This window comes from Myiozetetes cayanensis, unplaced genomic scaffold, assembly GCF_022539395.1.
Source record: "Myiozetetes cayanensis isolate MyiCay16 unplaced genomic scaffold, myiCay2020 scf9, whole genome shotgun sequence".
Classification (NCBI taxonomy): domain Eukaryota; kingdom Metazoa; phylum Chordata; class Aves; order Passeriformes; family Tyrannidae; genus Myiozetetes; species Myiozetetes cayanensis.
The window spans coordinates 12,220,627-12,364,325 of record NW_026088185.1 but is presented as its reverse complement, the minus strand read 5'-3'; the positions used below and the strand labels follow the sequence as shown (position 1 = coordinate 12,364,325).

Here is a 143,699-nt window from a genome sequence, read left to right as displayed (position 1 = left end):
ACATCCAACACAGTTGCAATGGAGAAGCTAGAAGTGTTTGAAGTCCATGACACCCTCCCAGGAAACATGGGATTGCAGGACACAAGGGAGCTGTGAGAAAGCACTGAGTCAATGTGAGGGCATTTTTGGCTGTATCAGCAACCCAACCAGTGCCAGCTGCCTGGCAGGCACCACAGTAGGGCCCCACAAATCAGATTTGTAGGAGCACCCTCGGACTGGTTGATTACAAGAGGCTTTTTTCCACCCATGAATTGCACAGTATGAAAGTAAGCACTTTAAATTTTAAATTTAAACAGGCATGAACCTGGATCTAGTGCACAAGCTGAGCAGAAACATTCAAAGCCCGATGGAATTTATGTTGCAGGACTCTCCTCCACACTGGTGGCTATGTCAGCCATTGCAAACAAGATGAGAGGAGTGAGCAAGGGATGAGTCTCTTGGTCCTAAGGCCATCTATCAAGGGAGGTACTGGATGCAGACACAGAACTTCTGTACTGCTGTTCTCCTAAAGAAGCACAAGAATGCATCTGAATATCAACACTGCTTTCAGGGACATTTTTAACACAACACTTCAATATTTTTTCCTAGATTCAGTGGTACTAAGACACTCCACTGGCACCTTCTAGAAGTTGTAAATTAGCAATAAAACAAGGCAGCCATTCCTGGGCTGAACCTCACACCTGCAAACATGACAGTCACCTCTTAGTCCCTTAAAACAAGCATCCTGTATCTCTAGTTCAGACCTGACAGCTGCAAAGTACCAGCCCTGTGCTTGGGGCATAGGCTCCAGGGGGGTGTGGAAGATAGTCCCCATTATTTCCTGCAGATGGGACAATTGCCTGTGACTATATTGGGAAAGAGAGGTTGTCTTCAACTCTGTAGTAAGCCAGCTCCCAAATTTAATAAAGGTTTCTCCTTCCAACTGCTTCACTAAATACAGCAGCAACACTTGCTCTCGTAACAAAATGTCACCTGCTTTTCAAGTACAAACTAAATGAGCTTTCCTGAGAAAATAATTGCCAACTATTAAAAGGCTACTGTTGGAGCTCGAGAGGACTGTTAAAATACAAAGAAAAATGTTGCACATTCTTCCTGAATTGATACTTCAAACAAAACCTATTTTTGTTTTGAAATGTGGCACTAGAACAACGACCGGTTGTTTTCATAAAGTTTCATACTGAGAGCCATGCAATCATTTCCTAAGAGCAGTGTTTTTTTGTTGTTCATGGAAATACTGGAAAAAAACCCCCAGGTGAACCAGTTGGTCTCTGCCTTAGTCAGCAGAGGAGTTTCAGCCCATCTCTTGTCAAGTCCACACGGGGAAATGCCCAGCTCGGGACCAGACCAAACAGCTCTGCTTCTGTAAGAGTCATTCCCAGGGAAGAGCTCCCATTTTCTTAACTTCCGCCTTCTTAGTCCTCGTTACTACCTCAAATTTTCTCCATAAGAAACAATTCCTGCTCTTGCCATTTTGAGTGCTATTTGAGAGGGAGCAGTCTGAAGGATCAGCTTTGTAATATCCATATGCACAGCCAGAATTGCATCTGTAACAGCCCAGAACTGCCTCACACTATTACCCCTAGTGTCCAAATGCCTCAGGCCCATAACCTTGAAAATTTCCCAGAAAGGACAAGCTCAGAGTAGATTTTCTCTAGCCGTATTGTGCTGAGCTTAAACAAAAGGAGAGCACAGCAGTGTAAGTATCTGGTCTTTTCTGTCATCACTCTGTCTTGGTAAACGTCTGGATGCAACACTTTCAGTGTACTCCCATCTCCCAGGAACGCAAGGTATTAGAGCACAAACAGTTTCATCTTTGCCATGAAACCTTTGCAGCACGTGTTAGCATGGAAGACTGCATCATTCACTGACACCATTTACCCCTTGGCCTGAATTACAACCAGGCACTGTGCAATGCTGCCCTAATTACGCTGTCTAGAATAGCTGAGCCATGTTCATTAAAAGAGAAGTCAAATTACTGACTCTCTCTCTCATCAATCTCTGCTGGTTGTTATTCCGATGACCAGGTCAGCATTGAGACTGTTTACGAAAAACAGAACCTGAAGATGATTTTACCAAGGACACAGCTGCTCCCTTGCAAGTCAACAACCTCAAACACGTTGGAGATGGACACTAACAACGCAAACATGAGTGGAAGCACATCCCCTCATGTCAGAAAGCAGAGGCAAAGACTTCACAAAACAAATGGTGAGAGGGAGATCCCTCTACTTACTGCGAAGTGTCCAAGGCGTAGTTCTGTCTAAAGAGAGGACATCCTTCAAGCTACTGTGGAAAAGCCACTCTTGGAGACCAATCCAGGCACTGGAAGGTCAGTGCCAGCTGAGGCAGTCTTGCTTGCACCAGTCACAGCAAGGCAGCACAACTGGCAGCTTTTCCCCACCGTGCAGCTGTGTCCGAACAAGGCAGTGGTGATTCCCAGTGTCTGACCAATCCAGGTCACATGCATGCCCTGGCCTGGCAATCCTGCCCAAGAACTGACCAGAGCCCCACAGCACCTCAGCAACCATCATTTCTCATCCACATGCTAAACCTCAAAATAATGCCAAACTCCAACTTACCAGTTTCATTGATGAAGCAGATATATTTTTTTTTTAAATCTCAGAAAATGTAAGTAACAACATACATGACAAAATTCTGTTCTATACCCCTTGAATTATACTTCCTCAAACCAGAAAACAAAATGAAGAGGATCTGGTCTCCAGACCAGTGATCCAGAGCTAGAAAGCACTATAATTAGAATTAGGACAGAGACTGAAGACCCCAAGTTGATTGCAAAACTAATTAGCTAATGTTATTACAAAGTAACAGAGAATAAGCAAGAGCAGAATCAGACTCTACAGCAATCTAAGCAAAGGACAGTTTAATAACTGTACTTAGGATACGTTTTAAAGGAAAAAAGAAATCACTTTATGGATTATATTTCATCCTGGGCAATATCCATACATCTTGGACTTAGCAAAATGGCTTGGAGAAGAGGGTTTCATCATAGTAAACACAGCTACTTCACAGCAAGATTTATTAATACATCCAAAAGAAAGAAAGAAAATCATTTTGTCACACTATATACAGATAATACATACAGTGTTTTATACACATATTACATCAGTTTTTACACAAGAAAAATATACATAAAAATGTAAACTTTTGTATACAAAAACCCTTAAACAAATTAAACAAGGACCAGATAACAAAAGGAGACCAATCTATCATCATTTAATTGATTTTTTTTTTTAAATGGTAATACAGTACATTCATTGAGAAGTATGAGGAACATGTGAGCCAACCTTTCCTATTTAAAGGGAAAGTACAAACATGAGCTTTCCTACCCGCCCCTGGAATGCTGTCCGTGAGCACTAGAAGCAGTAGTGCGAGTTGCCATCGCTGCCAGGGACCCTGAAGGAAGGGACCCTTCTTCTCGGGCATCTCCATGCACCACACTCTCCAAAAGCGACACATCCGCAGCAGCCGCCTGGCCTGGGCTTTTTGTGCGTATTAGCTAGACCTCCAGCTAATACCATGAGACGGGCTGCGGCAATGCAAGTTTGTATGTTCCCTTTAAGCAGTCATTAAGTGGATTAGCTTTGCTGGAGTAAGTTGCTTATTTTTCCCAATGTACGGTATGCTGAACACGTGTCAGGGATGAGAGGGAAAAAGGAAGGGGTGTAAGAGACTGCTAATCCTTGCTACCATGCAGTTACTTCAAAATCAGGTACATTTGCAAGCTACAATTCACTGGTTCAAAATACACTGCCTCACCTTTGCTTTCCCACTGCAACTTGTTTACATTTTAAACTCTAGTGACTGAACAGCTGTATGAGGCTCTTTGTTACAAGGCTGTTTCTGATATCAAAGCATGATCAAGCTACCTTTAAAATGACACCAAACACAAACTTCTCGGAGACAGCCTTAAAAAGAGTGAGCGTTCCCTCTAAGCACTTCAGATTGTCCATTTGCCACCTTCTTTTATTAAATCCAGGATAAATATATTTACCCTTAACTGCAAAAAGGATATTGGTTGAACTTCTGACATCTGTTTTGCTCCACTTGCAGATAAACATTTTTGGGAATTGGAGGGGGAAAAAACCCCAAAAGACAAACCCACAACAATAAACCCAAATTCTAAAACCTCAGCCATCAAATAAGAAGGGAATTATTTAACATGTTGGTGAAAAAACTGTTGCAGAAACTTGTTGGAAACAAACAGGCGATAGATTCCAATGAAGGCTCCTCACATTAAATAAGTTAGACTGGTTACAGACATCTTCAATAAAAACATCCATCCTCCACAAAGTATGTTAAAATGTAACACAATAGTGATGCACTGGTATTTCTCCTAAAAAGGACAGAAGGACATGAAATCTCCTTAGTGATATCAGCACTAGTGAATGTAGGAGGTGAACAATGATTTACAAAAGTAATGAGGGAAAAAGCTGTGTAAAAGAAACCATGAATCATTAATTATAATTGGACAAAAGGGGGATGGGGCAGAATGCAACTACAGTATGCCTCAGAAACACCTGAATAAATACTTAAAAACTTGTGTTTCCATTTCTTTCTTAGGTCCATCTAAACAACAGTGGGAGTAAGAGCTTGTCTGCTTGCTTTTGGTTTTTTGTTTTCTCCCTCTTTTTTTTTTCTTTTTAAAACTAACAACGCTTCTAGTAAAAATTCAAAAGACAGTTACAAATGGCTTTAGATAATTAAAAGTCTCCTTTTTAAAATAAAACTTTGATAACACATTTCTCCATATCTTCTATATAATGCAGCTTCAGTGAAAATAAGTCATAAGGGACAGCAATTTGCAAAGAAGTGTGGAAAAAAATTGCCAACCAAGGTTCATTACATATACATATGTATATGCAGGACATCTACACTCTATATACATATTTAATATACGTATGCATGAGTATATATCAGGAGATAACCAACAGGTACATTCTCCACATACATAAACTGAAATAGCGTAATAGACGTGTGCGTATAAATATACATTATACACACCCAGTACACAGACATACCCATACACACGCCCCAACATATGTATTATAGAAATCATCATGTATGAGTGCATGAAAGCTCAGATGGAACAGTACGCCAGTTACCTTTTCCTAACAGAAATTCAAGGAAGACAAGATTCCATGGCTGAATTGTGGCCAAGAAAAATTGTGTCATAGCCATCCTGAAAACATGGAATCCAGTATGGCTCGATGACAGAACTGGAGCAGCATTCTCCATTGAAACTGAAGCCTAAGTTACACAGTGCTTAAATGTGACTGAGCAGGTTGCTAACAGCTGCTTTCTGCTAAAAGGATACAGAAGCTCCATTTAGCCAGAAAACAGAAAATAAAACACTTAAAACCACAATTTACTTGCATAAGCAAGATCACCCAATACACAATTAGATGCAAAGTGCTAGCACATTAATGGTCAACTCTGTACACTGTTTTAAAATTAAGTGTAATAAGCTGTGTTTCTTTTGATGTCTGATGACAACCCCACTGCTCAGAGCACAGGGCTGCCTTCTGCTTACTGCCTGTGTTATGAGAAACACAAACCCAACTCCCTTTTTCTTCCTGGGGCTGAAAATTGCAAAAGATAATTTTTGGTGGGTAGAGTTTTCTCATTTAGACCATTTAAATATGATGCTGGGTTAACCTTTTAATATGCTAGGAAGCTTTGCATCAGGTTCTATGAAAAGTTTATATTCATCTGCAAATCAATCGCAGTTGTACCGAAGCACAACTGAATAGCTGGGAAATTTTGCTTAAGTTCAAGCAGGTGCTCAGGGCCCAATTCAGCTGCCACTACAGTCACCGAGAAAATTTCCCTAATGCATAAGCAGAGCTGGATTGGGCCATTAAAGCTGATTGCTGCTAGCAAGAGAATCTGTAGAGATGCAGGGACAAGGAGCAGCTGGAATGGAGGCAATGGAGCAGAGAAGCAGAAGAGGTTGGCATTGCAAGAGGCCTCAACAAGTCTTGATATAAAACAGAGACATACCAAGGAAACTGCACTGTGAGGGCTGAGGTAACACAAAGCAGTGGTGACCAAGATCAGATCAGTCACTGAGTCATCCAGGTCCCTCAGAAGAATTAACAAAAACTCGTCTGGCACAAGGGCTTACCTGTTACACGTGTTACGTAGATAGTCCCTCTCTTTAGCTCACACACTGAACTCACGTTACAGCTAACGTAGATGTGTGTGACACAATGTATATTCCATCTATACATCTGTATGCGCTTATATATAGATTTAGACTGATTGCATTCATATGTATTTATTGTACATCATGAGGGCAAGTCCACATTTAGCAAAGTGCTACCATTGTCTCATATACAGATACATCTCTCTGTACAGGTATACACAAAAATGGGTCTATTCTTCCCCATAAAGGCATAAAGATTTATGCTCCTAATTTGCATTACACCAAAAAAGCAGAAGGAAAGGCCTCTGACAACTTCCACCTCCCTGCCCTTTTGCCTGTATGCATATGTGCCAGAAACAAATTGTGGAGAGAAGGAAAGAGGGAAGGATGCCTGGGGGTTATCAACATAATGATACGGAGGGGGTATATAAAAAAATTGAAAAAAATCTCTAAATTTCTGTGCAATATTGGAAGCTCTGTTTTTCTAAACAGGTTTTTTAAGTCACCAGGATCATCATAATTAGAAGTGATATTGTATGAATAAATAACAATTAAGTTCTTTTCTCCAGCCTAAATAGAACAGTATGAAGAGTAAGCCAATCTGTAGGAATGTTTCTGATTTCTCACAATTTCAAGTGAGAACTCCCATAAGGAAATCTTCCTTCTCCAATTATGAAAAAACAGGTAAGTGGCCACAATCAAATTCAGAATTTCACAGAACAAGTGAAACTTCCTGGATTTAATTAATATTTTGTTCTGCAATCCCACAACAGCAAAACAAAGATCCTCATGAAAGAAAAATAATTTTGAAGACAAGACCCTTTTATGGAATGGAGACCGCTCCACAAACAACTTACAACCTAATTGGAAAACACAAGTACACTGATTGACAATATTTTCCGAGTCAGACCATAGGAGATTCAGGTATTAATTTGCAAAGATACAGCAATTCTCACGCCTCCCCATCTCACCCAATGCAAACCTTCCCATTCAGTTTCTCCTGAAAAACTCATTTCTCCCATCACTTCTCCTCCCCCCTTTGTTTTATTTAAAGGCTGTCTTTGGGAGCTTGGTATTTTCATGGCATTTTAAACAGGGCTCAATGCAACTCATTTGAAAAACAGTAAAATTGACATGATATCAGAGTTAGCCTTATAACAGCAGATTATATAGTAGAGAGTTTCAGTTATTTATACAACAGTAAGGACATAACAACCCCCTACTAAATAATCACATTTCTACAATACATTCCATCACCTCTCAACTACTTTTCTCTTTACAAAACTATGACCTACATACAATATACACATTCGTATCGCACATACATCCCCCCCCAATGCATATTTTTTTGTGTGTATATATAATACATACATGCACACAAGCAGTCTAATTCTATTTATAAGTCACAGTGGGAATTCCTTTGTGAGGAAAGGAGGGGAAAAATTCCTGAATAAGACACTGTAGATTCCTAATGTTCCAACTTTTCAAATTCCAACTCACAGAGCTAACTGGAAATAAATACATTAAAAAAAAGAAAAGGTCTTACAAACTTGGTTCACAACTTCCAGCTACAGTAGTTGGATTTTTAAAATTTGATCTATTTACCCTGTAACTAAATTTCTAATCATAGGTACAAACCACGGATAAATTATTGCAGAATGTAACACTCAAATTTTAAAAAGAGTTATAGGAACAGTAATATAAGGGTTAAAAAGAGTTCTATACTTGTTGATACAGGATACCATTTTATTTTATTTATATATATATCTATATATAGATATAGATATCTGCAAGGTAGCAAAGAATAGCTGTACACCTTGACACGGCAAAGATCCAGTGTAAAAAGGTGCTTCACTAGTTTGTTTTTCCAAAAAAGCTTGTATATAATTTTATAGCTATTAAAAACACATATGCAACATAATTCATTACACTCAATACAGCTTTAGTATAAAACTTATAATTTATGAGGTGATGTTAATAGCATAAATTAATATACCATTTCTCTTAAAATCTACAATAAGTATTCTGAAAGCTCATTGGGGAAGGGTATCTTTAAATAAAAAGTTTAAAGCTGAGCGTGATGAAAAAGATTCTGTATGTTGAACTTGAGATGAGAGCCCCGAGAAAGAGTCCGTAAGCCAGACATCGTTGACTATAAAACTGAACAAAGATTTCTCCTTCTTGCGCTCTCACTTAGGTGACGCTCTACCTTAAATTATTATTTACTTTTTAAAACTATTTACTTTTTTCTTTCTTTTTTTTCTTTTTTTTTTTTTGTGTGTGTGTGTGGGTTGTTTTTTTTTTTTTTTTGTTAACTGCCCTTATTTCCACAAGGAATCCCTGAGACATACCCAAAACTGTACAGTGAAGGTCATCACTGTTCAGAGAAACTGGTTCAACCCCTTCTGGTAGGATGTAGCTATTTTGCATGAGAATCAAAATGTCCATCACTTCAGAATTAATCTATTTGCACCAGAACCAACTACACTGTTTAAGACGCAGGTTAGAGAGTCATTTCAGGGTAAATCAGTCCACTCCAAGGTAGAAGCCAACGCCATCGCAGTTAGCTACATCAGAGCAATCTGCACCAAAGTTAAAGTTTTCCAGAAGGTATCTGGGAACGTTACCTATCCAGAGTTCATCTCCGTGGGCACCAGCTGACAACGACAGAAAGCAGGTTAAACATTAGCAATACTGGACCAAGTTCAACATGCCTATGTGGTCGACACGCGAGCACTCTGGACGTCTCACCGTGTGTGTGTTTGGGGACTAGCAAGGGGAAGGGTAAGAAGAATGCATTTTTCTACAGCAAGTAAGTACAGTTTTATGGTCAAAAGCCCAAGTTTCATCCTATTCACTTCCGAACCAAATTCTGTGACCTAGAGTAGACTGAAAAGGTGCCAACACTTATTTCAAGGAGACATATAAAGAAAGCCTTCTCCAACTATTTCTGTCAACGTAAAGCCACACCTTCTTTCTCCTTCCATGCTTCCACTGCATTTAACTTATTCCACAGTAGCTGGAGAAGGATTATGTGAATGCAGAGTAAAACAGGGGAAAGCAAAGAACTCAACAATGAGAAGCACCAGAACAGCAAAGGGAAAAGTTCCCCAAATAGTCACTACTGTGTTGTTTTTTTAAAAAAAGAGGTTGAAGACATGAGAGAGAAAATAGTTTTAAGATGCATCTTTTCTAACTTCTTCTCCTCCACCAAACTTTTCTTCCCAACAAGTGTTTTTGTCTATTTTTAGAGACAAGACCAAAACTTTACCTGATAAGAGCTAAGGTCTCTCATGACCAGATCTCTCCTAAAGTCCAACTTTAAGTTTAATAAACACAAATATAGATTTTTTTCACCAACCCTCCTTACTTTTATTTGGGCTTGTGTGTATTATGAAAGAATAATTTCAATTTTTCTTTGTGACTTTCTACTGACACACTTCTCAAAAGAAGCGGAACTTCTGAGAAGGTAAACTCTTGCTAAAAATACCTGTATATTTACTGCTAGTGTGTGCACTCCCATGATCAATGTTGTATCCTCAGCATCTAGTTCATGACATATTAGCATGCTGTGAAACATCTCCTTACTCACTGATCTGAGAAATACTTTGATCTATTGCACTGTCATTCTAGCATCCAAAATGTATGTTATGAATTGCAGTGATCTCTCCTCCTTTTCGCTTTACAGTCAGATTAACTTAGAGTTATGGAAGACTTACCAGTTGGCATTACTTACACTGGAGAAGTGTCTGAGAATGGGAAAACAGAACCAAGAATGATGAAGAATGTAGAGTAAAAGGAAATAAAGGAGGTACAAGAAGTAGCCCACAAATTCCCATTATTAAATATTACCAAAAGATCAGAAAGAACTTGTGTTCAGAAGATGAGAAAGACCTAAAGATCTGATCAGCACATTAGCCCAAAACTATTCCTTCAGTTCCTGTTTCTACCACCACTGGATCTTGCACAGGAAACTCCTTCACACGTGAAAATACAAAAGCAAAAATACACCAGTTCCACCAGGGAAGCTGCTCAGACAGCCACACAAACATCTCACTGCAGAAAATCACTGCAGGTAAGTTTTTGGTAGTTTGTCTGCTGAAAGCACCTCCTGCCACTGTCTCTGTGTCCCTCAAGTCTTGAAAAGTGCAATTTACAGGTAGCTGGATCTTCTAAAAATGCTTCCCTCCTCTCTGCCCAAAGGCTCATAATGTTGAAGAACTCATGAGTGGATTTAGCTCAGTGCAGCACAAAGACAAGGAGAAATACCTTTGGAGGCTTGCCAATGGCTACAGGGAAATGCAGCAGCAAGGAGGCTGCAGGAGCTCAGGGAGCTGGTGTTCAGAAGCAGTGTAGGTAGCCATCAGGGCCAGCTTCTCAGGGAAGACACCTATTCAGTGTTTATTGTACTGTAGGGCTCTCCTGGCAAGCAGATTCAATCCCAGACAGTATTTAGATGTGGCTGCAGCAAAACAAAGCTTCAAACTGAATTTGGCTACTGGTTTGCAGGTTCAATCCTAGGCCTTTTGTCTTGACACCTAAAGCCAGTGGCATCACACCGTGCCTAACAGCATACAACAGAATTTCCCAGTTCTCAATAGTCATCTTCCTCTGAGGAAAGATAATTAAAAATTTAAAAGCCACTTCCCTTAGCTTCTCTTTGCTACTCTCCTTTGACAATTTTTTTTGATTTTTGCCTAGCAGGTGATAAGCTTCTCACGGCTTTCCAATGCTTTCCAAATGAGAACTGCAAATCCCCATTTTCCGTGGGAAATCTAGCTCTTGCCATCTTTTCCACAGTGCCTGAGGCAGACCTGCAACTGTGCTACCTCCCAGCTTTATCCATTTAAAGCCTCTGTGCTCAACCATAGGGAGAAGCATGCTACTGTAACGAGAATGGATCTAAGCAAGAACCTGGAGGAACTGGAAGGCAGGAGGAAACAAAATTATGCATCTTTTCCATCTTCTTGCATCACACATACATCTTTTTGTATCATAATAATTACAAGGGCAAAGAACAAATCAGCTTTGAGCTATCTAAGCACATATGGCTCCCCTCAAAGTTGGTGTAAAGTCTTCCCAGATCAAAGCCTATGGTAAAGAATGCCTCAGACACCAGGCCAGCATGAAGCTGTTCCTGATAAGCCTCCATACACTGTAAAAATTAATCTTAAGTACTTTTGTAAAAAGACTAATTGAGGTGCCATTATTGCCAAAAGTGATGTTACATATTCTATTCTATGTCTAATTTTTTTTCAGTTCTTTAAAACTGAAATCTTATGTAAAGAAATTAACCTTTAGGTTCAACTAGACTTGTTCCATTTGTTAATATGTAAAGGGCACAACAGGTATTAAGCGTTTCAAATTAATGAACTGCAATTGCTACACTGGCTCTTTGGTGAAAGGGTGATGAGAGTGCTAATTGCTGTAAGAGCTGATACTCAAAACCTTTGTGAGGGAGCATGGATTCTACTTGGGAACCACATAAGTAACAGCCTTGAAGACTACCTTAACCAGATGTGCAGTATTTCCCAGAGGAAGAGGTATGAAACATCTCTGACTGCACATACCCCTCAATTGGACCTCTTGCATCCAATAGTAAGACACTGATGCACTGAAGTCAACAGGCTGTGTGGGTGTAGAAGCCCACCTGGAATGATCCACCTTGTAAAGCTAAGATCAAGACCCGTAACTGCTTGTTAGGCTGTAACCATGACGTTGGTGGCAGTGAAAAAATGGGAGGTGAACCACGAAAAGGCAAGTGTGGTGGCCCATTTCAGAGCACTGTGTCAAACAGGACAGAGGGATTCCTATTTCAAACGTATACAAACTGAAGTTTATTTTTAAAAGTGCAGATTTATTGCAAACTTAGTTTGCTCATTGAAAAATATTATGCGGTCACTTTTCTGGGAAGAGTCATCAAGGGATATACAGAAATGGAAATCTAAGTGGGGGAAGAGAGTTGATATCCTAGGCTACTTTAGAGAAATGCAGGTACAAAAAGGCCATTGATTTCAAATGGGAATTACGGACCTGCATACCTCTGACAGCTTTTGAAATTCCCTTCTAGATCAACACAGAGATCAGGAGCTGGGTTCTGTTCTGAGTTAGATCAGTACAAACTCAAGGTGACCTTAGATGAAAAAGCTCCTTTGTAATTTATACCAATGAGACCAAGGAGAACTTTGCTCTCAGTTCCTCTCCTCCCCTTCCCCCCAGCATTTGCTAAGAAAGGGAAATGTGATGTGGGGCAAATATACTCTGCCCTAGTTTGATGGGCACAAGAACCATTTCAAGACCAAAGTCCTGAAACCAGTGTACAGAAATTAACACCCTCTAAAATTATGTGAATGCACAAGTAGATTAAAGAATAAACTATTTGGTATACTAGTTCTCCACTCCTTTTCAGTCATCTGAACACACTGAAGAAGGTATATGGACACAACAAAAACCATTTGCAAATCAAACAGTTGTCTCCTCAACAAAGTATGGGTAACATAATACAAAAATAAATAAAAGCCTTGTTAGATTTGCCTCATTCCCAATTCCTCAATCAGCAGGACAATCACAAGCAGGATTTCATAGGCTTCAATTAAACTTTTTATGTGATTTAAAAACATTTAAATGTTACAAACATATTTAAATCACCACTTAAAAATATTCGGCTTATATTATTAAGATCTATTTTACCAAGTATGAAATAATGACTTTGTAACAACAGAAGCATGAAAATAATTTTTGTTTCCTCCACCCACATACACTTGCAATTTCAGATAAGGACATATGCATCATCCATGCTCTTTCATATTTAAAGAGGACAGATCTTTCATGAAAAAAGGGATAGTATGATTGCTACAATAGTAAGACACAAGACCTATAGCATTTAAATTCTGTTCCTTAGGAAGGTGGAAGGAGAGGTTTGAGTCAGAGATTTTGGTGTGTGCCTGACTGCTAACAAAACAAATTTCTATAGCAACTAAACTTCCTTCAATGATCCTTTGCACCAAAAACTTATTAGGCGTCCCTATTACACGTGCTTGGTTATCTATTAATTTCCTGAAATAGACTACAATACATGTAGGTAGGACTTCTTCCTGTAAGGTAGAATGAAATCCATCTTCTATAGTAAAAGACTGAAATGAAGAATATTGTATTTTCTCTCATCTGCATCTCTCAGAAACAAATCAAGAAGAGTAGAGACTTGTTATATTAAATAAGAGCTACTTTTATAGTCAGAGTACAGTAGCAAATTTGAGTCCTATAGAGTTACAAGCAAAGTCTTTTGTTTCCTTCTTGATAAGAAGATGCAAGTAAACACCTCAGAATTTCTGCTGCTGCTATCTCTTGGTTTAAAAAAGGTAAAATTAAAAAATAAAAATAATTTAAAAAAATCTAAAACCTAGCTGACTCCTTTCTTTAGGAACTGAAATTACTACCAAAGAGTCTGAATACTATCTTTAGCAGGTGATCAGTACAAACAAAACCATCCTGCAGACAGAAGGAATTCTTACCTATTTTGCTTTAGTGATTTCTCTTTTGGTTAGCCATGACTGCTGATAGATACCTGCTGGTTCCTTACATACATTCAGCTTCCCAAACAGAGGATCAAACCCTACACATGGCAAAAAAACTATATGGCTCTCAGGGGATTAGAAACTATCCAAGAAAGTCTCACTAGCTTGACATATTTTGAGAAATGCACCCATTTGAAACTTGCAAAGGGTCTGACCTAGACTTGTGTGGACGGGCAGAATACCAACCAAATTCTTCCAGTTTGAGCTGGGAAATACCTGTTAGCCTGTCAGGCAAAGAGTTCTGGACAAAGACACACTTGAAAAGGCAAACCATCAATGCTACAAGGCCACAGTAATTCAGCAAGGAAGGGAACTTCTGCACAGGAATCTTCACGAATCCATCGTCTATATCAATCCTGTTTCTTTTTTTTTCTCTGGGCTAACTTCGTATCAGCCTTCAAACTGATGGGCAACCAGTCAACTGATCCCTTTGCTACTCAATGAATTACAAATCATGATAATAAAAAAAAAAAAAAATCAGCATGCAGTAAGAACAGTGACCAGTTCTGGAAGGGGACAACTCCCACTTCTTCACCAAAAAAAGAAAAGGAATTCTGCTCCCTACACCCCAAACATACACACGCACACAGAGGAGGTCAAGAGACTATTTTAAGAAACTGCCAAACTCATCCTTGAACCATGATCTTGATTTTAGGACTTCAGTGCACCATTCTCAAATCAATGTGTGCAGCCAAGTTTTCCATGCCAGATGCTACCTTTGGAAAAAAAGTAAATTAAAAATAAAATAAATAAATCAAGAGACTTCTGCCCACTGGAAAACTTTCTACCAGATGCTAATGGGATGGCAAGCACTGGTCCGAACCCTAGGGAACAGTAACATGCGTCAATGATCTGAGGTATCTTCCCATTTCTAGGTCTTACTGCTAAGATCAATTACATCCAGTAACTGTGCTGTATCCTTAAGGAATTATTGGGGAACGGTGAACCTGCCTGCAATAAATGAGCACCAGTGCATAACAAGCACATGTGAACGCTACAGCAAGGTTCACAGAGGGCTAACCCTGGTCAGTACTGAAGCAGGGGTTTTCTTCTCAACCCCCTCTTAAAAAAACAGGGAAGGAAGAGAGGACAGAAAAATTAAAGAAAAAGGAAAAAAGAAAAGATAGAAAATACAGGTCCCCCATCTACCTGCATGGAGCCAGGCAGACAAGCTCAGTTGGAGGTGGTGAAGGGCGCGGATGCGTTATTGGTACTGGTAGCGGTGGCACCGGTCACTGCGAAGCCCGTGGGAGGAGCTATGGAGCTGTGGCTGGGCTGCAGGTCCTTGGGAATGCCACTGTGGGAGCTCAGCTGGTGCCCAAAGGCTGCGCTGAACTGAGGGAGCTGTTGTTTAGGGGAGGTGGAGCCCATGAGTTCAGCGGAGGCAGGACCCATGCCACTAAAACTGGTCTGCGGTAACCCCGGAAGCACACTGGAGCTGTTGGGGGTCACAGTGGCGAAGGCAGGCTGTGTGGTCTCTGAGTGCGAGGTGGTAGGTGGTGTGGACAGGGAGGTGGACAGGAGGTGTCCATCTGCACCAAGAAGGTTGCTAAACGGAGAGGGGTCCCCAAGATTGACAGGAAGATTTCCCCAGTGAGTTCTGGGGTTGACCACCCCGCTAAGTGGCACATCCAGCTGAGTTGGGAGCAAGTGCTGTGCCATCATGGGCATCTCTGCTGAGAAGGTAGCTGCCAGGTTATCACCAGAGAAGGATGTGGTGTGAGGGGATGTGATATGGTCACTGTAGGGAGACGGCACATGCTCACTATCATAATGGCTTCCATGGGGTGAGGAGTGTGAATGGTCACTGCTGTATTGCTGTCGTGAGGTGATCAGGTCATCTGCCTTGCTCAGCAGCTGGGCAGGGTGGGGCCTCTGGGAGGCATGGCTGCCATCATGAAGTCCATGAAACTGTCCCGGGAAGGCTCTCTCCCCAAGGCCACTCTGGCTTATCAGAGTGGCAGAAGTAAGGCCAACGTTGGCTGGGGCTGAGAACTGCCCCTGGATCTGCCCTGCCAGGGGCGTAGGTGGGTTGGACAAGGTAGCAGAACGGAGCAAGTTCTCGTCCAGCTCCAGACCGGAGAAATTATCATGTACTATACGCCCATTCAACAGCTCCCCCAGATCCGTGTTAACCTCTCGACTCAAGGACTGCATTCCCGGAGCTCCAGCACCTGTAGAGAACACCCCTATCGCTCTATCTGACAGCTCCTGAACTGGCACACCATCTGTCTGTGTAAGTACTCCAATGGTACTCAGGCACTCAAGAGAAGTTACAGCCTGTAGGGCCCGTTCCAGTTCTTCAGCCTCTTCTGTAGTTGGAAGGAGATCTCCATTTTTACCTGCACAAACAGGGACACCATTAGTTAGCACTCACCTCTCAGGTGAGCCTGGCACTGGCACTCTAAGGATGCAGATGTATAGACAGTTCAGTACAGAGCTGCAGTGTATGATAACCTTCCAGCACTGCTTGCAGTACACAGAAAATATTATTCATCAGTCTTCACTAGGTAAGCAAGGTAAGAAAACCAAGAAATTATACCTTCCTCTTCAATGGAACTCCCCCTCTCCACCCTCCTTTTCCACATACTACAATGGGAGATGCCTCTTAAACTTACTTAAGCATTTTTACTTTAAGTCTAGTAAGATTTTCTTCAATGCTGCAATAACACAAATGGTCCACAAATCCCTCTCTACTCACCAGTATTACAGCCTGGACCTAAAATTTACACAGATAGTATAATTTAGGTTAATTTCGACTCAAACACAGTCTGATGTCATGTTATATAGAAAATGACTAAAGAAATCACGTACCCAACTCCAGGCTGTTCTAGTTTCTTTGTTTTATGTGATAGGTTCTGAGCTTTAGAATACAGAAATTCAGGCACAGTTCTGATCAAAAGCTAGTTTCAGTATTTGAAAATTTTATTCTCACTCTCTTCTCTTTTTATCAAAGGCCAATATTGACTGTGATTCCAGCCCCACTCGATGGCAGAAAGATGCCATTACTGTGAATACTCTTGATTAAACTGTAACACTGACAGGCAGTAAAACTGTAAAATGAATTATTAAAATACTAAACCAATTAGGATTTTCAAAGTAGCAATTATATGAGCAAGCAGAGAACTATACACAGCCTTCTTAAAGTCTGCTTTACTTCAGAGCTCACGAACAATAGACCAAATGCGCACTTCCTTCTCTAGAACTTATAATAAGAAAGGAAGCAACTCCCCAAAATGCAGTTTAGAAACACTCACTTCTTCAGTTCACTGAGTGTGTTCATGCTAGCATAAAATAAAATGGTACCTTCAAAGAAATCAAAATCTTGCAAGTCATCGGGCAGCCGCGGCAGGACATCAGAGAAGTCCTCCTGATTCAATTCCAAGTCATGTGGAATGTCTGTGATTTCGTTGGCGATATCATCAGGCAGCTCATCAGCACTCAGCTCTGGTGTGGAGGGGCTCCTGAACAGAAAGTAACATCAGTCCCTGGTGTTCAACTCTGGTTCCTCCAAAGGACAACTATGAATGCATATCCATCTAGAACAGATGTTTCCCCACATTTTTTTACCCCATCATCTTGGAAAAAATGCATTTAGGAAGTTTTTTTAGGAAGCTGAGCCTACTCACTAAATATGTAAGATGTGACATCAGGGTCAAAAGATTTTATCCATCAAACCCAATCATTGCTCAAATCCAAAATGACCTAAAGTTTTTTTTCAACAGTCACTGTAGATGCAATTTCTAGCCCTGCTCCAGATGCTGATCAGCACAGCAAAATCACACCTTTCTCCAGTGCTCATTAACAACACTCAAACCCACAGTGGGAAACTGGGGCAGGGCTACCACTGACCGTATGTGGGGTATCTCTACTGGCAGTGAGACACTGGGAGGCATGGTGAGGTTCCCTTGGGGCACTGCAGGAGGAATGGGTTTCTGGGGCCGGCGTGGGCCTCGCCTTCTCTTCTTCTTGTGTTTTTTGGTAAGTGCAGGTGGCTTCGTTTTTTTCCTGGGTTTCCTCTGCTGCTGGTGCTGAACTTTACGGGAGCTGTCTCCTCTCAAGAAATTATCCTTTGGGAGCAAAACAATAGCAATGAGAGCATATTGAGAACAATTATTACTTGCCTTGCTTTTTTCACCCTGGCCATTCTGCAGACATTCACATGTAATATAAGAGAGACTGCTAACTTACACCCAGGCATGGCTATAAAACTTGATCTGCTTCCTTCCCCATTGATCCCAATGGCAAAAATAACATAGACCAAACTATGAGGTATGCTAAACAGGAGATTTATCATACATGCAGTACCACTTTAAAAATTATCATAGCAAAACCTAACTAAACTAGTGCAAAACTGTAAGCCTTAGCAGCGCTCTTCTAAGTATTAAAGAAAAGACCAAACACTATCATGAGATGGTGTTAAATGCAAATAGTCTGCAGCAGCTGAAGCCAGGATCGTCAAGTGTCCGCTGCCATATCAGAGGGACAGCACTGAAAATACGGATTTAATACTGTTGGACTCGGGTAAGGATGTGGGTAAACAACTATGGCCTTGTTGCTTCTGAACAGAAATCACTGACCAGTTGAAAAATAAATCAAACCATCATCAGTCTTCAGTTGCCATCATACTGGGAATGGCAGAGGATTGAATTTGCTACAGAAGTAATCCCTGAGACACTGAAGACGGCTACAAGTCTGTGTAGCACAAACTCTCTCACATTTTAATAAAAAAACCTCCATAATTCACAACTATTGGAGAGGTTGGACAAAAGCAATAACAAAATCCCCAGAATAACCCAACAACATAAGGAAAAAAACCCCGACAAACAAACAAACAAAAAAAAGGCAGTTTTACACCTAATTGAAGTGAGACAAGACACCTTGAAGGAGGGGTAAGACAGAAGCAGGTTTGTGAATTATCCTTAAGGTTTTTCTCTGGAAGATAGGAGGCATAAAAGGAGAGCAGAGGACATCAACTTAATTTCTGTATTCTCTCAACTTGAGGTTAAGCCACTGCTTTCCCTCTGGGATCCATGGATCCCTGAAGGAGGTTAAAGATAAATTCTAATACTTACTGAAAGGTAAATAAAGTAGCAAAACCATTACTTGCGTGCTTGTAATTGCTATCTACATTTCCTCAAGAAAATATTTTGGGCCCCATATACTGAGACTGCTTAAGCTGCAGGCTTCTTAATACCACCTTCACACTATATTCAGATCCAAGGACCAGGAGTGAGCCTGAATAAAATGACCACAGGATCTCACAATGATCTTCCATTTCTCAGTTCAAGAGAGGAATTCAATTTTTTTCCAGTGAAGGATATTCTCATCTACACTTTATTATATCCTCAAAACTATGGAAAAGATTTTTACAATATACTTTATACTAACTGGGAATGTTTGGCATATTATACCCTCTTAAGAGAGATAATAGGATATGAGCTCTGAAGTTCATAAACTTGCTAGTTGTCAAGGAAGAGTGCATAGGAAGACTGGGGTTAAAACTCCTGATCATCCCAATATACAAATAAATACAGTTTTGCCTTTGTACTTACCATTTTTTTGGCATGTTCTTCGCACAGAGGTGTCTGATGTGTAATGTCAAAAACTGGCACAGAGCACTGTTGACCATCTGCAAACTTGGCTGTGCAACTTGAGAAGAGCTGCTGAGAACGGTTCAATAAGATATCTGTGCATTTCTGCATCAGGAATAACACAAGACAGTGATGGAGGAACGCCCTTTGATTTATCAATCTGGTAAAGATTAGAGCCTTCAACTCTATCTGTCCATAGATGCTATTTTTAATGAGTACCTTAACTTTGCTATTCAAGTTCAAAGCTAGGTAAGGCTCAAACCCAACTTTTAAAGTGAAAAAGCTGCATTCATGCAGAATCCCTAATGATTTTATTATATACTGAGATAGTTTTATAAAAGCAGCCATTTCACTAATGAGTTCTTAGCAAAAAGAAGCCTTTTCCTGGAGTCTTAATCAATAGATCAATAGTAGCAGTTGGAACAGTGTAGTCAACAGGACTATTTCCTTACAGACTAATGACAATCCATACTGAAACATTAAAGAAAGAGTATTTCTTAATTCAATCTTTTAAGGTACATTCTTGGCATTTATCTTTAGAGCACAGAAAAAGAAGTTTCAAGATCCTTCCTGCTCCTCTGAAAAAAAGATGTGCAATCAGACAGAAAGGTCAAATAAATCCAAACGTAAGCTTGCTGAGATTTTCTTCAGAAAAACCCCTTGCAGGAGTGAAAATGTTTCTAGACTTACAGCAAATCAAACAGATAGCTCATTGTGTTTTTTTCAAACAACATTAGAAGCACTCCTTCCATCTTGAACAATTCTCAGACTTCAACATCACTATATATGTTCTTAAAATGTTAAAACACAAACACAAAAAAAAAAAAGGACAAAGAAAAAAACTTGCAGAACAGTCCAGATAACAGACTTGGACAGATGGGTCAGAACCAAGAGCGTATTCACTGAGAAGAAAATGCAGAGAGAAAAAAATGGCATAAATTCAAAATCACTACCCTTGACTTCTCTGCTTTACACACATCAATAAGCAAGATGACTTAAACAAAAAAATCAAACCATTCGAATCATGAGGCAAATCCCAAAGACAACTGCACACCATGGTGCTCTCTCATACAGAGATTTTGAACTGCTCTGCTGACCACTTTTAAGGGGCCTGAAAAAAGTCAACCAAGATAAACAAGGCATCGGCAAACCAAAAAGACTGAAAAGGTACTGCAGTCTGATAGTAACTGGAACAGATCAGCACTAGTCACTTAAAATACCAAAACCAAAAGCTTCAACAAAAGAAGTCACTCCAAAAAAAGCACCAATAATTCTTCAGATAAAACAAAAAAGACAAAGTCTGAAGAATTTTTAAGTATTACAGGTCATAAGTCTGCCTGTTTATAGTCTTCAGAACCAAACCTCACTTATAATGTGCTTTCTTCTTTCTGTGATCTTTATCCATAGACTCTTAACATCCTTTTCAAGCTTTGCTTGAAATTCCAACCACTGGGAATCCTTCCTCATCTAGACTATGAGGTACTGTGACCCCTTGTGAGGTTCTGTGACCCCTTCTATTCTGCTGCTTTGAACAATGCAAAGTATCTTTCCATCTTTCCAGTCAGTGTAAGCCATCTTTTTATACTATGTATAAAACTCTGTTCCAATAACACTGTCATAGGAAGACACCCTATTGGAACCTACCAAGAACTGCATGAAAACCAAGAAGCTGAAAGCCACGTGGTTTGTACCAACCCATCGTGAAAGATGATCATTTTTGTACAAGTTTCTTGCATCTACCAAACACAGCTTACAGAGTAAAATGATGTTACTATAAGAGATACCAGTGGCAAACTACTTAACTTCACTGCCTACAGACCCAAATCACCCAGACCAAGTTAAAAGCAAAGTAATTAGTGACACCCTAACAAATAGGTATTTCTTTGTGAAAACTTATCTGTCAATGCAAAAGTCTAACAAACAAACAAACAAAAAGCGCCCTAAAACAGAACTTCCACGCCTGAATCCAGAAGATTTAAGAGGATACGCTGAAAACAGTGCCTGGTGAATGGAAGGGCCTTGTTAGTGCACTGCTCTCCCTTCGAAGTCCCACTACAGGTTGTTGGTTCTGCATCTCTCTGCCTCACTTGGCTTGTGCTGCAAAGAAAACATAAAAGAGTTTAGAGACAAAGCCCTGGTCTTGGGTGGTTACTTAACACAATTATTGAACTGAACGTGGCACAGTAGGATGAAAAATTATAACACACGTGTGTGTGTCATGATCCAGATGGGGTGCACGCTACTACCAGTCTCTACACAGGGACACGGAATAGATGTCAATGACAGGTGAAGGTGTGACTGCAGTAACAGGATTCTGGTTTATTTCTGATTTACTTCTGGCCTTAATTGTAATGAGAGGTGCTGTGTGCTGCTACCATGTAAATATTACAACACCCTGCAACAGAGCCAAGGGCAGCAGTAGTTGAGTGTCAACACAGGTGACTCTCATAATGAGGTCAATCTTTAGAGTACAATGCATTGGGTATGCCTACACAGGCAGTCAAGTGCGCTTGCAAGCCTGTTCATAAATCAAAACATGCCGAGCATCCCCAGAGCTTACATGCAAGCATGTGCTCAGACAAACTTAGACTGAGCTCTGGAGTGGCAGAGCCTGAGCGTGCTCAACATGGATAAAAGCTCTCCTTCATCAACGTGCTACAGCCCAATCCACCAGCAGGTGCCCAGAGCTGGGCACTCCCTCAGCACAGCCTCTATGATTTGAGCCTGAGCTGCAAGCAGGCGACCAGGCAGCAGAGTGGACGAGCACCGCAAGCATTACGCAGCTCGCTCGGTGTTAGCCTGCACTCGAGGCATGTGTCACCTTCAGTGGAAAGCTGGAGATTCCAGGGCTGGCTTTCACCTCTGTACACGTTGTTTTCTAGGTTGACAAAAAGCTGTCTGTAGCCTGACTGTTTTCCTTCGGCCAGTTCTGTCATCAACTGCACTTTGACTGAGCAAAGTTTTAGTTAGCAGTATTATTCCTGAGAAAAATTTCGTAACTGAAAAGACTCTGTGGTTACTTAAATTAACCAGAGCAGTGATGACAGGCACACCTGGTCTACCCAAAACAACAATCTTTTTTTTTTGCATAATAAAAGGCAAAAATAATGGGGGAAAAACCAACAAGAGCTTGTGAGCTCTGGCAAAGTCTTGCTGTAGTTTAAGTTTGGAAAAACTTCCACAACTTTGTAAACTAGTAATGGACTTCTACATTACACCTCTGAGCAGCTCTTCAGCACCACTCCACCTCCCCAGTAATAAACTCTCCAACTGTCATGAACCACAGCCCACTGTCCAGGAACAAAAGCATCCCATTAACCAAAATACACTCTCAGTAACTTGCTCCAGCCTGCATCTCATATTTTACCCACTACACCCCACAGTCACACATCCTGTAAAGCCGAACTGCAACAGCAAAAGGATGCTGCTGATACCCCAGACATAACACCAGGGTTCAGACTTAGTCTGTTCCTGCACAAATATGAATCAACCAACTCTCCATATGCTGAGAGGTGGAGGGATGTTGACATTATCTAGAAAGAATTCCCACAGAAGGTAACCTTCAGAGTTGTTAGAAGATATTTATTTTGTTGCCAACTTTCATTTAATGTTAGATTGAGTTAAATCTAACAAAAAGCATGAGCTTAAATTTGATTTGCTGGGAAGATAATTAAGAGGAGGTACAGACTTTTCAAAAAAAGCTGTCTGCAAAACAAAATCTGAATTGAAGCGGTGAACTACAGACCACACTGCACACCTTCTAAAGAACTGGGCACAGTAAAGTACCAGGTATTTGAAGGAAGCCAAAATACATAGATTAATTAGTAAGAATAAATTTTAGCAGGCCACTAATTTCTTTTGTGACATTTAAGAAATTAGGCCCAGATACTGCTGGACAAACAATCCATATGTAACACATAAAGCTGGAGAAGGCCTGTCTTCATGGAAAACTCTGTATGCCATGTTTATTTTACTCCACTGACAGGCACTCACGTGTCATGGTTTTTCTGCCTTGTGCATGACTATCTGTTTCAGAGTTCAGCATTTCAGCTGCTGGATACTCAGCCCACCTCCACCCTGTCCCAACCCCATGTTCCTGCAATCACAGGGGAAGGTCTAACCTGGTACAAGCACACGTAGCTCTTCGGAGCTCTTGTATGAGCTGCCCAGCACGCTCCGGCTCTCTGCTGGCCGCCTGCAGCAAGGCTTTCCGGAGCGTATGCCGGCATTTCTTCTGACGGGATTCTGCCCGCTCCAGGCGGCAGAGGTGCTTGTATTTCTGCTGGAAGTAAGTGCAAAGTCTGGTCACCCTGGAACTCCTGTCATCTGCATTGTCATCATCGGACCTGAAGGAAGGAAAATAAAAACAAATGGGCTTTAAGTTACTTCTTTTTTTCCACAGAAGCTCTTTTGTCACTTTAACAGAATTGTTAAGTTGGCACCCATCTTCTAGCCACACAAACATCCAAAGGCTGAAATCAGCCAGGAATGCTTGAGATATAGTAAGACCAGGATCCGTTTTAAATTCTAAAGGTACTTGCCCTTCTTAGTATGTCATTATTAGAGATTACATCAATTTATCATCAAGTCTGACACATTTAAATGTCTAGAGCCTGCTGTTCAAAAAAATCTATACTGTTAACCTTTATTTACTGTAAATGTCTTGGCAAATGAGACAAACGCTTAAATCAAAGTGCAATTAATGGAGAGGACAAGGGTGGGAAACTGTGTAGTGGAAATTTATTGAAGAAAGGTCATGCTGGAGAAGACGGTCAAATTCTAACAAGTACCAAAACTGCTGACTTTTTCCAATTCCTTTTACTCTGCCAGGTGGTGTATTCCTTTCTAAACCAAATTACACACTAACACAGCTAACAGCTGATACTGATTTCTCCTTGCTGCAGAGTTAAAGTTGAGTTACAGTAAGTAGTAGAGAAGAAATTCACATTTAACTCCAAAGGTGGCGAGGGAAAAATCAGACCAGGGCTAAGCAATGACCAGATGAAGGATTAATTCAATTCTTTGTTTGCTTTGAAAAGCCTTCTCCCATTTATCTTGGCTTTCTGAACATCCAGGCACATATCAACAAGACCATCAAACCATGTCAACACATCCAGTTAAATGAAGTAAAAGCCATGAAACAGAAAATCATCACTGGATGCTAAAACAACAAGGTCCATGAAGTTACTCAAAAGTCCTCCACGATAAGCTCTAGTTTGTGGAATGAGTTTTTAGTTCACGGAGCAACAAAGTGCATGTGCTGAATCTAAACAAAGTAGACTTTTGTTCAGTTTTTCCTTTAAGTTTTTCCTATAGAAAAGAGAGACTTTTTGCTAACTTTCCTATCTGTAACACAAAGGAAGGGTGGGGGAAAGTAGAGAAATCTGAGCAAATGAAGCAAATCAAAAGCTCACAAGGTTCAGACTGCAGAGCTTGGCAAGACTGAAGGAGCTGACACCCAAACCTGTGCATAGCAAAGCAGACCAGAACTAGCTGAAATGGGAGAGATGTGAAATACCAGCCACGATATTTACTAAATACAGTACGAGCCAGAAATGCAGACAGCAGACCTGTCCCTGAAAAGCCATATGACAAGGACCTACTTTCTTTTCTGGAAACTCTAACTCTATTTATAATGCAGGCCAAATTTAAGAGACTGCAACCATCTCCACTACGACTGTCTGCAAACACTCTGCAGCAGCAAACACTGCCTTGACACAAATGCACGCTTTTATGAAGTTTTATGTAAAGTAAACCATTCCATGTATTTTGTCTGTTAAAACAGATTAAAGCTTATTTTCTAGAAGCATAAATTACAAGTAATTAACCTATACAATTACATGCTTAGCAGCTAATACAACCTGTTAAAAATATTTAACGTATGTAATGTTTAAAATATTTTTACACTGAAAATTAAAAGAAAATACACTTTTAAGATCTCTTAGGAAAGACTGTTTACTGGGAAAAACTACCTTTTTAGAAAAAATTAATTGTGAGCTGTTTAATATAGATTTTCCTTCTTCCAATGTATTAATAAAAAACAGGAATACATGGATGGCATATATATTTATAGATAGGTTTAACATCTCTAGATATTTCATTACTGCTCTGGGCTAAGACTTTTAAACACAGTTGCAGATATACTGATTTAATTTTAAATATGGTTAAAAATTAGAAAATACTTTTACCTTTGGGGGAAAAAAAAGTGGAAAGAGTGGGTTTTAATGTAAATTTCTCTATATTTGAGACTTTTTACTTTCCTCACATTGAAAGAGTCAGGAAAAGTCACTGTACACTAAAATATTTTTGAACTGCAGTTTATGAGATCTTTATTAAAAAGTAGATGAAGAATATATATCAAAGACATAGAAAGAAATCATGCCTGCACTGGGCAAGGGCTTATTTTGAGCCAAATAGTTTCTAAAAACCTATTCAGAATTTTGTTTCCAGGCCAGTAAGATTAACCAAAATGGTCATATGTTCTGAGAAATCTAAAAATACCAAAGTAAAACCTATTTTTATTCTTTCAGTAGTCAGGTACTAAAAACAAAAGGTACTTTTATCACTGTCCTTTCATAAACAAGTTTACCAACTTCTATTTAGTTCATTGTCTTAAGCTGCATATAGAGCTTCTGAAGTTCAACTTAACATGTGGCATTTAATTTTAAAGAAGATTTCTGAAAGCGCACACAAGCCATTTGATAGCCCAAAATGCTTCTTCCCTTTCGGATTGTCATGTGTGAACATCAGGGGAATTATTGCCGAGCATTCATGAAGAAAACAAAGACAGCACGAAGCAGCAGAAAGGAAGAGCAAAAGGGTAGCACGAGCAGTCAGGCACCACCAGGGAACAAGGAGAACATTCTCTCTATTCTGAGACACCCCAACAACTATACTTCAAATCCCTCCTTACAGAGAAGTTTTGAATAACCTTCCCTTCTTACTTTTAGTTATTCTAGCTAATGTGAGTTGTTAAATCTGACTTTGACAATACAGTGTTGATATTTGCTCCTTTGAGTGGGGTGGTATGAGGAGGGACTCACACTCCTTTTTCAAACTTGCTACTTGAAACGCTTGCTTTATCTATATTTCAGTGTACGAACCGAAAAACCACTTTGTTATAAAGTCATTTGTTTTCCAGTACTTTCCAAGCTACCAAAATCAGAAATCAAATAATCTAGGGGAAAGCTTCACTAATCTGCAGCAGGGAACAGTTCCCTGCTCTCTCTCCAAACTGCTGCTCCCATAAGGGGAGCTGTTCTCCCATAAGGCTGCTCCCACCTCAGCAGCCTTGTCTGCAAGCCACCCAGCCTGCACTGTGCTCACTACCAACTCCTGTGCTACTATTTGAACTCAAACATTTGTGCCTGCCTCAAAGCACTGCATCCCAGAATCCTAGGAGCACAGGAACACGATTTTTCAAAATTAAAGCACAGAATAATAAAAGCAAACATTTGGCCTGCGTTTCCACAGGTGATTGCAGCAATATGAATTTTACAGATTAAAAGGCCAGAAGGCAAGTGAACCAAAAAAAATATATTACTGTTGTCGTGGTTTAACCCCATCCAGCAGCTACGTACCAGGCAGCTGCATCCTCACTCTCCCTGCTCCCACCAGTGGGATGGCGAGGGGAATCGGAAAAAAAAACATCTTGAGGGTTGAGCTAAGAACAGTTTAATAATGGAAACAAAGTAAAATATAGTGCTTCCATTTATTGTAATGGAATGTATTCCATGTATTGTAATTTCTTTCAATAGTCTGTTCTGAAAAACATCCCCTCCACTCTCTTCCATGAAGTTGAATGGAAAAGGACAGAATGAAGTTTGCTGGTGGGACCATAAGCTCAGACACAAATGAACAGAGGAAAAAATGGCTTTCATTTTACTGTAAAAACCAGCAAGTAAATCCTGTAACGTAAGGGATGTGATTTCAGAAAGTAAAAGTTTTAAGAAACAATCTCCATTGGTTTTCTGGTGAAATAAGGCTCCAAAATTCAGAGCTGTAACAAGTCACTGGCTGACTAAGTTAGAAGCCACGAGTCTGCACTGCCAGATTAGCATGACAGAGTTATTTTGACAAATCAAATCTCCCCAGACATAGTTTGAACTAATTCACCACCTTCAGCAGCAGACAGGTCACATTGCAGAAGTGTCAAAATGAAACATTTCAAGTAATAAAAACCTTTACAGAAGCTTGCAGAATAGGAAGTAAAGTTTTGGAAGGCTTACATCAAGTGAATGTTTATCTATAATCAAAATCAGTAAAGTTGTTGAAGAGCTAATACTGGGTAGACTGATGGAAGTACAAAAGCAGCCAGTAGCATACAAAATTTTATCCATCATGATTAGTTAAGACAGCATTTAACTGAGGTGCACAAAATGCTAGAATGGAACAGAAAATGTCAAGACAAGGTACTATTTTTCTCCCAGTATGTGAAAAAATTAGGAAGAATCCAAAGGAAGTTAAGACAAATAGAAGACAAAACACACAGAGAATGACCTTTATAAGCTGACAAAAAAATAGGGGTATATGGAAGAATCAAATCAAATGTCAGAGAGAGATGAGTGCAAGGGAAGTTATTTAATAGATATATCTGCTGTGAAAAAATACGTATGATTTAAAATTCTGAAGTCTGTTCATGTTTTCCCAAAACAGTTTACTTAAAAGGTGTCTTTTAAGCTAAAACTGTTTGTGAAAGCTCACTCTCTGACTGCTGATGCCCTAAAAAACGATGGCCATTCATAACAAAAAAAGCCACAACCTTTTTATTTTATAAAAGAAAAACCCACACACTGTTTAGTAGCTTTGATTCACTGAAGACTCTTAGTATTTAGCATCCTGAGGTGTGTCCTGATGACAGAGATACAGCTTTGTTGTTCACTTTGAGGACAATCTTTAGAGAAGGCAAGATTTCTACTACAGTTTCAGAATTTCCATGTAACAACAAAATAATATTTCATTAACACCATTATTCTAAGTGTTATATTTAAAAATTAAACAAATGGGAGAAAGTTGTAATATCAGAAAGTCCAGTTGCATAGCGGATGAGAATCATGTTATAGAAATTACAATCAAATTCTACTGAGACTCCAATTTCTTTGGTAAAAACACTCTTTGTTACAATACTATGCTCAGGATGCTTTGTTTTAACTTTGCACCCTAAAATTTACATTAATAGATATATATTATCATATCCTGCTGTAAGTTCAGATTCATGGTTTAGCAGTACATAGAGAACATCATAAGCCTTTCTGCACCAGCAGCTAATACCTGCTCTGCTTATCCCTTTGATCACATCACTTCCTTTCAATGCTCACAAGTATTGACAGAGGCCTATTTAACAATTAATTAAGAAAAGAACTACCATGGCATTTAAAAAATACATTAAAACAACAGACTGCATAAATACTATAAGGATTAATGAGTGAAATGTAGCAAGTTTACTAACAAAGTTATTAACAAACAGCAGGAAAGGCAAGAAACCATACCAACTCCATTTGGTTATAATTCAAGACCTCCACTCAGCAAGGCACACAAGTTCATTGATAAATCCCACTAAACTCAATTAAATTTAGACAAACAAGCTTAAATCCTTTCCTGATGCATCCTTCTGATAGCAGACTGCACAAAGGTCTCTAAGTTAGCTGAAAACTGGGACAGAAGGCAACAAGCTGTTTCATAGCTCTTACAAACAAATGAGTTCAAACAATCCTTTGTTTCAGCAAAGCACTTGAACAAGTGCTTAGGTTCCACTGACTCCACTTGAAGTGAAACTCACATTTACATGATTTATTCCATCAAGGCCAGCATGAATACTAAAGAATGATACTCACTCAGGTCTCTCATAGCCGAGGCTTTCTCGGATGGACCATGCAACCTGGTAAGGGGAGGTTTGCTCTGAATCCTCCAACTCTTCTCCACTGTCTTCAGACCAATCCAGCCCTAAGGGAATTGAAAACATAAAAGCTGGATGAAAAGAGTATCCACCTCATATAAGCCTCTGAGCAACCTGTGGCACAAGAGGTGAATGTGTAGTATAGTTACAAACATAATTATGTTTGATTAAGTTATATAATATTCTCAGTTACACAGGAAAAGTTACAGTAGTGGCTCCATTGCAATGTGCAAATAGCATGCACTGATTTTTGTCATAAGCAAGAGTTTGTTTTTTTTAAATCCTTACTGGCTTCATTATTCATAAACAGTGGAAGAAAAATCATCAGCTTTTTTACCCACAGAAAAATATTAGTTTTCATAACCACATAAGCACATGGGAACATTAGAGACAAGGTAAGGGAGAAGTCCCTGTCACAAAGAACTGACTACCTGGTAAATTTTAATACTATATGATCTAAATAGGCCAGCATTTCTGTTTATATTCTGACCCCTTCACTGTACCATAACACAGAGAAGAATATGAAAATCACAAGACACAGCATCATGGACAGAGATAGATACACAGCTACACAGAGTGTTCCTCTGCTCAGTTCCTGTCACTGCCGGCCAAATGCACATATTAGCACGAAGAGAGAGCTAAAGGGAGAGACACAAACACTCCTGCACTTTTACCAAGCAGCACGTTTTCATTTAATGATGATGCAGTATGACCAACTTATTGTGTGACCCAGCAGCCTCAGTTAGTCAATCCACAGACAACTGTTGAATATGACAACCAGAGAGAGGCCAGTAAGTTCTCAGGCAGAACATTTTGTCTGGAACTTCATCTTTCACAGTTTTTCCTACCCTCTCTCCCACACCCAGTGAAATTCTTGCCACTTTCTTGCAGCAGTTGGAATAAAATCCCATTGCTGCCTTTGCAAGCCAGCATTTTTTCTTTTTCGCTTTCTTCTGTGCTCCTTGAAAATGGAGCAGCAGTTGGGATAAGAGTTAAGGAGCATTTTATTTTTGTTGAAAATAAACTAAACAACTACATCTGAGATGATTCTGAAGTCAGATGCTTTGAATTTGGGAAATGCATCAGTACTTGGAGATCTACTTACACAATTAGAGACACACACACCTGTGCTAGGAATACCATCATTAGGAACATCTTCATCATACAGAAGCAACACTTTAACATGAACCACAAATTTCAGAAACCAAATTTTTCAGGAACTTGGGCATGCTTTTATTAAGACGTGCATTTGAACAAAATTAGGATATATTGAGACATTTAATGAAATGTCAGAATTATACTTTCAAGGTAAGTGGTTCTTTTTCCTCTTGCCCCTTTCATAAAGGAATGAAAAAACAACTTAATCATCATTCGATTAAGATGTCCACAACTGACAACTGTGTAACAAATTATTTACCCAATGTCTAAAAACAAAATCAGAAGTTGTGTTGTTTTGCTTCTAATGGGCACTGCAGAAATGAAGGAATAAAATCTAATCCAGATTCAGCTATACTGACACCAAAGACTGCAGTTACATTAATACCCAATTACACAGCTCTGGTGTAGGTACACATAAAACTGGCTTAATCTTTTTAAAGATTCTATGCTGTCATCTCTAGTGCTACTCTATCATAAAAAAGAAATCCTGACATTCTCTAAAGTGACATAACTAGTCTTAAATATTAAGACATATAATGAATAAAAAAACAAATATATTTTTCACTCTCACGTAACTTACATGTGAATTCTTTTACTTTGCCAAATATAAACTGTTCTAAATGCATACACAGATAGTTATGCATCTGCATAACTGTACATGTATAATCTAACTGGTTTTTTTACTATGTCTCTTTTTTAGTAAAATGTATTCTCTTCACTACTTGAGAATGTAAAACATTAAATACAGAAAACATCTTTCTACAGTCTTTCAAACACAGGTCACTTTCTAAGCTATTGGGGTCTGTAACACTCAGAAAAGCCTCTGGAGTTGCCATTCCTCTAAAGACCTGCATTATATATAGGACCATCAAAGCTGTTTTCTGAAGAACAACATCCTTTGGAGACATGCTATGGTATGCTAATTATCTTCTGAACAAATAGTCAAGCTATCCCATGAGTGCCAAAGGGCAGATCTTAACAGCAAATTAAGGAAAGGTTAATTGAAATAGCAAAAATTACAGATGTTTCCAATTAAATAAGACACTATATGAAGAATGTCTAGATTTATTTGAAGTCTCTTTTTTAAGAAAACTGTAAATACTGTTCCTGCTCTAATATCACACACTGACTCGCATTTCCATTTCCCTTTTAGTATTTTACTTGTTAGAAAAGTAAAATCTAAAACTAAGCCAAAAAGTAATTTTGGTGGGTGAGGAAGACAAAAAGGGCAGATAGGTGTGCCTAGGTCTGTATTCACTCTCAGACAAATAAATCACAAAGTCAGTTGACTTTTCAAAGCCTTATAGAGCACCACTACCATACCAGCAAGTTGGTTACACTTTCACAAGCAGCTACTGAATTATGGTTTCTTGATAATAATTAAGGGTAAGACTATTCCTGGACCGATATGTGGACAAGACTCCACCCTCCAATTACCTTCCGTAACGCTGATGCTCTCCTGCAGTGGTCTTTCTTTTGTTCGTCCACTTTCTATAAACTAATAGGCCCAGTCAAGAAAAATTCTCTTGTGCTATAATTTTCCAGTCAAGTCAGCTGGAAATTTGGATCTGCAGAGAACGACGGGCCGAATCTCCAAACTTTTACTTGCATTCATTTTGTAATGTGCACTTGTCAGACATCTAATATTTAATCTAACTTTGTCCACTCATGTTGGTACAGTTAGTGTCACCTTTACTACTTGAGTTGCAAATCTTCTATATGATGTCTCTATCATCCAAGCAATGTTTTCTACATCTCAGTTTCACTTCTCAAATGGCTAACAGAACATTAAGAATAAAAACCAACCAAAATGCCATAAACCATTTATGATGGATGCAGGCATTCCCTTCATAGGGAACAGTGCTAAAGAAAACGTCAATAGATTACCTAGCTCAAGGTTATTCTGTAAGGACCGCACACAAATGCAGGACAGTGCTAGAAGACCTTCCCCTTTTTTGATTTTAGGTTAAAAAATAAGGCTGCAGTGCATGTATTATCTGCTCACCTAAATGAGGAAACAGATCGGTGTCCAGCTGCTGTTTTCGAGTGCACAGTTTCACCAGTCTCTGTAGCCGGCTCATGCAGGACGAGTGCGGAGAGAAGGCTGTGGCTTTCATGAGGACCCGATCAGTCCTTGGTGGGTCCGTGACAGGAGCCCTGGCGGGTGGCAGGAGAGGCAGAGGTCTCTTGTTAGACAACTGCCGGGCTTGTGCTATAGTGTGTGTGGTGGGTGCCACTCCCTGCATTGGTAGGCTGGTGTTCAGAGGTTGAGGTGACTTGCAGACGATGCCCTGCGTTAGCCCTGTCGGCTTTAACGAAGCTGATGAAGGTGGCAGATGGGAGTGCTGCTGCTGCAGAGGCTGCTGCTGCAAAGGTGCAGGAATGGGGCTAAAGTGCTCTTGGCGAACTTTTAAAATCTCTGTCTCTCTCTGGCGCTGCCGGTTTTGAGCCAACTTGCTCTGCAACTTTTTCCTCACTGTTGCCCCTTTCTTTAGGTCATCATCCTCCTCGTTGAAAGCAAAGGGGTCTTCTAATTCTGCCTCCAGGTAGTGGAGAGGAAGCCTTGCCCCTGGAGGGGAGAGGGACATCCCATCCAGTCCATTGGGCATCTTCAAGGCCAGGGTGGGCACTGTCAGACTGAAGGCCATAGCATCCATCTGATGCCTGACCTTCACCTCCTCTATGGGATCATTCTTTTTCTTCCTCTCCTTTTTCGGTATAAAGCCAAGTACCTGCAGGTGGCTGTTGCAGTACCTTTGAAAAATAAAAGCAGTCAATTATTAACTAAACTCCTATAAGTAAAATATGAAGAAAAGACATCACTTAAGGGAAACCCACACAAATATAAATCGAAACACAAGAGGTTTTATAAGAAGTGTAGAGAACTGCGTCCAATAATACATGTAACTGTGGTGCTCCCAACATGTAACAGAAAACAAAAGGTTATACAAGTGACAATTTCTAATTTTAAGATATAAAAGTCTTCATTCATTATTCACAGGAGATTCACACACAATCATTCAAAATCTTAACTCTCTAATAGGGTGAATACTCACAATACAAAGTGAACAAAACAAATGGACTGTCCGATACATAAAACATTAAGAACTTAACCCATTAACTGATCATTTCAAAAGCTCCCAAGAAAAATTACATTGAAGACTACTTCCTTTCATTTGCCTGTTTGCTCAGTGGAAATAGTTAACATTTTCATTAATGCACACATTATTATTATAAATTCCACCGTAGTAGGGAGAGCAGTTTCTTATAGGGACAATCTCACTAAATATCTGCTGCAAAGGGTCACTATTTGCAAATAAAAATCTAGTTATAAAAAGAAATTCTCTGCTGTTAGAAAATATTTACACAATGCCAAGAATATGTATACATCCAATCCACAAACATGGATTTTAAGGTCTAATATGAAAAACTTTCAAAGCCACATTATTAAGAAAAGTTTTTGAGAATTTGTCATGAAAGTTTAAAAAAAAAAATCACAATTTATGTCCATAGATAACATAATAAAAAGTAAAAAATTAACCTTTGTCTGATTAAAACAAGCAGGTGATAGAAGTGTAGGAATCATGATCTGATTCTTTTCCTGTTTCCCACAGGCAGGCACTCCTGCCTCTGTAGAATGCCACCAGCAATCAGAATTCTGCCCTTGCAGAATCCCATCTATAACCTGCAGCTTATTGATGGAAACAAAGATATAAGGAAAAAGTGATGTCTACATCCAAGTATTTATGAATAAGGAAATAGCCATGAAGGTATTCTTTAAAATCTGATCACTATAAACCTGAGAAAAGTAAGTTTTGTGGAACAAATAGGTTAAAATTAATTTATTCCTGGTATTTATGGAGAAAAAAAAATGGCAGAAAAACCCAAACCAAACCTCACAAAAGATTTAACACTTCAGCTAAGTGACTTTCAACCTGTTGGCCCATCTCTAAAGAAGCAACGTGTGAGCAGCTTCTAAAAAGTCCTTAAAAGGTAAAAATGAGAAATCAAATTCATTTATGCTCTTTAATGATCTCCATATATACAGCCTCTTGAGGGATCCACACTCATAAGGATTCACAAATCAGAAAAGTCTGAAAAGTACTGCTACTTATTACTGTCTAAATAATTTCTTTATTGTATTATGTTGTAAGTAATAAATAAGCTAGATGAGGCAAGCTGAAAGCCAGCAATTTGTGGAGTCCTTATTAGAACACACTGGAATACTGTAAATTAATATTGAGAGATGCATTTCTAAAAATAAAATTATACAATGAAGGCTCAATAAAGCTTCCCTTAAAGTCAACAAGCACTGTTTCCATGATTAAAGTTAAGCACTTGTTATATATTTTGTTTGAACAAGACTGGTATCAGTTACAACAGCACTTTTAGTATGACAGGAGAAAAAACAATAAACAGACAAAACAAACACAAGGGAATTCTTTTCCCTCTTATGCCAATAAAAACAGTGTTTTGCTCAATGTGAATGCTTCCCTTATATTGTTCAGAACTTAAATATTGTCATCTTGTGCTTGTGCTGATGTGAGGAGGTAAAACTGGATAGTTTGTTTTCATTGTACAAACAAGAAAAAAATAGAAAAGGTGAATAAAGCTATGAAAAGGTAATAAGCTTGCTAACATTCTCTGAGGTTTAGGCTATTAAGGGCTTTGGCTTGTTCATTTAACTCTAATACAATAATTTTTATATGGCAGAGAATAAATCTTTGGCTCTTGCAACTGACCACACTGCACCACTGAGAGCCAACTGTATCCTCTGGACACAAACCCATAGATGTCAGGCCACAACATACAGATCAAGGCACTTGCAGACTCCAGTACACAACGACTTTGCTCTGTGCTTTAAGGCTCTATCAACTCCCTGTCTTCCAGCATAATTGACGCTGTAACATCTTGGACTAACGGGAGCGGGAAGAAGCCAGGAAGAGCACTTCAATCTCCTCTGGGTAAAGAAGACTACACACAAGCAGTTTTGGCCAGGCAAGGCATAGTATATTAACCCCAACTCAACTCTGACCTTGTCAGGCTCTAGCTGGTCCCTCACAGAGCCAGGGGGGCACACACACCCACTTCCCCATCCTTCAGTTTCCAGAATGGCTTTTTAGTTGGCCCTGCACCAAGCTGGCTCTGACTTTATCCAGTGCTGCATTAGTAGTTCATGCTCCATGGAAGTCAGATTACTGGGAAGACTAGAATAGCACCTACAAGTAGCATAATGCTTTTCACATAGCTCTGAGCATGAAACCCATTAGAGTCAAGCTGGCCCTACAAGAGTCAATTCTGATATGCCTGTCTTAGTGGCTGAGTTTGTCACTTCTATAACCTGTGAGTTATTCTCAGCTGACAGGATCACACTGAGTATCTAATACAGTTTTTTTCCCCTTCCCTATTCAGTGCCAAACGCATTTATTGTGTGCAGGTAAGATCAAATGAATTCCACACATATAGTAAGAGTGATGGGTTGATATCCATTAAAATTACCAAATCATGAAGCACACAAAATGTGATGGGCTCGGAAGGCTTCAGCTGGGCATTTTCCCTCATCCACTGAGAGGACAAGAATTCAGACAGTGAGGTTTTCTACCTACAGTTGCGTTCTGCTTCTCAGTACATCCCAGACTGGTATCGATTTCCATCACTTACTTAAGATCCGATAAACTGGGGAACAGCTTGCATATTAACAAAATATTTAAAGATTCTCTTGAAAGAGGAGATTTAAAATGGTGTTTAACACAACTAAACTGTAAAAATGGTATATTTAAAAATCAAGTTGAACTTCATTATGTATGTCTGTATTTGGCTAAGAGAGAATTAGGAGATGTATTCAGAGAAAATACAGATACAAAACCTACGTCTGTATCATCTCATATATATATTCTTTAAAAAAACAAGATAGTGCAAAGAGAAGCTAGACTTCAAATAAGGTAATGAAGTCACACACTATTAATGGATCTAATTTGTAGAACTTTAATGGTTAATAAGAAATCTAATAATATGGTACCATATTAAACATATTTGTGGCTGGTAGCATCTCATCAGGGTTAAGTGATAATTCCTTTTAATTATCTGTGGACAGACTATGAAGCTTTTGGCATATAATGCATGCATCTTCTTGGCTTTTTTTTAATAATCTTTAAAAGTATAAAAAGAAGATAGCTGTCAGAGCATCATACAGCCTGCTTCTGATCATGTACAGTTACATGTGTAAAACTGTGACAAAATGACCATCTGACAGTAATTTTGTACACAAAAAATTAAAAGCTATGAGTGAAGAACTCAGTCACAGCAAACATCTTTATATTGAACGGAGTGTGAAGAAAGTCTCCTAAGAAACAGATACAGGTTTGCCTGCCAAAAAAAAAAAGTTCAGAACAGCCACGGTCTTATCACTAGCATTCATTAAATTTTATTGTTAAAACTAAACTCTGCCCTGAGAAGCAGTCTTTTAAAATATTCTTTCAAACTATCACATCCTCTCATTTGAAATTAAAAGTTTATTTTCCCCTTCAGACACCTGCTGTCCTCTTCAAGTACTGTAATGTGACACTCGACATGCAATTGAATTATTCTAATATAACATACACCAGATGTCATGACCACACTTCACTTTAACTTGAGAAAAATCAAAAAGAACAAAGTGTGAACTCAATTCAAGGTGTAAAGAAAAATCTCAAATTCCATGGGAACATACGAGACCTAAAAATGTGTCATTAAGTACTATTACTTCTATTGTTTTTAAGTATGACCCCTGGTAAACAGCAACTCTGGCTCAGTCAGCTCTTGCATCTGAAATTACAGCATACCATTTGTGCTACCCATTTCCATGATCATTCCTGTGAGCTTATTTCCAAAGAGCCTCAATTGTACAGTAGCAAAGAAACACTCACCGACTGTCAAATTACAGCTTAAAGTTATTCATCTTGTGCCATTTGAGCATTTGCCCTACAGCTTTTGACAAACATTCATGTTTTTTTTTCTCACTTCATCAGTCTCCTCAACTGAAATGGCAGGTGAAGTGCAAGTTAATTTAGAGCACAGTCCAACTGTTGTTTCAGACAAGAGAGGGAGCTGTGAGCTGAGAAGGAAGTTATATGTAGGGCACAGTGGGAACACTGCTAATAATGCAAAAGGTTAGTGAATGGCAGCTAATAATGTGAAAGGTCAGTGAATAGTGGTTTGATCTTTTTTGGCATATTTTGTTTATATTTTAGGTTTAAAAAGCATTTCTAGTAGAACAAGCCTCAGATAGTTAACACAGACATTAATTAAATACTGTGTTACTGGCAAACCCTGCAGTGACAACTCCAAAAAAATAAAGTCATATATAGCTGTCAGACAAGATTAGGCAAATTCTGCTATTTCAGCCCGAGCAGCACCAATGAGAATGGTGTTCAGGAAGCCTTAAAGAGCAAGGAGGAATGTCCTTGTGGCTACAGTATGGGCTGCAATTCAGAAAATCTAGTTCAAATTCCAGCTCTCAACAACTTCAAGCACTATCTCTTGCAAGGCATTTAATACCTGGGCACCTTGGGCATCTTCATTTGGGCAAGGAAGGTGAGAGAAAGGTGGGAAGCAAAGAAGAAAGGGAGTGGACAGCACTTTCCCAGCTGGCTCATCTGTTATCAAGGAATATTTATTTTATTCCAGTAATACAACACTACAGATCAGTACCCAATCACAAACACTGAATTGTAATTCTGGATTTGTCTCTATGTGTCACTGTTCCCTGTGCCCAGAAGATATGCATTTTCAACTGTTTGTCCTGAAAAAGCAGATGGAAGTGTGCTTTTGGCACTGCTGGCTAAACAAGCAGGCCTTTTTTAGAGCGTGTACTGTGAGTGACAAAGCAAATTAGTTAGAACAGCTGATATTGTGGTTTGATCCACAGTTTATGGTGAATTTGAGAAAAGCAATGAACTCTCCCATAAACTTCCTTGGGATTAAGTTACTGCCCCCCTTCCGAGTTACTTGACTCCCGCAGAAAATAAAATAAAGTTTACTGGTCTTAAAACAAAATCCTCAAAGGAACATCCTGGAATACAATTCTCTCAAGCCAGTTCCACCCTCATCCTGAAACCAGGCAGCAACTTAAAAAAAAAAACTCGTGCCAACATCGCAGCCACTTCCCACTTTGCAGAGAGATAACCACAACTCACCTACGGTCCTCAGATTTGGGGATGGGGTTGGTGCAGCGTTGGCTGTTATACTTGGCCACATATTCACATTGCTTGAAGGGGGCAGTCTTGTCCTCCAGAACGTGTCTGATACAGAAGGCGTAGCCGTTAAGTCGCCTCTGCTTGCACAGTTTGGGGCTATACGAGCACAAGGGCTTATTGTCAACCTCAGAGAAGTGTATGTGTTTGCCTTCATACATCACGTGACTCTATTCCTTGTGAACATCAGCTGAAAGAACCAAAACATTAAGACAAATCACATAAGGAAAGAAGAAATGCATTCCGTTCTAGACGGCATGTCCCATTTTGGCAGGAAAGAAGGACCCAAAACAATACCTGATTTTAAATCTTCTGTACCATATCAATGTCAAGAGAGAGGCCCAAGGACACCACTATCCTGGAATGATGATGAACCAAGATGAAGCAGATTGTCTAAGGAAAATATCAAAAAGGTCAATGTCAGTCAGAGTAAAACACATATTACTAGTGATCAGTAAGTAAGCAGGCAGATGTAGTCACCAAACCTGTGGTTCAGCTAGCATCCAATAAGCCAAAGGCACTAGCCCAACATTTTTCAATCATTAGTCACAGATCTTTGGAAAACTGGAGGAAATTACTGGGGAAAAGAAAACTCTATTGCCACCACACTTAAATAAAACTTCACTCATCTACCAGAAAGTGATTAGAAGCAACAAGTTGAAAAAGGTTAAGTGTCGGATTAGATCACTTGCTTTCAGAAATCAAGTTGAAAGATGATTAACCCATTTGATTGCAGAGGTTTTACTTCAAGTATCTATACTTACAAAACCACCAGTGACTGTCTTTGCTTTACAAAATTATTTAATCAGTCAGTGCAACAAAGCTTTCTTTTTAAAAAAAGCTTTCTTTATCGTATCTGATGATCAGTCTCTAGTTCTTGTAGCTGCTTACAGTTTCTGCAAGCATTAATATGCAGTCCTTCCTGAGGTCATCACTGTTCTTCAATGCTTGCCCTACCTCACTGCACTTACTTTAGGGAAATGCAGGCAGTAATATCAGAGGCAGTACTCCCATCAATGCCAGGAGGGTAGAAACATCAGTTCAACAAGAGGCTGGGGGTTTCCCCCACTAAAATACACTTCTACAGTGCAAATCCATGCAATCATAAGGTACTTTTTCAGTTCCTAACACTATGGAGGTCTTCAGCAATCATATTTTTAAAAACAAACAAACAAACAAACAAACAAAACACCCAAACCATCTCAAAGTAGCTCCAAATAAATTTAACATTACATATATTCTGTAATGTGGTGTATTCAGTACTCAGTTCAGTTTCATATACCAAGGAAAGGAGTGTTCCTAGAGGGGACATTCAGGAAATACATAATAAATTAGAGGCATGTGACAGATGTAGAGAATGAACATCAAATGTAAGTCAATGAACTCACTTGTTCCCAAGGCCCAAATTGGCAAGAACATGATTGCAAGGAGGAAGCCTACACAGACTTTGTAAGAAAGATGTACTTTCCCTTGTAAAGGTACAAGCCTTCACTTTCTGCCATATAAAAGTGCCTTGAGAAAATTACAAGCACGATGGCTCTGGGGGATCTAAAAAAGCAACTTTAAGTCACTAGGGTAAAACAAAACACACTATCACACATCTAAGAGTAAACTGCATAAAATTGGCCTCTCAAAGAATCATAGAATTAACTGGGTTGGAAAAGACCTCCGAGATCATCAAGTCCAACCCTTTCATTAGCTCATATCTAGCTGTAGAAGCAGAAGGACACTTTAAGATTTAGAAACATGCTTAAAATTCTGCACACACGTGCAGCATACACAGCATAAAGAATGGAGACATGAGCTACATAATTTAACTACCATAATTGACCCGATTAATCATTTGAGACAATAATAAGGATAATTTTTTATTTCCTCTTGAAACACATATTCCCTTTCCACGCACACTTGCAAGCATGCACCCCAGCGGCAGGGGCCTTGCACTTTGTTTACACCAGGTAGCCACAAAACAAGCACAGACACCCAGTCCAGTCCCAATCACCTTTCCCAGCTTTTCTCAATGCATGGAAGCACATACTATACATATTTGAAACCCATCATTGGAGTATGCCTTTCCACAACACATCAGTCTTAAGAACAAGAAAGCTCATTGTTGACTATGCCCTTCAAAATACAGAATGGGAAGAGGGAACTCTCTTCTTTAGCATGTTAAGGACCAAATAATCCTTTCAGACACCTGTGCTCAGGCAGATACTGACATACACTTCAGTATTACTCAGCAACAACATGAATGAAAAACATAAATCCTATGGGGACATGACCCATACAGGAGTTGTGATCTGGGTCTGGATCCTGTATGATTGACACAGACTCCTTCATTACTATGGCAGCCAAAGTTATCAAATGAATCTTAACTAATTGCATCTCACACACGCAACAATGCTGACAGAAAGCTTGAGTTTGCTTCTCTCAGTAGTTAACCAAAGCTTGAACTTGGTGGCATATTGGACAGGATGTAAAACTTGAAAGACCAAGTGCATCTTGCAGCTGGGGTGACTCACATGGTGCTCTCTATTTCTTTCTGGTTTACTTAGAACCTTCTTTCAAGCTACTACTATCATGCTCTGCAGAGTTTCTGACAGATCAATGACCTTCTCTCTTTCACATAACCCAGCAATATTTCTTCTCTGAAGGTTATCAAGCAACAGACCAAAGAAAAAAAGTTCCTCAGGATGGCTACAAAGTAAACAGCAAGAAATGCATACCTTGTGTGCCTCTGTTAAGCTTCTGTAAAGAAACTGCTCCACAGTTCCCAGCCACTATAATCCTAGATTTATTCTTGTGGTTGCAGTCTTATTTTTAGATTTAACTCATAATTAAGTCTTATTTTTGCACTTAACTTGACTGTGTCAGGGCAGGCATGGTATTTCACTTCTTAACTTGTCTGAAAGATACAGGGCACAACTGCAATGCCATATAAAATGTTCTAGCAAAAATACTGAGAATAATCCCCAGGGAAACCAATGACCATGAACATAAATTTTTGGGTCTGTATATACACTAAGAGAAGCTCATGCAAATATAACCATGTTAAAAATCCTGACAGGAAACAACTAGTGCAACTACGGTGCAATGAAAGCTAATATACCTAGAAGCCAATGTTACATTAAAAAGAATCCGCAGCAACTTTCCCAAACTTGCAATTATATCTTCATTGGTAGATCCCTGCAAAGACTCCCCAAAAGACATGTCACTATGCGGTCACACTGCCAGGATCAGAGTCCGAAGTTTTACTTAATCTAAAAAGAGCTTTTTCTTTTTACTTCCATAGCATACCATATAAGTGTGTGTATATGTATATATAAGCACACACATATATAAAAATAACAAAGATATTTAAGTCTATTTATTCTGATTTAATCTGATGCAGTGTTTTATTTTTAAAATATACAGGAGTTCTTAACAGAGCTTTTTGCTGCTACATAAAAAGTAGCATGAACATGGAATACGCACATGTCACTTAACTGAAGAGAACTGAAACTACACTTAGCTAAATAGTGGGTGGGGGAGAAATTATTTTTGTCCCACAGGATTCAGTAAGAGATGACGGAAACATGGACTTCCCCTGGAAAAATCAAATGCTTAAGCAGCTGTACTTTACTGTAAAAATATCAGGATACAAAACTTTCCGGGAGCTGTTTCGGGATTTGCACTTATACTCTACACCAAAGCTGTAGAAAGGTTCAACAGAAACATAAGTTATGCCTGCATGTGCTCAAACTACCTTTAGCCACAACTCATGAATGAGAAACCAGAGGCTGCTTCTTGAGGAACCTACACATGCCTTAACCAACTCCTTCTAAATAAAAGATTTTGAGCTAGAAGCAACAGGGCAAAGAATAGAAGAGAATACGAAATTGTGTGCCCTTGCCAAATGATGTAATACATGACTGAGATTTAAAAAACCATGGTAGGAAATAAGGTGAATACAGAGTGGTCATATACCATAGAACACAATATTAGAACTAGGGGTGCTTGATGAAGTTAACTCAAGAAATTGACTCAAAACATATTAAAGTAAACTGCTGGAACTTGCTGTCACAGGGGGCTATGGAAGCAGACAGCACCATCAGGTTCAAAAAGACAACAAGAAAGTTCATAGACAATGGGGACATAAGCAATGTACCTGCTAGCATGATCAATTTAACAAATATGGATGGCAGAGGAGTAAGAGGAGAAAACATTAAAAAGTGGTTGGGCTTTCATGCTCTTCCTAAATGGCATCACTTATTCCTACTGCCCAAGAGAGAACATTAGGTTGGATTCACCCCAATCTGATCCAGCGGGGTATTTCTCATGTTCTTACGAGGTTACCACTAACACTTGTCACTTCAGAACACATTAATTTCTCCCCTTCTCCCATTTTTTATTCTTGAGCAGCTGACTGGAAGAAAATCTGCTCCCTCTGGCTAAAGTCCTATCTGGACATGTGAATAGTAACAAACTTAGCACCCCAGCAAGGACAGGCAGGACACAGAGCAAGGCCACACTCTGAGACATCAGCACTTAGAGCCGAGCTACTTGTCCTGCTGAGTGCAGCCACTGGTGGTCCATAAGACAACAGAAGATGGTTTGCAAAATGACTGTAAAAAGAGAAATTAAAGACTTCAATATACACAGGTACACACCTGTGCAACTGCCAATACCTGCTATCACACACTGAAAGAAGCCAGCTCCCAGCTGCTTTTAGTACTGGCAAGCAGACATAATCAGCTTCCTCGCAGTGCACATCAGTTCCGAGACAAAAAGTTGTAGCTCTGCACTCTAGGTACCCTTTTCCAAAACAGTTAAACAGTCCTTCAGAGAGCCTAGGAAACACTGTAGCAGAAAACTCTGGGGGGCAATCTTTGCTATACCATACCCGAGTACCAGCGTTATGTCATACAGAAGTCTGGTACCTGACATCATCTGTAGTCTACACAGAAGTTAATGGGTTAGTCACTACGAGAAAGCCCAAAGCATTATAGCCTCAAAACTCTAATCAGTCATTTTAAGCAAATGCTGCAATGAAAATATTAGAATATTTTAAATCATGTGGGTTGATACATTCTTAAACATATGCTCAGAACTTGACATTCAATGTACGTAAGACCCGTTTAGGCAATGGAATCCCCAAATGCATTGTAAATTGCAAGGCAATTATATGCTGGTGGTTAAAAGATGCATAATTAAGAGGACTGAGCTCAGAGCTTCACACACTGCATCCAAACAAAAGACACAACTACAGAGGTCTTAACTGTGTTGTTTTGCTTTTGCTAATATTAGCACAAATTTCACATTAAATTGCTTGGTGTGTTCATGACATCTCATAGACAAGGTACAGTCCTCTGCATATGCTTCCAAAACTATTAACCTGGGGCCAGAAGTGCAACGTGGATCTATAAGAACCTCAGCTTTTCCACAAACACAAATAGCATAAATAGTAGTTTTGTCAGTTCCTAAACTTGATTAAGAAAGAACAATTACCGACACTGCCCCTGTCTGACCCTTTTGCTGAGACTAAGAAAATACACAGAGTGTAAGATGTTTGGCCACATGGAATCCACTCAGAGATGAACAGAGAACATAAAATCCATTATAAAAAGACATGCATTTAAAGCTTATAGCCAAACTTTTCCAATCAGTACTAATAAAAACTACATTTCTAACAAGAAAACAGAAACATTCATTTTTTCTGTTTCATAGCAACTAATACCTCTCTTTGAAGTGCTTTGTTCTGCACCACATCTAATTGTGATCAACATCAACACTACAAAGCTGTAACTTCTGCCCCTGTTCTGTGATCTAACCATAACTTTGGCTTAGTTCTAGTCTTTTAACAGCTCAATTCTCTATGTTGCTCAACTACCAAACCAAGACTCCTGTAATTCTGGAAACAAGAGTCATTTTGTCAATAAAAGCATTCATATTGAGACAGAGAACACTGGGAAGCAACCAAAGCCAACTACAAGAGTTCACGTACAGAACACTTTTATTAACTACAGTACAATCCTTAATTAAGAAGATCTCTGAAGTGCAGGTATTGCAACATGCATGCAAGTAACCTGACAGATCAAGGCACTCAACATGTTAAGATCTTACTAGATATTTTTAGTTACCACCTGGAATCGTATTTTGGACTCCTTTGTTCATATGTTAAGATCTACCTAGGAAGATAGAAGCAACATTGCCCTCATTCTGCCTTTTTAGAAAGCTTATTATTTCAACTCTAGAAAAAGGCAGTTTATATTGCAGATATATTAAGAGAAAAGCAGCAGAGTATTTTAGGCAACACTGGTAATGCAGAATATGTTCCAGAATATAATGTAGTAAATACAGAATTGAAGTATTATTCATAATAGTAGAGAACTTAAGAGACTTGTACCTTGTTCGAATCAACAGCAGAAAACATAACTAAGAGGTGGGAAAGTAACTTATTCTGTTACTAAACTGACCAGGTACTTCTTTTTGTTTTCCTACAACAAATGAACTTAAGCAGGGATTATCATTTCAGCTGATTCACTCATGTGATAAATAGTATCTTCTAGAAAACTTGACAAAGACATCCCAAAGCCTAAAACCAAATATTTAAGACTCTGGGAATTTTAGAAACTTCAAAGGATTTCTAGTAGGAAGATTGATAACTATTGCCAAGAGTACATTCCTCTAGGTTTCAAAAAAATTTCTAAACATTTGTATTCCTGATCTAAGGTTCAAGACAGGCTTCATATCTTGAAAGTCTTTTGAACAAGGACTTCTCTATTTGAGCAGAAGGTCTCAGGCCTCACTCCTGCAATCACATCCTCACAGACAGATGCTCATGCTTTTATAGAAGCACACTTTTTTCAATATAGTTTTAAACAGGCCCAGGTTAGGGTTAGGGTGAGCAGGCAGAGAGGTAGCCTTCAGATACAGCAAGAAATGGAATATTTAGGCCATTGCAACATGGGAGAAATGCACTTTAAAAATGTTATCTCAAAGTATCAAAACCATGATCCCGAAAGAAAGCAGAGATTAAACATACCACAACACCTCTTGCATCTGTACTTGAACAAAAAAAAAAGTCCAAGTCTTTTATGTATTCAAATAACAGATAACCTGCCCTTGCATATGAGGTTCCACAAAATACCTTAGTCTTATTTTTAGTCCCAATACTACGAAGGCAAACAAGCTTATTTTCACACAAAACAGAAACATTATTTTTGCTCCAGAAGGAATACTCAATAAATAAAGCAGTAGAGCTCCTCACAGAGCAGTCTTTCAGCTATTGGAGTTTCAGTGTGGTATTAAAATAAATTTGTACCTCCTGATGATTTACCATATTGTGAGAACAAGGTATATGCAGTTCTGTAGGACCAGGCCCTACGTACAAATTCATTTATTTCACTCATCACAAAAATACTGAACACCAAAATAACTCTCAGTAAGTAAATTTTGGGTGTCCTTCTGTAGATAATTTAGCTTTACAATTAATAAAACTTTTCTGATCTTCATATATATTACAAACAATTCATGTAAAAGGCTGAACATCACCAGCTTGTAAGTGACAGCTTCATATGAAACACAAGTGCTCCAGTTCAGTAATCAGCAGTGATGGGGATAGTCTTAGCACGAAACACTGCCAGTATAGGTGTGTCAATAGGAGAGGGCACTCACCTACAGGGAAACCACGCACTGCTCTAATTTTGCCAATTTTATTTTTAAGTCTCCCAATCCTCAAAAACTAAAAAGGGCCTTAAAATAAACCTTCATCATATGTTGTCAAGTAACGAAGTTCGAACTAACTATAGATCTATGTATTTTAATCAGATGGTATAAGGCTTTAAGGTGTTACTGTCATTTCCAAAATACATTTGAGGTTACTTGTACGTTGCCATTAGCATTCTGACCTAAAAGACATATTAAGGAACATTTGATATAAACGCACCACCTCCCGCATTAGAAACTGGAGCTGTTTCACCTGTGCGGGGTGAAGCGTGTTGGCGGGTCTTCCAATGCACTCACTTCACAACTACCAGACGTTCTTTTCCCTGAAAAAAAGGATCCTTTCATTTTCAGTCCTGAGGGGCAGCAGCACCTCGCAGAGAACCCCCCCACACCAGCGCAGGGGGTCCCCGGCACACGGGGACAGCCAGGGTGCCCCAGGGGGGATATGAGGGGGCCGGGGCCCACGTCCAGACACAGCCCTGCTTGTGCAGGGGCTGCTGAGGAGATCCCCTCCCCTGGCTGACGGGCCAGTGGGCTGCTGCCCGTGTCCCGATAACGCCAGCGGGTCCCGGGACAGTGCGGGTGCCTGAGGGACCACCACCCGGCCCGGCGGGGCTCGGGCGGCCGCCGACCCCGCGCGTGTCGGGGCGCGAAGATGCGGCCGGGACACCCCCGCCCCTGCCCCTCGCCCCCGGCCCCGGGGGCCGGCCCGGAGCCACACGTGCCGGCAGCTTGCGGGTTGGGGGGCACTGCGAGGGCATCTCCGCACCCCCACAACCACCTCCCGCTCCCTCCCAAAAAGTTGTGCAGCGATTCCGCCCACCGCCGGCCCGGCCGGAGGGGGTCACCGGCGGGGGACAGGGGGCACAGGACGGGCCGGGGGCCGCGGCCGCATCCCGGGTGCCCCTGCCCTGCCGGCACCGGCCCCGCAGCCGCGGGCGGGGGTGGGCGGCGGCGGCGGGGATGGGGAGCAAGGCACCCCAAAAACGCCGCGAAACTTTCCAGGCCGCGGCCGGCGCAGCCCCGCGGGACCGGCACCGCCTCCGCCACTACGGCCCCGCATCGGGCTGGAGGAGGGCGCGCCCCCGCCGCTCATTAAAAGTCATTTCAGCAAATTAATGCCGCCCCCAGCCCCCGTCCCGTGGCCCCCTGCCCCGCGCGGGGGCTGGGGAGAAGCGGCCCGGCCGCGGCGCCCCCGCCGCCTCCCCGGCCGTCCGGCCCCGGCAGCGGCGGGGCTCGGCCTGCTCTGGGCCCGGGGCCCGGCGCGGGGGGCCCGGCGGGGCGGGGAGCGGAGCGGCCGGGCCGCGCGGCGCCGAGGCCTAGCGCCCCCGCCCCCGTTCTCCCCCACCGCCCTTCACCTCCCGGGCAAAGGCGCCGCACCCCGACCCTCCCGCTGGGCCCCCGCGGCCGTCTCACCCCCCTCCGGCGCTCCTCCCGGCGCCCGAAAGGCTCAAAAACCCCCCTGGCACCCCGCACCCCCCGCCGCGGCCTACGCCGCTCCGGCCGATCCCCGGCCTCGCGTAGCCCGCCTCCCCGCCCGCCCTGCACCCTCCGCACCGCCTGCCGCGCTACGCGAGCCCGGGGATGCAGGCCGGGCCTGGCTTACCTTTCCAGCTGCTTTTTTTTCCCTCCTCTCTCTCCTCTCCCCCCTTTCCCTCTGTTGGGCTGACAGATCAGAGTTTCCTCCCCAGCAGAGGGACTGGGAATGTGCTCGGGCTCTGTGCTGAGGAGCTGCTGCCCCCCTGTCTCTGAGAAGATCCTGCTTTTTGTGGGGAGAAAGCTTTGGGGGCTCTTTATTATTTTAAAACTACAAAGTGCTCAGAGGGTAGGTGATTATTAAGGGGAATCCCTGAATATATTCTCCAGCAAAGAAGGCAGGGCTGCTGGGGCTGCTCAAGAAGAGAGCCAGCAGCCTCCTACAGCACCACTACAGGCACCGAGAGGACATAACATCAGAGAGCGGCTCCTCTGCCCTCCAAAACAACAACTTTCCTACCATCTTGGAGGTAGTAGAGAGGGAGAGAGGGAGGGGGAAAAAAGTACAGAAGGTTTTTATAAAGTGTCAGTTTGGAGGAGGGAGCCAAATGGCCAAAACAAAATATTTTATCATTTATGTGACTTTTTATTTTAAATAAAAATAAAATACAAAGGCTCGTGGCTGAAGAAATAATTTTCTTTATAACCTGTTAAGATCAGCTCTCTGGGAAAAAAAAAAAATAAGGTATGGTAAAATATATATTTTTAGTAACTTTTTTATTCTTAAAAAAATGGTTTTTTTCTGTATGTATAAAGTTGATAACTTTTTTGTCATTGTGTGATAATGCTATAAATTGATGTGTAATTGTGAAAGTTCATGTAACTTTTTTTGTTATTCATACTGTCAGTAGAACAGCTGGGATTGATGTGGAATAGTTTGGTGTAATTGTACCATTGCGTCTTTCTCTCTTTCAAGCCATTGTAAATAAAGCTGAATGTACAGGTAGGAAAAAAGTACTATTTTTTTTTAAATTATTTTTACTTTTTGAATTTTTCTAGAGTAGGCTATGTAGAGAGCCTATGGAGGATTTAATGCAAGTGAGGGAAACCTGTGATATATATATCTGAGAAATTGTGCTGTCATAAATTTAGCATTGTCTGCCCTTCAGGATGGGATGTGCAAAAACAGAACTCATAGCAAGAAATTTGGGGGCAATAGCTGAGTTTTGTTTTTAATGTTTTCAAAGCACTTTACAGCCTTCTAAAAATGCGGTTTGGTTCTTTTTAAGTTATTGTTCTGATCTGGCGAGCTTTGTTCCTGATATTTATGAATATTATTCTGGACTTATTTACAGAGTTGAGAAATGCTGTAAGTTTATATTACAGTGTCTTGTAATATAAGTTAATAGTGGGGTGTTTTTTTGTTGCAGATGCTTTTATTAGATTGTAAAAGATATATTAAATGCTGTCAAAACAATGTGAGATGCTACGGTGTATCTAGAGGTGAAGATACTGATCTCTGTATTCAGCAGACCCATGATAATGCTTCTTGCAGTAGTATTATGCACCGAGATGAACTGCAAAGATGCCATTTTATTTGTCCCGAAGGAAGGGAAAATAATTAGGAAACTAATGAGCTATACACTAATTTATGTTTCTTCCCTTGGAAGAATTATTCAGGTGGTATAGGCTAGTTGAACTGCAGTCAGACTAAGGTCATGTGAATGAAGGTACTGAATTACTTAGCATGTTATCAACTTCTACCCTGTCAAACCTGAAATATGTTGGTTTAGTTCCGTTCCTTTAATCTTAAAAAAAAAAAATCCTGTATTTAGATACATCCACATTTGAAAACATACTTTGAGTTTGCCCAGCGCATTATGGTGAGTATAGTTTGTGTTGATAGTGGGTTTTTCACTTAGATATACAAATTTGAATTAAAGTATAATTAAAAGTTATTTGGTCTGTGTGTCAAACTTTTTTTTTTGTTCGGCAAGAAATTTTTAAATTATGATTAGTCTACCTTGCACATGTTAATAATCCAGAGTGTTGCGTTCTATTGAGTTATTGCATAGGAGGTATCAGATTAATAATCTGTTAATTCTGCATTATTCTGCTCTGACATTAGAAAACCAAGAAAAGAAAAATCAATTAAGTTGTTGTTTTATATATATTTTATTTCAAAAGATTTTGTATAGGAGTAATGCAATAATTAGGGTACTTCATAATTTTACCAGTCGTCGTTGCGTGCTTTGGAGCATGAAGTATGATGATTCTTTTTGTAAGCTATTTCAACTGAAACTACTTTTAAATTCTATACTTAATATTCATTACGGGAATGACAGGGATTAGAAATGTTGGACAGGTATGGGATTATTAAGAAACCCCAAACATTTTGAAATATTACAAATAAATTATCTCAATAAATTAAGGAATTCAACAAATGCAACATAATCTAATTTCCTTTTATTCTAAATAAATAAAGGGCCAAATTCTCAGACCCCGTGTTTTGCAAGTGCTTGCAGGCCTGATTAATAATTCAGAAGTGCTTGAAGGATCCCTCTATACTTCCTTGCATAAGACTCTTACCAAGTCAGTAAGATTTGCTAGAATACGAAATTCAGATTTGTGCACAAAGTAATTTCTTGCATCTACAATTGTGTTAAACAAGAGAATTGCTACTTTTTCACTGTAATTCAGTATAATTCAACTATAATTCAAGTTCTCTTCATTGGACTATTAAGATACTTTTTATGTTTTAGGAAAAGAGCCACACCATGAACAACTAGTCTATGCTGCATCTCTCTGTGGTACTCTTGGGAATATCTGTGCAACACACTTTGTGTCTTGGGATTGTATTTTTTTAATGGGCTGCAGATGATACAATATTTTAGAGAAGTGGCTATGAATGCACTTGAGAACCTGAACACAGAAACAATATTGAACCTTTTCTTTGGCTTATGTGCTTGACTTCGCAGATACTGGCTTTAATCGGATTACTTGCATGCCTAAATTTAAACATGCATTATAGTAGCATTACACATTTTGGTGACATCCTGAGATCTGTTTGATGTGTGTTAATTGTGAAGCCAGAAGCTTAATGCTAAGCAAAAGGAGAAATGTTTTGAATCTAGTTTGGAATAGGAAAACTTGAAATGGGATATTTTTTAGTATCTTGTACTGAAAAAAAGGAAGACAAAGTAAAGAGGAAACATTCAGTAGATCTTAGTTACACGTACCACGCGTAATCATTCAACAGATAAACAAAAATTTGTACTCAGTGGAGGAATTTATTTAACAAAATTTTTCTTTATTTATCTGAGAGTAATTTGCTTTCCATTAACTTACTAAAAATGCAAATACTGTTTTATTTGTTTTGCTATAATAAAATGTTACACAATAATAATCTAAAGGAGCAGAGTCTGCTAGCTTTAGTAATGCAGAATTAAAAGATTTAGAAGATGATTTACTCATCTTTATGGTCAAGACTCTTAAGTTGGGAGATGCAGTATTCTGATTGAGTAGAGCAGTGCTCTGAAATTACATTGGAGAACAAATGGGACTGTGAGACTCCTGTACAAGGACAGTGTGTGAACCCAAAGCAAGAAGCATTCCCTGTGCATCATGCGGAATTGTATTCTGGAAATTCCATTACTTCATAACAGAATAGGTCTGTCTGCCTTAACTTTAAAGCAGCCACATCCCTGGATCAACCACTCCAGCCAGGAAACTTATTGTGCGCTTGAGCACAGAGTGGTCGGAGAACATGAATGTTCTGTAAATCACTGGTTCCTGGCTAATGAGGCATACTGTGCTGATGTGTCTCCCTTGTACTAATAGTGAGACAGAGGGCAGGGACGGAGTGAATAAGCTTTGTGAGTCTAATAAAAGCAATGAAATAGATGCTCTAGGTTGTGTACCAGTTACTGGAGGAAACTGCATCAAGAAATGAACCTTGACTCTCTGACAAGGTCATACTAACCCCAAATGCAGACCTCAAGAATTTCTGGAGCATGACTTAGACTCTGTGCATGGGGTGAAGAGTCTGGGGTTTTCCACAAATAGTGTTATAATGTCAGCATCTTGGTATTATTCCTTGAAAGACACAGTCTGAGGAAACAGTTCCAATGTCTTCAAATGCCTGAGATCAGCAATTTTTTTAAAATGCAGGTGAATGTTGTGAAGGGGAGGAACAACTCGTACGTGTATAGAGGTTAATTAGAGACTTTCATATATAGAAAGCCACATTTGTATAGAGGATCTTGTCTTTAGGCATTTAAAGACTGAAAAGGTTGACAAATTAAATAAAAAACAAAGTTATGATTTGATACATTCTTCTGAGCAGTGTCTTGAGCAGCTGTTATGTGGTATTGGTTTATTTAGTAGTGGCAAGTTCTGGGGTCAAGCTAACCATTAAAGCCCAGCATACTGGTACTGTTGAAAAATGCTTATTCTTATTTTTTCAGCAATTCTTTAACATGGAAATGGTATAGGAGTAGTTGTCTCTAGCATATCTGGATTTCAGTTACTCTGTCTGCTGCAGTTGTATGTATTTGATAAACCAGCATGCTTTTTGCCACTTTTCCAAACATCAGAGTCCTTATGTTAAAAACAATGTCTACAGTCTGAGGATTTTTCTCTAGGAAATACACCCAAGTTATGGCATAAATTGGGCTTCCTAATTCATCTGCTAAACTCCTTCAAACCCATGTTTTAGTGCACTTCTGCATGGCAGGTAGCACAGCTGAAAGTGTAGGACAAACCATACGCACAACAGAGTAACTTTGCTTTACTTCATTTAAAGTCATAGATGCTAGCAAAGCAACACAAAGTACAGATGACTGGCCTTGTTTTCCTGAGTCTTAAGGGCTTCACTAAAGATTTTTGGAGCAATAGGAATTTCATTGTGGATTTCAGTAGGAGTATAGTTGCAGAAGTATTTAACCAATGGGGAGCAGGGCATATGCTAGCTATTACATGATAATATAATTAATTGATAGTGAACTGCACTGAAAATAGTAATTAAATAAGACTTCACTAATCTGTTCTTCATTATCAATGTGTATTGTAATCTGCATTAAATAAATGGTATCGTCTTCCTAAAGCTCAGCAAAGGCAAAATAGTAAGACTGTTAATTGTGGGAGTGTTGTACTGAGTACGTTGGGCATCTGTGGAGACTTCTATAAATAGATAGATGAATGGAATAAACTGTCCCAACAGGATGCTCTAATACCATCCCATTTTACTGGGAAGCCCACTGTTAATTCAAAGTATATAATTGTATTTTTACTATCTGCTTCTGTCTATTGATATTTCATTAACTGTAATTGCAGTGGTTAAGAAGCTACACACTTTATCACCAGTCCTTTTTTCTGCTATTAGTCCAGTTGTTCATTTACATTCAGTATACAGTGGAGTTTTGGTCACCACTGCAGATTGGAAAGATGAGAATTTCCACGCTGGACCAAATCAGCGGTCTCTTAGTCTTCTGAGAGTAACTTCCAACAAAGGTGTGGAATATCCTGTGATGGATAATTGAGAAATGAAAAGCATGCAGGACAGGATTTTTCAAAAATAGTTGGAGCTGAGCTAACATCAAAGCATGAGGCTTAATTAGTGTCTAGGGTCATGAGATTCCGGTGGATTTTGAAAGTTACTTGTTATACATAAAGCTTTTTGCTCTTAGTATTACTGTTTCTTTTTGATACATGGTTCTCATTTCCGATCCATTTCAGACATAAACACAGGTGTACAGAAGGTGACAATAAGAAATAAAACTTTTTTTAAAAGTTAAATTAGTTAAGCATATTCAAAGTCAGCATTGACTGAGTGAGGAGATGTCTATTAGCTATTATGCTTCTAACTCTCAGTAGGCTTCTCAGCATTAGGCACTATGAATAGATTCTTGCACGTAGCTGGAGGAAAACAATTATTAGCAGTGTTTAGCATAGCAGGCTTTGCTGATTATGGAATCACTCATATTGTTTGAATCACAAGGTTTTATATATGTTGCTTAGGATTCTCTGTGCCATTTTTCTGTTGTGCTCACCTGTGGAGAGTTGGGGTTACCTGGGTACTGTGGGACATGTTACTGACATCATTCCATCAGCTAATGCATGTTACTGTAAAGTGTCTTTTGGATAAAACCTTACACAAGGGAGGGGGCCATGACTTGTGTAAGCCTATGCACAGAGTGAAGGATTTGGCATACATTTCTGAACAAAGTTTTCCTTGTGACGCTCTCTAAATTTCAGTGTTTTGTTCCCAAAGGGGTCCATTTAGCATTTTATGAATAATAAGAATAATATGCTAACATCTATTAATAATAGCATGTTTTGTTTGGCTTTTTGTTTGTTTTTTGTTGTTGGTTTTAAATAGGAATTTAAAAACAGCTTCTTGAGCAATGCAGCTTATCAGGTAACTCTGGGAGAACTTACATGCTTTGACATTTTGTGGGGTTCTTGTACTCCTGATAGAAAGCTTACTTCAGTTGTCAGTGAAGTCCTTAAGTTTTAGCTGCTCTCCAGAATTCCCCATTTACTTATTCTTACCTTTTTTCCATGTGGGTATTCACCATGAAGTCCTCTTCTGTTGGTTTGCTTGTTAGCACTCTCTGTTTGTCCTGTCAGTGCCTGGAAAGAGTCAGTCTTTCAACCCTTCATCACCAAAGGTGATTTCATCTAATTGAATATTCGAAGAACAACACAACAAATCATTATTAAGAGACTGTCTTGTTTTGGGAGAGGATGTTTTGGCTTAACCATTGTTTGGAGTATTTTATGAGGAGCAGGGGTGTAGGAACAGGGATGGAGGTGAAGTTTTATTACCTTTTCTCTTTGGATTAAGGCTGATGCCAGTCTACCTTCCCTTTAGAGCTATGACCCTGAGCTGCTTTTCTGTTGATTTCAACAGTAAAATACATCACATCCCCCAACCACCATGTAGCAGACAGTCTTGCAAGAATCTGTCAGCCTCAGAAGAGACACTGATCCCAAATCTTTTACTTCCTGGGGAAATGCTATAGACACTTCCTTTTCTGCCTTTAGCTATGCTTCAAAGTACATTAAAATTAATTAGAACTATTTTTATGACTGGCCTAATTTCGTTGGATGTTTCAGAGTATTGCTAAGAGCATACCTGTTTGATTTGACTTCTGTTTGTGACCACATTCTTTTTATTTCTTGAAAAAGCTCACTGCATTGCCCAGGGTTTAAATCAGTCTTCCTTTGGAACTATAGGGATGTACCTCTGGGATGCTGGTGCTTTCAGTAAAGTGGCTCTTGAACAGGGTTGTGGTGTTTTTGTTTGGTTTAAAATCACAGCTTTAGGCTTAGATGCTTAAATCTGCCTGCAGTTTGTTTCTCCTTGATCTGACTGCACCTGGCCTAAACTTGCTTGAAAGTGCAAGTGCTTAGGGTTTTACCTTAAATTAACACACCCTTTTCTTTCTTCACTCCTTCACCACCTGCTGAAGACAAGACTGCAGAAGGGGCAGGTTTAACCTGTGTCATGTTTGGGGTTAATTGCTTGCACGCTCGAGCTGTTATTACACCGTGCTGCGTTCGGAGGATACGTAATGCCCAACCGCATCCATCTGTGCCCACACGTACCTGTTCTCTGTCAGGCTGGCTGTGCAGGCAGGAGCGACGGGACGAGGCGAGATGAGCACTGACGCTGAAGCCGGTGAGACGTTTTGCCGCTTGGCCACCGGGTGGCACTAGGGCTGCACTCGGGGAACGGCATCGCGGCCGGATCCGGGCTCAGCTTTAAACCAAAGCCTAACAGAGCCCCCGCCCACCTCCAGCACGGACCGCTCCGGCAGTGCATCACCCAGCCCATCAGCCCTTTAGCAGTCAAGAATAATACGGGAAGCGTGTTTATCTCCCGTCATCCCAGCTCTTCATCGCTGCTTTCTCATAGTTCTCTAATCTGAGGTAGCAGCTTCAGGACTAGCAAGTAGTAGCACTAACTGTAAACGTTTTCTTTTAAATAAGCAGAGTTAAGTTGCATGAATAGCCCTGTTTCTGTAATTTTTGTTCCAGTAGTTTGCCTGGTCTATGTCACTTCCTTTCCTTTGCAGACCCCTGCTATCCTTTCATTGCTACCTGGACAGAAGTCCACATGTGCACTGACTGTCCAGGCAGCAGAGCAAACAGAAGAGATAAGCAAAGGGCTACACTGTAAACTCAGTTGATAAGAATGCTAATTTAGATTTCTCTTTACTGTCTTGTTTCTAACAGTCAAATCTATACAGAGCCTTGCTGCTATTACCAAGTTTGGCTGAGAAATTCTGTACTTGGTGACTAGTTAGGTGGGAAAGAGGGTAGAAAGAGGACAGGCAGCTTATCTTTTTTGCCTTTCAAGATAAGGGCTGGACACTTTGAATCTTTTATACATAGTAACTGAAGGATGTAGAGCTTTCAAAAACCCCAAAAAGTGTGCCAGAGCTCCCAGAGTTAAATAATACTGTAACATTTAAGGAAAAAAATATGTAAAGCCTTTGAACCTTTATAAATTCTGAAGTGATAACTGACTTGTTGCACAGCTGAACTTAGTCTTCTGTGTTTGTACAACATGGATTTTCAGGGGGAAAAAAAAGTTTTCATCCCAGCAACCTGAGAACCAAATGTTTTGCTGAATATAGGATTCAGCTACACCCTTTCTTCTTAAAGCATTTGGGATATGTCACATATTTCTATTTCTGTATGCCAACAAACCCCTCTTCCTCCTAAAGAAGTAACATTCCACAAGGACAGCATGAAGGTTTTAGGCTATACTTGGTCACATGCACACACTTACGGGGTCCTGTGAACTGCCACATTAAAAACAGACTGCAGTATCTCTCGCTGTCTCACTTGTACCACAACAACAAAACAATACCCAACATTTAAGACTTAGCTCATGTAAGCACTGTGATATACCGGGATGACCAGGAAGAGTTTTCCTGGGCAGAAAGAAAATGTCTAAAAAATTATTTGTTGCTGAAAAATTTCAGGCATGGAAGAAAAAAGAAATTTATAAAGCTAAGGCTTCTACAGCAGCCCTCCCATGCACTCATGATTATACTACACTGAAAAATGTAGCTTTTCCTCATGCAAAATTAACACTTTTTTAAATAATAAAGTGGAAGTGATGGCTTTATAATACGGTTTCCATTTGCATGATTCCTGGAAGAATTACTCTAAATCCTGTTGAAGAGGAAGTTATCCTTCCAAACTTACACTAACCACTAGTAGAGAGTCACTGAATTCATTCTAAAGCTTAAAAAAAAAAAAAAATCAACCAACCAACCAACCAAAAAATGTCAAACACAACCCCTTCCCCCACTTTGCTATAAAAAGATCAGCGCACAGTGAAACTATTCTGAGATCTTTTCTGTGTTTGAACTGGTGTAAAGGGCTTTCATCTGTTTGCTGATTTTCAAAGCGTGTGGAAGCTGTGTGAAGACTGCTATTCTTTTTCATACCAAAATTATTTCCTCCCTGAGTGTTTCTCAACTGAAACATAATGGAGAAACATACAGATATCTAGAGGAGTCATAGGTCTGACATAAACCAGGGATGAGGGACAACTTGCTTTGAAAGCACATTACAAAAACAGCGTGCTGGCATTCTAACCAGGGCTTAAAATAAAGATACCTGGATACTCTGGAAAAAAGTTACAATCTAGTATTTTTGTCATGTAGACTTGTTCCTAGCAAATCAAGATTTACTGAGTCCAAGTTGCTTACTGAATTCTTTTCATGGAAGAAACATGAGCTACATGAATTACACAGATAAGGGATTGTTTGTTATTATAATTTATTTGTATACAATCATCATGTACCCCGCCTCTGGGTACAGTAAGCTGAGTGCTGCATGTTCTCTCAGACACAACAACAGTCCTGTAATATTATGGGACTCTTTGAAGTGATGAAAATGTGAATGAAGAAAAAAAAAATACAACAGCCTATCAAATAGATTTTGAAAAGAAATGTATCAGTCACAGGAGTTAACTGCAACAAATAGTTGGATGAGGTGGTAGCACTCTGATTAGTCTCTAGCAGATGGATGGCTCTTCTACTGCATGAGCACCTTCAACAACAGCTTTCACACATTTGGCCATTGTCTGGGATGCTCTACTGATGGAATCTGAAAAACAAAACAAAACAAAAATGTCAGTTTGTTGTAACTGTTATGTTAAAATTTTCATGCAGAGACAATATAAAAGAAATTTAGTACGAGACTGGATACGAAGAGGATAAATAAAGTTGCTTAGCTGAAAATACACTCTGTACTTTATGTAAATTCTAAGTAATTTTACTGGAAAATTTTGTTTCTTCAAAAGACTCAGAAGTCAAAAGACTTCCACTCTTAGTGGAAAACTTTAAATGCCTCATTAAGAATCTTACTGTAAAGCTAAATAAAATGTATTGCTGCTTTCAGAAATGGAAAGGCCACACTATACATACCTGTCATATAAAAGTCTTTTATTGTGAGCTGAGGTGGAATGAGAGGATCAGCAAGAAGCTGTTGTTTCACTAACTGTATGGAAAAGGAAAAGAAAGAAAGTCACCTTTATAATAGGAACTCATTACCAAAGCATTTGTTTAGGGAATTCTGCATTCAGTCTAGGTCAAAGAATGCTTGTCGTACTACATATGAAGAAGGCCCATTTTAAAAAAAGCATCAAGCTATAAACCAGCACTAAATCATGCCAAGATGCTTCTGTTTTGGTTACCTTTGACAATTCATTTGCCTGGTTGAAGTAGTTAGCCTCTTCCACATCATCATATCGAACCAGATTAGGTGATACTTCTTCTAAACGCTTCCGTATTTGATCGAGGTTCTCATAAGGCAAGGTCTTACCAGCCAACTAAGAGATTCACAGAAAGAAATGCCATCAAGTCTAGGGACTTAATTCATAGGGGTTTAGATTACCAATCCATTAACATACCTAAAGTAAAATCAGGAACAATCGACACTCCTGAAAACACAGGCAGTTAAGAGTGTACAAACTAAAGCAAAGTCACAGTGTTCTTTTGGACTTCTGATGCCTACACAGTCAGCTTTTCCTCAGGTTAAAGAAACAGGCTGTCCTGTTTGCTGTACAAAGGAAAAAAGAAAAGAAGTACTTTTCTCCTTCCATATAGATGTCACTTGTACTTTCCTTAGCTTACCACCAAATGAGATAAAACTTGATGCAATTATCAATGCATCTTACTCCTTGTTACTAGTAAGCACATATTTGACTTCTTAATCCTTATCAGATCCTGTCAAGAGTCCATGCTGTTTTCTTTCTAAAAAGCAAGAGACTGCATCCTCCCAACAGTTTCCTCTAAAGCACTTAATGAAGACCTATAGAATTTGCAGACAAAGCTTCACCCATTATGCATTTCAACAGCATACAGCAGCTACAATATTAGTGCTATCCTCAAAAGCAAAACAATATGATTTAACTCACAGAAATAACAGGGGATTCAATACAAAATATTACTTCTTAAAACTACAGTCATGCCTTTCCCTGAAAATGTACCTCTTTTTACATTAAAAAATAAAAGTGTTTTCAAAAGGAACTTAACCTCCCAGTATACTTTGACTTGAAGCAATTTAGAACAGCAACAGTACCTCAGAGACAGCTCTAATGATTTTCCAGTCTTCCCTTGCCATCCCAGGAGGTGTCACTGCTACTCTTGTCTGCTGGGCTCTACCCTCAGTATTCACGTAGGTGGCCGCCTTCTCTGTATATGCTGCTCCTGGGAGAATCACATCAGCCATGGGAGCTCCCACGTCACCATGATGCCCTAAAAACAAAGAAAGGAAGCGGTACACAACCACGTACGACATAAGTAAGTCAAAATAAAAAGAAATGCTTTACTAACACAATACAGAATTTCTGTGTTCCCAGAAAAAAAAAGAAGTTTCTAAGTTTTGCTTAACCAGTAATATGAAGCCTGTTAGGCTGACTGCTCTGAGGTCTTACTTTCCAAATACTCTGCGGAGAATGAATGGACTACAAGCGGGAGTAAATGGTAGTTCAGTCTTTATAGTCCCTCAGATTTGGGGGGCTCTTGGAACAAGGATTGTTAGTGAATTAATATCATGTTTTCATATGATAAAACAGCTGGAAACCAATACCATTTTGTCTGCCAAGCCTGAAGCTGTGTTCCAGAAGACCTATAATGGTTTATAGTCCCTTATTACTCACCAACACTTTCCCATTTTTACCCAAGAAATAGGTAATCAGTATCTCAGTTATGCGTTAAAGTGTTATTTCTTGGCAGAAAACAAAGTCTAGAATTTCTCAAGGGGTTTTATGCCACTGTTAAGGCTTTTTCTCCAGCTATTAAAATAGCAGCATTTCCTAATTTACATCTACTAATTACCTTGATAGATGATAAAACAATCCTTTGGCAAGTCTTGACGCGTTATACAACCTGAATCTGCTCCTAACAGATACAACACTTTGGGAGGATTTCTCCTAATTGCCTCCACTCCTGGTTTGAAACCCAGGTCCAAAGCAGCTACCTGGCTTGCAACCCTGTAGGAACAAACACATGACTTTAGGTTATTTCACAATTCTCCCTCTCCCATCAGAACAGACCTAACTTCTTATTCTAACTATGGGACATAAGACGTTCCTAAAAGTAACAGGAAAAACAAGAAACACGAAGGCAGCTGAAATTTTTGACAGAGTATTGAGTCAGTTTTGCATTTTGACAGACTAATGCCTTTGAAGTTTTCACAGGGAATCTCACCTATTTAAGATGGGACAGCAAAAATAAAGGCAGACATTCCAAGTCAGGGTCTAGTGGCAGGCAGCTCACTGGTGAATCTTGATGCTCCAAATGACATTTCAGCTATGAATTGAGCTCATCAAGCCTTTAATTTAGGGCACTCATGTGGAAGATGAAAGACCAGCTCTTGGGCCATCAGCTACCCTTAATCATCAAAGACTTAAGACCACTATTTCATCACTATTCATTTATTCACACATAAAAATACTTTTAAAAGAATGAAATAGTAATTCTCATTTTCTGGCAGTCTTTTCCTTTTTCAAAGAAACAGTTTTGCATAATCCTGCATAATCAGGTGCCAGACTTACAATTCTATTTAAAGCAAAAAAAGATTCTCTCTGTAGAGAGCAGATCTTCCAATGTAACTCATGTTTGTCTGACAGTCAGACATAGGGGTTTTGATAAGTTGCTTTTTACACTTAAGGTAGAACGGATGGTGCACCTTAAGTATGGAAGTCAATAATATCCAAGACTGCCAAACCCCAGTTAAAAAAGGTATCGTGAGTGTTCCTTAACTCATAATTGTTTTGGTATGAAATATTTCCGTTTCAACAGTAGGATTTTATATTCAGGTTTCCTTCAGAGGACCAAGCCCTGCTCTTACTACACTAGTTTTCACATGAGTGAAGCTGCTTCTGGCAGAAGGACTTTGTTGAGTCTCTGGAATTGAGCACCACTACATTTATTGAAATAATTTTTCCTTTACAGAGGTGGTCAGTTTAACAGTTGGAATTTCAGAAGGGAGTGGTGAAGGACTGTCCAAGAGAAGCCTGCCTATTAAAAGGAGTACTGTCACAACAGACTGAATAACTATGGTCAAAAGCTCTAAAATGAAAATACTTTAAGCTTTTCTATTAACTATTCAGTTAAGAAACTGCAGAATAAAAGGAACATTAAACGAAATCATATTATTTAAATACTTTTGCCATTTTGTTTTCTTCCTGTAGATAAGTACAGTAATTCAGCAAGTGACACTGGTCTGCTGTGCATCCTGCTGAGCGCTGTGGTAGATATTATTAAGCTCTCTTGTATTCTATACCTCTAAATTGAAACTTTAAATTCTACATTTGAATGTAACAGATTAATGAAATCTCATGGAGTTTGCCACGTCAAGGAACCCATTTTTATTAAAAAGTTTCTGCTAGTTTGTACTTCTGTTTTTTATATTCCCCATAGGTTTAGCGCGCTAAGCCACTTGTGTGTACACACAGAAATCTGCACACATACATCATGGTAACTTGGGTAGGCCCAATGTGAAAGAATGCTGCTCCCAAAAAAGTTTCAAAGCAAACCTGTGGAGGATGTTCATGACTTTCCAATCAGAACCGACACCACTCTTAGTCCGGGCATTCTGTGCGATGGCAGACACAGCAGCATGGATAGCTGCTCCATCACTGCGCTGCAGGGCTGCACTGCCCACCACCACCATGGGCTTCTTGGCCTGGTCAAGGACCTGTGCAGGTCAAGAACCAAGAAATTCAAGAAATTCATTCCACAGCTATGAAGACAATTCTTGGTGCAGATAATGTAATAAATCCTGAAGTTTCTCTCTAAGTCTTCCATGCAAAGCTGTGCTTCCCAAATGGTCATTGTTTCATTTAGAAAAGCCAGGAGAAACTGCTATAAGCAGTAAACTACCATGTAAATACAGAACTATAACTTGATAACCACACATTTAAGTGGAAACAGCAGCACCTGAAACAGCTTGTTTTATATCAAGAAATAATTCTGGAGTTGCCTGCACTGCAAAGTTTACACACCTGAGTACATTAAACAGTTTACACATACTTGGTGCACAGTAATCATTATCTCATCTATGCATTTGATTAAAGCAAATAACCCCATATACAACATGGTGCTCTTCTTCTGATCCATTTTAGAGGAATTCAAGTTATTACTCAATACACATGGAATCTTTTACATCACACTCTTAAGTTGTGTGTACCTTGCAGAATGCATGTTTGCCAGAAGCAAGGTCCTGAAGTATCTGTGGGGACTCTCCTAGATGATTGTATGTGTAGGTCAAATTCACAGGAGAGCCAACAACGGCCACTTGCAAGTCATTGTGAAGCCAGCTGAAAACACAGCAAGTATATTATAAAAATTAAAGAAATACAGAGTTTTACTCAACCAAAGCCACTAATTGTAATTTTAGCAATAACTTGAAATAGGATTTCAAAGGAATTTAAACTGTATTCATTACTTTGGTAGCATGCAGTTTAGCAGTATTCTGACTGTTAAGCAAGCCTAACGTTTTTTTAAGGAGGACTATTTCTCTACAAACATTCCAGGACCAGTACAGCAACACACCTGACATGACAACTTAACTCAATTCCCTTCTCCCATCAAAATTCTGCCAATTCAGTTTTAGAAATCCACTTATTTCTTAGATAAACAGAGAAAAATTCAGATGGTTAGAAATTTTTTCTTTTTTGCAGCTTCTCATAGCACAGACTTATAAAAATATGTGAATCATATATGTTCATATGTTTTCTCCTCTCGAAATTTTAAGGCCACTATTGTTTAAAATTATGTATTTTCAAAGATTCCAGCATTAAGAAGCACAGGACTTGTTTGTCTCATACTGACATATCTTATCAATGTTGAATTAGCTATGTTCAAAAGTTTGGGAAAGCCACACTAGTTGCCAAAGAAAATGTTAAACTTGAAAGACTGCTTCTGAACTCAGTACATCTGATTTGTTACGATACTACAAAAGGCAGCAAACTGATGCTGAAAAGAAATCTTTAAGGAATATGCTTTAACACACTTCTATAAAACAGAAAATCTGAGGTGTCTGTGTAATGTAACAAAGGAATAAATGTCTGAGTAGATGAACTTAATGTAAAATGTCAAAGTGAGAATGAAACTAGCTCTACACAACAGGGAGAAGAGACACCCTTTTTCCACACATAAATCACCATTCCCTTTACTAAAAGGTGAACTAAATCCAATGAGCCCATCTCAATGAATGCTCCCAAGTTACTGCCTGCAGCTCCAACCAAGCATTCTATCAAATCCAGATGGATTCACATGCTTATTCTCCACCAAGGAATACAAACCTCTTTCGAATTCTAGCATTAAAAAGCGGTGCCTCAAAGCGTGGATTGGTGCCAACCAGAAGTAGGACATCTGCCTCCTCCACTCCAGCAATCTTAGTATTAAGCAGGTAGTTAGAGCGTAAATCTGTGCTATAACAAAAGATGTAAGAAAGACGATGAGAATTCAGTAAAGGGAAAGAATGGAGCTGTGGTAAAGACAGTAGGTGCTCCAAATGTTTTTTTTAATCTCAGAAGAAGAAAGGGAATGAAGAGATTTCTCAATCCAAATTACTAACCCAAATAAGAAGAGTTTTTCATGAGAATCAGAAACAGTAAAACATTAAATTACAATGTAGCTATCTCCTACGTTTACAGTTACAGTCTTCATTAACTTCATCTTCTATCTCAGTTTACGAGATCATTAGTGTACTATAGTTTTCACAACACAAATAGACTAAATTATCCAATTTACAACAGAGTGCAACTGGCTTTCAACAGCTGACTGTTAAACTACAGCATCAGCACCTACGGTCATCATCACTGTGGCTGGGCTTCGCAAACGAAGATTTGAGAAGGGCTCTACCCATGCCTGCTAAAAGTGTGCTGATGGCTAAAAAATCAACTCACAATCCATAAATATTCTCTCTAAGTGAGTACTGTAAATTTGACCAAATCCTGCTAATGCATCAGCAATTGCTATCCTTGGTCATTTCAGAATCTTGCCAAGAGACGATCTGCCAACTGGAAAGTTTATTAACATACTAATTACAGACTTTGCCTGTGATCTTACCCAGCTCCAGCAGTAGGGAACACCTCTTCAGTGCAGAGTGTATCACAATTTAGTCTATTCAGAAGGTCTTTCAGAGCTATTAGTGCTTCTGCATCCACCAGCCCTCCTACAACTGCTGCTACTTCCTTACCTTCGACTGCCTGTAGCTGGAGAGAAAGTAAGTGTAAGCATAAACGAAGGAAACCACTGAAGTAAATTCTCATTTAGCCCAGGCAAATATTTGTTATGTTAGGATGTGCCAAAGCCAGAGGTGCAACCACTGGCCTGGAGCAGCACAAACTGATAAGCAGTGTCTGATTCCTGCCAGGCAGCAACTCCAGCTCCTCCAGAACTCATGATAAGCAAAGAGCAGCTCTCTGTATTCTATGCAGGTCTCTCCCACTTAAGTTATTGCTCAGATGTGGCTAATTCTCATTTGGTGTGGTGAGGAGAGAAAGACTGGTGAATGCTTTTATTTTAATGAAGCCACAGTGCAGACAGAATACAAACTTCTGTAACACAATTTCAGGCAGTAAACTTAACTCAAAGGTATTATCTGAGAAGCAATAGTTTTCGTAACAAAACCTGCTACTTTACCATGGGCAAAAACATCCTTGAGGAAAGTTCAATTACAGTTATTCAATTCTACTTCACCCACATAAAATTTTTAATCAAAATCCAGAGCAGTCATGCAGCACTTCATTTGAGCTGCAGAATAAATCACTACACAGAGAAAGCACTGAGGAAAGCACAATTCAGATATAAGTAATACAGATTTAATGGCTTTGATAGCAAAAGTCATGATAGCACAGTTTAAATAAATTTTAAAATATCTTCAGGTAGATCAGAGTTATTTGTGAAAGTTGCTTCCTCGTAAATTTCTGAAGAAGCAGTTTATTTTCCTATTTCAATAAAAGTTGTTTCTCTCCCAGTGCTCCAAATGAAACCATAATAAGACAAAGTTCTTTAGAAGGTCCAGTCCATGAAACAGGAAATAAGAGTCAAAATAAGAAATTTAAGTGGAAACGTAATGGATTAGAAGTCAAATGCTCCCCTCTAACCCTGTTACTCCCTCTAATCAAAGCTTTTTTTATATAACTGGCTTGATATTAATGACAATAATATGTCCACCTTTGGAAATTAATTTACACTACCTATATTGAAAATTGTTCTTACCACACCAGCAACACGAGTTAATACATCCTCCCATGAGGCATAAACAAATAGTCCTTTCTCGTTTTTGATCATTGGCTGAGTAAGTCTCTGACGCTTCAGACCATCATAAGCAAACCTAAGTAAATACCATGAATATTATTAAAGAGCAAAGATAATTGTGTATACTAAATATATGCTGTGACCAAGTTTTCTAATAATTGCAGACTGCTAGAAAAGAGAAAAAGAAATATTGCCCCTGAAAGTTTTACTTTTCTTTCTCAAAAACACGTGAACAATCAGTGATACAAATAAAAGTTACCGTGGAAAAAAAAATTACAAAAATCAGAACATTTCTAGAAAACTCAGTAACTTCAATTATAGAATTGAAAACATGTTTTACCAATTACTCTTCACTATAGCTTTACAATATTAACAGCTGAATCCAGAAGTCAGTGCTACCGTTCACGTTTCTGGTTCTGCAAACTGTGCCTTTAATGCTTGCATAAACACACTTTGCACACACCTTGTTTTGTCAGATATCCATTCCTCATTGATATCTTCATGCAGCCTTGGTAAAATTCTCATCACTTCTCCAGTTCTCGTGCTCACTACAATGTTGCTTCCAACTGCATCAAGAACATCAATTGACTCTACCTTCCTGTTTGAAAGAACAAATAAACCATTTGCAGTTTTTCATATACAAGCAACAACAGTGTCTTGGTTGGTTTGAACAGAGTTAATTTTCTTCCTACTAGCTGGTATAGTGCTGTGTTTTGGATTGAGGGCGAGAACAGTGTTGATAACAAAGGGATGTTTTAATTGTTTGTAGCGTTTGTAAACCTAAGCAGCGTTTACATCAAATCGAGGACTTTTCAGCTTCTCACCCCACCCCACCCCCAGGAGGCTGGAAGGCACAAGAAGCTGGGAGGGACACAGCCAGGACAGGTGATCCCAGCGGGCCAAAGGGGTGTTCTGTACCACATGAAGTCAAGCTCAGTATCTAAACAAGGGGGAAAGCTGGTCAGTGGCTGCTGGTCAGGGACTGGCTGGGCACTGGCTGGCAGGTGACAAGCAATTGCACTGTGCATTCTAATTCTTCTATCATTATTACTATAATTTTATTTTTATGTTCTATTAAAATATCTTCATCTCAGCCCACAAATTTTACTTTTTTTCCCCCCCTGTTGTCTCCCCTGATCCACAGGGCAAGGGGGGCTGAAGTGAGCAAGCAGCTGTGTGGTGTTCAGCTGCCTGCTGGGTGAAACCACAACAGTCCTTTTAAGCACCCAGTGTGGGGCACTGAGGGTTGAGATAACAACAGATCTTACCAGAGCATGTTAAAACAAATTTGTTATATGCATTTATTGTATTAGTTTAATAGTTGCTGGTCTCAGACTTGCTGCAGACGTCCTCAGAGCTGTGCTATCTAACACCTTACTGACTGGATATGTTCCCTGTTTGATGTTTATGATCTCTGGAGGGTGGGTTAAGGACATAGTTCTGTCATACTGCGTAACACTGTTTATGACATGACAAAATTCCTGGTCCTGAGACTGATCTGGGTTCGCACTCAGCATTGCTGCCACCTCCGTGCTCCGGGAGCCACCCAGCGCACACGGTTAGTAATTACACCCTTCCCCTTCCCAGAGAGCCGATTACGGGGAGACACCTTCCTCCTCCTCCCCCTTCTCCTCCACACTAATTACAATAGCTCTTGAGGATTTTGAATATCCTTGGGATGTTCAAACCAGCATGTTCGTCTGTTCGAGGCCAGGCTGGATAAGGGTTATCCTGATCTAGTGACAGGTGTCCCTGCCCCTGGCAGTGGGGATGGGACAGACAATCTTTAAGGTCCATTCCAACCCTTAACGTTCTATGATTCTATGTCTCCTGGATGTGTTTCAGGTTTTGTTTAGCGTTAAACAGCTACTTAAGAATACCACCCAGACATCTGCCCCAAGCCTGGAGAGTTATGGGGCAAGGTGTGTCGGATAACATGGACAAGTATCTAGGACAGTGGGTACCTCCAACAACTTGGAATTTCACCCCAGAACAAGTACAGAATCCTGAAAAACTAGTAAAATATTTGGAAACAGCATGATGTCACCCTGGCCATTCCAGAGACACACAAATCATGCAACATGCTGGGACCTGGCGCAGACCTACTCAGTCCAGTTCAACACTATTCGGTATCCACAGGGGGAAAAGAAGGATCTGATGACAAAGTGTCAGGCACTTCTGCTACACCAACCCCCACAACAGGCACTGTGGGTACACCAAAGAACCAACTGTGCTAGTATCAGTCACCCCATACACAAGAAGAAATATCACAAGTGGAAGTCAGCTCGTTTAAAGGATCAAGGACCTTCTTCTAAGGGAGATCAGGAGGAAGAAGTGGACAAGGCAGACTCCTCCAAAGCAGGGCCATCAGAAGAACAGAAGAAGAGAAGCAGCCACTGACTGGAGAAGAGGAAAAGGAAGAACTGATAAACAAGGTGGTAAACACATGATCCCCATCCCTAAGTGGCCTGCAAGATACATGAAAAGACTTCAGCCATTATCCAGGCAAGCACTTTGTCCACTGGCAGCTTTCAGTGTAGGGATAACTGGGCCAGTGGCCTGGAATTAAAAGTTAAGGAAGCCAAACAGCTGGAATCCCTTTCTAGGGAAGGGCCATTGACAAAGCAATTGGAAAAAGGGCACAACTCCTCAGCCTCTGGAGGTGCTAAGGAAAGGTATCCCTTCAAGGAAGATGTTTTATGTCACCTAGGCAAATGGGCCACCATAGAGAACAGTATCCAGTACCTGAGGGAATTAGCCATACTGGAGGTGATTTATGAAGACCTGGACAACAAGCAGTTAGCCAAAGATCCCGCTGAAGTCAGGTACACGTGACCCAAGTGGTGGAAGTTTGTACGGAGCACACCATCACTGTATACCGACTCACTGGCATTAATGACCTGGAGAGATGGAGAGGGACAAAGGGATGATGAATTGGCTGGCTGACTGGCAATACAGTACAGTCTCTCTTCCTCCCTCATCTCGGCTGTGGAGAAACTGCTCCTGCAACTCAAAGAGGATAGATCCTTCTCCTCACCTCTATCTTACCTATTATGAGTTAAATCTTCCTCTACTCAAGAGAGAGGATATAAGTGGCTACGTAACCACCCTGTGGCTTTACCTGGAGGACCCCAGAGAGGACATGAGGAAGGGAAATGGAAAATCTACCTTGACCCTAGAGTCACAGCTATGTGAGTTTTAAGGATAAACAATCAATCACAAATGAGGTTCTTCCACAAAAACTGCTCCTCCAGTATCCAGTGGGCAGTTACTCTGACAAAGCAGAAGAGCTGATCCTGATGAAGGGATTTCTCACTCATATTTGCAAAAAGTGAGCAGCAAATACTATGAGCAGGACTAGAGGGGCACTGCCTCTGGCTAGGCAGAGGCATGGGATGACAACCAGGGTAACTTGCCTGTGTGGATCCAATAGCCTGGCACAGTAGATTATAATGGCCTGGAGGAAGTCACACCACTGCTGAGTGCTGCCGTGCTGGAACTGCAGTCAGAGGCAGCCCAGGGGTGTGCCCCAACTGATACCACTAAGGCGTTTTCCTCAATCCCTTTGGCACCACAACCTCCTTTCACCTGGAGAGGTGTCCAGTACACCTGGAACTGACTGCCCCAGGGATGGAAACACAGCCCTACCATCTGCCATGGACTGATGCAGACTGCACTGGAACAGAGTGAAGCTCTGGAACACCTGCAATACATTGGTGGCATCATCATGTGGGGCAACAGAGCAGAAGCAGTTTTTGAGAAGGGAAAGAAAATAGTCCAAATCCTTCTGAAAACCAGTTTTGCCATAAAAAGTAACATCAAGAGACCTGCAGAGCAGAACCAGTTTGTAAGAACAAAATGACAAGATGGATGTCATCAGATCCAATGGATGTGATCAACAAAGTAACAGCTATGTCTCTACTGATTAGCAAAAAAGAAAACACAAGCCTTCTCAGTCCTTATAGCTTTTTAGGGAATGCACATTCCAAATCAGTCTGACTGTAAGCCCTCTCTATATAAAGTGATCCAGAAGATGAATAATTTTAAATGGGGCCCTGAGCAATGACAAGCCTTTGAACAAATTAAAGAGGAGTAGCCCTTGGGCCAGTCTGGGCAAGATGCCAGGGAGAACAGCTCTACCTGGAGCCTCTGGCAGAGAGCACCAGGGGAGACTCGAAGTCACTTACAGGGCTTTGGAGTCATGGATAGAGAGGATCCAAGGCCTGCAATGTTGGCAGAATGTGAAGGGCTTTGAGGCACCTCAGAAGTGACTGGTACTGAAGCACAGCTCCTCCTGGCACCCTGACTGGTGTGGGGCTGGGTGTCCCCTCCACAGTCCACGCAGCATCAGCTGCATGATGTTAAGTGAGTCACACTGATCACAAAACAAGATTGAATTGAAAACCCCAGTCACCCAGGAATTTTGGAAGTGATCATGAGCTGGCCAGAAAGCAAAGATTTCAGAATATAGTGAAGGAGGAGGTGGCACGTGCTGAAGAAGCTCCACTGTGTAATGAATTACCAGAAAACAAGAAGCCACGTGAGCTGTTCACTGATGGGAAGCTGCTGTGTGGAGCCTCACACAGCAAGCTGCAGAAATTGCTGAAGGACACGGTGAATCGAGTCAGATTGCAGAGGTGAAAGTATCCAGGTGGCTTTAGACGTGGCTGAAGGAGAAGCATCTCTGTACTGACTCATGGATGGTGGCAAATGCTCTCCAGGGGTGGCTGCAGCGATGGAAGCACAACAACTGGCAGGGCAGGGGAAAACCCAGCTGGGCTGCTGAACTCTGGCAAGATACTGCTGCTTGGGTGTAATGGTACATCATGTAGATGTTCATGTACCCAGAAGCTGGGTCACTGAAGACCATCAAAACAACCAGCAGGTGGATCAGTCTGCTAAATGAAAGTGGCTCAAGTGGATCTGCACTGGCAACATGAGGGTGCATTATTTATAGCCCAATGGTTATACTGACTGCATAACAAAACAACAAAAAGCGCTGTAGGTTTAGATTTAGATACACATAAAATAGCTTAGTTTCACAAAATATTTAAAATAATATCCTTAACAATTACTGAGTTAATGAATTTGAATTTTCCTTTATACACATCTTTTACTAAGCAACAGTGCAAGTCCAAAATATTTTAGGGTAAAAGTAAGGAAAGAATAGTTTACAAACTACAACATTCTTTCTTTTCTTGAAAAAGCTGTAAGTAACAGAATTCCTGTTAGATTCAGTCTATGGAAAAGTCTACAACAAAATCACAGAAAATAAAAGTCAGAGAAAACCCTTGGTATTATAAATGGGCATATTGTAAGATACAGTGTATGACAAACAGAAAGCTCTGTCTTCAGGATGAGTTAAGATACTTACCTCGTCTCCCATGGGCGTGCAGTAAAGGCATATGGCTTGGAGGTAAGAGCACCAACTGGGCAGATGTCAATAATATTTCCTGATAACTCGGACATGAACATTTTTTCAACGTAAGTACCAACTTGCATATCATTTCCTCTTCCGGTTGTTCCCAAGTCATCTACCCCTGCAACCTCACTAGCAAACCTGGTAGATGCACAAAGGAAGAAAAACAAATCTGCCATGTACAACAGCAACATTTTTTAGCCTTCATCTCGTTTTCTTAAGGTAAAACATTAGCCTTAATTCATACACCTGAAAGAAGAAAACAATTGTTTAGACGCATTAGTCAGCACCATCACATGCAGGACCATACATCTGCAGAATTTCATCAGACAAGGCTGCAAAAAACTAGGGCAAGTTGTATCAAAAAACAGACCAGTTCAGTACTCACTGAATTTCACAAACTGAGTCCAACATTATTCCTAACTAAAAAGTTCTTTCTAGAACTAGTTGGGTACATGGTATTCTTTTCCATCGGGCTCAAGTTGGCTGGCACTGCATTTCAGGACTGCAGAGCAGCATAAATATAGCTACCAGAGGCTATCAAGAATAAATAAATCTTATAACTGTGGCTCAGGAAGGCATGTATCCATTCTGGCATTAACACCATGGGACCAGTTCTGCCCTCTAGAATTCTGACTTCACTTTCATGTTTTGGTCATCTCTGTTTCCTTTATAACAGCTACCTGACAGATCCAGGAAACCAGCTATCAGTCACTACCAGAAATAAAATTTTTTAAGTACAGTCCAAAAAGAAATTTAAAAATAACTGACTACCCCTCATGGTGTTTCTTTCACAAGTAACAAACTGATACAAATATGCTCAGTAAACTCTCCAGTGAAAAGCAAAGGACGTTACCTGATGCATCGAGTGCACTGTATACACCGAGTCATGATTGTTTTGACTAATGGGCCAATGTTCTTGTCTTCCACAGCACGTTTTCCCTCTCTAAATCTACTCCTATCACTGCCAAACATCATCGATTGATCCTAGAACAGACAACAGAAAACAGACAAATCCAGGCTGCTGGAAAGCACAATTTCACCTAAGACAAGAGTGTTAATATGTAAGTCTACACAATTTAATTTAATACCTGTAGGTCACATTCTCCACCCTGATCACAGATAGGACAGTCCAGTGGGTGATTTGCCAGCAGGAACTCCATTACACCCTCTCTGTTAGGTTCAGAAAGTGAAGTTAATCTCAACTTTATTTAGCAGATAGTACAACTAATCAGCTAAAGAAGGCTAAAAGAAAGGTACCTTGCTTTCCTGGACTTCTCAGAGTTTGTCAGTATGTTCCAACCCTTCATAACTGGCATGGCACAAGCAGCAACTGGCTGCAATCACCATAAAAAGTAAGCATGAACTCAACATATTTCTTCTCATCATAGGCACAACCCCATCGTCCTCCCCCCCCCCCACTTCTTACATAGATATGTTATTAATTTAACATGTTGTACAAATAAAAAGGTCTGCAAGGAAAGTCACTAGAAGCCATATATATTAATAATCTTCTATATAAAAAGGTTAAATTAGTTATGATTTATTTAAGAGTTGTAAATTTTACACTTTTGGTTTTCAATTCAAGTAGTTACAGCAGTAAGAATGTCAGTTGTAATAGATATAAGGCAAATCAAAGAGCTTCAGCAGATATCTGGAAAACCTCTAGAACTCAATGTATCAGAGTGTAGATCATGTACAAGACATTTATTTGCACAAAACCTTTATAAAGAGTCTTGGAATAAAATTCTTCACAAGCTTACTGCAAGATTAACAAAAATTCCTGCTGAGTAAATTAATCCCTCCTACTTTTCAATCAACTCATGACTTCCATCTTTAGTGATAACCGAACCTTTCCAGAGACACAAAGCTCAAACTATGGAACTGAAGTTGGGGTGAGAAAAAAAATTTTATGTGTGAATATAAATGTGTAATCCAAGACTGAACTCCAAACAAATGCGTCAGCTAAGTGCATAGATTTCTTAATAGCACTGAAGACAGTGTTCAGTCCTGAAATCAACCAGTATTGCAGAAGAGATATCAATGCATTAAAATATAAACTACTAAACAACTGCAATCTCTACTTAGGTAGAACAAACCTGCAGACACTAATCCTAGAGCTGAATTCATACAGTATCTGAAGTTTACTACTCACATACTATCAGCTGAAAATGTGTAGCTGAAGCCTGAATTACAAAGCATAAAAATATGTCTGACTGCAAATACACAGCTATCAAATGCTCCTGGAAAAAGTATCTCCTCCAGGACCAAGATAATCCATAATAACCTAAGAACTGACTTTTCTGGGGAGATGAGAGCAGCTGAATGACAACAATTCATGTGCTAATGATAATACAAACATTTACAAGATTTAAACTAGGCCCTAACCACAGCAAAAAATTGCAATTCCTACAAAACACAAACATTACCTTTGGAGCTTTCTCTATTTCCACAAGACACATCCTACAGTTTCCAGCGACAGAGAGACGATCATGGTAACAAAAACGAGGTATCTGAACTCCAGCCTTTTCACAGGCCTATAAAAAATAAGAAACAAAGGGAAATTAAATCTTAGCTATACGTCTCAATTCCACCTCAGAAAACATTATGCAGCTTTTCAAAGAGTAACACTGTTACTGGTCAAGAGTACAGGGCATTTGACCTTTTAGCTTAAGAAGTGACCATAAATAAAAAAATGTGATGAAGCAGAACAATGTCAGGATATCAATTACAAATATTTATTTTTTAACCTTTGTAACTGATTGAGGAAACGAGAACTGACCTCTTTCATTCTTTCCACCAATGAAAGACAGAATTCTCTATAACAGATAGGACACTAGCAATACTATTAACTTTTTAAAGAACATATACAGTCTTTAAAGAAAAGTGCATCACAGTAAAAATTGGAAGATATAAAGGGAACAACAAGGGGCATAATCACTTCAGGTAATTCAACAACACGGATACTCTGTATGAGGATACTTGAGCATAGTCAATCTTCAATTTTCAGCAGACCCCCAACTCAAAGAAACATTCTTGCATACCAGGACTGAAGAAGAGACAGGAGGACAGAGACAGCAGATTTCCAGAGAACAGATAAAGACAACCTTTCCTGCATAAAACCCCCACAGATGATGGGATCTGTGCTACAGCACTAGCTATGCCTGCCAAAAATACCACCAAACTCAATAAAAAAGAACTAAACAAATCTATTTTTTCTGACAATTTCTACCAAAAAAAGAAAAAATCATCCCATTATCAAAACTGAAAAGCTAATAAAAAAATAGCATTTAAGAAAAATTCACACTCCTGCTGGGGAGTAAATAATAACTTTATTTATAAGTTGTTATTAATAAGTTATTATTAATAACTGCCTAAATAGTAACTTTTACTCAAAGAGTGAGGGATATATCTTGAAATAAACTATCTACTCTAGTGTTCCAACCCATTATATCCCATCCCCATTTAACAGCTTCTTAAAAAGAAGTTTGACTGCAAAAAGTTCTACTTGAAATTTTAGCCTGAAAAGGAACAATGCTAAGTACAGGCTGGGAGGTCCAGGTTTCGTTTCTTCCTACACCAAGAATAATAAAAGCAGCTAAGGATCAGCACTCTGAATCATAAGAACTAATAACTAAATTTTTACCAGAGACATCACTGTAACAAGATATAAGATTAACAGGTTCTGGAAGACTACGAAGTCACGCAGTGTTCAGAGACAGGATTTCAACCAGAATTTATCAAACTATCTTATTGCATTGCATAAATATTTGCAGCTGGGATTGATGCTGCATGCATCTTCTTCCAGACAACCATGGCAGATTTTTCTTTTTGAAACAATGAGTTCCCCAGTGGATTTCTGTAATGTGAAAGTGCATCACAGTCAGTGGAAGTGCCCCTAAGGAATTGCAAGAAACAATGTAAAGGTGGGTAGTTTTTTTGCTGTATAGAACAGAACAGGCTGGCAAAAAGTGAGATGGAGAGTCCAAGAAAATTCAGAATGCCATTCCCCACCTGAAGTACTGTGGTTCCAGGGTTCACCAATACAGGATGGCCATCCACAAACACCTCTATTTGGTTGCTGGCTGCTGTTGCAGTTGTACGCCCTGAAGGACATAGAAAAAAACGCCACAACCAAACTTTCAGTTACTGCTCAACACAAACGATCAGACCCCACACTCCCTTATCTTACACTCGAACAGTGCTGAGAGGATCCCATTTCTAGAACCAGTACAATTCCTTAGCTGCAAATGAAGAATGCATACACGCCCTTCAGTAAGCGATCTGCACGCACATTCATGCACACACACGTTTATCACCACAGACACACGTATGAACCACACTTACCACATACTCTGGACGACTGGGTGACCCCAGCTAAGGTCCTGGGGACAGCAAGCAGTCGAAGCATGGTGCTTTGGTTAAGAGAGAAAAAAAGCACTGTTTTTATCAGTTCAAACTTTTGCTGACGGGTTTTAAACAGGAAGAGTAAACACTTCCATCTGCCAGGTGCAAAAAGGTACGTATGCACCAGGTACAGTTAGAGGAAATCGAGTCACTTCCTTTAAACCTGAGATACGAGAATCAAAACAATCTATACACGATACCCGCGAATGGCACCGCGCGGCCTCCCCGCCCGCAGCGGAGGGCCTGCCCCGGCCCCGCTGCCCCGCGGGGCGGGCCCGGTGTCGCTGTCACCGTCTCCGGGGCCCGGCCGGCGGCACCGCTGCCCGGCGCGGGGGTCACCTTGGAGGCGTCTCCTCCGCCGCCCGTCCCGCCAAGGACAGCGGGAGCAGCGGCGGGAGGAGCGGCCGGGAGAGCGCCCCGTCCCGCGGACCCCGCGGCGGCGCCGCCGTTACCTGGCGCGGGACGGGCGGCGGCGCCGCGGGACCGGCTGCGCTCCGCTCGGCCTCTATGGCGGCGCCCTCGGGCCTCTCCGCCGCTGCCCGCCGCCGCCTTCGGCAACCTCCGGAGCGCCCTTCGGCAACCTCCGGAGCGGACGGAGGGCGTTCGGCAATCTCCGGAAAGAACGGCTTCGGAGATTTCCGGCAGGTCACCGGCGACCGAGGAAACTCGGCAATTTCCGCCACCTCCCCAGTGCCTTCTCAGCCATCGTCACTCACACTCCGTCCCGCCCTCGGCCGTTCCCGTCTCCTTCCGCCTCTTTCTGCGCCCAATTCGGCAACTTCCGCTGTGCCAGCGGGGCGGGGCGTGGCGGCAGTTCGGGCTGACAAAACCCTTGTAACACCGCACACCTTCCTGGGGTATATAGTCAGGTTCACATGTATTACACCGACCTTTCCCCGCACCTCTGGTGTCCCGCTCGCTGCACGCCCTACCCTGGAGCGGCCAACCCGTGAGGAACTACCTCGCGGTTGGTTTCCGCGGAGGGATCCGTGTGCGCTGAGCCCGCGGAGGGATCCAGCTCTATATAAGCGGGGCGCAGGCGCGGCGCGGTCCTTTCCCGCGGCGGTGTCGCTCGGGGCGGGCGCTGCTCTGTGCCGCGCGCCGCCATGGGCTTCGGAGACCTGAAGTCCGCCGCGGGCCTCCGCGTCCTCAACGACTTCCTGGCTGACAAGAGCTACATTGAGGGGTGAGAGATGGCGGGAGGGGGCCGCTGGGGCGCGGGGAAGGTGAGCCGGGCCTGACGGGGAGCGGCGGGGGCGGTCCTGAGGTGCCGCGGCAGCTGCTGCTCCGTGTGTTCCCGCGTGTCCCGGCCGAGGGCCTTAACGCGGGCTCGCTCTCCGCAGGTACGTCCCTTCGCAGGCTGACATCGCAGTCTTCGAGGCGATCGCTGCTCCTCCGCCTGCGGACTTGTTCCATGCTCTCCGCTGGTACAATCACATTAAATCATACGAAAAGCAGAAGGCAAGGTATGTTTAAACTGCGAAGGTGCAGTATCTCAGCGAACTGGCCTACAAAGTGCTGCGGTTTTTTTCTTCGAGTTTGTACGAAACTCTTTGGCAGCGGTACCACGTGGCGTTTCGTGTCGCCGTTGGCACACGAGCAGGTCCCGAAGTAGGGCAGACCTGTTCTGTCACTACATTGCATTTCTCACTTAGAATCGGCTCGCCTAAATTACGTCTCCGTTCAGTTGCTGACATTTCTGCTAAAGCTTATAAAAAGGCTTGAGTTTTGTTGCTGCCATTTACACGGATAATAACTGCGCTGAAAGCCGGGAATTATTTACCGGTAATCAGCTCCATGAAGGCAACACCAAAATGGATTAATAAGTATTATAGGAATCATTACAGATGAATACACAGCACATCAATGTTGAGGTTTTAGTCCTGAAAGATAAAACAAAATCCGTGATTTGCGCTAGAGAAATAAATAGAAAGAAGAGGTGATACAAAAGCAAATGTTATCTCTTTTAGTGACTTTAAATGTTCACGAAAGGTGGTGTATTGACATCCACGGAGATTGTAGGCCTCTAAAAAGGTACAGCATGGGTAGGGTTAGCGTTGCTACACTGCGTTCTCAAACGACATAAACGACACGCAGTCGTGTTTATGGGAAACTCTTTCAAAGTTGGGTTGCTCAGTCACCGGCCTATTTCTGAAACTTTTATAAGTCTGAATGGGACTGAGATTCTGAAGTTGCTTCACAAAATTCACTCTCGAAACTACTTACAGTTCCTGGAAACAGGCTAGTTTTATGACTAGTAACAGCAGTTCACAGCAATAGAACTATGAGCTTATTCTAAGCTAGTTTTATGGCAGCAGTAGCAGCAGTTCATAGTAGCAGTAAGACTATGAACTTAGAATAAGACTACAAAACTATGTGAGCCCCAGGGGAAAGTGAATTCAGGACATTGTGGTCCCTCCTTTGCTGTTTAAGGCTAGTGTTCAGGGTAAAGTGTTCACTGAAACTTCCACAAGTAGCAGTTACTTTGCAACAATGTGTTTTAGTCACTTAGTAGTTTTTAATTGAGAATACTTTTAGGGAAGAAGGAACAAGAAGTTGGTACCTCCTCCTAGATGGAATATATTGCAGATAGATTATTCCTGTAAGAAAGCTTTTCATGTGCTTAGTTGCAGCAGCAATGTTGGGTGGGATTGTGCCAGTTTTGATGAGACTACAACAAATCCCATAATCACAGATTATTCAGCAAACGTCAGGAGCATTGGGGATTGTCTTTTGGGGAGGTTCTGATTTCAAGTAGCAGGATTCGATTTTTATTTTTTTTTAGCTCAGTGTTTTCGTTACAAATGCACTTTTAGGTGCATTGACAAACCACAGTGGTATTTGTATCAACATTTAAGTAGGTTCTTTATAGCTGCATTTTTCTTTCAGCTTGCCAGGAGTAAAGAAGGCTTTGGGGAAATACGGTCCTGCTGATGTCGAGGACACAACAGGTGCAGCCACAGATAGCAAAGATGATGATGACATTGACCTTTTTGGATCTGATGATGAGGAGGTACTTGTGATCTTTCTATATTATGTTTGGGGATTTTTTGAAATTACCCCAGTATGCAGATTTTTGCCTTAGCTAGTTTAAGTTACTTAAATTTGTGACCTTGATAAGAGGTCCTACTTGAAATACTCAAATTCAGCTGTCTTTGCAGAACAGGAAAGCTTGGAGGGTAAACACTCGAGTTAGAAAATTCTGTGTTGCAGTGGGGTGAACTGTCCAACTTTGACTGGTTACATGATGAATAAAACAAAAAATCACCATCTTTCGGCTGACAGTTGTGATGTTTTGTTTTTGTCTGAGTAGATGCCAGTCAGTTTGGTGATGCTTTGGGGGATGTGGGGTTTTGGTGCTTTGCTGTAACTGTAGATTTCTCTTTCAGGAAAGTGAAGAAGCAAAAAAACTGAGGGAAGAACGTCTGGCACAGTATGAGTCAAAGAAGTCCAAAAGTATGTATGCCAAGAACTTCTTATTCTTTTATGCTTGGATTAATTTTCATGCATTTGAACAGGATGGCTGGAAGCACTAATTAACTGTAATAATAGATCAGCTTGACTGGAATGAGACAGGAGTAATTGGCTTCACTTGAATTGCCTGTATGCTCAGCCTTCCCATAGTAAATGGGAACCTTAACACACTTTTTGTCCTGCTTAATACACTCCTGCTTGTTCTTCCCAAAGGCTGAGCTTTCTGTATAAACAGAGATAAGGATTTTCTTTCAAAGTTTAGAGAAAAGGCTGCAATATGCAAGTCCTTCCACAGCTACTGGTCTGGAACTGTTCAGAACTGTAGCAGTTCCAGTATTCCCTCTGTGGAAAATAAACTGTTACACAGCATTAAGCTCCTTCTCAGATCCTCTGAAAAGGACTTCCTATGTAACAAACATTGTCAGCTGCCTAATCTGTGTTCAGTCTGTTTTTCAAGAACACAATGGATGTACACACTGAACACTGGCACATACATAGCTGCAGTACTTCCCAAGTGTATATTGGTACCACAGGCCTGTCGCAGCAATGTGAGGAGGTTCTTGTTCATGGAATTGGAAAAGCTGCTCACATAATAAAACTAGTTTGCAAGTATATTCATGAGTGTTTGGAAACTTCTTAAAGGTGATTTTCTTCCCCCAGAACCAGCTGTTGTTGCCAAATCATCAATCTTGCTTGATGTGAAACCTTGGGATGATGAGACAGACATGGCCAAACTAGAGGAGTGTGTTCGAAGCATTCAAGCAGATGGCCTGGTCTGGGGATCTTGTAAGTATGAGAAGATTCTCGAGCAGGGAGAGAGTGTGGTCCCTTAGGATACATTGTATGAGTAGTTAGACTTGTGGTCACTGCTGAAATTTGAAAATGTAGCTAGAACAGGGTGGGAACTGCAACACCACAGTACTTCAGTATCTTGACATAGTCAGAAAAGGTGATTAGTGTAGCAGTCCAGTTAAGAATCAAATACAGATTTTAGAAACTATAAAGCTAAGACTGTTATCCTGCATGGCCCTGTACAATTCCTATTGCAGCAAACAAACACCCATACACCTACATCACTGGTTTGGAGAGGAGGTAGGGGTCAACAGAGAGAAACCCTTTTCAATCACTTGTAGTGAGTCCTGGGTTGTTAATTAGATAGTCCATAATGTGGAACAAATGATGTTTTTATGTATTCCTGCAAACTACTTTGGTCAGTTCAGTCTTAGATCTGTGTTTTTAGAGATTCCACCAATTGAGGAGTACTAAATGCCTTTTTTTATTTTACAGCCAAGCTAGTACCTGTTGGCTATGGTATCAAAAAGCTTCAGATCCAGTGTGTTGTTGAAGATGATAAAGTTGGAACAGATATGCTGGAAGAGAGAATAACGGCTTTTGAAGATTATGTACAATCAATGGATGTAGCTGCTTTCAATAAGATTTAAGTCTTGATGTATCTAGAATAAATGTTGTTGCAAAAAAATAGGCTGTGCCTGTGCTTAATTCAAAATTACAGAGTAATCCAACTCACAAATGTAAGACTTTGTTTATGGGTAAAGTAGAAGCTGAAACTGAATTTCAAGGTTGCTCAGGCACACCACTGTAGTACCCAAGAGCATGAGCAGAGAAAATAGAAAAATTACATTTACCATCAATTCAGAGTTAACATTAACATGGCTTTAAAATGCCTGAGTATTCTTTGCTCCACTTGCAGAGGAAATTGCATCTTTGGAAATGTCTGATTCCTCTGGAAGGAGGGATGACTTTAAAGGAAAAAAACAGAGCTCAGTCAAAGTGCAAATAACTTTTTAGTGGATAAACAGTAGTGTAAGATCCTTTTGTTTAATAAGTGTGGTGACTAACCAAACATCCCATGGCTTTTGCTGAAGGCTGAAACAGTGCTTTGGTGAGAGTGAGATGAAGGTAAATGAATCAACTGCAGTGCGCTAGAAATTGGACTTGATACTACCCTGGTACCTTCTCATGTGTTGTGTGACTTGAAACTTTTTTTCCTCAGGCTTGAAAACAATTGCAATGAAATTATGTCAAGTTTTACTCTTTCCCAGGGGTTCTTGGTACAGCAACTACTGTTGATCATAAACTGTGCCTCTGGGAGGCGCTGCGAGCTTGGTGGCAGCTGTGTCTGACCCAGCCGGGCAGCCTCAGTGTCGGCTGGAACGCTGCCCGCGGGTTGCAGCCAATGCAATGTCCGCTTTACTTATATAAGAAACTTGACGCGTGCTCCTGGCTAAAAACAACAACTGAAAAAAAAAATCAGTTGAAATAAAATGCAAATATATAACATATATAAAGTAGCAAAATTAACTCCAGTTTGAGCTGCTTACTTGGGTGTAGATCGGTTTCTAGATTGATACTTTTTTTTAATGATTGAAGAACGATCAGAAATAAATTGTTTTCAAAAAAATTTCCATGGGAATGATACAAATGTAAAAGCTGTTGCAGTTGTGAAACTTCTAGACAAACTCAAGTTCTGTGCCTTCTGTTGGACTGACAGGATTTATTGTGACCACAAAACGGACGCCTTTTCAGGGCCATGTTAGTCTGTGAGATAAAGCTGCTCAGTGCCAATGCCTGACAGCAGCAGCTTAGATAACTCCTTTTGTTCTTCAGAGAGCATTTGTGCGGTTATCTGGCACAGCAGGTCCTGTTTCTCCTTGTTTAAAAGTCTACCAGCTTCAGATAATGTAAGAGCTTTGTTTATAATCTGTCTCAGAAAAAAACAACTGCCTACTAGAGATTTAAAGCATGGTTAAAGATTTGAAATAAGTATAATTACAGGTTCTCTCACCACCTTCCATAAAGTCTTAAAAGGCTACCTTCATCCTGTGTGTAACTAATCCACACCACTTCCATGGCAATTCTCTAGCTGTTGCTTCTGCGAAATCATGTAGCTTAGTTTTAGCAAGTCTGTCATGGCTGATATTAAAAGCAAGAAATTAGCAAATGCCTCATCAGAAAAACAAAAATTCTGCCACAAAAATACAATTTTTATTATCCTTGGCCATCACTGTTTCTAACTTTCCCTTCACTGTGCTGCTTACCTTTAAACTTCCTTGGCCTTAATTAAAGCTCTAACTGGACATAATGGTTTAATTTGTAGACAATAACACTGCTAAAATACAGCACCATGAGCCATCCATGTGACCAGCTAGACTGGATTTGTGTGTGTGCTACATTTTTGCTAAACAGGCACAAACTCTTCAGTTGTTGGGATTTCTTTTGTGTCTTGAGTTTGTTGATTTTTTTCCCCTGATGTTAGAAGGAAAGTTGCTGCACAGGATCAAAATAAAAAAAGAACCTAGAGAGCGCAGTCTCCCCAGTGAGAAAATAGATTGGCATGTGGACAAGAGAATTCCACACAATCCACGTGTATCTACATGTGGGGGGTTGTGTAGTGTTTGGGTATGTATGTATGTATGTGTTTTGGTGTATTACTGTGCCATTGTGCCCATGAAAAATCAGCATCTTAGAAAAGGCAAGTATCCCAAGTGCACCCTGTAACAGAAAGATGAGTAGAAATTTCCAAACCTTAAATATGTGATACATGGTAATACTGGGAAAACAGTTTGAACAAAAACTAACCCACATAAAAACCTTCTGAAGCACAAAATGTCCAGGAAGGAGATAAAACTAACCAGAACCTGTCTATTATAAAATGTGTCAATAGCTCTTTCTATAGTATCTCTCACCATGATCAGATAGATCCCCTTTTCTGGCTTCTCTTTTCTGTTGTGGTGGGTTGAACTGCATCCTTCAGTCCAAGAGGCAGAGAATTGTTGGTCTTTTTTTGGAGACACTTTGAAAACAGAAACTTAAAATGTTATCTGTTTTGTTTGGGTATCTTCCATTCCTCTTGAAGAAATGATCTGGAGATAATTCTGCAACTGATCTTGGTGTGAATGGTAGTTACATTGCAAAATTGTTAATCCACTTAATTCCATAGATCAAGGCTGATTTTGGCCTTCTTCAGTTCTATTCTCTCTCATCTGCTTCAGGGTATGCTTTCTGATCATCTATGCAAGACAGCATATATACATTCTCCCTCTTGAAAATCATCCTCTGTACTGTATACAGGAATATACATGCACACATAGCTGACACGCAATAAGAAACCTTAATTCCTGTAGTAGGAAGGGTCAGGGCTTGCTTCATCTTCCAAAATCCTTGGGAAGGAGCTGTTATAAGAAAGGACAGTTACTGCATAGTGCTGCTAAGAAAAGCAAATGAACACACTCTTTGGAAACAACAAAATTTTATTGCTTCACTTGGACTGCAGTCAGGAAGTACATCATTCCTAGAAAGATGTCAGGGAACATGTGAAGAAAAACTCCAAGATGTTTCATTTAGGCATATTCAGCAGCACAGTGCCAAAATATTATGATGAGTAACTATGTACCAGGCAGTAAATGACTCAAAGGAGTGCTGCTTACCAGCTTTCCAGCCCAAAGTGAAATACACTGAAATTCCACTGATCCTGCCTGACTCTCCCAGGCTCTGAAACCAGAGCCCAAAGAAATAGTTAAAGAACACATTCAGACTGTTTCTATTCATACAGCTACCAGTACTGGGTGTGGTCATGCATACATATATATATTTCATACAAATGCAAATCTATTTACATATAAGGCCTCAATTACAGTATAAATGCTACTAATGTGTGCTGGCAGGCCGTAGAAACTAGGTAGATTATCTGAAAGGCAATTTTATTCTATATACCTAAGCCAATAGCAAGTTAAAACCAGTTCAAATTTACCCAAGCCTCTATGTTTTTTCTTTTAGTGGAGTTTCCTCCCACATTCAACTTTTTAATCAAGTGGTGTTGCATGAGATATTGGTTCACTCCACATAGCATATCTGTACGTATATATATTTGCATTGGTGCATGTGATTCTGAAGCAAGCAACAAGTTGGAACAGAATACAGCATAACTGGGACTACTTCATCTTTCTTATGGGAGTGGACTCCATTTCCTGGATGAACTGTCTTGCCTCTCATTCGGCAATGAAGTACAAATTTGTCTACAGACTTGTAACAGAATACTGTTGAGTTCACTCCACCCATTTTTTGAAGCTTGACATTAAGGCAAACAAAATGTTATATAATTTCTTTACCTTTGCTTGACAGAGCAGTAAAGAACAACCTCTGTAAACCTAAAAGTTGTAAACCTCTATAAGCCTAAAAACTAAAACATAAAAGAAGAAGTATGGCACAGGACCTTTAATCTCAGCTTCTGCAAGAAATATTCCCACTAATTCTTTGCACATTTCAAATTAACCTAATATCTATACGAAACATCTGCTCAGTATTTCGCACCCAGCTAATGCTAAAAGCACAAGAATTAAGGGATCAGAAATCACAGGGTCTCCTGTCTTAATTTTGGGTATAAGATAAAGAGCATTGGGAGAAGACAGATTTTATTTCCCTATTTTTCTTTTTTGCCAAGAGAAGGCAGCAATTCAGTGTTCTCTGCCTTCGGATTCTTCTCCAGCTGCAGAGTGGAGCCACTTCTCTTAGCTGGGATAGCTTCACCTAGCTGGGATGTAGCTAGGTGATTCCTACTTGAGGCAGCACTAGACAATTAGGACTCATGGCCCCCTGATGTATGGCCACAACCTCTTGGATGAGAATGCCTCAAACGAGAGGTATCAGTGATGGCAAGGAGGAATATTTTTATTATGTGCTCTTTTGATATCAGTGAGGTATGGAACCATAGCAAAACAATGGGATTAAAAAAACCCAGTTGGAGTAATTCCACTTATGCTGACAACTTTCAGATCAGGCTGTATGTGCATTGCAAGGACACCACACCCAAATGATGTGTCCGTTAAAAACCTTTCCATTAAAGCAGCAAGTGCAGTTAAGCCAGCTGTTTATAGAAAACTGTATATGCAAAGATGCACATCTGACTGTCAGATGTAAAGTCAAGAACACCTCCAAATCTCCTGTCAGCTCTTCTGGAGAGGGATGGTGACGAGAACAGTCACTGGGCAGTTTCACAATAATGCACAGGCGCGTGGCTGTTGTCTGAGCTCCACAGCTGCTCGCTGACAGTTCCCGAGCGGCTCACTTCCCACAGAGCCAGTTTCAGCACCTCAGAGACTGTTGTCTTGACCTGGGCCTGGAACTTTTTGCTTATCAGAACATAGAGGATTGGATTGAGGCAACTGTTGATGAAACCAAGGCCAGTGGAGAGGGGAATGCTATCCTGCAGTAAGTCATGCAAGTTTTCGTCATGGTGAGCAGACAGCTCCACGATGCTGAATATGTGATACGGTGTCCAGCAAACAAAAAAAGCCACAACTACAGCAATGATGGTCCAAAAAAGCCTGCTGGAAGTCAATACAGTTCTCCTCTTCACTTTGACAATCAGCAATGAGTAGCAAATGACCATGGTCACTAAAGGGAAGAGGTAACCAAACACAAGCCTCACCCAAATGAGAATGTGATGTGTCAGCAAAATAAGTTCTCTGTCGTGCACGTGGAAGTTGTTGTAGCAAATGGTGACATTGTTGAGAATTGTAGCTGTGTCTTTAAAGTATAAAGCAGGGCCACCAATAATTGCAGCTGACATCCAAATGACCCCACTGAGAACAAGGGTGTTCCTCACAGTCCGATACTTGTAGGAAAAGACTGGGTGGACAAGGCGGATGTAGCGGTCAAGGCTGATGAACGTCAGGAAGAAAACACTGGCAAACATATTAAGTAGTGCAATGAATGAGTTCATTTTGCAGAGCCACTTCCCAAAAGGCCAGTGGAAGCCCATTGCCACGTATGTAATATAGAGGGGCAGGAAGAGAACAAAAATGAAATCTGCAATGGCCAGATTGAGGAACCAGAGGGTAGAAACAGATTTATCCCATTTAAAGCCCATAAACCAGATGACAATGGCATTACCTGGCACTCCCAGCAGAAATGCCACACTGTAAAAGAAAAGGGAAATAATATGGGCAATGCTGAGGGAAGACTGGGGTGACTCATCTTCCTCAGACAGGTCGTAGAAATAAGAATAGTTCTCAAAATCTTCAAATGTCATGCTGCAGAGTTGCTTTCTGGGGAAGAAAAGAAATGAAATGGTCAAAGGAGAAATGTTTTACTGTGCTGTAAATAGTAAACTGCAATTCTTTTAAGTTCTTGCTCATCAAAAAAACCCCAAAACATTGACTTACATACCTATCACTTTTTATCTGTCAGTTGCTAGCACAAAACTCGTGAAGAATTCTGGTCACAGGCATTTTAAGGAGTGCTCAAATCAAAACAACACTTGAAATCTTCAGGAACTGTTTTCCTTATATTGACTTCTTGACAGACAGCACTGAGCACAGTATCACTGGTAAATTTCTAGGCGACCAGCTGCAAAATTTTACTGAATGATTGCAAAAGAATGATTCTGCTATTCTTTTCTGGTCAGGTTTCATACTTTACTGTTCTGTTCTAACATGAAGCAAGTTTTATGGATTATATCTGTCTAAAATCAGAGTAGGATCAGATATCTATGTAGGCAAAAAAGTTCACTTAAAACGCCAGGAAGGCATTTTTTATTACACCCACCACCCCGCCTCAAATTATAATTAACAAAATGACAGTGATTTCTCCAGCAACTAAAAGTGCACGGGTTTATTCATCATGATTTTCAGGCACATTCAACGTATTAGATTTCCTTAATGCAGTAGAAGATGTAGAGAAAGAAACATACAGAACATATTTCAGGGCTAATACATACAACTAGAGTATTCTTCCACCAGTGAGCTGAGAAACACGTATAGATGAAAGAAAATAAAGCTTCCCATGAATACAATGGACACTGTAAAAGCTATGGATGAAAATGTGTGTGTGTCCTTTTTTCTTTTTATTTTAAAACAGAAATTTCAGAATTTTCTCTGTATTCTTCTCTTGCAAAAGCATCTGGAACTTACAAGTACAATATGATTTTTCACATAGGAATTTTCTTCTGTGGGAGGGAGAGCAGGCAGCGGGGGAGGGGAAAGTAGAATATAAACCAAAAAAAAACCTCTGGAAACAAAAGTATATTAAGGAGAAAAAAGACAGCAAACAGAGGTTAGGGAAAAAAAAGAAAAAAAAAAAAAAAAACACCAGAATTTAAGTGACAAAGCTGCAGCACACCACAGGTGGCCACAGTCTGACAAAAGTATCTGCAATGGTCAAAACAATTATTCTGCCGAATTCTGTTGTCATTTAAAGCTATATTGTCCGACTGGACTCAGCTGCACTGAGAACCTGTCCCTGAGAGCAGGATGCAACCAGTCCATCAGCTGTACTATGAATGATCTTACCGCTGCACTTCTGACTGCTATCTCCGTTCCGAAACCGAAATTCAGCCCGCGCCTTTGGAACTCAGCCCTGCATTCCTGTAATTCCATTCATTACAGCGCGCTAAGGACAACAGGAGAGGGGTCTCCTGAGCACACTGCCTGCTGTATCACATCTTCACGCTTGCATTCACGTACATACCTTTCCTCCAAAAAAGTAGTTCTCCCACTTTGAAAGGATTACTCACACAAGTGAAGCTACGCATGTGCACACGCATTAGCAGGATTAGATTTCTCATTTGTAGATGGATGGACAAGGAAGAGAAAAAAAAAAGGGTTGTGTAATTTTATATCTCTTGATTAAAAAAATATGTAGTAAGAGTCAATACAGCCTATTCTGTCAAGAGGCTATGATAGCATTTACCCTTTCTAATTTACATCAGGCTGAAGGAATGTTCTTTGGTTTGCTCTCCTGATAAAATGATACTTTTTGGGCTATGTTTATGTAATTACCCCTACATTATGTAATCCACCCTTTTGAGGGTGGATTCTGCATTAAATACCACTACCACCCATCTGAGTAATTTTTTCAAACAGTTTAACAGCTGCTGAGAGAATAGTATAAACATGGAACAGCACTGCTAACATCTGGAACAACATTATATTTGGACAGTTTCAGAGGACAGTCAGGTTAATAATTGGATTTTTAACTGGCTTTGCCTATATAAAGAACTATACCTTCAAATCTGCAAAATCTGCAAATTGCGTTTATGCAATTGAACAATAATAAAAAATGCCAACTTTTTAAACTCTTGCTCAGTAACATTCTCTATTTCAGTCACTAATAAATTTTGCTTTTAAGAGTTAGCACAACATAATAATACTCGACTTCAAACATTCCCTCACAGACTTCCTTTTTCCTAATGTTGCTAAAAAAACCATAACAACAATGACAAATGTTTGTCTGTGGCGCAACAGTGTTAATTTTATGTTTAGTATTTCAAAGATGATGTATAGCAGGAGAAAGAAAACATGCATAAATAAATGCCAAATATTTACCAAGCCTCCAGTAGTTTAAAACTCCACTGAAAGAGCACACCTTCAGGATGCAATTATTTTTCCAAGCTTATATTTTTTCTAATTTCTAGTCTTCCTAAGCAATGACTTTTGCAGTGAGAGTAAGAAAGCAGGAGGAACATTGTTTACCACTGCTCCCAGTGCAGGGATGCCAAAACTAAACTCTGTGGCTGGGGTTCAGCAAAGACTGCCAATTACATTTGCAAAGTCCAGGAACTTTTACCTCTGGCACTGACATGTATGAAGTGCTTCTGTAACAGAACTCAGAGTGGTAAGCCCTGTTCTTAAAAAGATAAGCAGTAGGTGACTGTCAGGGAGCTATTCTGGTTTACACCAGTAAGGACCCAGACTTCTTTTCTGTTAATCGTCATTCAGCAAGGATGTTTGTTTGTGATCTTAAAACACACTATCTCAAATACATGACTCTGAAATTAATGACATTTTCAGAGTCAGAGCTGTCTTGCAGTTCAAGTCTGGGTCTTGAAAGTGAAGAAATCTAATTGTATTTCTCATTCTGATGCTGATTTGCTGTATGATCTTTGACAAATGGCCTAATTTCCAACCTGGAAAAAATTCTCATGAACCTGTCTGCAAACTGAGGCTCAATAGAGAACACAATATTTTTAGACAGCAGTTTCTGCTTGGCTTTGAGGCAAGTGTTAGAAAGGGTAAGAGAGGTTTGGTGCAGTTCACTGGCTCAGTCCCTGCTGGTCTGGGGAGCCAGTGCATGGAAAATATTTTTAATAAACAGGAAAGTGTGGTTAGAGGTCTGCCAATAAGACTTGGGAGCAGCCACAGGTTATAGAACAGTGTTCTATTCCCTATGGATTAATACAACTAAGTTTAGACTTCATCCTGTCCTTTTTTTAAATTTTATTTTAAATACTAAACACCCTGTGTAAAGTGTACGCTCAGGAGTGGTTTGACGAGTCTGTTCCTGTTTGCTGAGGTCATAAGCTGCTTTGAAAACTGAGACTCCTTGATTCAGTTGCCTAATTATGAAAACAGTTGACCAGGAGGTTTCATTTCCTGTCCCCTTCTGTAAAACAGAAGTTAATTACTAAACGACTTCATAGGAATACCACAGGCTAGCACTTGGTGCTTCTAGATCCTGGGACAGAAAGCAGAATTAGCAAGAAACACAAATCATTAGGAAAAATTTCTAAAATACAAAGCCACAGAACTGCTGGAAGGAGACTTCACTGCGTGTTGCACAAAATGACTTTCTCTGAATTTCAGCAACAAATTACAGACTTGGATCTCAGTTGACATATTCATCATTTTTCACTTAAAGTACCTAGAGTTTTTCTCTGCCCCTATGTAGTTAAGCCATAATGACAACTTGGACAAATTATTGGATCTGCCTAAAATAGAATAGCTTTTGTCACACTAAGAATGGCTGTTATGTCATGGGACCAGTACTTTGGAATCTATTCATGGCTATGCCATATGCATCCTGTTTGACCAGGGGAAATTGTTTGACCTCTCCACACCTCAGCCCTGAGGTCAGTGGAAGGGCTTTGGAATAAAATTACATTGGGTTTTCAGTCTAAAATAGAAGAAAACAAACAAAAAAGTTGCAATTTTCACCCACTTCACTTGATGCAAAGTCTTCCTGGAAGTTCAAAGTTCCCTGGGCACCACACAAGTTAGTACCCAACTGAATTACACTGGCAGTTTATAGCACATGTTTGGTATAACACAGCCTCTCCTCTCACATTCGGCCCCCATTCCCCTTGAATTTTACGGAAAGGTCCAAGGTAAGAGTTTATTCATTGCCTATGTCAGTTAAAAGTTAACACAAATATTTGAGTGGTAGTCCCCAAATCTATTTGTTCAGTGTGATAAACAGTGTCCCGAGCCCCTGGCCAGCTAGATTGGTTTCAGAGGTCACAGTAGTGAGTTCTGACTTACTAGCAAAGTCGTGGTTTGCAGAGTTGGCTGCCTCAACAGCTCAGTTCATAGAGGGAATATATTACACCAATTCTCCTTTTAATGTCTTTATGAATAATTTTGAGCATATCACATTCCATGTGTATTATTTATGGCTAAGGGAAAGTTTGTTTGAGTTGCTTCAACTTCTGTCATTTGCAAGCATCAAATGTTGGAAAACAACTAGTTTCACAGAAAAAAGCCTCCTAGTCATGCAGTGCATTAGCAAGTTTGTCTGGGCATTGAATCCACTTGAGATCCCCTCAAAAATTCTTCTGGGAACTTCTGAAGTAACAAATTTTGAATTTATCTAGCTTAAAAAACAAAACATGAAATTCACAGGGTAGTTTATCTATAAATTTTAAAACTTAGAAGGCTAAGCAAATTCATTAGAGGTACATATGTATTTTTATATATTTATATTTTATATTGTTATATTTTTATTTTATATTTATACATATATTACAAAGACATAAGAAAGACTCTGAAATGCATAAGTAAGACTGATGAGATTACAAACTGTCATACACTCATATTTCTCCCTAAAAGAACAAAGCCAAAACAACCACTCGCCTCTACGTAGAAACATTCTCACAGCAGTAAGTGCCTGACACACCTATACCACATAAATCATAGCTATGCTACAGTTTAAGCCTAAAGCTGACCCTGCAGACAAAGCTACCAGGCCACAAGCATTTTAAGGTACTACACAAAAGGCAGAATCAAGGCTTGTGTGTAGGTTTTCTCTTTCACAGACATGTACATGTCTTTTGACTATTATTTTAATGGTCATTAGACATATGGTAACCTAATGACTTCAGAAGCCATCATGAATTCAACAACTAGAAGTGGTTGCAACAGATATGACAAGTGACTGGAAACCACTCCAAGCTGCAGTATAGATGTATTTGTTCTAGCAGACAAGAAAATAATGCAAATAACCATCATTCTCCCTTATGTCTCTCAGTGAAGCAATGATGGAAATGTATACGCAATGTACTAGCTAGACATCTCCTAAAACTTAGGCCAAAACAAACTTTCTTCAGCAAGGCCAAACATGACACCGTTAGTCATAACACACCCCTTCATCTGTGGTATTCGAGTCATTTGACCAGGCAATAATAGCCTGATAAGATTTTACGCAAAGCGAGTGTTACAGCGAGATTAACAAACCCCTATAGCACAGACACAGATAATATTGGTAAAGCTGTGATTTCAGGCCAGCAGTTTTTCAGACACAGAAATGTTAACCAACAAATGGAAAATCCAACTTCATAACTAAATATGGCTGATGGAATAGGAAAAATATCTACAGTCGGTCTGACCTGAATATAACAAATCATCCAGACAACTGCTGCAGTTAAGAAGTTTACCATTTCCACGTCAGGTAACTGATAAATGTCTGCAACCAGGAACTGCATATTATCAAAAGTGATTTATTTTCATGCTGATCCCAGGCACCAGGTCTTATATTCCCAAAGGTGATAAAGAAACCGAGGTGTCCTCAGGATACGCACTGGGGAAGGGGAGGGCACCTGATAACTACATAGTTAGTGCCTGTTCCTGCTCTTATTCCTTTCTGTTAACACAGTTAAAAGTAAAAATACACTTTTTAATATTCCTTTTGAACGTAAGGAGTTGCTGTAGCCACTGCAAGTCTATGATTTGACCTCAAACATAGTAGATTAGAGTCAAGGAAATGACTGGTGATATCTGTGAACACTTAAAGTAGTCCCATTTTTGCAGAAAAAAAATATTTCATGTTCTTACAAGTAGGTAAAAATAGACGTTTAGGTAAACAGTGCCACTTGGGATTTAAAATATCATCTTATATTGTATGTGTCAGCACTGCCAAAGTATTTACACAACCAGTCACAACCCCTCAGTATTCATAACCCTTGAAAACTAGATTCAAGTGAGAAGTATCATCAGTCTGGTTTAAAGACAAGAATGCTGAGAGTGACCTACAGGAAATCTCTGATCAAACCAAGTGCTAAACCTGGAGCCCTTGCCTAGTGGTTTAACCACAGTCCTATCCTCCTTTCTTAAACTTAACACTGTCCCTTCAGTCATGATGAAGTGAAGAAACCACGGCTTCACCTCTGGGAGACCTTCCCTTTCCTGAAAGTAGGCTCTCCCCTGTGCCATCATGCCCATTGTGTTGGAGGGAGACAGCACTTACCTGGGCAGCCTTTACAGGTTCTGATCTGTTTCCTCTGCACTGAAGAGAAAATGAAGCTGGATTTCCACTGTTTGCTGGTCACATACAGCTAATCTGTCTCTGCAGACCCAGGACATACCTCAGAGCTGTTAAGCACACCTCTCAGAGCCCAGCAGGTACACCATATATCACACTAGCTGTGTCCTCAGCATGTAAGATATGCACACTAATGAAGTACTGTTCCAGGGAGATGTCATGTGTTTTCTATTCCTCTACAAATGCCAGCAGTATTTTCTTTGGCTATAAGCCACCATAATAAGTACATACCTAGAGTAATAGAGATATCTAATTAAAAAAAACCTGTAAGTGCCTCAGCTTCACAGTGACTGTATTGATGAGGTAATAAGTGCTTGCATTTCCAATTAATTACAGATTTTAAAAGTTTTCATGCAAAAATTACTTAGAAATTTTATTTTGCAACGGTCTCATATATTTGTGATGAAAGATGATTTTGACTAGCATTCATGTGCCATTACATGATCATGCAGCTCTGAGCATGTTTATCATGGCCGTACTCCTTCGGCAAACACACACTTTACCACAGCTCCCTCCTAACAGAAAGTGTCAAAGTGAGAGTAGAGAATAAAGAGTATGCAGATATTTCTTTCAGATTATCAACTGTTGTTTCACCAGACTGATTAAGAACAATTAAACATATGTTAGGCAACAGCCATCCTAAAGGTATGGCTCATTACAGGTCATTACAGAAAAAATAAAATAAATCTCTCCAGCAAGATACAAAATATCTATCTAATAACAGATAAAAAATAGCTTACAGTTTACTACACTTACAGTCCTTTTAACAAGAAGAGTTAGAACTAACCCTAGAGAAAATTAGCACCACAGCTCAGGCCTCTAATATACCTTTTAATATCCTATTCTATTTCAGAAATATTAAATTTCCCTGTCATTTATAACAATATGCTTGGTTATGTACTGTCCTCCAAATCAAGCTCTCTTCTCCTGGGTTTATTCTACTCCTCATTAATACACACCAGCAGTTTCCTCTCACATGAATGTAATATTGCTGTGATTATATTACTGCTGACACCTACTCTTGCATGAATAAATCAGAACATCCAATTCCAAAATATTGCTAGTACATACCTTATCAGTTGGAATGTTTTGGATAGCACACTTTATTATGTCCTCGCCATTAATATCCTAGAATCATTGTGTACAGTAGATTAAGGGTGTCTACTTCTGTATCAGTGTTATTCTAATATTCCTACTCATACAAACCTAACTATTTTATTTAATTTAAGATCAAGTCTAAAATAAGCACTGCCTGTATTCCTGCAAAACTGAAAAATTCATAATGTTAATACCAGAAGACTGGATACTTATCCATCTCCCTAATATGACACTGGCAACACTCCCTAGCACTGATAGGAATAGACAGCACCTACGACTAAGGTATCAAATTAGGAGCTTGGAAATACTGGTTTTACAGGCTTCCCCTATTAGCTTTGCAAATCACTTCTCACTTGACTCTGCCAGATATAGCACAACCCCTCAGTTAACACTACTTGAACTTCTTAAATGGGCAATGGTTCTTAATATTTTCAAAACATCTCATTAAAATGATGTGGGGCTGAGCTCGTTAAAGAGGATCACTAGAAAGAATCAGTGGGAGTGTAGAAAGTGATATTATATGGATGTTACAGGACTTACTACACACCCCTTTCCCTCTGTCGTCTAAAATGCTTCAGAAGGGAATAAAACTGTTCCAAGCTCACACTTGCTGAAAGAAACAAATATCTTATGTTGGGAAAGTACCCAAAGGCCTCAGCCTTTGAGATCAAAGCCTCACTGGATCTAGGCACTATAAGCACATAATGAGAGACAATTCCTGCTTTGTTTATAAATAAACGAAATAAACAGACACAAGCAGAGTAGGAGTGGGAACAGAAGTATCTTGCCCAAAGCCAAGCAGTAGATTCAAAGGTAGAGCTGGAGGCAGAATTCAGACCTTGCTGAAAGAACAAAGAGGGAAGTATCTTTTGTGGATACAGGGAAAAGATGCTGGTTATTCATACTTGTGCCTTGTGATTCTTGAAATATGTCCTTCAAGAAGTATCATAAAAGGACAAGAGAGCCTGAGTAGGGGAAAAGAAATAGGAAAATGCTGCAAACTTTTTGCTAGCTAATGTCCCTGCCAGGAAGTGGAGACTTAGTGTGCTGGCCTTTGCAGCTAACTCTTGCAAACAAACCTGACTTATAGCAATGGGTTTATTAGCTTCCCTTTGAGCCCAGTAATAAAAAAGTATTGTATCTGCAGCAGGTCTCTTTAGTTTTATCTAAAGAATTCTAATGCAGGAAAATGGGTGGGCCATGGGGCATAAGAGAGCTGCAATAAGCCAGCAGCAACTTTCTCTCTACAAAAGCAGCCAGGGGTTGATACAGGGCTTTTTGCTCCTGTCTTCAGGCTCTCAAGCTCTGGAACATAATGAAGATACAAAGAGTGTAGAATTAGCTGAGCTCCTCTAGAAGAACTATATGTTTCTTTTGAGGACACATAACTTCTCTTTCAGTGTCAGGAGCCTCAAGTTGTAAAGTAGCAACTGCAGGAGAGTTCATCTCTGCATTATGGCATCTTCCCTTCTAAAATCAATGTGTCTTGGTCACTGCCCATCCCAGTCACAGCAATCCATTTCTTCTGGTAACAAGCCATAAGAAGCTGTTCCTTCAAGTGAACTCTCTTTTGCAAAGCCAGCAACAACAGAGCCCTGCAGTGTTGTGAAACTGTTAGCTTTAGACTGAATGAACACAAATCAAACCATTATCAGAAATAATGACTACAAATTAGCCAGACAATCAGCCACCACAGTAAGAGAGACAGCTGAACTGCTGGCACATTCCACAACACAAAATAAATAAATAAGCAAATAACAAGACCATTCAAGAGATTACAATCCCCTGCAAACCTAGCTGCCGCTTAGTGCCTGGAATAGCAGAGTTATTCATACAAAATTAACATTTAATAACAGATCACAAACTTCAAGTGTCTGTTAAGAAACGAGGAGAAGAAAATTCTTTAAGGCAACTGGCTTTATTAGGAAACAGATATAAATTTCCTCTTTCATCAATCTATCAGAAATAAACACAAATCTAAGCATTTCAGATGCTGCTCATTAGGTCGTCAGCAGAAAAAGAAATTCTTAAAATTAAAAGAATGTATTGTGTTTAGTACATAGAAATTTATTTTCATCAACACTTTTCTTCTGCCCCACCAGTGCAGTAAAAATCTGTGATCAGATCCTGCCTAAGAATCCTTATACAGAGCTTCCCTGACTTATGACCCCTTTCCACAAAGGGAATTCGAGAATTCAAACCATAAATTCATTCTCCAGGCTCAAATAACTTTCACTGCACCACACTCAGAGATATTAAGTGCAATAGAAGTGGACTCTAATGTCACTCATGGCACATAGAGATTCCTAGGACTGAAGTAAACTTGGTAGGAGCTCTATCCTGTCTGCCTGGCATAAGTGATTGATAATATTTTAAACTTGGGCAGAAGCTGCAGTGACATTAAACAAAAGTAAATTAGGTTATCAAAATATTTGCACTTCCTAATTCAGCTGAAGCAGGACAATAATATGATGCTAGTGAAAGTAAGGTATCATAAGCAGGTTAATCCTGAAAGCAGTTACTACAAACCTGCTCTGACAAATTCCTTTACCCTGACGCACCCTTACTCTCTTCTCCTTAGCTATAAATTCATAAACATTTAAAATTATTCAGTAACACTCTTTCATTCAGCTAGAAAAGAAAAAGTGTTTTGATGTGTTTTAATTCACAGACATATGAACATAGACATAATTCAACATATACACATTGTGTAAGTCTAGAAAAAAAGGTCTGCGATACTGTTTGGCTTTGCAAGATCACATTTAGGAAGGTGACAGTGACAATGACACTGTTATCACTGAGTCTGAGTAGGAGGTGGAATCTCCCTGTCTCATTGTCTGGTAGTATACAAGGCTTCAGATCTTCTTGTCACTTCTAGGGAACAAGCCAATGTACTTAATTAGCTAGATCCACATCGGTTAGGGACAACATACACACTTTCCAGCTGAGATCATAGAAACATTATTTAATTCTGCATGACTGTAATTCTTCAGAATTATTTTCTTAATCTGCACTTAAGTTGAAATGATTTCCAGTTTCTAGAATCTGTTCAGATCAGAACTGATGTACCTTTTTCTAATAATACTGGAAATCTCTATAGCTGTGGGAGACACACTATCTCTATCCAAATAAAAAACCCTAAAACCCAGCACACTATGGGAAATGGGGGGGAGGGAGGGGAGAAGAGAAAGATTTAAGTCAAGATCACTTACCATTCTCTGACAGGATAAAACTCCTCGAAGTGTGTATAAACATATTCAGAAGTCATTAAAAATTAAATTCACGCATACTTTCATATCTTTTCTTGCTGCTGGCGTGATTCAAAATAATCTTTGAAATACATGAATATCACAGTCTTTCTTCCAAGCTCTTTTGGCCATTATGTGCTACACCACCTTACAGCATTTGCCTGCAAGTCTTGTTGTAGCTGTAGAGACACATTATTTAGAAGGGAGGGAGAAAAAGATTTTAAAATATAAGAGAGATTGACCTACCTTTCTCAGTTCTTTGAAACAAAAGGCACCGTAAATCAGGGACGTGAGTTCTGTAGCAGAAGGAAGAATGAAATGATCTGCAGAGCTCAGAGTGACTTCAGTGTGATTCCAGCTGCTTCACTTGGCTACTGCCTTCCCTCTAATAAAGCTGCAGAATGATATAACGCCGTGTTTGTTTTCAGCTGAGGAAGTTGTTTCCAACTTCCCTTGGTTTTCTAGACCCATTTTTGAAATATTGCCATTCTGTATAATCCCAGTATTTCACCAAAAATAAATGTTAGACATGTGAGTGAATCATTTTGGTCAGTGTCCAAGCAAGCAACAGATGTGGTGACTGATGAATGGAAAGAGACCTTACAGTTGTGGGCTGCTTTTTGTTATGCAGAGAAGAGGCTGAACAGTATTTCTTTGTAAGCGCTCTGGTTTATAGAAAATAATGTTGAATGAGCTGAAAGATGCCTAAAAAGTCACACTGAAAGCATCATTCTGTAACTCTATGGCATGATACATTAATTTTGTATTTAGGATTAGTAGATTAATTTCCTTCTGTGTGTAAGACAGAAGTGAGCTCCTCAAAACACTGATTAGTGACTCTTTGTCAGACAGTGTAACACCGGTCAGAAATTTGAACTGGATTTTAGGAGACTGGGCTTGGTTCCCAATTCTGTAAAGAGCCTGCTGAATTTTTGTGGCCAAGCCTCATGATCTCCATGTAGTTCAGTTTCTCAGTCAGTAAAATGGGAATATTATTCCACTGGATTCAACCTACCATAGATTCACTCGACTCTGATGGTACCACACTCATCACACCATTTTAAATTAGCTCAGCATCTGTCAGTCTACCCTTACCAAAGTCAAACCTTCTAATGGGAGCAATAATCTAACAGTGATACTCCTCTATCCCTAATGCAAATCATGTAGCATGTTCAACACTTGTTGAATCTAGTCAATGCCAATTTTTCCAGATATCGAATCTATTGATTTCAGTGAAAATTAGAAAGAAAAAAACCAACCAACGAACAAAAAAAAATTCACAGAAGAGTGAAGTGCTTAGTCAGCTAAACTGGGATTTCAGCATCTGGTTAGCAAGGCTATCAGTTTTTAAACACCTCTCTTACGGTTCACAGATCACAGATTCTCTTAACACTAACCAAAACCTCCTTCAAGCAAAACTAACCTGCTTCATTTTTCCTCCATGACAACTCCTCCTGTTCTGCCAATATAACTTTCAACATTGATAACTCGAACATCTGTGCAAAACCCTCTAATTCTATGAAAGGAGGACGGAGATTATGTTATGGTGAGGCACAGAGGTCTTGGACGAGAAAAGGACAGGGGGACATGATTCCTGTGAATATATAAGACAGGAGAAGAACAGAGGGGTTTGACTGAGGACAGAACACGGAAAGAGTCAAGGGCCTCCCTTGTTTATTTCTTACATTTTAAAGATTTCTCATTTTCTCTAGGTAACTGATTGGTTAACCTTCATTGATAAAATCTCTTTTAACAGTAGTTCTCTCCTTTAGTAAATATTGGGATAAGGTAAATGTAGGCACCACTTAACAGTAGATCTGCCGAGGTTTTCTGGCTTGTAATGGCACGAGTCTGTGTGTCTCTAGTTACTTTGCCAAATGCAGTTATTGTAAGGCAGTTAATTCAAGGGTTTGTTCAGTACTATTTTAGTAGGACAAAAGAGGAAATTACCGGGTAGATAACCCTTACACAGTACAGAAGAAAAAAAACAAAGCCAAAAAAAAAATCCCAAGAAAAGTAGAGTCACACATTTGCCAAATGCTCTTCATCTTCTCAGTGAAGGGAGCATTCTGGAGAATGCAACGGATTCTAGCATTTTGGGGTCGTGAGGAAGTGTCCTTAAGGTGCTGTTTCCTTCACCAAAAACTAGAGCATGTTTGTGACTACTTTAACATACATTGGTGATGATAGCTCATCCTCATGAGGGAGGATTAAACCTCTCACAGCTGTTTTCCTCACCTTTCCTTACCATTGTACCAAATATGAAATCCCAAATGCTAAGGGCCCAGAGGACGTTTTGCAGAGGAAAGTTTTCATAGGAAAATGAGAAGGTTTTTTTCAAGAATAACAGATTACTGCATTTAAAAATTTTTTTCTACCTATCTGTCCTACCTACATTTGCTCCTTTTCCATTGAAAGGGACTTTTGCTCTGATGAGCAATTACCGAATTTGCATATTTAACCAGCATATGTAACATATCTGGGAGAAAAAAAAAGAGAACAGACTTTTACAGACAAAACTGCATTTAATCTGAAAGGATTTTGTTCTGTTTGTTTTCTGTTTAGAGCTAAATACACCATTTTATTCACCTATAATTTTGATTAACCACAGTGGGAATCTTAAATCTCTGAAGAACATAAGATTAGACCCTAAATCTTTCCTTTAGTTCCTTCTATGCACAGAAAAAAGTGGAAAGGTGAGGCACAAATTACATGGCTTTTTAATATAGACTTTAATGCAACTCATTAACCATTGACATAATTTATTTTTTAGTGTGATCTTTTCAGATATTTTTGTGAAAGTTAGATGCTTGGAAGAAAATAAGTAAAAAAAAAAAAGTACCTTGTTTGCTTTCGTGTCTCCCACTTTTTCTATTTGGAAGTTGTATTTTATTCTGCCATGCCATTTGTGCTTTTTCAACAGGGTAAGTTATCAAAGTCTTGGAATTTTGAGTCTACATCAAGTATGGCAATATGCCAGAGCAGCACTGAGGAGGGACATGCATTCATGAACGTACAGTGCACGTGGAACTTGCAAAGCAGAGAAATACTACTTTATACCTAATGGAAAAAGAACAAAGGAGAGCATTTACATACACATAATAAATATCGGGTAGTCCAGCAGTGAATAAACTGAGTCTAGTTTTAAAAGCACTTCTGATTCTTTGGAGGCTTTCTAACCCTATAAAACAAAATGAAGGCAGAGGATGTATGGAAAAAAATATACAGGGGAGAAACCTTCAGAAACACTTCATCAATATTAACCAAAACACAAAGTAAAAAGCAATAAAAAACCCAAAAGCATCTGTAATTTACCTGGATTGCCAACAACTGCCTGATAGTTCTGATAATTATTCCCACTGCTGAGACCTCATCAAGTTGCCTATCTGTACCTGCAGATTATCTCAGCACTAAGGAACACTCCAGACTAAACTGAACACTCCAGACTAAACTGAACACCCCAAACTAAATTCGATGTTCACTAATTCAATTAAGTTGTACAAACCATGAATTTGCAAATTAAGTCAAACAAATTATATTTAGTTTTCTTAAGGTTAATTTAAGCTGGTCAACACAAGAAAGCAACTACTTACTGCTGTTTACACTTCGGTCCTTTTTTTAGAAAAGCAGTTCTTCACTGTTCCTTTGTCCTCACTGTTTGAATACCTCATCGATTAAAATCCACTCTGGAAAGAACGAGTTTAACTACCTGACACTCAGGAAAAGGGTCATTTCCTCCCTTCCTGTAAAACTAATGGCTATTCATGCCTATCCTTTTGGTAAAGCTGTAATGTTTACTTAAGGCTTAACTGCCCACTATATACCCCAGTCAGCAACTATGACAAAATTCTCCAGCGACACATTTAAACGAACCACGCGAGGAAGGGAGGTTTGGCTCATCTAGGAAGGTCCACATCCTCTTTCTATGCTGATATTAGAGATCTGAAAGATTTCATGTATAACTCCTCAAAGAAATTCAGCATTTCTGCAGAAGGCAAAATCCTTCATCTATTACTTTAATCAGGTCAAAACACAAGCATATAAATGAATTTCTGTACGTGTACATATGTATGTATATACATACAAGTTCAAGCAGCAGCACTTCATGTAACTCCTGCAAAAACATAGAGTCAGCAGGGCATTGCATTATGTGAAATAATGAATATTAGACAATAATTTAGTGCATTATATATTTATTTTATAATCATTCTTTTAATAAAGAATGACACTTGGAAAAAATGCTATTAGAAATAGGCTTCCCCCCCCAGTTTTCCTTTTATACTTGCATTTTTTCTGATTTTCCACTAATAGGTAGGAATTATTTTCTACGTAACTTTCAGACCACAGCTATTGAAATTCTATATTCATATGACAATAAAATAAGAGATTATACCTGCCACTCAGATAACACTTGAAGTCAATGGAATTTTCAGAGGGTGTCTTGACAATGAAACTTTTGATATGTCATTGAGTGCTTAAGATTATAGTAATTGAAAAGCTAAACAGCCAACTGGACAACAGTATTTTTCCATTTTAGCCAAAGTGCTCTCTCCTCCCATAGGAAGGAATGTCAGTGTTTGGAAAAATAATTTCAGAGAGATCTACAGAGATTAGAGAAACAAAAATAAGGCTTTCACTACGTATTTCACAACGTATTTCACAAAGTATTTTCATATTTTTAGTACTGATACAGGGATTAACCAACTTGCACTTTTTCACCTCACACAAATTGCCAGGAACTACAGAGTTAACTAGATGGGTCTGAGGAGTGAAGCCAGAATTTAATATCATGCATCTTGCATTGAGTCAGGTGTCTCAAAATCTACCCAAAGCCTAGCCAGTCTAGGTTCAAAGAAACCCAAAGCACAGAGATAAATCTGAGCTACACCTATTCAGGATTTTAGCTGCCTCCATCCACGCAGGATCCAAGTCACCAGCAGAATTGCCTACACCTGTTCTTACAACCAACAGAGATCTTATTTTCCATTTAAAGTGTAAAGTCTGGAGATTCAGTTTTCCATCTTTTATGTAATAGGTGTTTGGATCAAAGACCCAAATCTACAGTACAAACAGGATTACATTATGGTGCCACATACTTTGGACACAGCTCAGTGACCCAAGAGGTGTTTAAGTCTCTCATTCTGCACAACTAAGTTCCTGAAGACTGTTAAGATGAATAACAAATGCATAAAACAAGCAGATCTCCATGAAGGAGAAAACAACAATTTTTACTTCTCACTCTTTTACTCTGATCCTGTTTGTAATAAATTCAATTAATATTCCCACTTTGAGTCAGTTTTGCCCACGATGGTGACCAGTAAGTAACCTCTCCCAGCTCTTATCTCAACTCATGAATCCTTTGCTGTTCTTTTTCTCTCCTCTGCCCAGTTGCAGAGGGGAGTGAGAGACTGGCTTTAGTGGGTACCTGACATCCAGCCACGGTCAACCCACTACATCAGTGATCAGTCTCAGGGGACAGAACATAGTTTTGCTTCTAAACCCTACCCAGCCCTCTGCCTCTAACACAAGGGGAGCTGATAAATCCCAATAAAACCTGCTGCTTGTGACAGAGAAAAAGCAAATTATTAGAAGCTCTGAAAAACACTTTGCTAGTTAAGGGCTCAGTATACAAGTCAATCTTATCTCCACCATTGCCTTCAATGAAAGCAAAACTAGCACCATCTCTAATAAATAAATGGGCAGTGGGCTCAGAGGACAAGGCACAGGAAATCAGCCTAAGCAAAGAAACAGCTAATCCCTCCAATATTTATTTGTCCATTCTAGTTCTAATCCTTAAATTCTATCAAGACACACAGAGGCTAATTTTAAATCCTTCGTACTTTGCAATTTTTTTTTTTTTGAGAAGATTATGTGACCCAAATTCAGCAGTTAGTAGGAAGTTCAATATTGAACTTAGATGAATGTAGAGGCTAGAACTAGCATTTTATGTGAAGGATATTTAAGGGTCCCTTCTTTCAACAAAAGAGAGGGGAGCTTGTGTAGAAGGGAACAGCTACTTCTCCATTTCAGGATGAAAAGCTAGGCACAGGGGAATTACACTCATTGTATGTAGCTTGGGTGCAAACCAGAAGTTGAACTTGGATTACTTCAGTATTTGAAACACAGAGAATTTAACAACATAGAATAGACTACTGGTTTACTGATGGACCAGAAAAAGAGAGAGGCTAAACTCAGATTCAAAGTAATAGTGTGTGAAATGCTGAAGAAACACAAAAAGTTCTTCTTCTCTCTTTTCAAATTTTTCCATGAAAAACTCTGCATTTTCAAACTATGAGAGAAAGAGGCTTCTTTCAAAGGCTGATGTTTTTGCTTATCAGCATTCCAAGCCTAAAACTAAGTTTTGTCCCTGAGAAGAAAACCACAGAACTTCTCTTGTTTAACTTTCTGCTTTTTTCCTGAATAGGATAAAGAAATCTTTCTTTAAATTATTCCCAGAGTAAAGCAAAGTAGAGAGCCTGCTTGCTCTCAGATGTAAGAAAATATCTTATGTGGTTTATTGTGGGAACATTAAAAAAATTTAACATGATTTAGAACAGCCAGTGCAGAGGAAAATAACACTTACTTAACTGCTTTGGGAATACATTTTGACCCCACCTTAAACTGACTGCAGAAAACGCAGTGACTCAACATAATAGTATATATATTTGGAACTCCCCAACTCCTATAAATTACACTACAGACAAGGAAGCTGCAGAAGTATTATACATTCAGGATCATCTTAAATTAATGTCTATTTAAAATCAAAAAAGTTCAATTGAAATGGATGGATATGAACATTTAATTCAAATATTGCGGGGTCAAAGCAGGTACACAACTTCTGGGAGTTTGAAGATTCTTGAAAAACAGGATTAATAACCCTTCAAGAAGCTTAGAGAAAATTATCTCTTTGTATCAGAAAGACATTATTCCCTGTTTTACTAATGGGAATTAATACTTACTTATGCAAAAATGCCTTGGAGTTCCTACTATGAAAGAATTTGAGGTAGGCTGGAAGGGAGTATTAGTCATCTACCATACCTCTTTAAAATACTTCAAGACTCTCACATTAGCATCTGATTAAAGAATCCACATTCCTTTTGTACCTTATCTATAATAATGAAACAAAGGACAGTTTAAAACACAGTAATGAAGACACTGTGCCATGCAGATGAGACTAACTCTGTTCTGAGCGTGACTGTATTTCAGTCATGGCATCTGACTGTGGTTAACACAAGAACCTCTTGGTCTTTCTGTTTCCTTCAGAGTTGAAGGCTCTCAGGTTGCAGAGTTCCCTTCAGCATGGGAAAATGGAGTAATTTTACAACTTTCCACTGAATCTTCCAGTATGTATATGTCAGAAATTATTGTATATTTCCAAGTAATGAACAATTCTACAGGAAAACTTTGCAATTCTGAAAGGCCAAACTGACTACATCAATCAGACAACTTTAAAATCAGTGTTACCTTTGAAAATAAGTATGAAACAATGACAAACTAGAATAGAGAAAGTCTAAGGAATTGTTATTTTTGAAACTATAAAAAACTCCACGCACAACATAAAGGTCAAAGAATATCCTGCAATTCATGAGGAGTGACCTACAGGCTATTGCAAACCCACTTTCTGACCTTTCTTTGTGTCACTTCCCTAAAAAAATAGGCAGAGTTATTTCAGAGAGATGAACTGACTGAACAATCATTAACTGAAACCAGAAATTACTGTGCATGTAACAGTAAACTATTCGGCATTTTATGATGAAAGACATGTTCTCTTGAATGTTTTTGAAGCAGAATGTTCTTTGAGCATTCAAACTTCTCAGCTGCTGATTTAATGTCTTTACATTTTCTTTTGGAACAGAAAGTCCTAAAACCATGTTGATTTAAGGTAGTGTAGAGATTCAAAACAATTGCAACAAGGCCAGTGTATGAATTTGAAATCTAATATAAGATCATTAGTAGCCCATAATGTAGAAACTTTCTGAAAAGACTGGATTTGGATAAATTTTGTAGCTGCACTGTTCAGTGTGACACATTTAGAGTTGTCTCATCATCTGTTCCTTCTGGATGACCTGCCAGCAAATGAACAGCAACAGCAGCTCTAACAGCAATTAACAAAACACCCTGAATAATTAACCAGTCTGGAATCAGCATATCTCAGAATTTTACTCAGTGCTATTATAATAGAAATATCTGTATTCTCTGAAGTACATGTATACAGGAATATAATATAGTGAGGAATTTTAGTGAAAAAAAAAAAAATGTGTAAACCCCACAAACTCTGACAAGATAAGCCTGTGAAAACACCAACATGGCCTCCAAAGAAGAGTAAAAAATAGACAAGGTGAAGATTTGCTTCTAATAAGATATTGCAAAAAGAGTCACACCGTGAAATACTTCAAGTAACCTTTTATAAAATTAAGACCCAATTACGAGAAAGTAAAATAATATTCTTAGGAGAAAATTCTTGGTCCACATATTTCAAAAGTGTTTTTTAAAACCCTCTTAGTTCTAAAAGATGTTTCAAACTTCTTTCTTGGTCACTATCCAAGCTTGTTTCAATTATAACACAACTTTTTTGTTGATTAAATGATTAAACAATTAAAATGAAAATTTAAGTTGTCAATTTTTAATCTTAAGAAGGTAGTTCTGGCAAGAGAATGAAAAATAGAAAGAACAACTTTTAGAGTATCCTTAAAGTTTGGGGTTTAAGCCAATATCCTGAATATTGAGGATGTTTTTATTATTAATTCAGGTAAAGCTCCTTTTACAAAATTTAAAAAAATGTGAGTACAAAACAAAAGTTCAGTTTTAGATAATGAGAGTGTGAGCAGAATGCCCGTAATGAGATTGTCTTCTTGTAAGATAGGACATCACATTCTCCCTTTCCAATCTGAATCCAGATGTTGGAAGAAATTTGAGACTCTTGAGGAAAATAGCTGTTGTCTGCATTTGTCAATTTGTCTTCATGTTTTAATAGGTACACCTTTGACTTATATTTGGCTAATGGAAGTGAAAAACATAACAAATTAAAGTCAAAAGCAAAGCAGTGAAAGGTATTTGGGGTAGTTTATAGAAACTCAATAGATGAGTAAGATACCAGCAAAGAGAGAAAAGTGTGAGGCTTAGACCAGGAGAGAAAAAAATTTTTTAAAGGGGAAAGGAAGTTTCTCAATCTTACTCAGTGTTCCTGCATGAATGTGAGTAGTTGTTTCCTAGGGGGAAGGAGGAGACTGAGGTAAAAGAGTATCTCTTAATATCTTACCTGAGTTTGAATCAAGGTGCAAACGTAAATTCATAAATACAGAAAGAGCTGAAAGCCAAGAAATACTTGGCAACACGAGCCTAAGCTCTACTAACTTTGCGTGACAGTCCAAGAGATAGAATATTACATTCCATCCTTGCAAAAATGTTCAGGAATATTCTGAGGAGTTGTATGGCATTATAAGACAGACTGTATAGTGTTTTGTCTTTGCTAAGAAGAACTTCTGTTTTACATCAGCCATTCTGGAAAAGAAACGTCAGTGCCTCAGCTATGTAACCAAGCTTACTTTGTTTCAACAAGTTATAAAGGGTCAGCTGAGCCACAGTAACTCACTAAGCCTATGGTAAACCACCATAAAATTAAACTAGTTTAACCTCAGATAACATGTCTATATATGTGTTTGCCACATGTTTAAACAATGCAGCTGTGCTGACATGCAATAATATGGGCATGTGCCTGAGCCTTCATGCATGTAAATGTTCTCCACAGAAAGTTGCAGATTTTTCCAAATTGTGTATTAGGCAACAAAGTAATAACCAGGCAGCTTTAGTTCTATAGTAATAATTTTTCAGCAATAAAGACATATTCATACCTCTGCACATTTCAAAAGAATTCAACAGCAACTAAATTCAGCCCCTCTAAAGAGAATTCTTCTTCTGCTCATCTGTCATTTGAGATTTGTGTTCAATTACTTTTTGAGCGTGGGTGGACATTTCCAAGCTATGGTTTCATAATCACAGAGCAGCCTCTCTAAATTTTCGATATTAAGGCGCATTCAAGATTGTTTTCCCCCCATTGCACAATCCAAGCCTGTATCTGCACCTGTCTTCACACATAAGGGTGTTTTGTTGATTTTGTGTCTGCCCAGATTGCTTAAAAAATCCTGCCGCTTCAGCATAATGAGAGAAATATGCAATAGCTGGTTTCCCACGGGAGATTAGATAAACGTTCAAAAACCTACAGCTGAAAATAAGAGAACCTGAACTAACATTGCATTCTCGAGCCCACTTATAAGAAAAGCTGATCCTAGCATCATTAACTCTGACGAAGTCAGACTGTAACTTTCTGATAAAATCTACCTAACCAAGGCACACCGTGAAAAACAAGCTACTTTTAACAGCCGAATATTAAAAGGGTGAACTCTACAGCCTGCCCTAAAGCACAGTTCTGAAGGAGAAAACAACTATTACGGTCGTTGAAGTGAAACTTAAGCTAAGTAGGTTACTTCCCAACCAGAAACACCCCGGCTGGGGCTGACAAAAAGACGCCGCCCCGCAGTGTTCTGTAGGAACGGGGGCTTTTGGGGCTCGGTGTGAGCCGGGCTAACAGGGGACACGGCACCGTGAGGGCGGGCGGAGCGGGGCGCTGCGGGCGGGAGGAGCCCGCGCCGGGCAGCAGCGGCTGCGCGGGGACCGCAGCTCCCGCCATTCCCTTCGCGGGGCGCGGCTCGCCGACCCGGAGCAGGAAGCACAGGATGGCGTCCCTTGACCCCAGCGCGGCATCGGAGAGCTGATGGGGAATGATGGAGGTGAGGCGGCCTCGGGAAGGATGGGGGGGCGGAGCGGGAGCAGCCGCTGGAGCGGTGGGGCTGCGCGCGCGCGGCCGCCTCAGCGCCCCCTCAGCGCTCGGCGGGTCCCGGCGGGTCCCGACGGGCGGGGCTGCCCCGGGCACGGCCGGCCCTGGCCCCGGCCCCGGCCTCTCCGCCCCGCCCGGCCCCGCGGGCTCCCCGCGGCTCCGCCCCGCCGGCGGCGGCCGGGCGGGACACGGGGCGAGGCGAGGCGGGCACGGCGCGGCGGGGCCGGGACCCCGGGCCGGTGCGGGGCAGCCGCGGGGGAAAGGCCGTTCCTGGAATGAGTTACAGCCTCCCTGGTGGTGGTGGTGCTGTGGGGCGTCAAGTCACTTTGTTTAAGGGAGAGTTTTCCCCCTCGTTCTCCCTCTGCCTGCCCAGCACAGTCGCTCGCAGGTGAAGGGGCGGTAGAGGCTTTCGTGAGGCGTTTCTCGAGGAGCAGTTTTGATTGCCTTTTTAACCTTTTTATTTTATCTGTGGCAGTGCAAGAGTGACACTGTCTGGAGAGTTTATCCTGACACCTTTGATTCTCAGATACTATCATAACCACTGCTTTTGAGTGTTTTTGTTTTGTTTGTTTGTTTGTTTGTTTTTTTTTTATGTGTACATTGCCTTTTGGTTGCCTCTGTGTGGATTTTTCTTGTAAAACATGATTATCCGAGGTTTTTCATTCTTTGGCTGCTGTATGCAGTGGAATTCGATAAAACCAGAAGGAAACATTGATGTTGGAGACAGCTGCTAATGTAACCTGGATAGAAATTTACCAAATCAAACACTTTTGTGTCTATCCAGTTGTTTCTACATTTGCTAAAATTTATAGGATTTTTTTTCGGTGATGAAATGGTTAGGCTAAATCTCGAACAAATATAATTTACTTTTTTTAATCCAACAAGTTATGATATTTATAGTGGAATGTATCTCAACTAATGTAGAATTTTGCAGTCTTTGCCTGGACATCTGAAAAATCATTTGTGGATTTATAGCTGTAGTTTCTGTTTTGAAAAAGTAAGGATTACAGTTAGGCTGTTCAGATTTTGACAAATTAAATAAGGCATCTACATAACAGATTTCCTTCGCATTGCTATATTGCGGTTTGAACTTGACTTCAGATGCTAAGCAAGCTGTATAGAGTTCAGACTTGTTTCTTTGTCCTGTACACTAATGTTCTTTAAAAACGCTGATATAAGGAGAAGTTTTCTTCTATTGACAACTTTGTATAAGAGGGGAATATCCCTGAAAGATGTTCCTCTGATGCTTTTCTGTCAGTTACTAAGCAATAGCTGGGCATTTACAACTTTTACCTAGCATGACTCCCCTCCAGGTGAGAAAATCTTGTCCATTGAATCTCCTTGAACTGTAAAAAGATGACAGGGAGATCCAGACTGGAGTAGTTCAGTATAGTTATTTTTATAGTCCTGTCCTGTTTAAAGTTACTTTGCTCCTACCTCGGTTTAAATGTGCCTTGTACTTGCTGCTGAGTGAACTCTCAGTAGCACACCACCATTGAAATCAGTCCTTGAAATAAGGAAGTAACAAACTGTCTTAGTTATCCTCCAGCACATTGCAGTTCCCACTGCCTGGCATCTCTGCGATGAAATCAGACGTTTGTATGTCAAGGTGCTGTAATCCCATGTTAGGGCAGTGGATGGAGATGAGTGGTTGTGGAGCTGCTGCTGACTGTGGAACCGCTGTCTGACTGCCCTGTGTATGCCTCCTCTGTGGTTCCTGTGCTCTGGCCACCCTTTTAGCTTTGTCATAAGATTATGTGTGCACAGTAAGACTTTAAAAATCCGTAAGTTGACCTCAAGCTCATAGAACAGGTTATTTTACATAAAGCATCATTCCTGAAAGGTAGTCTTCTGTGTTTTTCCTTTACTTTCTTTTGGATCCTGGCTGTGTATAGGACACATAACAGGATGGCTGAGACAAGTTGTTCTATCAAGAAAGCTTTTCTCAGTTGCCTGATGAGAAGGCTTCTAAGAACAGCTGGAGTTTCTTGCTTATTTGTTTTTGTAATATTTTTACATAAATTGATACACTGTGGGGAGGAGAATAAGTCTGGTGTTTGGGTTGTGTGCATTGTTTTGTGGTTTGGGGGGCATGGGTGTTTGAAGTCGAGCTACTGTGATACTCCTTCTGACCATAGCTGCTATAGCAGCCTAGGTATTTTATAATGAGCAGTTCATAGTCTGACAAAGAACAAAACACATTTAAAGAAAACAAGTAACAAACCACACATCTGTCAAGCTTGATGGTATGTAGCCTCATATAGGAGCAACTTCTCTGCATACATGAGAACAAGAAATGAGAAGGGAAGGAATGAGTCTTGTTAAGATAGTTTATGAAAGATAACAGTTAATAAAAGTGGTTGATTTGAAACTTTGTTATCCCCTAATTACTGAAATCGTAAGCGAAGAGCAGATCTTGGACTTGCTAAGTCCTGAGTTTTGAAGCAGAATATGGTGATGCTGCAGACAGTGATTGTGCAAGTTATTGTAGCCTTTCTGTTTTCCTGTCTGTAATGCTAATGATAACACTTCATTGAGTATATAATGATTAAATTATAAAATGCTTTGAACACCCATTCTATGTGATATTATGCACTATCTAACTAGTTCGTGTAACATGAGCGAAATAAGACATTGTTTTTCTGAGGAGGTTCATGAATGATGCACAAAATAGATTCATTTCAGTTTAGTTAATATTAAAGAATTTGTTTTCTGTTATTGTAGCAGTATACTTTATTTCACAAGTGCTAGCATCCAAAATGTTTAATACATGGGGGCTATCAGGCAAAAAGAAGGAACAAAGTTATTCCAGAAGGAGTGGTTAACATTTACGTAGGAAAGACTGTCGAAACAACTTCCATATTAAAAAGAAGAACGTACTGCAGACTTCAGAAAGATTTATCTGTTTTATCGACTGACATGTTTGCAAAGTGGTACAGAAAAATTTACATGCCTTGGGGCATGGAAAACATGCATTATTAACTCTGTTTTAAAAGGCTCTTTAAATTCCTTGTTGACAGATGGGATGAAAAAAGAAAAGTGTCCTGCACTGCAAATGGCCTCCTGTTCAACACTAATTGTTTGCTAGTCTGGAGTCAGCTTTGGTGGATGAAGGCTGGTGAGTCTAAGGTGTGTAGATTTTGTGCTTGGATTCCATAATGTAAAGGGACTGTGTGACACTCGGAAGCCCTTTGGGTTTGGATGCCCTAAAGCACGTAACCACATGTTACTGCGGTCATATTTTAATTAAAAATCGTGAGTTTCAAAGTTGAGTTACAGGTCTTTCGATTAATAAGGATTGCTTTTCTAACCTGGATGATTACTTTGTGTGGTGTAGGTCTTGTATGGGTTTTATTAGCATATATCTCTTAATTGTAAAGGCATTTTAGGAAATTAAGTAATTCAATGAATTTGACAAGGTTATTGATTAATAACCTATCAGAGTCTGGGCTGTTTTCATAAGTATAGTATTTGACTTCGTTTTAGATCAGAAGTTGGGCCCTTCTAGCAAAGCTAACATTGCAAAAGCTAGCAATGCTAACATTGTTAGATGTAATATTAATTATTATTATAACTTAGGGTTTGTTTGTTTGTTGCTTATAGATGTTTGACAGAATCAGACGATCTGATGAAGCTTCTGCTTCTTCAGCACAGGGTAAGAAGTTCGAAGTAGATGTTTTTGTCACAGTTACTCTTTAAAAAAAATATAATTATCAGCATAAGTATTAGTTCACCTTGTATTGCATAATTTGATTTTCTAAATTCCATTATGGAACTTGGATGGAAGGAGTGACTCCTGAATCATCCAAAGAGTTCCCATGTAGCTGTAATTCTCTTGTCCTGTTATAAACTCTTTAAGACATGTTACATTTTATCTCAATGATCACAAATGTAGCAATATGAATGTAGATTGCCTAGTTTTGAAATCAGACAAATCAGTAGAAAAATTCACACCCAACCATGAAAGAGTAAAGCTTATTTTATGAAGCTCTCGGATGAACCTTGAGAACAAAAGGATTCTTGAACCTACTAAACTTTTTATCTTCCTTTAAAATAGTAGTTTTGACAAATGCAATATAAGAGAAGTAGCTAGTTGCAGGTAAACTCTCTCCATCTCTTTGATACTCTGTTGCTTTTTGTGTTTTGTTTTGTGTGTGTGTGTTTGGTTCTTTTATTTTTTGTTTGTTCTGTTTTCGTTTTTCTGTAGGAATCCAAAGACATGGTGCTGAAGGTTCTCTACGTCGGGACAGCAGTAGCAGGTAAGTTAGGTGACGATTAACTGGTGCCTAGCTTACTGCTTACCGAGGTAAACTGGGAAGAATCTGCTTTTCAACCTTATCTGTTATTTTGTATAAAAGATGACAGTGAGGCACAGTAAGTGTGTGATGGAGGTCCTCTGTATCTCATACCAAACACTATTAAAAATTGTGGGGAAGGCATATTGTAGTGCCCAAAAGTAATGTGTGAGTGTCAAGCGTCTACTAAAAAACAGAAGAACGAGAAGATGACTCTGCCTTTTCCTGTAGAGGCAGTTCTTTTCAGATTTCAGCCCATTGTGCCTTCAATCTGTTATCCTTTGTTCTGCATTTAAGAAAAAATTTCTCCAGTGATATTTGCTTGGGAATACCTTAAAATACATAGTCCTACTTGTCATTGCAATTCTGAAATAGAAACATTTATCTTGCATGTTTGTTCCATCACTCTGGTAAGATAGATATTTAGAATTTCCATGTGACATGCATTAAATAACCCAACATGTCTTGGTAATATTACCTCCTCCTTTCAGTTCCCACACAAGAGGGCAAGAACGTGCTTGGCCTGGAGTATCCACTGTGCAAAATAGACAAGGGTACTGCAACTGTTGCCACGTACACTACAGTAATCTGGAACAGGTGAGATGGCTTCTGCACAGTTCAGCAACAAATAGGAAGGAGTACCAAAAGGCACTATCAGCTTTTACACTGAACAACCAATACTGAGTGGAAAAAAAAGGCAATTTGAATTGCAAAATGTGTGCACTGAGAAAGATCCCCTTCTTGTTTGTTACCTGTTACAAAGGTGCTGGTGAAGTGGCGTGGCTGCAGGAGGCTTTTTTTCTGAAGTGGCACACTGCTGTGCATTGCATCCATTAAATTTATTTCTGTGTCTTTAATCTTGAGTTCTGTATATATTGTAAATTACTAAGGTTATAGTAGTGTGTTTGATATCAAGGCTGAAGACATTTGATCAACTGTTTTCTGTTCTTTAGCTCTGCCAATCTCCTGTCTTTTAGACTTTTTGATAAGAAAGTAAAAGCCTATTTAATTTTCTATACACTTAACTAGAGTGAATTATAGTATGTTTACTCATATGAAGTTCAAAAATATTTTAACAGTCATTTATAGAAACATTTAATATATTTGTTCTAGCTAAGAGACCTGTGAGCAGCTGTGAGATTTGTGTGAGCATTTGTACTGGTTACAAGAGATTTGTCAGCACTTATCAGAACCATTAACTTAAGTTCCAACTCAGAAAGATATTTCAGTACATTTTAGTGTTATCTGAGATTCCCTAAGCATGCTTAAAAATCTCTATTAATCAAGTCTGTAAAGTAGAAAAGGCTGAAGACTTTTCTTTTTATTTATATATTTTCATAGCAAAGGTTTAACCTGGGAAGTAATATTTAGGAATAGGCCAGTGTGTTTACAGTAGTATTAGACTAATCACCTGTTTACCTTTCACCAGCACGTTTTCAGCTCCCAGCACAGACATTTTACGACGTACTGTAGGAATCGTACAGGTACCAGTAGCTTGATGGAGCGTTTCCTGCAAGATGTTTTACAGCATCATCCCCACAGATACCATGACAACAGGTATAATACAGATGGCTTTTTTTTTTTTAGTGTGTGTTGTTAGAATGCATGTATGACAAATTCCTGTTTCTTTTATACTGCTGAGCAGTAAATTTTACCCATTTGAGGTGAAACTTTTTCAATTAAGACAATTTAGGAAAAAAGTGTATTTAGATGGACAGCATGCAAGTGTATTCCTTTTGTGTTGTCTCTTCACTTTTAAATTTTTCCCTACTTAAGGATTTGAGACAACACCACTGATAGCAGTTAAATGTGAAGACCTGAGAAAACACGGAATATATGGGTCAGCAGGTGTAATGGCAGACTGGACAGTCTCATATGCATTTACAAATTCTTATAATTTGAGCTTTATATATTTTATTATAAATATTATCATTCTAGGCTTAATAAATGTATTTAGCAGTGTATTTTATGGTATGTTTTGAAAGAGTTCATAATTTTGTTTGTGGATAATTTCAGGTAAATATTTGCATATTTAATCATCCTTGCAGTTCACATATTCAGTTAATACTTGAATTATATTAATTGACCAATTAATTAATGCTCAGATTTTGAAAAGTGTTCTCTTTATTTATTGTGTGCATGTTTTAAGAGTGATAAGAAGGTCAATGTGTTAAGATTTCTCTGTAGATTAAGGAAAATAAATTAAATCTCATTCTTCATTTGTTATGTTTTGCAAGGCAGACAAAAATCCCAGTTTGATCCCAGCACAGTTATCTTAATTTACAACTCTGAAAAATAAGTAGAAGGGTATTTTTTCTGAATGCAGTCATAGTGATATTATCAGGGATGTGACAAAATAAACTAATATGCACGTCAATGCCAAGTTAACCCAGGGCATATACGCACACTACAAATAAATAAATTAATCCTTCCATCTTCAATAAATAAATTCAATCCCACTCTCTTAAGAATATCCACAATTTTTTGCCATGGAGAAAATATTCGCTTTAAGGCAACATCCAAATGAAAAAAGCCCTCTCTTGAGGTGTCACTAATGCAAGGTTATTCCTTTGGCGAATTAAACTTACTAACTAGGAAAAACAAGCTACCCATGTTCCTCTAAGTTGTTCGAAGAAGGAATGGAATGAGAAAAATAATGTACAAAATCTAGATGAAGTTGGAGGAAGAAGAGGGAAGAGTAATCCCAAATCTAGACAGAGTTTGGAGGAAGAAAAGCAAAGATGGAAAAGCGAGCATGAATAGATTTATGTTGTGGTCCTGCTCTGAAAAAAAAGTCATGGTCTTAACTGATACCTGAGGTAAGAATTGGATTCTCTTCTTTCATATTAAAACTCCTGGATTAATACACAGTTTCCACTCATTTCTTTAAATACCTGTTTTTAGCTGAATTCACTTAAGATATCTTTAGAGTGTCATTTTAAAAGATTAGGGAAATATTTCTGAGTCTTGATTTGTTTTACAGAACTAGTATACGTAATAGTTATGTGGAAAAAAGAAAAATTCATCAGAGCTTTGCCTTATACTGAATTTCAGAGGATATTGTTGTTCTACCCCTCTCCCAGTAAAAAAAACAAACAAAAACCAGATGCACACAAACCTCCAGATCATTCCTTCCTCCAAACTCTTGGTGTATAAGTTTTTTACATAAAGAAATAATACTGAGCATTTAAGAGAGTAAATCTTCATTCTGCTTCTGGAGATAATTTGTAGCAAAACTGTCAGAAGGACCTAACTGTGTAACACTGTAGTTGTGTTTCCTCCACCCCAGAGACATTTGCTTATAAGTCATTTTTGAAAAGTGGATGTAGGTTGTTAACTAAGCTAGAAACCTATAAATTTGTTATATTTTATTTATGTCAAAATCCATTTAGTCCTATATTGAGTCTTTCAGGAGTGTCCAGATGCCAGGTGTTTCATGCAAAGGTGAAAGAACTTTTAAGTGAGAAAGTAAAGTTAAAGGATTATTCTTACCGCCTTTGGCCTTCCCCTTAGGTCATTTGTCAGAGCTTAGGTGGCCAAGAATTCATGCAGCAGTAGGGCACAGCAGTTCAGTTGACAGGCATTGTTTGATCATCTAATGTATTTGATTACTTTGCGTTCATAAAGTAATAGAAATAATCCTCTTTTTTAATGTTTCGTTATACGAAGTTTCTCTTGCTCAGTCAGTCCTATAACCCTCAGCTTTATGTACTCTGAGTTATATAACTAGGGAAATTACTGTGCAGTAAAATTTATTTATGATACTTCTGTTAGCTGATGTCTGCCATGTATTAAAATAAACATCCATTTATGTCTCACAAGGTCTCGTTATAAATTTCAAATGAAACATAATATTCTCTTCTTCAGTTATATTTACTTACTTTTAAAATTACTTTCGTTGTATTTGCTTAACTGCTACATAGTGAAGCCTTGTGGGTTCCTGTATTGCATAAGAGAAATAGTTGTAATCTGTCAGTTGTGTTAATTCTACAAGACACGAACCCTTGTATTTGAGGCAGTCCTAAAGACAGAACTGCCAGTTACAGAATATATAAAAATCTGTTGTCACAGTGGGGCTGAACAATCATAACTTGGCTTCCTATAGAAGTGAGTCAGAAGCTGTGGTATGTCTGTGAGAAACAGTAAGCATGGAGTTCCTTGGCAACATGTGCAGGGTTCCTATCAGGCAGCCACATTTTGTAGGGAAAAGGGCATTGATAGTCAATAGTGGTTTTATACTGTGTTGTATTATTATGTTCCATTTCTCTACAAAAGAATTTTTTCAACTTCTCAATTTTAATTAATGATATTATGACCAGTGAAATAACTTCTTTTTAAGTTACAACTTCAAACAAAGGAAATACCTTTACATTTTCTTCCTTTGCTGTATTTATTAAATTATCGTAATCTATGTTTGGCCATCCTTAATTGACGGTGGCATGAAGAGGATAACAGACTAATGCCCAAGTTAACTTTGTGGAGCATTCCCCCTTCCCTCTCCATAATTTTTTAAAATTCACTACCTCTGCTAATGGAGCAGAGGTGGTAATTTGAGTTTGTTCATTAGAAGTAATGCATTCTAGATAATGACTCCTAAAAAGCCCTCACACTGCTATTGTTTGAAAAATCTCAAGTATATTTACAGTATTTATATAGGCTGACTTTTTTTTTCCCCCCCTCCCCTTTAGACCAACATACGATGACATGCCACTTCCCATCACTCTGGAGACTCCTAGGATTTCTTGCCTGTCCCCAGCAGAGATGCAGAAAAAGAGGAACAGTGATAAACAGCAGCTTTCCAGCAAAGACAAGGAATCCATTGGTGAAATACACTCTTCTGCTCCATGCCTGTCTCACGAGGGCACAGAGAAAACTTCTGTAACACAAGCAGTTTTTCAAAACCTAGAAAGAGGCCAGGAACATGTTCCAGGAAGATCCCAGCAGTCTACTGGCATCTGTAGCAACAAGAAATGGGTTACTCTGAAAAATGCAAATCATAGCCATGAAGGTCAGTTTACAGCTGTGAGCCCTGTACCTCAGCAATTTTCCATTAGTCCTATAATCCACAATTCTTCTGTTAATCCTAAAACAGGAAAAAGTGTTAGGGATTTGGCAGCATCCAATCTGTTTCTCCATAATAAATGTGATGAAAGAGCAACGAAGGCCTGCATTAGTGATGTGTTATTGAAGCCATGCTTGAATCCTGCTCCAGCACTAGCTCACCCAAAACACTCTTCAGTTTCTCATCAGAATCCTACATGCAGCCACAGCAATTCTTTATTTATTACCTCAGGTCAATCTCCCTCAAAGCGAGATAGTTTACAAACTCAGGATGAAACTTTGGTGTCTGATCTCCATCTCAGGGATACTGTGGGTATCAGCAGCTCCCTAGATCTTGGGACATCCCCACAATTAGCAAGATGCAAAAACGTGAAGACAAACAGAGGTGATGGAAGTTCAGTGGATGAAACTATTGAAGATGTAATTTTGAAATACTGCCATGAAACTACATCTGAAGAAATTTATATCAAAGAAGAGAATAATCCCTGTTTAACTTTTTCATCACTTCTGGACCATACTAATTTAGAGGGCTCTGAAATGAGTTTTGACTGTGATGCACCAATGCAGGCAGGAACAGACTTACCCAAGGCAGCTATAAAAGATATAGAGTTCCTAAAAGAGGTCCAAGTAAGTTTGCAAGATAAAGACTACGGAACACAGCTCTGCTCTGTTTTAAAAACTGAGTCAGTAGAGAAAACAGAAGCAGTGAAACAGGATGTCATAGTTCATACTGAAGAACCAGTTCTTCCAGCTCTGCCTCATGTGCCTCCTTCTTTTGTGGGAAAGACGTGGTCTCAAATAATGTACGAAGATGATATAAAAATTCAAGAACTTGTGCGTGATTTCAGGGAGGGTCGTTTTCGCTGCTATTTTGACAATGAATCGTCAGCCAACTGTACAGGCAAGAGAATGAAGAAAAAAAAGCAGAAGGATGAAAAAAGGATCAATGTTACGGAGGGTAACAGAACAGAAAGTGCACCAGTTAAAGCATTGCCAGAATTTAATGATGCTTTAAGTGGTGGCTCTGATTTTGATAACCCATCTTTAGCCTCAGATACTCTATGCAACCCACAAATACTTAAAATGCCTAGGAAAAGGACATGGCGACTGGCTTCAAGATGCCAGGTGGTTAAAGTCAGCCACGGCACCCAAACAAGTCTATTGAACTACCCTGTAGCAAAAAGGAAAATGCCTAGAAGAGAATCTGATCCAGCTGATCAGAAAGCAAGCATTGCGCGGTTGGAGAATGAAAAAACTCCAAACATGAAAACTAGACTATGTGCCCTTAAACTTCCAGAGTCCTACAGCAAGATTATGAGTCCTGTACAGCCCAAGACAGTGGTGTATGTACTCTCTTGCCCAGAGGTAAAACAGTGTAAAGGTAAACCTGTAGATACTTCCAAAATGAGGAAAAATCGAAACTCTGCAGATAGCAAGGACTCTGTAAGGTATAAATACAAACAGTGTTCTTTCAAGTATTATGATCCACTGACAAATCGAATTCTGAAAACGCCTCCAAAGAGTACGGTTGGAGAAAAGGCCAAAAAGCCCTCCCATGTTCGACAGCTTTTCAGAAGTCTCAGCTTTGATGCAAACATGCGAAAACTAGCAGATGCACAGAGAGAAAGCACGCCATCAAAGTCACTCAACTGGTCAGACTACTACAGTTCATCTTCAGCATCTTTCCTGACAGATCCAGATAAAGGGAATGATACAGCCTCAAGTCAAAAGGCAGATGGATCTTCTGTTTCCACAGAAAGAACAGATTGTCTTGTGTCTAGTCACTCTGAGAACTCTTTTAAACACTTGATCATTTCACCTTTGAACTCTGTGATAGAAGGAGATTGTAGATTAATTCCATTTAATAGAATTACCAAAACTCCTCTGACCTCCATCAGGAGTGAGTGGCTAGAGAGGGAGAATCCAAAGGCAATATGGAAGAGGAAAGAAGGCACTAATAAAGAACCAGTTTTTTCCAGAAAGGCTTCAGGATCTAAGTCTGTCACGTGTACTGTTGGGAGGAGAGGAAGCAGAGTAACTGCAGGCAAACAAACTTCCAGAACTAAAAAACAGCAAAGAGAGGGGTTGAGAAGACAACTTCATCCTCGTGCCCAGAAATCTGCTTTCTCCATCCATAGGTGCCAGACAAGGAAAACTACAGTGGGAAAGCACCCTAAGAAAGAAAAGCCTGATGCTAAAAAATTAAAGGTGAGGAGTAAACCAAAAAGGGCCTTTCTGAGCTCAACAGTTGTAACAGGGATTCCTGAAAAGAGGCAGAAAGTCACATCAGAATCTTTTCCCAAGAAACCAGAGCAAGCTTCCTCCAAAGTCAGGAACTGGAAAGTAAGTGGAGATCGGGGTCATCCTAGCACTGTGAACCGACGCTCTCGAAGAACAACTGCTGTACCGTTACTTCGAAACTGTCTTGTTCTGCCAGGTGAGAGCTAGCTACCAAAAGAACTTTTTTTTTCTGTTTTTATAGCCAGCACCTGCAAAAAGGAAGGGGGAAAAAAGGAGGTCGTGGACAACGCAGTTGAAGCACTAGAGCTCCAGAAAGTACGAAGCCAGTCTAATGTGAAACAAATACAACTGTAAACTTGGCTCTTGTTCCTGGAATATGGGGACGTGGTGTATTGCACTGTTCTACTGTGTAAAGCTGCAGAAGTTGTAGATTTGACTTAAAAGCACTTAGAATCCTATTTACTAGACTTCACCTGTACATCAGCAAAATGACCTGGAATAGTATCATATTGATTATATGGTATTATCAGTGCGTGACAGTGCACTATAATAAGGTAATTTAGAAACTGTGTTAATTAATTGTGCCTAATTTAATTTCTTCACATAATTCTAAAGTGCAAAAAATGACTTGGTTGTTATGCTAGAAATTAAATGAAGATACATCAGTTTGGGCTGAATTCTGTGTATGTATTTTGTGTTTGTGTAAATGCGCACCTTCTTCAACACGTAATATATACTTGCCTGTGGAATGGCATTAAAATTAATACAGGATGATACAATTCAGATCCGTTCAGTGCTTTCTTGAAATGAAATGTAGTTTTACACATTTTTGTATTGACTTTTTTCCTGAAACCATGTCCAAAGCAGTTGTTTTAGACAAAAAGTCACTGTGGGCTCTCATCAAGCAATAATGGACCATGTGGGTACGGAAAATGTCTCTTTAGGGACTGTTCAAATGGTCGTGGCTAAAGTGAAATTTCAAATTCTAAATGAAATACAGGCTTAGGTTTGGGGTTTTTTTGTTTGTTTTTGTTTTTAGTAGCTTATTGAGAAAGTTTGTAGGTGAATTTTACATTCCTTAGTGGAGGGGGATGGAAAAGTAATAATGCAAACAGATAGCTCTGGGTTGTTTTGGAATGTCAACCTTAAGTTTGGGTTTCTGTGCTCTTTTGACTTTAATTGGGTGTACTATTGGTTAAATTTTTATGGACTAGAGTTGAAACTTTCAGTAAAATATTTAAATAAACCTAAAGTAGCATCCATGTAAATGTATTAGGGTTCAAATATTTCTTTAAATATTTGGGTGAATTAAAATTTTATTCTGTAGAGATTCATGCTTGGCCACTGATGCTCCAACCAGTATGGTTTTATGGCAAAAACAATCCCCATGGTATTTTGGTTTTGTTTTTTTTCCTTTTTTAGTAGTTGTTATGATGACAGCTTATTTAATGTGTTTAGGAGACATAATCCCCAGTCTTGTGGGTGTCTCTTTGCTCTAAAACCCAAGATTAATTGTCCATTTGTGGTAAGTTAAGCACGTAATTAAACATCATCACAATCAGCACTTTGTTTTTTAAATCTTCAGTTTGGTATATTATATAATCCATTTTACTTCAGAGGTCTTTGTATATTCTGTAGTGGTACAATTCGTTTTTCAGAACATAAGAAAAACATGGAAAAGCTGAGACTCTGCTGTTTCTGCCAGTGAACATTGTGTACGTGCATTTTCCCCTCAGAAAACAAAACTAATGTATATGTTTTTTTCCCAAGATGAATAGAAGATTTATCATGTGCATGTGCACATGATTTATCATGTGACACGTGTGCATGTGTCAGATGGAAAGTTCTTTTACAAGGCAAATATGGTCTGACAGATTTATTTGTTTTGGTTTAATTTAATTTATTTTTTAAATAAAAGTTTATTTCTATGGATGAATTTTCCTATGGTTGTCAGTAGACACAGAATCTTATGACTGTATTGCAAGTCACTGGAAAATGAAGGGTTATAATGTAAGTTCTTATAGCCCTCTTAACTAATTGTGCCTGTATAATTTAATATTTTGTCTAATATAAAACTAATGTTTTTAAAGCAAAGTTTTAAAGGAATGGTTTTTATAGAGAGGCTAATTTTTAGATAAAGCAAAAGAGGATTTTTAAATAAAGTTTGTTTTAAAGCAAAGCTTTAACTCTATAGATAAGTCCCATTCTAACATATTTTTATGATACACGAATGTTTTCCTATCCAGTTTCTTCCATCTTATTTTTCACAGTATTTTACATGTGAAGAGCATGAATTATTTTGTGTGTGAATAAGTGCCCATTGTACTGTTAGATCACCAGTGCATATTTGTTTAGTCAAAATACCATTCTCCATACTCATTCATTGTAAGTTTGTCTTACTCCAGTACACAACTTTTCCTTGAAATCTTGAGTAATAAAAATGTCTTGAGGTCTATAAAATGGCTAATATTTTTAGACTGTAATGCCTTTTTTTGTTTTGTTTTTAATAATGGACCCCCTTGTCAGGGTGTTTTTTTTAGAATAAAAATGTATTATATTTAAATAAAAGTGTAAGTAGCTATATATTTTCCTTTAAAAAAAAAAAGAAAAATGAAAAAAAGGATGAAATGTAACAATTTATTAGAAGGACAAGATTTGGGGTACAAGTCTGGAAACATTTCTGTGGTTGACAGTGTCAAAATAAGGTTTCCTGTAGATTTGGATGTTATTCTGTGCCTCAGTTTTGAGTGTTTAGAAACCTCTTCTGTGCATGCTCAATGACTGCTAGGAAAAAGAGGAGAGACAGTGATAGGAGAAGTAAATACAGAAACTGCTTTGGAAAGAGAATTGAAGAACATATGTGCAAAACAAAATATTTCAGAGACAGTATCATGAGCAAGAAGGAGAAAAGGGAAGTTTTCTGGGGTCTTGAGGAACAGACAAGCACTTTCCTAGATAAATAATACATATTCTGCTGCCCTTTTTGAATACTATGTTGTTTCATTAGCAGTGTGAAACTTCAAAACATGATTGTGAAGTCTACCCAAATGGCAAACTTGAGAGCTGAAATACTTTCTCTCTGAAATTGATGGGAGTGTTGGTTGGTCTGGGTGAGATTTTTTGTTTTGATTTTTGTTTGGTTGGTTTTTCTTGGTTTTTTTTTTAATGTTAATGGACAAAGATGTTTTATCAGTATGTTTGCCTGTGTTAATATAGAGAAGCAAGAAAAGATAACTGGATTAAAGAGGAATAAAGTCATGCTCTTTGATTCTAATTGGCAGCAGTTAGAACCAGGATATTTTACAATAGTTGAGAAAAATGTTAATTTCTTCTTCAGTGCATATCCAATTTTGACCTTCCACAAGTTCATAGGACTTTTTATTTTTAATACGTCATATTTTTAAAAAGTCTCTCCCCACACAAAGTACTCATTCAGCCTTTTAAAACAATCTTATTCTAAGCAGCTAGATTTTTGTTATTCACTAGTATTGTGAACCATGAGTGTGAGCCAGAGTGATGCTGTGCTAGGTGCTAACCAAACACAGAATAGCAAACCCCCAAAGCTAGAAATATCTGACACTTGCACCAAGCAGTTCTTCAGTTAATTTTCCGATAGGATTTTTTGCTTTCTTGTTCTTTCTGACAAGTTTGCATCCAATGTTCTTGTAATTGTATTATGAAAGTACTCCTCTCTGGGACTCGGATAAAATGAGGCATTTCTGTTTATAATGAGACTATAACTTAATCTGAAGTTGTGTTTTAAGTTTCATGCAAAATTTGTGCACAAATGAAAATATATGTTTTTGTGGTTTTCATGTTCTTGTTATTGGTAATGTATTTTGCAATACTTTTGCTTGATGCTGTAATTTGTTATCTGCTTCTCTGTCCCTACTGTCTGTGGTCATTTGATACATTGTGAGTTTGTAAGGATACAGCAATACTACAGACTTGTCCCGGGCTATTGCTGGATGTTCTTTCTTTGTATCTTCTGCTCATTTAATTTCAGATTTATTGTTTCCAGTTTTTTTCTCAGTCATGTATTTGAAATTTTTAATATTGTAAAGAGCTAAATTACAGGACAGTATATTCTCTTTGGAAGTAAATCAATGACAGGTAAACAGAAGAGGATGGTGTCCTGATTTGAAGCGTAGAGGGCAGGCTGGTACCTGTGCTCCTGTGCTCAGGAGTCTGCTTTATTTCACTGAGTAATGGGAAAGAGGAGCGGGATGATGATTCTTGATTTCTTTAGCGGCCTTCCTTTCTTTGTTCCTTAGGGTCAGCTCTGCCTGAGAACAGAGTATCTGAATTCGTACTGGAAAGAGAAGTGTTTCAATTGTTGGTGTTTTGGGGACAGATAGGAAAAGTAAATTGTGTCTCACTAATGTAACTAAAATCCCAGAATTTTTGCCTTTAATGATTTATCTGCTATGAATTACAGCATTCCTGATAATGTTTGTCAGAAAAATTTGTAATAGCGTAGCTCTGAGCATGCCCAGAAACAAAGGTTTTGTTCCTTGTTTGGTTTGCAGTTATGAATACATTCATTCCTTCAGCAGAACAAATCTTGTTTTAATAAAATAAAGACTGAATATACATTTTTGTAGTTTCTTTATTCTTGAAGTGAAATTTAACTTAGAGCTATTTGCTGTAATTGTTATGGAAAGAACTCCAGAGAATGCTATGGAATAAGCTACTACTGGGAAGGTACAGTCATAATTTAAACAGCTGTTCACAGCTGTATGATATCTTGACTCGGTGAAGTCTTTTGTTGACTTCAGTGAAGCCAAGATTCATCCTATTCCATGCCAGCTGAAGCAATGACACCCTAGGGTGGCATTGAAAAAGCACCAGGTACATTTGAAATGTCTAACTTCATTTTGGCAGCATGAAATCAAGAAACCCCAACTGCATGGCAAGCCAGATCCTTGTAGAGCTTAACTAGTAACAGGTTTTTTTCACAATGTGCACTTATTAAATGCACTGAGGGCAGTGGCTGGAAGGATCATAATGTTAAACAGCTTTCTACTTTATGCAAAATGACTTGGCCTTTCTGTAATCATAGACCAATTTAATGGATGCAGAACTGTCTTCGAAGCTGTGTGGAGCAGTACTTTTAAGAATATCTGGTAGATAGAATACCTTGAACAATAGAATACCTTGTTCTTTAAATTTATTAGTCATTTGCTGTTTGTAACAGCGCCTGTTTAAACCAGTGGTCTTTTACAGGAGCAATGCACACAGATGTGTCATCTTGATCAGTACATGGCTGAAGGGCATAGCCATGTGATCTCCTACTTCGCAATTTTCAATCCATACTTGAAGATCACTGTGTACTATGTGGTTGGCTGAATGAAGTTGTTACTGTGCTATCAAATAATGATTAATTAAGTACATAATTGTTCAACCATCTAAACCTGGATTTTCAAACATGATACTGTAACCAAACTTTAAGTCAGGTGATTGCATTATATTGATGGGAAATATAAGTGATTAACAATATGCTTATAGAGTGAACATTGGCGATCCAGTCCAAATTAGCATATTTGGGAGTTATGATGAAATTAGTAGCATAGTTTTAGTTCACTTTGCATTCACTGGAGTAATAAGTGTTGTTATTATCATTATTGTGTTTCTGTGATTCTGGAAGTCATTATTTTCTAGGAGTGCAGAAGCATTTTGGATGAAACATTATTGCAGTTTGTGTCAGCAATTCTAAACCTAGGCTCGTTCTTTGTCAGTGTTCTGCCCTTAAGGAAAACTGAAAAACCATTTTTCCCAAATGCTAGTGTTCATAAGAAGGTTTTTAAATATAATACATCCTCAAATATAAAGGTACTTAAATATAAAGGTACTTTAATGTATTAAAGCTGGTCAGCCTCTCATATTTGCTGTGTCATACTGTTGGCACTGGCGCATCTGACAACGTTGGTTTTAGCTTACTTAGTTATGATTAATATTGTACAAACAAGTTGCAGCATCGACATACACCCTTGCTAGCTTATGCAGAGAGCTCAGACACTGCTGGCCTGGAGCTCGTGCTGTAAGAATTAGCAGCGAAGCTGAAGGCAGTCCTCAGCATACACGTTGCATCCCTTGTGGATGCAATGCATGTGCATGACTTGCTTTTTATTACACTGAAGTTTTAAGATGAAGAGGGAGGTAGAAGTGAGGCATAAGACTTAAATATGCATTTTACATTGAAACTAGACCAATGAACATGCAGTTTTCGTTCTTTTTTTTTTTTTTTAATTGTTTATTTTGTCTAAACCTTTGTTGTCAAAATCCATCCACTTCCTGTAGGGGTTCAGCTCAGATTCCATTGTGCTTTCTTCTGGTATGTTACTTTTATTTGCTTAATGCATGGATAACACTTCTCTTTACTGCTGCTCATGTTGTCCTTTCAGCCACTGCTGAGAGGGGATCATAACAAATACTGTGCTTATACTTCTTTTTGAAGGCTAAAGAGAAAGGTTTTAAGGCAGGACGTGGCTACCAGCAGATTTTTCCATCCACCAAAAGGAGCTCTGTTAAAATTCAGATCTAATGATGAGTAATCAATCAGCTGCCCAAATGATGACGAAAATACTTGTCCTTTTCCTTTTATTGGCATTAGACTCAAGCTGCATACAACTAATAAACCTATTAGCTTTTTGGTGACAGATATTTTGTTGATTTCTAAATGCGTAAAATGCTTTAATTTTCCAATCTGTTCTAGCAAATTGTAATTTCCTGAGTTACTGGCTGTAGTTCTGATTGAAGTCAGGGTGATGTTGGAGTCAAGGTCAGCATATTTTCACCTACCAGAATTATTTACTGTTCATACAGCACTTTCTGTGGATGTAAAGAACTCTTAATTGTTCAATATTACCAAGAATTATCTTCTATATTCTTGTTTTAGACATAAATGTTCAATGTACTTTTGAAATACATTGATACATGTGTATTTGTGTCATTGATAAGCATAATATTTTTTCTTTTTAGAGCTTAAAACAGAACACTAATGAAATAGTATTTTACATATTTTTATTTTCAATTATACAGAGACTCTTCACTTTTTCTGTGCTTAGCATATTTCTATTTTCCTCCCTCACACTCCTCCATTTTAAAATAGGAATTTATCTGCAATGCAGAGTTCTCCATCTTTATTTTTCTCAGAGTAGGGTGTGATGAGTGTCATTTGGCTGTACCACTGATATAGTTTTATGTAATTGTGTAGTTATTGCATATGCTTTCATAATTATCTCTGCCTTTTCATGGAAGCTGTGGAAAGGAGCCGAGCATCCCTGTCTGTCCCTAGTCCTTCAGTCTTGTTTTGTTGCTTACTCCAGCCTTCTGAAGCTCCCCAGTGCAGCCAGTGGGTCAACTCCTCTTGTTTCCTGTATTTAATTTAGCTCTACAGCATGTTGGAAAACAAATCTTTTTAATTCACAGAAAAAAAATAGTTGAAACTATTTTCAACCAGTTTTACCTGTAAGACACTCATATTCTCTTGTGTGTGGGGAAACAACAAAAATCTGCCTTACAGTTTGGCAAGTCTTGTGTTCCCACCATCTCTAAGCTCGGAGAACCACAGTAAGGGCTGAAGACAAAATCTGACAGGCACCTCTGGTGACGTCTGCTCCAGTCCCCTGCTCACAGCAGCTCAGCTGGAGCAGGCTGCTCAGGGCCACATCCCAGGGGATTCTGAGCATCTCCAAGCATGGACATTCCTCTCTGGGCAACCTGTGCCAGCATCTGACCACCCACTCCCTCACAGTTAAAAAGGTTTTTATCTCTGTGTTTTAACAGTTTCCTGTATTTTGGTCTGTGCTCAGTACCTCTTGTCCTTCCACCGTGCTCTGCGTGGCTGTTCCCTGGCTGGCAGCTGGACTGCTGCTCATGCTGTGTGTCCCTGGGGTGCTGGCACAGTCCACGGTGGCTGAGGGGAGTAGCTGGCACTGAAATCCTTGCCCAACTGTGCCAGAGGAGATGTTCTTTAAGTGTGGAGCCCAGCTTATAAAGGTGAAGGTGGCTGTGACAAATGCCTGTGCCAAGAAGGATCTTTGGTTTTCCTGAGGTCTAACTGGCTTCTGTGGCAAAATGAATCCTCTAAACCAACTTTCTAAGGCTTGATCCTTCTTTTTATCCTACAGGAGTTGCGTTGTTTGATTTTTTTGTTGGTTTTTAATTTTTCCCCACTAGATTTTTGGTTCTCTTTTGACTATTTCAAGTTCTATTGCTTTGCTGACTGCAAATCTAAAACTTCATGTTTGTGTGCTACAATTATAAATTTGTTATAAGTCTGTACAGTCCTTATTCTTTCAATGTTTAGGGTGTTTTTTTCCTGTTTACTTTTAGCTCTGTTTGCTGTTGATTGAGACTTTTGTATTGGTTTACGTTGGGATGAATATTTTGTTCTACTTGGCTTAGTATTAATTTGGTTCCATAAATATTTACAAACATGGTGTTCAGAGTAACTTGCTGTGGCTTATTTCTTTTGGACTTGTTTACACTATGAGTTTTTTATTGTTTTGCTTCTTTCTTTTGTATAGTATTTCTTGCCTGTGTTCATAAGAAGTTTATATTTGGTTTCCCACTGCTGATAATTACATTAAATAGCTTTTGATGAGAAGGGGTGGAAGAACAGGAGTTAAGAGCCCTCTTTTGCTGACTTGTGCTGCCATGGCTTTCTCCCAAGCAGGCTGATGGCATTGTGCAAAGACCCAGGCTGCATTAAGTAGTATTTTTATACTTTATCGCTGTCTCTCTATCTCTACTCTGTAAGGTACAGACATTTAGCTTAAAAAAATTTTGTAGAACAACTAAAACAGTAACGTTAGATTAGCACATTTTGCTCTTGCACTCTCTCCTAAATTGGCTATGAAAAAAAAACTTGATAGATTTGTATCAGAGAGATAAAGTTACAAACAGGCTGGTGTGCGAGCTTGCATTGTTTGTCCCTCATTTTATGCTTAGATTTATCTTTAAGAGGGCATTTTGTTTTCATTTTCTATTAGCTTGAATACTGTGGTATGTCTCTGCCATTGGTCTAAGTTCTTTCTCCTAGTCCCTCTTAGATAGGATGAGAGTGCTGTATTTTTTCTTTGTAAATATACTCATTTCTCCTAAGTATTTACAGGGAAAGAATTAACATTTGCCAAATGGTGACTTGTAAATCTGAGCTCCACTGTCACCAGTTTTTATGAACCTTTCCAAATTCTTTTAATTACAACTGAAGCAGTGGGGAAGACATAAGTTTGCAACTCACTCTGAAATTTAATGTGAAGTATTTAAGCTGTGGTGGGTTTGAGTCCTTTTTCTCCTTTCTCTTTCTTCAGCACTGTTTTAAAGAGCTATTTTGGGCTTTTAGCAATGTCTTGATAGAAAAAATGCTCAGACTATCAGTGGACTTAAAAGGACTGAGCGGTGAAATTCAAGCACAAGTTGACTTGTTTATAATTTTCATCGTCATGTTTCTAAAACTTAGAAGTGAAGAGGAATATCACTTATATCACAGTCTCAGGTTTGTACTTTTAAGGAAAAAAATTTTCTTTCTAAATGATGAATTCCAAAGGTATTTGTATGCTAAGCGTAGATGCTTCAGTGAGGAAAGGTTTGTATTTTTATTTAAAGTAAATATTTAAACTTAATGCACTTGATGTAAGTGAAGGTCACGTAGCATCTGAGATGTCAAGAGACCATTTTGTAAGCAGTGCCTGGGAGGATACTTGCTCTTTTTCGGCCTTTTGTTATTATGTCACTTAATGCACATAGGATTTTTCTCTTGCAATTGCAAAATGTTCATATCTACTACACTGAAAATTAATGTTAGAAGAAGTATTAAGGGTCTGGAAACACACTTGGTTAAAAAAACACACTGTTGCATATAGTGAAATATATGCATATATGAAAGGTCTTTATGGCATTTACTGTGTGATATCAAGGTTTTATCTGTTCATATTTGTGCATTGTACAAATATTGTACAATGAGCTTTTTTGTCAGCAGAAAGTATCTAATCAAAAGATAGATTTGAAACAAATTATGTTGAAATAACTGAGATTTTTGAAAGTTTAGATGTAGATCCTAATTTTGCAGTTTGAAAACATGAATTTAATGCATGCAAAATAAACTTCAGTGTTGCTATGTCTGTTCCAGTCAAGGGAGGGCAATAGGACATGAATCCGGTAAGTTAGAGCCCAAATCATCTAAGAGCTAGCTTCTGTCATCAGCAAGCTTCTGTCAGTTCAAGGGGACCTACTCCTGAGCTGCAACTGAAATCTGTAACATTTTGTGCTGATTCAGAGCTGGAGTGCTGCAGGTACAGCAGAATATTTATCTGTGTGTTTGGGCTGAAATCGGTTGGTGTCAACACAAGAACCTTCAGAGTCAGAAATGAGCCTGGATCAGGTCCCAAACAGGATGTACCACTCCACTCTTCATACCTCAAGAATATTTGTTCATTTTACTTAAATATATGAATAATTTTGATACACGGTTATCAATAGTGAAAAGGCTTTACACTACAGTTTCTTACCTGCCACTTCCAATTAAGAATCTATTTAGCTTGCTTTTCTTCAGTGGCTTACATGCTGGATAGTGTAAAATCGAAGGCCACTTCCTATCATTCTGCCCTGAGCCAAAATGCTAATTCTTCCAGTGTTCTTAACTGGTGTTTTGACAGCATGTGTCACAACACAGGCGACTGCACAGCCAGGCTGCCAGTGTACATTCTCCCAGCTGTGCAGCTGCCTCAGGCAAGCTAACTATAGCTTTGTTTTTGTGAGTGGTATATCAAAGCCATCTATTTATAAACCAAATTAGAAAATGCTTTGGAACTGTAGTTTTTCTTTCAGGCTTCACTTTCAGCTATACAGAAGTTTAATATTCCATATTCATAGGTTTGTCTATAAAAGTTAAACTTGTCTGAATAATAAAAAATAATATATTAAACAAAACAACCCCCTCCTCCATTAAACTATTAAAATTTAGGAATATAGGTATCAACTGTAAACCATTTTAAAATAGTTTTATACCTTTACCTGTAAGATGAATCATGAAGGATGTGGAGATGCACTAACCAAATAAAGAAAAGGCATATTTATTTTTTCCAGACTGGAAAAATGAGGTAAAATACTTAACAGGAACATTTTAAACATGTGCACTAGTTTGAGCCTTCTTCAGTTTCAAATCAGGATGCACACTGACTAATGTTAGAGGTTTGAATGGTCTGGATCCTGGTCCAAGTATTTGCTAGATATTTATGAGGATCAGGCCCTAGGTAACCTGAAATGAATATTAATAAAAATGGCATTCAGCATAACTGGAGATCCTTGATCATGTGGAGATAAGCAACCTTCCAGAATCCACAAAAGAAAACAAACCCTCCAATTCTTTCTGATTTTTGGATCAGTAAAAGGGCTTGACTTTTATTGCTACTTTGTAGGGGACTGGATAAAGTTTTGGAGTTTAGCTCTGGTTTATGTATGTTGAACTATGCAAACCTCTTATGGGTAATAATTCAGTTTGTAAGTAGCCAGCCTTTTCTCAGCAGAGCCAATAGTTGCCTGTGGGTAGATGATGTTAGCAGTCTATGCAAATGGTTTTGGAATTGGTTTTTTTATTCAGTAATAGACCTCTTTCACAGATTAATCTCCTATAACTAAACATTTTCTTTTAAATATAAACGGCTCTGTACCATTTTTAGAACATTTGGATTACTTTGTTAAATTATTAACCAGTTTTTATCATCAGTAGGGGAGTTTTTATAGAAATGAGAACAGGATCTTACTCATTGGTTATTTTTAAAATGTGCCAATGTGAAGCCTTGTACTTGTGACAAGGCCTCATGAAGTATAACAAAGATGTACAGATTTTAAAGGACTTAAAAAATTAGAGATAGAAAAAATTCTTTTTAGGCATAAAATTCCATCCAGGTTTGGTCCTTACAGTGTATTTGATATTCTGCTTCTGAAATCAGTGGATGTTGAAGTGACTTAGCAGGTCTTGGTAAGTTTTTATCATATTTCAGGATACAGGTAGTAGTCTATGAATACTGAAGAAAGAGGAAAGCTGGTATTTAAGTCTTAATTTAACAATAAATATTTAGTGCCTTGACACAAGACATAGCTTGGCAGAGGCTGTATGTCATCTGTCTTCTGCTTCTTCTCTTACTTGCATTAGGGGCTGCAGGTAGAGAAGCACTGAGATCCTGTTTTGTTTGAAGGAGGAAAATCCACCTGTAGGGGTATAGCTGGTGTATTACTGCCCACTAAATATTCAGAAGTCCTTACTCCCAAGTGCTCCATGATGTACCTGGAGGATACCAATGTACCTGCTATCCAGCAATGCCAAATCTTGGGCTAGTGGAGTGGGATCAGGCATGGAGAAGAACTCTCTGTAATGATATCTGCCAGATCCTGAGCAGCTCAGCTTCTGAACAGGAGACATAGGCTCTTCAGAGCTGTAGCTCCATCCTCTTTGGTAGGTAACTGAAAAAAACCCAGGTCTGTTTTGCTGCAGATACAGCTTATCTGTTGTTGTAACTGAAAATATTTGATGAAAGATGGTGTAACAAATGAGAGCTGAGAGAACATGGGCCTCTCTTCCTCCAAGGCCCTACAGCATTACTTTTTCCAGTTCTCTGTTTTATATTTCAGATGCCTGTTCCAATTTTCCTATTCAGCAGGTTAATCATGAAACTATTTGCTGAATGAGTATAGATGTCATGAAGGTGATTTGTGAAATCTCTGAGAACTTGCACTACTTGGCCATTTTTAACTACTAGTGTCAGTGTGCTCAAAGTTTAAAATTTAAAGTTCGATAACATCACTCTGTGTCTTACTATGCTGTGTTGCATTTCCACTTTTTCTTTTTGCATGAGGCAAAACCAGATTTTATTTTCAATGGAAAATTACTAAATTTCAGAATTGTGTATGGATATGTGCTTTGTGCTGTTTATACAGCAAAATGCTCTTGTGACATTGGCAAGGCATATTCGGCAGATGGTTGGGGAGAGTCTAATCCTCTGCCTCTTGGCACAAGGAACGCTAATTGTGCCTGGAGCAAAGAGCCTTCTAGATATTCAGTGGCTTTTCCTATTGAGGCAGAAATGTCTGCTGGAGAAGGTAATGGAAAGATCTCCATGTAAATTCCTTGAGGACATCTTTACTGTAAAGAAAAAAATGGTAAGAAATCTCTACTATCTTCAAATGTCACTTGGAAAAGTAACAGGCCTTGCTGCTGGCCTAATGCAGATCATACCAAGGAATTTATGCTGGGTAAAGCTTGGGTTTGGCAGGATAAGTGGGAAGAGATTACAACTGCTTCCATCAAAACAGAGTCAGTTTTCAGGGGAGGCAAGCAAAGGATATCTTTATCTCCTCCTGACACAGCCATCTGAGACCTGTGAAAGACGTGGTAGGAGGGTTACCAGATGAGCATTTGGCACTTCTTGTCTCATTATTTGCAGTTCCATTGAATTGACAATGAAACATTGAAGCAGAAGAGCCAGAAAGAGACCAGAAAAACATCACTTGCCTGACACTGGAAAATCACTCAATAAACCTAGGACTTTCCACCAAGAAAGCAATCCAGAGAGCTCCTGTCCTTCCAGGTCCTTCCAGAGCTGTTCAAATCAGGAAGGCACCCCTAGTGCTGACCCAAAATCCTTGTTTGCAGCTGCCTCAATTCCAACAGACAGGAAGCCAAGGAATGGGAAAGACAAAAGGATACAGCACTCACCCTGGCACCTGCTGAGACCTGGCTGCCCTTACCCGATTGCTACAGCTACTGAGCCCTTCTGTGCCCCTGCCCCACCGCTCAGCACAGCAGGGAGTGTGAAAGGTGACCTGGCTGCAACAGCAAGTCTGCTGTGGGGCTGCTCCTGCCTGATCTGGCTGGCAGCAGGGACTGAGAAAAGGCAGAGAGAAGCTGACTAGCATCTTCACTGGCACTGAGATTTCCTCCAAAGGAGAGCCTGGAGATGGCAGCGGGCCAGAGGAGGAGCTCAGTGCCTGACCCAGATACCTACCTGTGAGCATGTGGTGGAGAGCCTTCTGGGTTCTTGGGAGGGAGCCAGTCACCTGGGGGCCTTCTTGTCTCTGTATTTCCAGCAAAGGCCTTCAGATCCTTACCCTGCAGGTCTTGAGTGTGATGCTTAAGCACTTTTCCCTGTCTATATCCTCGGAGTCTTTTACCCAGGAACTTACTTTGCCAAGCTGAGTCTTACCAAACAAGCTCCCCCATCCCTGCCCAAGCCTGTCCCCAGAAGGTGGATGCCACATGGAGCTGCTCTGTGGCAGTAAGCCATCTGGGACAATCTCTCTGCCCACAGGTTACATGGGTAATATTGACCTGGTCCGGCTGGTATGGTGGCATTAGCCAAAAAGAAATCCCAAAGGAAGATTGTTATTTACCCAATATCTGTGCTTTTTAGAAGTTAAAGTTGTTACTACCTGCTATTTGCCATCTTAATACTCTAAACATACCTGCTGCTAAAGCTCCTGTGCTGACTCTTTTTACTTGTCACTCGGTCTCATTTCTGCTCACAGCCATGCTGGGGTAAGCTCTCAGGTCCATTGCTCCCGACCTGTGTCACTGCTGCTGGGGGCCCTGCAAGGTCCAGCGCCAGGACTGCGCTGGGAGCAGCTGAGAGGCAAATGGGGCACTCCAAGCTGCAGTAACAAACTGGGAAATATGCTATCTGCACACTTGGATAGTGTTCCCCTGCTGTGTGAACACGTTATTTCCTCAGTGACCTAGTTTTATGAATAAAAAAGTCTTCCCTCTTCATAACTATAGCAACAGAGAATTTTATTAATGTTTGCCACTATAAAGGAAAGGTTACTGTGTCTTAATTTTACTAGGTTGCTTTAAAACCTATAAGATTTTATGGAAGTTGGAGATGGCTTGTGATCAGCTGTCAGTTCTATGTGCACGCTTCTTCAAGAAATGAGTCTGTAGGGATGACTCAGGCTTGGCAACAAAAGATGTTCCCTCGGTAAAACGGTTACATCTGAAAATGTGAGACTGTTTCTTCATTGCTCTCTTGGAGAGGAGGGGAGGGGGAAGATTGCTGGGATGATGATGAATATTTTAAATTTGAGCTCTCAGTTCAGCTGCATGACAGCTCATATCAGCCAAATAACATTTTCCACCCTGACTGGATAAGCACATTAGTGCTTCCAGTACAGATTCTAGTTTTGGCTCTGCAGTTCGTTGCCTTTACACATATGTCTGGGACCAAAAAGGGTTGCAGAAACCTGCATTTAAATGTCACTAGAAGCCTATTAGTATGTTATTTAAGCCAAGACTGAGGGCTGTTATCATGTGCCCACATCTGTAAGGACTTATCTTGCATTAGAAATTAATAAATACACTTGAAAACCAGAGAGAAAGGTGCAGGTCCTAGGAGGTAACACTGGTCTAGTTGTTGCACTGCAGTATAGACTGAGAATGTTGGGTTTAAAACAGGCTCAAGAAAAATCTTTAGCTATCATAAAACAGGGTGATGTTGTGAACTGTACTGTTCAGTGGTCAAACTTCCTCAACGAGGAATAGAATTGCACAGATTTCTTGTGCTTGTTACTTAGCAAAATATTACAAAAGACATAATATAGTTCTGATTACATTGTTTTTGTTCTAAGAATTCTTAAAAATTTTTTATTACAGTGGTGCTCCTTGTCCATATCCATTCAGCTATTGTTATTTCCATGTTGATGTTTGTAGGTGGTATAATGTGAAATACTTTTGTGTTGCTTAAACAGTCATCAAATCAATGGATGACAAAGGCTATTTAGAAGTAGTTTTCTCTTCTAAAGGAAAAGTCAATTTATCTATGAGCAGAGTGAGGAAAAGGAGGCATTTTTGCTCAGCAGGATCTCTTTGGTAAATGGAAGTTTCAAGGATTATGTAACTGTGTTGGAGAGTAACATAAATTTTGGGATGGGGCTAAATAATGTTTAATAAAAAGAGGCAGAAAAGCACTCTCCATTGGGAAAGGCCTTGAATTACCTTTGGCTGGCAGAGGTCAGATTGTCCTTTGGACTGTGAGTTAATCTGCTTTGTACCTTTGGGCATGTTTCCTGCTGTTTAATGCTTCAATCCATAAAGTTCTGCCAGTTGAAGCATATTCGTTTATTTTTTAAAGAAATTATTTTGCAATCCAAGCTCCACATGCATTATTACCACATGAGAACAGTAATAAAAATTAAGAATAATTCAACTTTCTGTGAGTAAATAATTTGCAGCCCTATGGTCCAAGTTTTGTGTATGCATTTGATATGAGAATAGGCTTTGGTCTGAAATGCAATTTAGTGAGCAGTGAGATTTTTGGTGTGGTTTTTTTTGTTGTGGGTTTTGGTTGGTTTTTTGGTTGGTTGGTTTTGGTTTTGTGGTTTTTTTTTTTTATTTTTTTGTATGTTCAGGCACTTGACGCTTGTAATGCTTTGATTATCAGCAAACTGGTCCCTTTCAGCTACAAGTAGGAGCAGCTAATTTTCTGGAGTTGCTTGCAATAAGCAAATATTTTTTGCTGCAAGTTAATGCACTCCTACAGTTTTCTTCAAATTTATGTGAAATTCTTTGACTGTGATGTTGTAGATGGTGCAACTAAACCTTCATTAGAGGTATGAACTGCTTTTGGGGACATCTCACTTTGAGCAGTAGCTGGCACTTGTGTGCACACAGACAACTGTGCCATGTCCCTTTTGCTTGTCTGCAGCAAGAAGTAGTTTTGGCATTGTTATGCATTGAAGCCTTTGGATTCTCAAGGCAACAACCTTGAGAAAGGAAGTGACCTCCTTCCTTATTTATGGGGCTTCTGGTGCCCACATGTAAACAACAGGATGAGGAGATGAGAAATTGATAAGTGATTAATGTTGGAACATTTCTTAGCCATGAGATGTGGATGGAATTATGAGAGAAAAGCAAATTGATTAGTTCCTCATAAGAAGCAATTTTGTAATAATAGAAAAAGTTGGTTTTGAATAATGAACCTGTTCTTGGCAGAGGGGAGTATAGGAAAACTAGCACTTTTTCAATCATGCTACATTTCCATAGTAACAACAACAAATAATATGTGTTTAAACTTATGGTTAACTAGTGGGATAAGCAATTCCAGAAAATCCTGGGGAACATATGCTTATAAAGAAATAATAAGATCTTTGAAGGGTGACTAAGTGTGAGTTCATGTGGGTGAGAGAAAAATGGAAGCAGTGGGGTAGAGGACATAATTTCACATCCCCCAGCTGTGGGTTATTTACATGACAATCCACATGGTCAGGCTGTGTGTGGCTCCTGTGGGTGTGAGAGAAGAGTATCCACTTCCATGGTTTTGAGGACTTGGGGTTTTTTTTTATGCTCTAAAGATTTGTGGCTGAGATTTTTGTCCAGAAAATTAACAAGAAGCCTGAGAGGTTCATACTACATTTGGAAAAGACTGTTTGGATCTTATTTGCATTTGTGCAAAGATGATAAAGCAGAAGAAGCAAACCCCTGAAGTATCTGCTCCATTATAGCACTGGCAGTTTGAGTCCAGTAAATAAGTAAAATATTGTCAGACTGTGATTTTCTGTGCTTTGGGAGACTGAAAATTTGCTCAGGCTTCCTTAGGAAGCAAGAATCTGTTCAAGGAACTAACAGCAGAAATTATGCAAAACATTCACTTGGATTTGTGCATAATTTTGATGCAATGTTACAAAACATCCATGTTGATGTTACCAGATGCTCTCTTTGGCAGATGAATCATGAGAATGACCAAATCTGTGAATGACCTCTTTAAAATTTGTGAATCCATAGGTCCAGACTGATTGGTGGGAAAAAGGTAAAAGAGGACTTTCTTTGGTTGCATATAAAACACATAAGGAAATTAGTTTTGCAGGTCTTTGGTGTGGGGATCATAACACATCAATCTGTGATCCATGTCCAACACTGCAAGTTGTTTATGTGAGAAAAAATATTATAACTCAAATATGTTGGGAACACCCTAGGACTTTAGTGCAACAGTTTGATAATACTTTGCACTGATTTTTCTTAAAGGTTCAGGCCATCTCTTAGAGAAATATGATGAAATGTCTTAGGCTCTCTGAGGAATCAGTGCCAAAGCGTAGATACAACCTCAAATAGGAATCTTTCAAGATAGCATGTTTCATGTCTGATTCATCTCTATGCCTAATTAGGAAAGAAGCAGGGAAACTGGTCCAAATTTGTCTGTGAAGAAAAGGCAGGATGCCTAATTGGATATAACAGTTTCTGATTTTTTTCCCCCGTTTCGTAGAGCTGCATTTTATAGAAACACCAGGATTTTCCCCATCTGATGAACATTGCTGCTTCTCAGCATTTTTACCTACCTTTTATAGCATAGGATGACAGCAGTGATGACAGCAGCATCAGCACAGGTGTTTCTGCTGAACACAAGTCTGTAGAGATGACAAGACTCTGTACCTGAGCAGCACCTCAGCACCTGCCTATTAGCGAAGGAGGAATATATTCTTTTTTGGGTGAACATTAGAAAAGCAACTATAACGTCTTTAAATTCTGCATGTCCATGCCCAGCGAACCATCTTCCATGAACCATCTCCCAAGTAGTAGTATCTATAGGCAGTAAGCTCCTTTTCCCAGGGAGGTTTAATAGATGAAACATGCATTGTATGGGTGTGGCTATATTCCTTCTGCTTTTCAAGCTAATGCAGCCTTTACTCTATGGGGCCTCTCTGTGCTGAGAGATGTTTTCAACTTCAGTCTCATGAAATTTTCACCTATCACTTGGGCTTAGATGCTGTAAGCATTGAGAGCCTGGTCATTTCTACCAGCAGGGGGAACGAGCTATTAGTGCTAGCGCTGGCAGGAGAACAAATGGGTTTCTGTTGAGCATGAATAAATTTAGGCTGGGAAGTAGGAGGATTTACTTAGTGGTTCTAACCATGAGCTTATGAAACAGCCTTCCAGTGGTAGTAGAAGGGCAAAACCCCCAATTACTTTTAAATACAGTGTATGGACTGAACTGTCCAATGGATAGCCAGTGGTAGCTGGGGGCTGCACTTGATGACTCCAGAGATCTCTTGCAGTCCTCTTCTCCCCTGTGCAAGTGTGTCAGAGAATGAGAGAGGATATCCTCCCTCCACTTCCCAAAGCTGCACTGGAATAGCTGCAATCTAGCTTTTTTAGAACCTACCAATTGGAAATGTTTGATCAGCTGTGGCAAGTCTTTGGGATATGAACTCAATGTATTTATTTTGAAGGATATAAAAATCAAAGTACATATTTAAGTAAGATTTCCCCTGCCACCCCATCTTACTTTTTTGACATTGTTTTTACATTTTACCTCACAAAAGTGAAACAAGCTAGCAAGAAGGAGGCTGCTGTCACAGCCACATTTAGAAGTGCTTGCTTATCAGAAGAGCAGCATTTTTTTTCTTGCTGGTGGCATATGTTTTACTTGCTAAGTATATCTGTATCAGAACAGTTGAGAAATGTGTTCTAGGTAGCCTCACTGACCAGCATGTTTCTGCAGCTACTCTATCTCTAATTAATAATTTGGACAATGTGGTGAATAATTGGAGCTTTTAGTATCATAATATTTCCACTGATGGCATAAACCCTCACTGCAAGTATCTTGTGTACAATTACCTATATGCGGTTGTTGAAACAGTGGTGAGGAATCCTACTAAACAGCTTGTAAAATCCTTTGCCTGTGAATGCTTAGTTAATAATACAAGAAGACACAGTGAATTAATTCTGAAATTAGTCTGTCATGGTTTGTTCAAAATATTTTTTCCTGCAATCAGTTAAATGATTGATGTCGAGTTTCACCTGGATACAACTTGAACTGCAATTAATGAACCCTCTGACCCATTTGCTATTAGCAGCCCAGCTGTGTTTCCTTTCCTTTCCTGCTGAACACTGGTAAGATACATTCTTTTTATAATCTTACTTTCTTCACTTGACCTCAACCTTAACATTTCACTGTGTTGAGGGGAGAGGACTGGCAAATATATCCTAATTACTGTGTATATTCTACCCTGAAGTGGAACATAGAGTACTTGCAATTTGGGCAGTATCTCTGGTGAACAGAGTTATTAATGACGATGTGCACACAGATCTTGGTAAATGAGTGATGGTTCTGAAAGAAAACGGGCATTTTTACTGTATTTTATTTTATAGTATTACTGTGTTTAAAATAGCGTTATGTCCAATATTGTACATAGTTCCACTATTGTACATGGAGGAGAAAACTGGGTTCAGAGCTCTGTTGAACTAAGTAAGTAACAGGAGAAAGCTCTTCCTCCTAAAGTGTATTAGGTTGAAATAAAGAAGATGGAAAATGAAGAGTAACGGAAACCCAGTTCTATTAGATCTACAGTTTGGAAAGGGATGCTTGCTTCTGAAGAATCTAGATTCTATGCTGTTTCCTGAATCTGTCTTATGTATTTGTCATGTTACTGTATCACTTACTACTTCCCCCCATACACCCCCTCAGTTACTAAAAAGCATTTAAAGCTAAAAGAAACAGAATAAATGAAAAGTACTTATTTTTCTGATTAACTACTGGGTTGCTGCTGCATTGTTAGGTGGTGGGATGTGTAGCAAGAGATGGTCATATAATTTAAAAAAATATTCTAACAGCCCTTCATATAGCAATGTTCTCTTTCACTCTACTGACTGAGGAACTCTTTGAGAGTAGCTGAACATGGAGAATCGGTGAGTATTCAAACATATATGATTAAGAAAAGAAGTTATACTAATGCAATGCGTTGTTCGTTGCAATTATCAGGTTTTCTTCTAAGTATTAATTATCCAAACTTACACTGAATGTGATATAAAGTAAGGAAATATGGGTGGCATGAAGTTCCAATTCAACTTTGTCTTAGCTGTTAACCCCCTGTGGAGAAACAGAGAATGGCTACCACGTTCTTTTCATGCAGATTGCAGGTTGTGTGGATTAGTTATGTGCCAGCTAATGAGGGTCTATTGTTAAACGTCCCCTGTGTAATTACGGCTTTTTAGACTTGCAGTGTGCTTGGTGCCCCTCTTACAGCTGTTAGATTTCTTCTGTTATTTACAGCACTGGCTGGATTATTTGCTATTGCAAATAAAAAGGAAATTTCTCTTAACAGGGATCTGTCATTTTGTCCTGTATCTGTACAGCACAGAGCACAGCAGGTCGTTGGCCTGCGGCTGAGCCTGCTAGTGCTACAGTAATATGAATAAATCATAATGAGACTCGACTACTGCCCTTCCTTGAGAGCAGAGTTCAGCAGTGGCTGCTTCTGCTGTGCTGTTTGTGCTCCCTGCTCCCCATGGCATTTGTACCCTTCATCGCCCAAGGTCAGTCTGGAGTTGCCCCGTTGGTGTCACCTGTTATTACCAAGGTGACCAACTATGCTAGTGCTTTACTCTTCTGTGATGATCATCATTATTGTAAACTTGATAGCCAGTGTTCTTATGGCGTCCTTCCAAAGACTTTTTTATAAATTAGTTATCCATGTTTGCATCTCCTGAACTTGACTTCTTCATATTCCATCTGCAACAGAAGTATTCCTGTTTCTGTTAAAATCAAAACCAATTTTTCTCTGTGAGGAACATCTAGGAATATCCCACCTACTTGTTAGATGGATTCTTGAAATAAATGTTAGATAAGAGACTAATGTTGAGATCCGGATATTTTCTTTATTTCCTAGTAAGACACAGTCTTACTGTGTTCATTCAGCAAAATCAATATTGTTTATACCTTGGTAAGGAACAAGTTCTTTAAAAACATATTTTACACAGAGATTTTCCCAGGTCAAGTGATATACTGACTTTTTTTCAGATGATGTCAGAAAAGACATTTGATTGTGTTGGAAGGTTGTATCTTTAAGACTGGGTTAACAGTCCAGACTAATATTTCCCAGCTGACTGTCAATTATGAACAGCCAAGACTATGATTAGCAGTTTTGCATCTGAAGCCTTTTTTATTTGAATTGTAACATTATGAAATTTCATCCCATCTGCTCACTGACCTGCATCTGGATAAAGGAGGAAGAAACTGAAAAGTTCTGGGCAATCATCTGAAGAAGGGATGTAAAGTGTGTTTATCACCCTGATTTAAACTATGCATATACCTTGCATTGAATGTCTTTGTTCCCCAGCCAGTCTTGAAGCTCCAGCTGTCAGCTGTTTCCTATGTACCTCTGACTTGGACATTTCAATTTCTTTCACTTGGTACAGATGCTGCTATGATAATCCACGCTTCTGGTGTTTTGTTTTCAGACATCTGCAGCGCAGTCTATCTGGGATTAGTTCATAGTGGCTTTCAAAGTTGAAAGCAAGTTTAAAGAAAAAAAACACAACACAAAAAGCAGCTGTCATTCCTAGTGGGGTACTTCATCTTGAGCTGATTATGCTCTATGAACTGTATATGACCATCTGAAGGTTTGTAGCAGGTTTATGAGGCACAGTTTGAGCTACATGCCCAGGGCCTGAGAGAGTAGGCATGTCTGCTTTATATGGTTATTCAGGTGATTACTTCTGCTGCAGACTTGTATGTGAGTTAAAAGAACTTTAGAAAATCTTTGCCTTAGACAACCTTGGTAGAAAGAGGCAATTATTATTTCCTCCCCTCAAAATTTGGCCACCAAAATTAAGAACTGTTTTTTTTCAGAGAGCTAGTGTTTCTAGCAGTCATTGTTACTAGACTGGTTTGGTTTTTTTTTTTTTTTTCGTGTGTAGTGAAAGTTAGTTTCTGGATTTCTTTTCTTAACTGCATGATCATTCTACTCTTTTGTTCTTTGCTCTAAAATATTTTTCAATTTTATTTATTTATTTATTTATTTATTTATTTTAGATCTAGATGAACCAACATAACTGATCCTTTAATCTGTTTATACGTTTATGGGAAGAAACAGGAGCTGCTGTTGGTTGAAATTTTCCCGTGATGTGTAATGATGAGGAACAACTGGGCTGGGTGGGCTGCATGGAAAGTGTCCGGGAACATGAGTCTTAAGGAAGACCATTTTATATAGAAACTGGTACAGCTTTCTTCCTAGACACAGAGAAATCCTAAGGGATGCTTTCTGTTCTTTTTCACACCTGGCCATCCCATCGGTCTGTCCCTCCTATGTGTTTGTTTGCTGTTACACACCTAGATTTTGAGTTTTCACAAGCAGCACCTATTTGCCCAGCTTGAGAATTCAGAATTATTAAAAAAAACCAATGTAATAACACTACTGCCATGAAGTAGTCTGTATAGTAGGTTTGATTTGCTTATATTTTCTAAATTAACAATTATAATTAATTCAGGCTGGAATGTAGAGAAAATTACACGAAACAGAGAAAATTTCTATCTTTCTGGAAATCCATGTGGTATACACTCAGATTAGAAGGAATAAGCTGACAAATACAAAGCAATATCCAGGAAAAAAAAAAAAAAAGAAAAGAAGGAACATCTTTATTTCCTCAGCAGAAGACTTGCACCAAAATAAAACATATCTATTCTTGGATATTAGAAGTCTGCTGGGTAAAACGTTTGCTAAGAACACCATATCTAAACTTGTCTCTGAACTCAGGTTTTCTGATTCCTTTAGTCATGGAATGAATACAAAGCAGCAGATTCATCTTCTCATATCTCTTTGAAGTTATTTTTATCTTTGCAACTATTCTTCATATTGCTGGTTCACCCCAGGCATGCTGGACTGAAGTATGAGAGATACTATTCACTGCATAGAAATGCACTAATCCTTCTGTTTGTGGTCCAGGCTGTCTGCTGCTGAACACAGCAGGCCAGAGCAGATTTACACCAGGCTACAGGCTGACTGTGCACCTCACTGCAGTCCTCCTTTTGTTTATTGTACACTCGTCCGTTTTCTTTGTCAATATATGCACTTTTTTTGCTAACATTTGGTTCTCGCCTCCACACCCCCTTCACTGCAAGTTGGCTGCAGTCAGTAAGGATGAAGGGGACTTCACAGGGGCTGAAGAAGTGAAGAGGGTGGGATGCAAGCTAACAGAGCTGTGAGCTGGAGGCGTTGGGAGGGAGCAGAGGGGAGCTTGGAGCTCCACAAAACGCTTGGAGCAGGAGCTGTTCCTGGGAAGGGTCCCTTGCCTCCCTCTGCAGCAGCTGGGGACTGCCAGCTGTGAAATGGCTCACTTGCAGAGCCGCCCGGGGCGAGGAGACCCGCCTGCCCCCGCTCTCAGAAGAACACGCTGACCCCACCGCTGTTTCACGTCTCCAGAGCCTCTGCCCAACTTTCCTCAGGGCGGCCGGATTTCAAAGTAATTTCACTCTGCGCGAAAGCTCTTTAGAATAATTCCCAAGCCGGGCTGTTCGCAGCTGTGCGCGCCGCGGGGGCGGGTGCCCGAGCGGTACCGTGGGGGGAGTCACCGACCCGCTCTCGGCTGCCGGTTCAGCCTGTCCCGGGCGCCCCGCCCCATCCCATCCCATCCCATCCCATCCCATCCCATCCCATCCCATCCCATCCCATCCCATCCCATCCCATCCCACCCCACCTCACCCCA

General features: G+C 39.5%; 5 protein-coding genes and 2 non-coding genes across 17 annotated transcripts; 4 read left to right on the top strand and 3 right to left on the bottom strand.

Annotated features, from left to right (window-relative positions):
• Window positions 1-2,996: 2,996 nt before the first annotated feature.
• On the bottom strand, window positions 2,997-48,330 carry INO80D (INO80 complex subunit D). Of its 6 annotated transcripts, none has more exons than XM_050339614.1 (13): window positions 47,929-48,330; window positions 46,576-46,645; window positions 38,913-39,008; window positions 38,559-38,805; window positions 32,390-33,138; window positions 29,165-29,273; window positions 23,453-23,677; window positions 21,319-21,428; window positions 19,293-19,426; window positions 17,590-17,807; window positions 17,044-17,201; window positions 14,887-16,079; window positions 2,997-4,351 (listed from the first exon to the last, which is right to left on the bottom strand). In XM_050339614.1, the coding sequence occupies exons 4-12, from the start codon at window positions 38,774-38,776 to the stop codon at window positions 14,911-14,913; spliced, it is 3,090 nt and encodes a 1,029-aa protein (XP_050195571.1). In that variant the 5' UTR covers window positions 38,777-38,805; window positions 38,913-39,008; window positions 46,576-46,645; window positions 47,929-48,330; the 3' UTR covers window positions 2,997-4,351; window positions 14,887-14,910. The 6 variants fall into 6 exon arrangements, with proteins under 6 accessions (XP_050195571.1, XP_050195569.1, XP_050195567.1 ...); XM_050339612.1 differs by having other exon boundaries at window positions 2,997-8,820; window positions 46,543-46,645; window positions 47,929-48,329; XM_050339610.1 differs by having other exon boundaries at window positions 2,997-8,820; window positions 47,929-48,329.
• A 9,252-nt stretch (window positions 48,331-57,582) lies between these two features.
• On the bottom strand, window positions 57,583-76,020 carry NDUFS1 (NADH:ubiquinone oxidoreductase core subunit S1). The gene is made up of 19 exons (XM_050339247.1): window positions 75,878-76,020; window positions 75,366-75,433; window positions 75,033-75,124; window positions 73,448-73,555; window positions 72,279-72,355; window positions 72,110-72,191; window positions 71,875-72,005; window positions 70,974-71,159; window positions 66,063-66,197; window positions 65,561-65,675; window positions 64,406-64,551; window positions 63,637-63,765; window positions 62,520-62,649; window positions 61,867-62,027; window positions 60,164-60,318; window positions 59,406-59,581; window positions 58,519-58,653; window positions 58,250-58,322; window positions 57,583-57,929 (listed from the first exon to the last, which is right to left on the bottom strand). The coding sequence occupies exons 2-19, from the start codon at window positions 75,427-75,429 to the stop codon at window positions 57,838-57,840; spliced, it is 2,187 nt and encodes a 728-aa protein (XP_050195204.1). The 5' UTR covers window positions 75,430-75,433; window positions 75,878-76,020; the 3' UTR covers window positions 57,583-57,837.
• Window positions 76,021-76,258: 238 nt separating this feature from the next.
• On the top strand, window positions 76,259-80,577 carry EEF1B2 (eukaryotic translation elongation factor 1 beta 2). The gene is made up of 6 exons (XM_050339249.1): window positions 76,259-76,611; window positions 76,769-76,891; window positions 78,315-78,438; window positions 78,815-78,881; window positions 79,560-79,685; window positions 80,187-80,577. Exons 1-6 carry the CDS (start codon window positions 76,532-76,534, stop codon window positions 80,339-80,341), a joined length of 675 nt encoding a protein of 224 aa, XP_050195206.1. The 5' UTR covers window positions 76,259-76,531; the 3' UTR covers window positions 80,342-80,577.
• LOC126653093 (small nucleolar RNA SNORD51) lies at window positions 78,662-78,741 on the top strand. The gene has a single exon (XR_007632127.1). It is a non-coding gene; the product is annotated as a small nucleolar RNA SNORD51 (small nucleolar RNA).
• Window positions 79,187-79,320, top strand: LOC126653097 (small nucleolar RNA SNORA41). The gene has a single exon (XR_007632131.1). It is a non-coding gene; the product is annotated as a small nucleolar RNA SNORA41 (small nucleolar RNA).
• Window positions 80,578-83,181: 2,604 nt separating the features above from the next.
• On the bottom strand, window positions 83,182-100,482 carry CMKLR2 (chemerin chemokine-like receptor 2). Of its 5 annotated transcripts, XM_050340256.1 has the most exons (4): window positions 100,390-100,482; window positions 99,639-99,856; window positions 97,043-97,190; window positions 83,182-85,966 (listed from the first exon to the last, which is right to left on the bottom strand). In XM_050340256.1, exon 4 carries the CDS (start codon window positions 85,948-85,950, stop codon window positions 84,898-84,900), a length of 1,053 nt encoding a protein of 350 aa, XP_050196213.1. In that variant the 5' UTR covers window positions 85,951-85,966; window positions 97,043-97,190; window positions 99,639-99,856; window positions 100,390-100,482; the 3' UTR covers window positions 83,182-84,897. The 5 variants fall into 5 exon arrangements, with proteins under 5 accessions (XP_050196213.1, XP_050196214.1, XP_050196215.1 ...); XM_050340257.1 differs by lacking the exons at window positions 99,639-99,856; window positions 100,390-100,482 and adding an exon at window positions 98,220-98,237; XM_050340258.1 differs by lacking the exons at window positions 97,043-97,190; window positions 99,639-99,856; window positions 100,390-100,482 and adding an exon at window positions 87,387-88,373.
• A 7,015-nt stretch (window positions 100,483-107,497) lies between these two features.
• Window positions 107,498-123,820, top strand: ZDBF2 (zinc finger DBF-type containing 2). Of its 2 annotated transcripts, none has more exons than XM_050339985.1 (7): window positions 107,498-107,583; window positions 110,651-110,759; window positions 111,234-111,285; window positions 111,838-111,889; window positions 112,417-112,522; window positions 113,355-113,482; window positions 116,614-123,820. In XM_050339985.1, exons 2-7 carry the CDS (start codon window positions 110,739-110,741, stop codon window positions 119,432-119,434), a joined length of 3,180 nt encoding a protein of 1,059 aa, XP_050195942.1. In that variant the 5' UTR covers window positions 107,498-107,583; window positions 110,651-110,738; the 3' UTR covers window positions 119,435-123,820. The 2 variants fall into 2 exon arrangements, with proteins under 2 accessions (XP_050195942.1, XP_050195941.1); XM_050339984.1 differs by lacking the exon at window positions 107,498-107,583 and adding an exon at window positions 107,899-108,018.
• The last annotated feature ends 19,879 nt before the right edge of the window (window positions 123,821-143,699 follow it).

What these genes read in the sequence shown, in the direction of transcription:
- NDUFS1 (XM_050339247.1), bottom strand. Translation starts at nt 75,429, where the DNA reads ATGCTTCGACTGCTTGCTGTCCCCAGGACCTTAGCTGGGGTCACCCAG. An exon ending in TGGATATCTGACAAAACAAG is followed by an intron (nt 65,676 to 66,062) that starts GTGTGTGCAAAG and finishes GTATTTACTTAG; the next exon opens with GTTTGCTTATGATGGTCTGA. An exon ending in TCATTAGAGCTGTCTCTGAG is followed by an intron (nt 58,654 to 59,405) that starts GTACTGTTGCTG and finishes TGAATCTCTTAG; the next exon opens with TTGGCTGGTAAGACCTTGCC.
- CMKLR2 (XM_050340256.1), bottom strand. Translation starts at nt 85,950, where the DNA reads ATGACATTTGAAGATTTTGAGAACTATTCTTATTTCTACGACCTGTCT.
- ZDBF2 (XM_050339984.1), top strand. Translation starts at nt 107,906, where the DNA reads ATGAGTTACAGCCTCCCTGGTGGTGGTGGTGCTGTGGGGCGTCAAGTC. An exon ending in TTCTGCTTCTTCAGCACAGG is followed by an intron (nt 111,286 to 111,837) that starts GTAAGAAGTTCG and finishes GTTTTTCTGTAG; the next exon opens with GAATCCAAAGACATGGTGCT. An exon ending in CACAGATACCATGACAACAG is followed by an intron (nt 113,483 to 116,613) that starts GTATAATACAGA and finishes CCTCCCCTTTAG; the next exon opens with ACCAACATACGATGACATGC.
- INO80D (XM_050339614.1), bottom strand. Translation starts at nt 38,776, where the DNA reads ATGTATGAAGGCAAACACATACACTTCTCTGAGGTTGACAATAAGCCC. An exon ending in CGATCTGTTTCCTCATTTAG is followed by an intron (nt 29,274 to 32,389) that starts GTGAGCAGATAA and finishes CAATTCCCTTAG; the next exon opens with GGCTGGATTGGTCTGAAGAC. An exon ending in GCTACGTGTGCTTGTACCAG is followed by an intron (nt 21,429 to 23,452) that starts GTTAGACCTTCC and finishes TTTTCTTTGCAG; the next exon opens with CACAAGCCAAGTGAGGCAGA.
- EEF1B2 (XM_050339249.1), top strand. Translation starts at nt 76,532, where the DNA reads ATGGGCTTCGGAGACCTGAAGTCCGCCGCGGGCCTCCGCGTCCTCAAC. An exon ending in TACGAAAAGCAGAAGGCAAG is followed by an intron (nt 76,892 to 78,314) that starts GTATGTTTAAAC and finishes TTTTTCTTTCAG; the next exon opens with CTTGCCAGGAGTAAAGAAGG. An exon ending in TGAGTCAAAGAAGTCCAAAA is followed by an intron (nt 78,882 to 79,559) that starts GTATGTATGCCA and finishes TTCTTCCCCCAG; the next exon opens with AACCAGCTGTTGTTGCCAAA.